Source organism: Nelumbo lutea, chromosome 2, assembly GCF_056320005.1.
Source record: "Nelumbo lutea isolate HS-2025 chromosome 2, American lotus-T2T, whole genome shotgun sequence".
Classification (NCBI taxonomy): Eukaryota; Viridiplantae; Streptophyta; class Magnoliopsida; order Proteales; family Nelumbonaceae; genus Nelumbo; species Nelumbo lutea.
The window spans coordinates 46,553,225-46,675,120 of record NC_142685.1 but is presented as its reverse complement, the minus strand read 5'-3'; the positions used below and the strand labels follow the sequence as shown (position 1 = coordinate 46,675,120).

The window sequence follows — 121,896 nt, the reverse complement described above, 5'->3', positions numbered from 1 at the left end:
TATGATACATTATGGGGGATTAAGTTCAATGAACTTATTATCATGAAGAAACTGTAGGTGGAATAATTTAACCTTGTGCCTCCGTCAACATTAAATTTAACCCACGCAGGTGTAGGTAGTTCAATTTGACGACCAATTTTCTAACACCATATAACATGATAATGATGATGATGATTCAGGTTTAGGTTTTCTTTACTTGTCTCAGTTACATATCTTATCTTTGGAGTCAGGATTTTATGTTAATTAACGTTGATTTTGGGGAGCAAAGTATAAGTGAAATATCAATAGAGATTGTGGGGATTGTTAAGGCATGGAGGCCCATGGTTCCCCTCTGCCACCCTGTCGCTACCCTTGGATCTTTGGGATGGGGCATACATACACAAATTAAACTATCAAAACTCACTTCGTTTTTTGTCTCTCACATCATATGTGATGAAGGGTGATTTGGCGCGACCTAGCGAGAAGGAGACACACGGACATGACCTGACTAAGGGATGACAGATCAACCTAGTAAGACTAATTCGCAACGTTTGAGCTCAGGTGTTCGGTCACCTCGGCATAGGGTCACCTCGGTATCGGGGCACCTCAAAATTCAATCCAGTTCGAAACTAAAGAACCAAAGTATCAGCTCGGGGCTATCAACCCAAACCGCCATGTAACGGCTCCCGAAGTTTCTCCAGTAGACCCCGAACCTCATGGGATCACGCCGCGTAATGGTAGGCCTAATCTTCTCCTGCCCGAATTAGGTGGAATTGATAAACTTTATTAATTGATACGTTACTCCCCAATTAAAGTGGAAACGGATCCCCTCAGGACAAAGATCCTGGAACTGATCCGCGAAACCCATGAGAGCTCAACTATATAAAGGCACCAACCCTAATGACACAAGGTACGCATGATTTTTCTACTCTCTAGCTCTCAAAGCTTTCAGCTCACACCACAGTATACTAACTTAAGCATCGGAGCAGCCTCGCCGGGTTAGCCACCTCGGGTTCTCTGATCCACTGTCTCACAGATTCCTCTAGCTCGCTGCTCGATTGGAAACCAGATCATCCTCTAGCAGGGAGTAGTCAGGTCGTGTTGCATCAATTTGTGCCGTCGGAATCGACCGAGAAGTCATCCCTCTTACAAGTTATCAACCTTCTTCTACATCAATGGCATCTTCCAGTCATGTCGGACAAAGCAGCGAGATGAACGTCTCCGAGGGACAACCCCAACTCCCTTTAGTGTGCGTCAGCCAGTTCACCATCCCGCTTACTACGGCTGGGGTTCCAACGCTGACCATGTCACTGAGCACCACACAGTTCACCATCCCCCAATTCAATGACCTGGTGCAATGTGTTTGGGCCATCTAGGTTAAAATGCAACATGTTCAACAATTCCAATAGTACCAACAGTACTTCTTCTACCAGCAGTACCAGCAACAGTTCCCTCCACTGCCGCAGAACTAACAATCAATTCCACCTTGGTACCCAAGAGCCCAGCAGAATCAGAACCAACCTTGTGTCAACCAGGATGTCATCCGATCTCCCCACTGAGGCGAAGAGACTTCCCAAGTCCCAGTTCCTCCCAGGAGTCAAGTCTCCCCCCGTGGGAGGAGAGACGGTCAGATTACTCCATCTGCCTCACAAGGGAACCTCGGAAACAGGTCCGGGGATACTCAACCTCATAGGGCCAATCTTCCTTGGCATTCACAGCAAGAGAACGATGGGTCGCTTGTAGGTAACCAGTTTGGGGTTCGGGGTGCAAACTCAAGACAAGGCCTCTCCGCCCATGATAGCCAGCCCCAAAATCCCACAAGGAACCAAGAGCTACCTCACGGCAGAACGATACTAGAGCACACTGAAATCAGTAGCACTAATGTTGAGCCAGTAAAGAGGCAATAGCGGAGGCGTCATAAGGCACGTCGTACATCAGCTCAGAACAGCCAGCCAACGAGACCAAACCAACAAGAAGGGCAAGCTAAAGGTAAGGAAGAAGCGAGCTCGGTTGCTACAAAGGCCGCTCCTTCCCTACTTTTCAGGTCGTCTCCCTTGTCTCTAGAACTCTTGGTAACCCAGATGCCCAAAGATTTTAAGATACCTCCCTTGGACAAGTATGACGGGTCCTTCAATCCTAATGATCATGTGGACTCTTTCCAGTCCCAGATGCACCTGGCTGGGGCTGATGAGTCATGTATGTGTGTGGCCTTATCCGCTACCTTTAAAAGGGTAGTTCGGACCTGGTATCGAAACCTCGCGTTGGGATCGATCAAGAGCTGATTGCGGTTCACAGATTTATTTACCTCGCACTTCATCACCAACAAGAAGTGCCCGAGGTCACAAGAAAGCCTTCTCAACGTGGTTCAGAGAGAAGGAGAGTCGATTAGAAGCTACATTAAGCTCTTTAATGACATCTGCCTGCAGATCCCAGACTTAGACCCGGCAGTAAGACTCACGACAACTAAGAAGGATTAACTCACAGGGAGTTTAAATGGCATGTGGTGGCCAATAAACCCAAAGACATCACCAAATTCCTCGCTAACTTATCAGTTCATCGGCACCGAAGAGGAAATTAACCAGAAGACTGACAACCCGATAGAAAAAAGAAAAAGAGGCAATGACAACACAAGTAATGGCAGACACAAAAGAAGAAAGAGCAAGTCCCCGAGTAGGGGAAGAAACAAATATAGAAGTCGATCTCCCACTTGTTGAAAGGATGAACTACACACTACTCAACGCTAAGTGAGGAGAAATCCTAATGGCCATCAAGGACACCTCCTTCATCAAATGGCCTCCCAAGTTGAGGGGAGATCTTGCAACAAGAAACCATAATGTCTACTGTCATTTTCATAGAGACCACGGGCACAGCACGAAGAACTACAGGAACCTCCACGATGAGATCGATGAACTCATTCACCGTGGATACTTAAAAAACTTTGTATAGCGAGAAGAGAGAGGACAAGCAGATCGGCAAGCAAACCGACAGGGGGACCAGAGAAGGAATGCCCCTGAGACCAGTAGGTAGAACGAGCAGCCACCATGACAGTTGCCTGAGGAGAGATTGATCCGCAGGGTAATCAATATGATTACTGGTGGGTCCATCATCGTAGGGTGTACATCGGCAGACGGACAAACCTTAGTCCGCGAACTACAAAATGAAGAAAGAACCAATCTACTTAACAGAGGATGATGCGCGCGGGATCCAGTATCCTCACGACGACGCTCTAGTGATAAAGCTAAGGCTCAACGACTTCGAAGTTAAGTGTATCTTGGTGGAATCAGGCAGCTCGACAGATATACTGTTCAAGGACACTTTCGACAAGCTGCAGCTATAGCAAAGTGACCTAAAGCCGACAGACACTTCCTTGGTAGGCTTCAGCAACGAGGAGGTTAGACCTCTTGGACGAGTGACAATACCTGTAGAGGTTAGCACGTGGCCAAATATTGCAAGGTTTGATCACGCGTTTTTGGTGGTCGCGACTCCCTCTCCCTATAACGCCATAGTAGGTCGACCCATTACACACATCCTACGTGCGGTAGTATCCACCTGCTCTGGTGATGAAGTTCCCAATGGACTACGGAGTAGGATTTGTGCGAGGTGACCAGCTAGAGTCTCGCAAATGCTACGTACCTTCCCTCAAGGGGAAGGCAAAGCTAGCGGCAGATGTTGAACTTGAGCGACCAGCAGAGTATGCTGACGAGCAAGCTACCCCAACAGAGGAAATGGTCCACATCCCGGTCTCAACCGATGACCTGGCCAAGACTCTCCAGATCGGTGCTTCAATCGACGAGCCACTTCGCTCCCAACTAGTAAGCTTCTTACTTAAAAACTTAGATATATTTGCTTGGTCTGCGACAGAGATGCATGGAATAGACTCCAAAATTCTAACTCAGAAATTAAATACTGACCCCTTAGTCAGGCCGATTAGACAGAAGAAGCGCAACCTCACCCCGGAACGCTAGAGGGTAGTCGATGAAGAGGTCGGGAAGCTCCTAGCGGCAGACTTCATCAGGGAAGTCCATTACCCGAGCTGGGTAGATAACCCAGTTTTGGTAAAAAAGGCCAACGACAAGTGGCGCATGTGCGTCGATTACACCGACTTTAATAGAGTCTGCCCGAAAGATTGCTTCCCACTGCCCAAGATCGACTGCCTAGTGGACACGACCTCAGGGCATGAGTTGCTAAGCTTCCTGGACGCTTATTCTGGTTATAACCACATTAGGATGGACCCCTCCAATGAAGAAAAAACTACCTTTATAACTGAGCTCAGGTTGTATTGCTACAAGGTCATGCCCTTCGGATTAAAAAAAGTTGAGGCAACCTTTCAATGCCTTGTAAATAAAATTTTTTAGCCGTTAATCGATAATAAAATCAAATGTTATGTTGATGACATGGTTGTGAAGACCCAGTTTTCAAACTTTTTGTTGGATGATTTACAAAGTGTTTTACATATTTTACAAAAATATAAAATGAAATGAAATTCCCACAAGTGTGTCTTCAGAGTCACCTCGGGTAAATTTCTAGGCTATATAGTCAATCGACGTGGCATCGAAGCCAACCCGGAAAAAATAAAGGCCATCTTAGATATGAAACCACCTCGCAAAATAAAAGAGGTTCAAAGGTTGACTAGCCAAATAACCGCCCTAAGCCGCTTTATGTCCAAGTCAGCAGATCACTGCCTACCCTTTTTTAAAGCCATAAAAAGGAGTAAGGACTTCGAATGGAATGCAGAGTGTCAGCTCGCTTTCGATGAGCTGAAGAGATACCTAGGTACCACCCCAATTATTACCCGACCTGAGGAAGGGGATATTTTAAAGTTGTACCTCTCCGCGAGTGATGAGGTGGTCAACTCGGTACTAATCAAAGAGGTAGATCGGGTCCAATGACCCATCTACTATATTAGCAAAGTTTTGCAGGATGCAGAAACCAAGTACCCAGAGATCGAGAAACTAGCATACGCACTAATCATAGCTGCTCGTAAGCTTCATCCATACTTCCAAGCACACACCATCGTTGTCCTCACCAACAAGCCTCTAAGACAGGTTCTGCTCAAGCCCGAGGTGTCTGGTAGATTGACCAAGTGGGCTATCGAACTAAGTGAGGATGACATTTGGCATGAACCTTAGACGGCAATCAAAGCCCAAGCCTTGGCTGATTTTGTGGCGGAATGCACATTCAGTACCGCAACTCCCGAGCTGACCGAGCTCGATGACATGATGGAAGCTTCAGCCAGTGCGGCCCCGGTCCTTATCAGAGCGGGTTTGACTTGAGACGAGGAGCCCTGGATTTTCCACGTTGATGGCTCGTCCAACTAGCAAGGAAGCGGTGCAGGAATGATACTGTACGACCCAAGCAAGGTGAAGCTAGAATACACACTCTGGTTCGGGTTCGCGACATCAAACAACGAAGCAATGTACGAAGCATTGGTCATCGAGCTAACCCTAGCAAGGGAAATGAAGGCAAAGCACCTCATCATATGCAACAACTCACAACTTGTGGTCAACCAAGTCACTGATGAGTATGAAGCTCGCGACCCCACTATGGCGGCTTACTTGGCCAAAGTTAGAGAGATCTTGTGCGGCTTCATTTCCTACTTCATCAGACAAATTTTGAGGTCCGAGAATGCTGAGGCCGATGCCTTGTCCCGATTAGCCAGCATAAGCAGTGACACTATGTTGACTGTGTATATAGAGAACTTACCTCGGCCTAGCATTCTCGAGGGGGAAGGAGAGGCCGCTCACGTAGCACAAGCGGAACCGAGCTGGATCAACCCACTCGTTAGTTACCTGCTTCACGAAACCCTCCCTGCAGAATGTAACGTGACCCGAAGGATAGAGTGCCAGTCAGCTAAGTACGTCCTTATATACAGACAGCTGTACAAAAGGTTCTTCACGCTCCCCTACTTGCGTTGCTTGCGACCCTTAGAGGCCAAGTACGTACTCCACGACACCCATGGAGGCTTGTGTGGCGGACACTTGGGGACAGGGCTCTCGCACACGAGGCATTGTGGCAAGGCTACTACTGGCCCACAATGAAGGCAGATGCGCTTGAGCTCATCCAGAAGTGTGACAAGTGTCAGAGGCACACCAACATCCACCACCGACCTACTGCCAATCTAAAATACCTCACTAGCCCATGGCCCTTCGCGTAGTGGGGAATCGGTATCCTTGGCCCATTCTCGCCAGCGATAGGACGGAGGAGGTTTCTGGTCGTAGCAGTAGACTATTTTATGAAGTGGGTGGAAGTTGAACCTTTGGCAACAGTAACAGTCCGCAACATACAAAACTTCTTTTGGAAGAACATAGTATGTCACTTCGAGCTACCTCGGGTACTCATCTCCGATAATGGAAAGCAGTTTGAGGAAACTAAATTTTAGAATTTGTGTGCCGAAATGGGAATTCAACAAAATTTCACCTCGGTAGCACATCCCCAGGCGAACAGGCAAGCGGAAGTCACTAACAAAGCCATACTTCCTAGACTGAAATCTCGCTTAGCTCGAGCCAAGGGGTTGTGGGTAGACAAACTACCCAGTGTCCTCTGGGCCTACCGGACTACCATCAAGACTGTCACAAGTGAGACTCCTTTCAACCTCACTTACGGCACAAAAGTGGTGATCCCAATAGAAATCGAGGTGCCTACACTACATTTGGAACCTTATGACAAGGAGACGAATGATGACGAGCTCTGTACCAACCTAGACCTGGTAGAAGAGGTAGGAGACCTGGTGTACATCCAAACTGTAGCCTACCAACAGAGAGTAGCTTGGTACTATAATGCCCGGGTAAAAAAGTGACACTTCCGCATCGGCGACCTAGTTCTTCAGAAGGATATGGTACTTGAACCCGGCGTTGGTAAGCTCGAACCGAATTGGAAAGGTTCGTACCGAGTAAGACAAGTATTCGGGAAAGATACGTACAAGCTCGAGACTTTGGAAAGGAAGCAAGTACCTCAAGCTTGGAACATTGGCAACCTAAGAAGGTACTTATGACCACCGAACTGGAGAGAGGACTGCGAATCACTCCAGAAGCCCAAGGGCCATGATGCCAAGATGACATAAGACCTTGGCACTACGATAAGTCCTAGTTGCCTCCTCGACATAGGCAGATAAGTCTCAGTCACCTCTTCGACATGGGCAGACAAGTCCTAGTCGCCTCTTCGGCATAGGCAGACAAGTCTTAGTTGCCTCTTTGGCATAGGCAAACCAGTTCTCATGCCTGAGGCATAGACAGTTCAGGTGCAAACCCTACTATGTCTAGCCCACCTTGGCATATAACAACAGGTTGATCCCATTTGAAGTCGGGCCTGATAGCTCGGCACTAAGGGATAACCGACGCCTAAGCGAGTAGCCTGTGTGCAGACATGTCGAGTATATACCCTACAGTGTCCGCCCACCTCAGCGTACAATGATGCGAAGTTACTCCTACTCGGTGTCCAGCTCGTTAGCTCGACAGTTCAGGGTAACCAACACTTAGAAAAAATTTTACTCCGATTATCCCTACTCGTAGTCCAGCTCGTTAGCTCAACAGTTCAGGGTAACCAAAACTTAGAAAAAAAAATTTGCTCCTATTTGGTTTAGTTTGCTAGTTCGAAAGTTATTTACACTTAGAAAAATTTTCACATAGAGATAGCCAAAATACTTGTATTTCATTAATGTAAAGTTTTGAGTACAAAAAAAAGAGAGAAACTTTCACTATGAACCAAGCTCGAAGGCTCGTGGTGTATATCATAAAGGTCCAAGAAAAGAGGCAAGAATCATGCATCCGAACTACCGAGTATGTCAGTCTCCATGCGATCCTCCTCCGCGTCCTCTCGACTTGATGGGCCCACCTCAGGGACTTCATCGTCGCTTTCCTCTTTGGAGGAGCTTGGTTCTTCGTTGGCCGCCTTCGCCATTTCGATAGTGAGGTCAGACATGAAAACAACTCCAAGGTCCAATTCGGGAAACTTCTATCACATCAGCCATTTGCATAGCTTGAAGCCAGACTGGTAAGAGCTCGATCTATACTAGACTTGGAGATTATGGAACTCCGGAGACTCCCTCAAGCTTTCGATGGCGCGCTATCTCTCCTCAGCTCGTGCCTCTTGAATGACAGTCTCGAAGATCTTGGTGCACTCTTTGATCATCGCATGGGGTTCTTGTTCTCGTATTGGAGCTTCTCCTTCTCCTCAGTCAGTGCCAAGATCAGCTCCTGTTGACTCCGAGATCCTTTCTTAGCCTAAAGAACCTCACCCCGAGCTAAGTCTAGCTCGCTATAAAGTTTCCAAGCGTTCTCCTCGGCTTCCCAAGCTCGCTTCAGGCGGACATCGGATTGGTAGACCAACGAGTGAATGACAGAGTTCACTTGGCAAAAAGAAAGTAGAGGTAAGTACCCTTAAAAAGCGAACAAGGAAATGAAGTATAAAGGTAAAATACTCACCACCATACAGTAGCTGGCAGCTCAGCCTCCGAGCTGGCTTGTGGGCATGTCAGCCCACTCCGTGACTTCGGTAGGAAATACAACATCCTTACTCTTGAGGAGCCCGAGCCGAGGGGTCATAATGCTTTCCTTCAAGAGCTGAGGCTCGGGCGCGGAAGTGCTCTCTGGTTTGCGAGGCGGAGCTCCTTTGTCCTGGTCTTCATCCAAGTCCACGATAGGAGATCGGGGATAGACCTCCTCCTTCTGAAGCTCGGCAAAAATCGGCTCCGACGTAGCGACCTCGGGCGGGACAGGGGCAGAAGGACCGGCCTCCCGGCGAGGCCTTCCTTTTTTTTTTCCTCTTTGGAAGCTCCTCAGAAAGTTCTCTGCATTGACCTCTGACATGGCTATTGCAAGAGAAAAAGAAAAGGTTAGTCGCGAACTAAAGAAAATTCAAAATAAAAAAGAATATGAGCACCGAGGTGGAGGCCTACCAGGAGGGCTCAGCCCAGCTTGCACAAGCTTCTCCTCGGCCAAGAAATCTCTCATCTCCAGGCCGAGGTCCCTCCAGGTGTTAACGACCGCCCTAGTCTCCTCATCTAGCCTCACCCTGGGGTCTTTAATGGCCACCCGCCAATGAGTCGGGAAGGGCCACCCCTCAGGGTTTCGGACAAAAAAGTATCTCCTCTTCCAGGCCGGTATTTTGTTCGGGCTATCGAACAGGATTTTGAACCCAGGGCGAGGAGAGATGTAGTAACTCTGTCAGATGTCCCCACCTAGCGAGAAGGGGACACGTGGACATGACCTGACCAAGGGATGACAGCTCAGCCTAGCAAGACTAGTTCGCAATGTTTGAGCTCGGGTGTTCGGTCACCTCAGCACAGGGTCACCTCAGAATTCAATCCAGTTTGGAACTAAAGAACCGAAGTATCAGCTCGGGGCTATCAACCCGAACTGCAACGTAATAACTCTGGAAGTTTCTCCAGTAGACCCCGAACCTCACGGGATCAGGCCGCGTAACGGCAGGCCTAATCTTCTCCCCGCCTGAATCGGGCGGAATTGATAAACATTATTAATTGATACGTTACTCCCCAATTAAAGCGGAAATGGATCCCCTTAGGACGAAGATTCTGGAACCGATCCGCAAAACCCGCGAGAGCTTAACTATATAAAGGCACCAACCTCAATGACACAAGGTACGTGTGATTTTTCTACTCTCTAGCTCTCTAGCTCTCTAGCTCTCAAAGCTTTCAGCTCGCACCAGATTATACTAACTTAAGCATCGGACCGACCTCGCCGGGTTAGCCACCCCAGGTTCTCTGATCCACTGTCTTGCAGATTCCTCTAACTCGCTGCTCGATTGGAAGCCAGATCATCCTCCAATAGGGAGTAGTCATGTTGTGTTGCATCAATATGCACCATTGTAATGTCTAAAAATGGATTGTCCAGATAGACCCTCCCGGACTTTGCATCCTTCTAACCATCTAGTCTACAATCTAAGGGTCCATTTGGTTTACAATCAGACTTGAAATCGCCTATTTCTATAGTCTATTTTGTTTAGACTTCAGACATCATTTAAAATGGAAATATTAGAATCATTTGGAATGGGATTTTATTCCCAAAGGAGGAGGAGAGAATGGTCATTCCCTCAAATGGGAGAATGCCATTCCTAGGAATGGGATTCTAATTTTGCCAAACCCCTATTACTATGAATCAAACTGACCATAAATCTTGTTTTAGTTGAGACTGGATCTACTACTCACATCAACTGTATAGCAGATCCACGGATTCGTTTTGGCTTTGGCTTGATAACCTGATGGGCCACTCTGACTCAAATGAACTAAGACCAGATCTGCTCCTTACACCAATCTCACAAGAACCATATGTCAAGAACATCCCTCATACTTATGTATTATTATTTATAAAAAATATTTTCATTTCTCAATACATGGGGATTTGCCTGTAAGGTCGGTGTGAGGTGCGCTGTATGAGAAGCAGATTTCACTTCAAAGTCAAACGAACGAAGAAGAGTTATATCAGAGTCACATGTAGTGGAGTGAGAGACGCACAGCACTTTCAGTTCCATTATTTGCACTTCCAAATAAATCTATGATGCCGGGAAAGACACGATACCCAACTTTACATCCTTATCCACATTAGCATCTATCCGTATCAAATCCACGTCAGTAGTAGGGTGGCCGGACTGCCCAAATAAATCTGAGCAAGAGATGAGATGTAATTGTGTTCGCAACTCAGCGTTAAGAACAGGCGCCACCTAACTACAAACGGATAAACGTCTCCAAGAAAGTAGAGGCAGAAAATTATAGATAGGGAACTAAGCCAATAAGGGAGAGGAGAGGCGAAGACAACGAACCAGGTGACGCAACGTGGCGATCATCGACGAGAGGGAGACTGATCATCCGGTGGTTCCAGTGGGGGAACTGGGAAGGGATTAAGCAATGAATGTTATTAGGGGCATAGGGCATATTCTTTCTTCCACATGACGCGAGGTAACGTCGTCGTTTAAGCCAGTAGGGGGGGCCACCTCTATCGCAGAACTTTTGCTATAAATAGACGTCTCTGGGATACTTGAGCTGTATACGTGTTTTTCACTTTTCACTTTTCAGTTCGCCGCACCAGCTGCCTTTCTTTCCGTCCGTCCCTTTCTGTTTTTTTAGTGCGAGTGAGAGATCATGTGTGGGATACTTGCAGTTCTGGGTAGCTCTGATGATTCGCAGGCGAAAAGGGTTCGAGTGCTCGAGCTCTCTCGCAGGCAATCTCTCTCATTCATTATTCTTTTTTTTTTTTTGCATGTTGACAATAGAAACGATCTCTCCCTCGCTTAATTTTGAGATTTATTATTTTCATCCGTTAAGGAACTTCTTCTTCTCCTTTAACTTATCTGGTTTTCATTTTCCTCTGTATAACTATAACGAACCTTGACTGGACGGTATTTGTTAGTGTTGGGCCAATCTTGCCAATAACCATCTTGGCCCGATCTGGCCATCTCTCTAGCCTCCAGAACACCCAAAAAATGTGCCTCGGGATGGCGATCCACGGCATATATACGGTACCCAACTCAAGCTTATTCGGGCGGTTCAGATGCCAGTTACCTGATCCTCTCCTCAATGCTAGCATCACTCTATAGTTAATTTATTTGATATAATGAAGAAAAAGAGATCACCCACCAACGAACGACCGAGAGAGAAAGAAAGCTCTTGAAGCTCTTGAAGAACTCTTGAAGAACTCAAGAGTTCTTGAAGAACTCAAAGTAGCATTATTTTCAGTAAATCTTTCTCAAATTCTCCCCTCTTTTTTTGGACATCAGACTAGGTCCCACTTGGCTACTAAAATTAACATTGACAGAATGACAGGTCTCTATCTCTCATGAGCAACTTCTTGTCTTTTTCTTTCCCTATTTGTTAATGATAACTTTTGTTTTATCTGATAATTAGGGCAATCGACCCGTCACCATTTATTTCAATCAAGGATGGAACTTGGGTCCCGTTTAATATTTAATTTGGGAGTATACAAGCATGTATTCAAGTATCATTATACCCACAAACAACCTACGTTCTTTATGACTGTTAGCTTAGCTCCTCTTAAGGATTCTCCAAGCTATTTCATGTATTAATTAGTTACTGCAACAAAATACCCGTACTGTACAAGTTGCTTTTTGTGGGGATAAATAAAGTATATAACACAAATTAGTGTTGCAGATTGAAGCACAGGGGACCTGATTGGAGTGGGATTTACCAGCACGGTGGCAACTTTTTGGCTCATCAGAGGTTAGCTATTATAGATCCAACTTCTGGGGACCAACCTCTTTTTAACGAAGACAAGAAGATCGTCGTTACAGTGAGTCAAACAACATTAATAACAGTACAAATAAGTATTTGCGTTTTTCGTAGTTAGGTTTGAGCCGAGCCGAATCGAATAGTACCAGGTTCGAGTTTGGCTCGAATTCGGTTTAAGTCAAAACCTTTAACTCGAGATCGGCTCGAGTTAAGAGTTCATAAGTTCATAAGTTTGAGTTCGGTTTGGCTTGGCTCATTTTATATATATTTTTATTTTATATATATATTCGAACCGAGCTTTAATAGCCTTGAGCTCGGCTGGAACCGAGCCGAGCCAAATTCGCCAAACTCAAACAGCTCGTAAAAAGCTCAAGCCACCCCTATCTTAATCGTGCTATCTTAAAGTTGGTTTAGTTTTAGATGGTTCTCAGTCAAAGAAATTATGGGCTAAGCTATTTTTGTGCGTGGGAGCAGGTAAATGGGGAGATCTACAACCATGAAGAACTGAGAAGCCGCTTGCACAATCACAAGTTCCGAACCGGAAGCGATTGTGATGTTATAGCCCATCTGGTGAGTTTTCTTGGGAAGATTTTTTTTTTCATATATAGCTCTTCCTGCTTTAAGGACTAAAAGCTGTAGAACTAAGGACCAGAGAACTTCTATAATGTATATAAATCCATCTCATCAAGGTTCCTGTCTTTTGTGACATTATGAAGACTAAAAATGGCATCATACTTGTATTTCACATGGGAAAGTAATTAATAATGCTTTCTTTATTATTTTTCTTTTATTACCGGGAATTAATTTTTAATGCTTAGAAGAAAGTGCCAAATCAAACATCTTTCATTTTCTTTTCAATTTTTTTTTTTTTGGTGGGGGGGGGGGGGGTGAGGTTGAGAATTAACTCAAGATATTCCTTTGGGTGGGATCCATTGGATAATGGATTTATTTTCTTCAGTAGTGGATAATAGATACCGGATACTTCTCCCCCTGCATGTTTATCATGTCTAAAGCTAATCTCAGTAAACTCTGTTAATCTTGTATGTTGTGTTCTTCTGAACTGTCTCACAATTTTATTTTGGTTGACTTTTTTCGATTTATTGTTGAATTTGTGGTTACAAGTTACATTCAACTGAAGCAACTCTTCTTTGTGGACATTCTTTTGTAGTATGAGGAGTATGGAGAGGATTTCGTGGACATGTTGGATGGAATGTTCTCGTTTGTGTTATTTGACACCAGAGACAACAGCTTCATTGTTGCCCGAGATGCCATTGGGATCACCTCCCTCTATATCGGCTGGGGACTTGATGGTATATCTCATTAACCCGTGAGCTAAGTAGGCAATATTTCTGATTAATTACAAATTCAGAGCTCTGAACAGAAGTTAATTTACACTCCCCTGCTTGTCTTCAGGATCAATTTGGGTATCATCTGAAATGAAAGCACTTAATGATGATTGTGAACATTTTGAATCCTTTCCCCCTGGTCACTTGTACTCAAGCAAAGCAGGTGGAATGCGGAGATGGTACAACCCTCCTTGGTTCTCTGAGGCTATTCCATCAACTCCATATGATCCGCTAATCCTCAGACGTGCTTTTGAGAATGTGAGATTACTGAACAGATCTCATTAAGTTACACAACACACGTACACATGCTTAAACTGAACAAAGAAAGAAAGGAAAAACATTAAAAGGAAAACAAATGTAAATCCATGTATAAACCTGAAGTTCCACTTGCAAAGTGAAGTTTTTCTTATGTATTTCTTTCTAATTTATGCAGGCTGTAATCAAGAGGCTAATGACTGATGTTCCCTTTGGAGTTCTGTTATCAGGGGGTCTAGATTCATCATTAGTTGCCTCCATCACGGCTAGATATTTTGCAGGCACAAAGGCTGCCAAGCAATGGGGAACACAGCTCCACTCCTTTTGTGTCGGCCTGGAGGTTAGTCCTAATAGTTTCTTCATGACGAATACAATAGTATTGCTCTAGAATGCTTTTGTATCTCAGTTTCTAGTCTTTACTCTGATGTTCAGGGCTCCCCTGATTTGAAAGCTGCAAAAGAGGTTGCCGATTATCTAGGTACCATTCATCATGAGTTTCACTTTACAGTTCAGGTATTCAAACTAAATTTATACTTCTTGAGGTGAAAAATGATTTATTCACATTGTTTTGAAACAAAAAAAAATGTTCATGCTTTTTTCTTCTGGGTGTCACAGGATGGCATTGATGCCATTGAAGATGTTATCTACCACATTGAAACATATGATGTCACTACAATCAGGGCAAGTACTCCTATGTTTCTTATGTCTCGCAAGATCAAATCATTGGGAGTGAAGATGGTGATCTCTGGAGAAGGCTCTGATGAAATATTTGGTGGGTACTTGTATTTTCACAAGGCTCCCAACAAGGAAGAGTTCCACTGGGAGACCTGTAGGAAGGTAAAAGATTTTGCTTCTAACTGAAATTTTTCTGTCATACCTAATGTCCTGTAAAGGAAACAGAGAGAGATGCCAACAGATGATCTCATTTTTTCCAAACTCACAGATAAAGGCTCTTCACCAGTATGATTGCTTGAGAGCTAACAAAGCAACCTCTGCCTGGGGTCTGGAAGCACGAGTGCCATTCTTAGATAAGGAATTCATCAACGTTGCAATGGATATTGATCCTGAGTGGAAGATGGTGTGTGGAAAAGGTTCAGGCATTTCTACTTTTAATGTTGTCTTTTTCTGAACCTTGCTCTGAATGTCTCTATTTTGAATAGATAAAACCTGATCAGGGACGGATCGAAAAGTGGGTTCTCAGGAAGGCTTTTGATGATGATGAACAACCTTATCTGCCAAAGGTCTAGCATAACTTTTAGCCTTCTTGGTTATTTCCTTAATTAGATTTTGACTACTAACATGATGTTTTCATTTTTCTACAGCATATTCTTTATAGGCAAAAAGAGCAATTTAGCGATGGTGTTGGGTATAGCTGGATTGATGGCCTCAAGGCCCATGCTGCACAACATGTACTCTCTCTCTCTCTCTCTCTCTCACTCTCTCTCTCTCTCTCTCTCTCTCTCTCTCTCTCTCTCTCTCACACACACACACACACACATACTTATACTCTATTACATCTCAACTATTTTCATTTTGTCACAGGTGATGGATAAGATGATGCTTAATGCATGTAATATCTTCCCTCATAATACACCTACCACTAAAGAAGCTTACTACTATAGAATGATCTTTGAAAGGTTCTTTCCACAGGTGAAGCAATTGAACTAACAAATGAACTTTTTTATTGGAAATAAGGCTTAGTTTGGAAGGAGTACAAAGGCAAATATGTACTATGTAAATACATACAAAATAATATAAAATACAAGGTTTTGCATTCTACAAATTTGTATTTGTACTCCTTCCAAACTGAGCCTAAAAAGAAGTTGATTGCAGTGGTAATGCTTATCCCTTTATTTGACCATGCAGAATTCAGCAAGATTGACCGTTCCAGGAGGTGCAAGTGTGGCTTGCAGCACTGCCAAGGCCGTTGAGTGGGACTCGGCTTGGTCTAATAATTTTGACCCTTCAGGAAGGGCTGCATTTGGAGTCCATGCCTCAGCTTATGAACAACAGTTGAACGCAACAACCATGCCTAAGGTCCCAAGTAAGCTCATCAACAAGAAGCCAAGAATAGTGGAAATAAGTTCTCCAGGCCTAACTATCCGAAGCTAATGCCTTTTCTGGAGGAACATGTTAGACCAGAATTTTAGCAGAAAAGTATCGTGTGAGATAGATTAGTTGCTTTGCTGTGCAATCCTATTAAAAAAGGGTCCAAAATGTTGTATAAGTGATATCCATGGTCAATGGAAGTTGGAATAGAGGTTTTCTGTCCTTTTTTTTTTTTCTTTTTGATAAGTTTGTTGGTTAATATACAAGTATCTATAGAATAGTTGGTTCAATGTGCCCAGTACTCTGGGCAAATACCAATGTATGCAGTCTGCGTATTGCTCCATATATATTTGCTTTTTGTTCATCTGTTAAAAAGTTTTCCTTATTATATATTCCATGTAAATTGTTGTGCCATCAAATTGGTGCTCTGAGATTTGTCTTGTGGCTAGTTTAACTTAATTCAAGCAGTGTACTCTGCTCACGATGGATGGATGGAAGTAGGGGTTCTACTTGGGTGGGTTCGGATTGGGATCTTGTTAAATTTTGAATGAACCGTTTGCCGGGCCCGATGCAATTCTTCTTGCATTACGGAGGATACACGTTAGCTTTGATGCGAAAAACACACACAAGGTCCCCACACTTGAAGTTACTTTCTCCTTTCTGGTTGTCAAAAACGATACCAACCAAATTATTTCAGCATTTCAGGAAATTCAGATAGTTTTGATGGATCTGGTGGTCAAATCGTTTCAGTTGGATTTCTACTAGAATAGGGCCCTTGGTAAATTTCAACTTGTTCTTGTCTCAGCAAGCTCTTGCGGCTGAGATTTGGTAAATTTGGTAATAGATAAGGGCATCTTCATTATTTGACTCAACGCAGTGAATCAGATGGCCAAATTTTGGTAAATTTCAACTTGTTCTTGGCTAAGCAAGCCATTCTTTTACAGAATTTCACCTTCACATTCACTCATGCATCGTCGCAAACCTAACCGTTTGCCCCTTCCAAATATACCTTCAAAATTTTCAAGGTGCATACCTTCATAGTTAATGGATCTAAAACCGTCTTGCATCTATTATTATTTTTATTTTTTGTTTTCTTAATAAAAAGTACTTTGATCATCATAGATCTCTGAGTGCAACGGGATTCTCTGCAAGCAAAAACTCTGAACCCACTTTGAAGCGTGGGAATCCTGCGGCACATTAAAAACATCTCCCCACAAATTTAATATTCATGTTCTATTTTCTGGAAATCATGGGTCCCGTGCCAAATGACTTTTCCCCACTATCATTTACCCTCCCAAATGGATAAATAACTTTTTCACCTGAAAATCGTCAAAACGTGATGGACAAAATTCTCCTATTTAACAATGTTTTTTTATTGATAAAACAATCATTATTTTATTTTAGCAAAGAAACAAAAGAATGGGTAAATGCATTTGCTTGAATAAATGATAAAATGAAAAATAATAGGGGCTAGACTGAACTTGGGTAAATGCTCTTACTCTCATTAAGTCAGAGAATCCAATTTGTGTAAAAAAAAAAAAAAAAAAAGTGACAAAAGTTAAGATATTTGGACATTAGGACATGGGTTGGGTTCAGTCTAGCCTCTACTACTCAAGGTTAGGGTTGGACCCAATCAAAAAGAAGGAAAAAAAAAAACTGGTTTTTAGTCCAGAGTATTCAAACCCAACCTGGGCTTGGGTTTATCAATTAGTCCACTTTAAAACTGTGTGTGAATGCATATATGCATATACATCATCAAGTCAGAGATATTAAGAGCTAGGCCCAGGTCTAACTTGAAAACAAAACAAAACAAATTTTTTAACCCAAGCTCAGCACTATGACCGAAAATGCAAGTCCGACCCATATAAAATTGCAAGTTGGATCTATCCAGGCTTAAGTTGGGCCCACCCATGTTGTAGACCTAATCATTTTGAGTTAGGTGTTTAGGCTTAGATGATGCTTGCCGAAATTGCCTCCTGGATGTTCATTATATATGGTCTAGACCACCAAATCTTACCAAAATTGGTGGTCTGAAAGACATTTTGAGGATTGCATTTTTGGGAATGATGCAAGTGATGAGTTCAGATGAAGATGGGAATCACTTACAAGTTCATATTGATCTACGGGACAATGAATGGCTTCAAATGCCTTATGAAAATCGCCATAAATGGGTCCAATATATATGAAGGGTAAATATTTCTTAGGCATACCTACAGGTGAGAGTTCTGATCATATTAGCTCATTCTTTGGTGCATACTTGGATGTTGGGACCAATATGAAACAGTTTGTTCATCTGTATGATATAGCTCAATAGAATCAGTATGATAGCCTTAATTCTACTGAAAATTTGGTAAGGTGTAACTGCCAGATGTTTGACTTCGTGGGCATTCTGTGTCATCATATCTTAGATGTTTGACTTCCTCAGACGGTGGACCATTGAGGCCAAAAGGAACCACATTATAGATAAATGGCGCACACTGAAGTACAAGGAACAGGTTTGAAGGGTGAGATAATGCGTTTTAATAATCTATGCTGGTGCCATGTTAAACTTTGCTGCAGAAGCAGCAAGATCTAAAGAAAGCTACACGATGGTTGATTGGTTGTTCAGGAACTTGACATACTCATGCAAAAAGTTATAAACACAAATATTAGCATAGAAAGCCCCAATGCATCTCAACACAGTTGATGGAAGAAATCAAAACCAAAGCTGAGAAGAAAATCAAGACACAACAGTGCTGATAGAATTTCAATCAATCATAATTGATCTTCTCCACTTGCAACCCAAAGGACAATTTACATCAGATAGAAAAAGAATGCGGTGTAATAGGTAGACACCACAAGGATGGCTGCAAAGTGCAAACAAGTGTTCCAGCACCCATATTGTCGAGAGTACATTAGGCTCAATTTGGAAGGAGTACATATATAAATATGTACGGTGCAAATACATATAAAATACAAGATTTTGCACTCTACATATTTGTATTTATACTCCTTCCAAACTGAGCCTTATTTCCAATATTTAGGCTGTTCTCTGATGTATGTATGTACTTAAAATATGTAGATATGGTTTATCTTGCCATTTTTTGAAACTTCTTGTAGCCTCCAGGGTGTGACTATAGTATTGAGATATAGGGTTTTAATCAAACACTTTTAATAGGAGGTTGATGAAAGAGGAACTGCTTTCTAGTTTGAACTATATATGTCTTGTTCCAAATGGTAGGTTGGGTAATGAAAGCCATTTCACTTTTACCACTCTTCAGAACCAAAGCTTTTTAAGGAATTTCCTACCCCCACAAGATACTGGTCCAAGTCCAAGCCCAAGAGGGCCTTACCCTTTAACTAAATAAAGCTTCCCAAAAACAATTGTCAGCAAAATAACACCGATACAATTCACCTAGCGAAAGTCTCCAATATAAAACCCGCTTAATCGATGAAAGCCCAAACCTCATTTGAACTTTGGGCTACCTTAATTTGATTTTGTAAATTTGCATCTCTCTTTTTTCAGTCATATAGAGAAGAAAAAGAAAGCATTATAGGCACTAGCAAAGAGTGATCATTACTAATTGAGGATTCGAAAAGTTCAAGAAGAAAAGCCCAAAAGCGACAGTCAGAGATGCTAGGAAGAATTAAACTTGAAACTTAAGATAGCCAATTCTGCTGTTAAAGACATAGCTAATTGACCCCCTCTATTTCATCATAACTCATAAGGATTAGTTTGGAAGTAGTAGTAGAGTGCAAAGCCTTGTATTTTGTATTATTTATGTGTATATATATATTTTTTATTTGTAATCTTTCCTAACTGGGCCCAAGTAAATAGGTTTTCGTTATTTTTCGAGAGAACTGCAGAAATACTGATATATCCACTTCAAAATCAGTTTAAGGAGCATGCACACTAAAAATCAGCTCTCTTCATCCAGAACCTGATTCTATCATCATCTTCTTTGTCAACTGATGTTCATTCAACTCAGGTTTAAGCATCCTTTTTCTCACAGGAAGGTTGAAATAAGGTTGCTATTGTTAGAGAATAAAGACTTCTTATTAATCAAAAATAGAGAATAAAGACTTATTTAGGGACCTCACCTAACAGCTTAAGCTTAAGCTTTTAGGTTGAATGGTTCTTTAAACTGGTATGAGACTGAGAACCTGTTTGGTCAAGTGATCTAGTATTCAATGAGTTTCCGTGTGCAGGCCAGCAGGGATGTGTTAGAGAATAAAAATATATTTAGGGTTCTCACAGCTGACAGCTTAAGCTTTTAGGACAGCCAATGAGGTTCATGTTAGCATCCTGAGGTGTTTGGTGGAAGAATAGCGTTCGCCTGATGAAACCTTTCCCACAAAATAGCTTCATCTCATCATCCTTTGACTTTGGTTGGAATTTTAGGATAACGTATCTAGCTAGAGTCTAGACACTACACTGTTGGTTCAACGACATTATCCTTCCGCTGCTTTTTCACAGTTAGAAAATTTGAGGTTTGTTCACCCCAAAAGAATATAACAATATAAGGCTATGTTTGGTTTGAAGGAAAAGGTAAAGGAAATGAAAGGTAGGTTCTGAAGTTTAAAGAAGTGGCAACCACTTTTAATCTATTCTTTTTTCTTAAGGAGGCATTATCCTGATTTCTTCTGGGTAAAGGTGAGAGAGTTCTGCTCTCTACATGGCACCAATGTTGATAACCGAGGATATCACATCACAGGTTTCTTTCTCTTAGAAAGAATCAAACACAGTTCATATCCAGTAGAAAGGTTGGACTTTGGACTATGCTCTATCGTCACATAATATACGCATATATTTAGACCCAGGTCCCAGCAAGCAGTTAGAGTTTGTAAACCCAAGCCAAGACTGGCCCAAGTCAATATACTCAACAGGGGAAAAAAATGGAATCCATGTTAATTCTGGCTTATTGCTTTACAGGAAATAAAATAAAATAAAATAAGAAGCAATTAGCGAGAATGTGGTTTTTAATTCTTGAGAGAGGAATCAATCATCTTATGACAAAGCTTTTAACGCCAACCAAAGTGAATGACAAAATTCTACATGCATAGTTCGACTAATTAGAAGAACAATGCAGTGTAGAATAGTTGATTCCATGTATCGGGTAGGCCTGGGAGGCACCAATGGCTACAGTCGGCGGATCGATCGGGGTTTGCCCTCTGTTCGGGGCTGAGGTCCCCGCTGTAGATGGAAGGGTGACCGTCTTTCCTGAGCTCCGACAAGGTCGTAATGTCGAGCAGATAGGCGGGGGTGCTCGTGTCTCTCAACACGGCCTGGACTACCCCCGTCTGATCTGGGTAGGCTCCTGGGTAGATTGCTCCACTAAGAGGCGCTGTCTCCCCGTAACAATTCTTCGACACCGAAGCGGCTGAATTCCATTCTGCAGGGCTGGCGGCAACAACAATGACAAATCACAGTCACCATTAGAGCAGGACATTGAGACTTGGATTATACACTGTTAAAAAAAGAACATTAAAATTGTTATTTCAATTTTCAAGCATGAAGCAAGGACTCTCCTTCGTTTCGATCACATGTGATTGGACAATGGACACAATGAGCTTGGAAGAATCTAACCTTTTTTGTCTTGACACTAGACATGATGCAGGTTAATCTGTACTGCAGGATTCACCGACAAGAATTCAGATACTATGGAACTTCCTATTTATCCAACCTTCGATATTAAGCCCTGATTGGTATTCTAATCCAATACTCCGAGTTAGACAAGACTCTGGTTAATACATTGCGTGTTTCGTGGTAATCTTAGAAAAGGGAACCCCTCTTCTGATTTGTGAACGTCGGCAGTGCACGTGAACATTGACTGAATGTTGAGAAATAGAACGGAAGAAAAGACAAACTACAGTGCAGAGGGAGAGGGAGAGAGAGAGAGAAAGAGAAAGGGAGGAAAGTAAATTCTGACGTGAATCCGTGACAAAAGCACGATACCTTTCCAATAATAGCAGCCTACGTAACGAGAGGAATATTAATATAAGCCGAGCCCAGCTCATGATCATTAAGGAAAGAACCTTTTGTATGATCCAAATCGAACAAGCAAACAAGGAGTTGAGAGTTGAAACACAAATTGGTCATTTGTCCTGCTTTTAATCTTCTGTCACTTATCTGTGACTGTGTCTCTGTGTGTGCGCGAGAGAGAAAGAGAAGTCTTACTTGTAGTGTGTAGGTGAGATAGCTTGGAAGAAAACCCTGGTTTTGGTTCTGTCGACATTTGAGTCAACCCACATAGCCCATGTTCTCATTCCTCTCTTGAATGCAACCAAACGATCCATGTCTTGATACAGTAATCCTCCTGATTCCATGTAATCCCATCTGCGTTAAAACCGCAGAATCAGCACTAAATTTGAATAATTTAATTTGGAAGGAATTGTATTGTTATAATTCGTACAATGCTAGCATACCCTTGAAGAGCTCCCTTGTGAGTCCACCAGTGTCCGGAATTAAAAGACAAAACGTCGGCACCGTTCCAGGCGTACCCATTACCGGAAATGTCCTCCAGTTTCAGAATTCTCCTCCCCTGCACCGCGTCTATGTCCACCAGATATGGAGCTCTGTAGAACGATACAGACACTCCGTATTCCTATCACCAAGAAATATGAACTGGATTAAAGATTTGTTTGGATTCTCCGCCAGCTCTCAGGTCATTTCTATCGCTAATGCCTAATGGAAACAAAATAGGAGAAAGCTTGAACATCTGGCGTCTAGAGCAGCAGCAGCAGAGAGTCCTTTAACTTACCAAAAACTTGAACGTGGACAGAGGATCTCCTTTCACCAATTGGGTCGGCGACCGTGGAACCGCCGTGGATATCATGCAAATCAGAGACTGCCATTGGTTCCGCCCCAGCGAATCCCCCACGAACATCACCGTCTTCCCTCTCATCCTCACCAGAAAATCAAGCCCATTGAACCTACAACCGCCACGTACTCATCATCAAAAGGTAGAAATTAAAGAGGTATCGTCTCAATATCTCATGCATGATCAAAATAAAATGGGATGGTGGAGATAAACATTTACGTACCTGGGGAGCTCACAGTCGAGAGGCTTCCAACGATACTTCTGGTAATCGGTGTCCGGTCGACCGTACATTTGACAGTTGAATTCACGGTCGATGATGGGACAGTTGGAGGACTGGTATATCGGGTATGTATTATCGCGAATCCAACTGCCAACGAACAGGTTACAGGCGGTTTCGTTGGATTGGATATATGGTCTGCCGTTTTGGTTGTTATTCTTGTGGTGCTTCTTCAAACCAACCAGTAGAGCCGACGTAGCTACGTGAGATTGAATCAGAATCAAGTATAGACTCAATAAACAGCATCCAACAACGTATCGAGGTGAAGGAGAAACAGAGGCAAGAGCCATTAGAGGAACGGAGCTGTGGACTGTGGACACACAACAGAGAGAGAGAGAGAGAGCTTTATTTATTTATTTCAATTCTTTGCATCAATCTATACCGTTGTTGTATCCCTGTTGCATGTGAACCGTGGAGGTAGGTACGGGGTATCCAGCTTCATGTGAGGTTTTATACACTTGCGGTGGTGGGCTGGTGGCGGTGAGAGCATATGGGCCTAGAAGGGATATTCTGGCCATTTTCCATGAGTTTTAAGAGTTTACAATTACTGAAATACCCTTATCAAGGTTGATATGTCTCTTCCTTGTTGGTGATGTGACAAATTTGCGGCAGGGAGTGGTGGTGGTGGAGGCTTTGGATCAAAACTTTTGGCATATGTAAGTGCAATGGGCAGCTGACTAGCTGAGGGAGCTATGTCCACACATGAATATACACACATGGGTCATGGGTGATGGAACGGAGTTCTTGCTTCTTAATGGGGACTTGTGGGATTAGGGTTTTTTTCCGGATTCCAGCTTGAGGTGTTAGTTATGCATTTTAATAATATATGAGCTGCCATTGATATATTATTGTCTTCGACAACGCAGAGGCAGAGCAAAGGAGAGACAGGCCACTTGGAATGGGCCTTGGGCCCATGGATTATCGTCTTTGATCCTCACTCTTGTTATTGTTGCATTTTTTAGTGCGGAGGCAAGTTGGGGTTGGGGGGGGGGGGGGGTGTCACCTTCACCTAGGCTAGACTCTAGCTTGAGCCTTGAGCCCACATTTCTAAGCCCATTTTACAAACATATAAAAAATAATAATGGACAAGAACGTCCAAACACCAAGGCCATAGATAAACACATCACATACAACAAGCAAGCACATGAAAATTAATTTGAGAGACATGCAACTTAGTGGGTCCTTTGAGAGAATGATTAATTTATAAAATAATTAGAAAAAAAAAAAACACTAGTGGGTGGGGTATGTAATATGTTCTTCCCAGTCTTACTTCAAAACTTTCTTTTGGTTAATTTATTCTAGAAGTTAGTCGGAAAGCAGTGTGTAACACCGCCTCTGAAAGTGGTTTATGGATATTTGTTCTCTCTATCTCTTGGGTTGAGCCTCTGAAATTGGAATAGGATCAGGTTCTTTTTTTTAAAATGGAGAAGAGGGGCAAGAGAATCCTTGAAGAGAAGAAAGAAGGAAAAGGGAAGTGTTCCTTGCTTTTCTTTCACCAAGAGATAATACAGAACCTGATCTTCTCTTTCTTTTTTATATCATCATCCTTTCATCTTTCCATTGCTTGGGATTTGGGATTATTATGTACGTCATCGCTATGCAATGAAATGTGCTTTCATTTGCAAACAATCTTTCTAAACTGAACTCAACCCCAATACAGACTTCTCTCAATTACTTGGGCAGTTGGGCTTGGCTACATAAATCGCATTCCATCTTTCCACTTTTGAGTCTTCTGAGCAAGTGGACCATAACCCATTACTATGTAGATGGGTTTAGAACCAGAATAACAAATGACCAAGTGGACCACTAAAAACAAAACAAAAAAAAAAAACAAGGCCAAGCAAGTAGGGGCCCATATTGTATTTGGGCCTGTTTAGTTTGCAGTCGTGGAATCCAAATCAGAATTCGGAACAGTCTATTTCTATAATCTGTTTGGTTCATATAGAAATTGAAATGAGAATTAAAATCAATTGAGATGGAAGAATGCAATTCCATCAGAATGAGAATGAGACTTCAATTCTATCCAACCAAACAGTTGGAATCGGGTCATTCCCATTCTAATTCCAAACCCTATTCCTGCAAACCAAACACGACCTAAATTAAAGTAGTCTAAGAAGTCAAATATGAATATACTGTCAACCCACCTATCTAATCACGATACAACCAAATGGATCCATGGGCTGTCTTGGAAGACGGTCGCGAAGCAGCCCGAGTGACGGCACCAGATAATAAAAGTGGGGTTGTCGGGCCAGGAAGATCGCATACTGGTCTCAACTTCACCCAAAATAATCTTTGATCTGGTCTGTTAGTTGCACCCGCCACAAGGCATTTGGTCCATCGAGAAGAGATGAACCCTAGAAGCCTAGACCAGTATACTTGAGATCAATCCCACTTGCATTCCTACTAATCCATAAATATTCAGCTTATACCTTCATTTTTAGCATTGTATATCTTTCCGAATTTTCTCTATTTTCATTTATTTGACAAATCTTATAACAAAATTTCTTTATTTTAATTGCACTTAAAATTGTCTTTCACCTTTTAATTGTCCAATGGCCCATTTGATACATTTTTATAAAACTTTGTTCCTTGAATTTTATAATTTAGGTGGAAGCTTGACCTCATATATTCTTTTAATATATATAATTTCAACTCTTTTACACTACATATTCATATCTTTTCTTAATCTATGAGTTTGTCACTACAAGAAAAACACCAGAACCGCCAGCTTAGGTAGAAACGACCACCGCCTTAACTGGCTGGTCCAAGGCGGTTCAAAATCCCTAAAGCCGCCGGCTTAGCCTTGCTAAGACATTGGTCCAGGACTGCCACTTTAGATCTTGTTAGCGGCCAAGGCAGCAGACATCGACCTAAGTCCTATGTAGCCACCATTTTCGCTTATGTTTCTAATTAAACTGGTAGGGAAGACCGCGCTGCCTTTGGTATTGTTATTGGCTAAGCTGGCGGTCCTTGACTGCCACTCTAGATCATATGTAATTACAATTTTTTTATTGTGTTCATAGTCAAGTTGTCGGACACAACCGCTAGCATAGACCACTTTTTCCAGGAAAAAAAAAGTATACACATTTTAATTTCAGCATTTTTGTGGTACCTGCATTTTTTATTGATTTTGCATTTTATGTTTAATACAGCAAACCATTTGACAAATTGATATTAGACAGCTTAAATAAAAAACAATTTAAAATGAAATCTATTAATTCAAAAATTAAATATTAAAATATCCAAAAGAAATTGTTCAAATACAATATCCAATTGAATAGTACAAAAACTTAAAAAAATCAAATTCTCTAATTATGCAGAAGATCTTCCAATGCAATTCCACTTAACATATTGGCTGAACTTGCAAATTAAAATATATAAATATTAGAATTATATTCAAGTATTTTAACTATAAAGATAGAAATGGTAAATAAAATTTACATGGGCTGAATTCCATGGAATTAAAATACCAATAGTAGTTCAAACTATTCTATACCATCCATATGGGCATATTAGCAATGCATCATTTATAATTGGAATTGGAACAATGATCACAAATTAAAAAGTAAATCTTAAAGAGTTTTCTTTTAATGCCCAAATCTGTTGGAGGATTAATAAAGGAAAATGAATATTCAATATAAAGTTAAAAATTTTAAAAGAATGGAATTCTGTTGAAAATAAAAGATAGGAAAAGTAGTTTACAGAGGATCTTTCTACATTATGGAGAAAGAAAAGATTACCTTTAGTCAACAATGAATATAACAAGTGAAAGAGAGAGAGAGAGAGAGAGAGAGAGGATTTCTTTTAATAAGTATTAGAGAGATGCTAAATTGAATAGAAAATACATAGCTTTAGACCCAAACTCAACAGGAAAAGCTTTATGTATTCTTTTCGTTGGGTCAGGGGTGGTGGCTAAATGTTGTCCAATTGTTGATATTTAATCCGCTAAATTGAAAATCTTTATGTATTCTTTTATTATATGGCTATTTAATCCGCTAAATGTTGTCCAATTGTTGATACAGAAAAACGTGAAATAAGGTTTTGGAGAGATAACCAAACATTAGTCACAACCATAAAAGAAAAGAATTAGCTTGAAACCTGAACTCTTGGGCAAAAGAAGATAAAGTTGATAACTTCAAGTACACAATATTTTGAAACCTTCACTATCTACAAAAATTCCTCAAATTGTACGGGAATATGGAACTTAAACAAAGCGTCTATAAATATTCACATCCCCCACAACAAAAGAATTTATACATTTAACCAAACAGGAAAAAAAAAAGGCTTTCATAATTGATAAAATGCTTTCATTGTTGAAGAACCGTAGGTTTTTTTTTTGAAATCGCCATAAGGCATCATATTTCATTCAATCAAGAAATTGATACAAAAAAAGCTAACAAGGCCAATCAAAAACCCAGAAACAATTTCTCAAGAGAACAAAATATAACGATGGATGAAGGAGAACCAAAAGATCTTCTGCAAACGAGAAACGGTAAAGTCAAATCACCAACAGAAGTAAACAAGCACATTTCCAATCCACCACAGATGTCGAACAAAACTGACAGAGGATGATTCCAAAAGACTGCCGTCGCCGGAAAACGGCGAATGGAACTCATCATGAACAGCGTCAACTAGAGAACCGCAAATAGGATTCACCATGAATAGCAACTGCCGGAAAAACACGAACTGACAGAGAAAGAAACCAAAAGACTGCCTTCGCCGGCAAACAAAGAACTTGAACGAGAACTGCGAACAGATACAAACCACGAACAGAGAAACAAAACCTTGAGAAACTCAAGAGAAATCCTCGAGAAAACCTCGAGAGGAAGGCTCTCTCAAAACAGAGAGAGAGGGAGGAGGGAGAGAAACCAGAGGGAGGAAGGGGAAGGAGAACCCAGATGGAAGCCGCCCCCAAAGACTCTTTGAGAGCACCTCTAACAAAAAACCCTAGTGTATAGGTGTCAAGATTGAAAACCCTAGTGTTTGATGGGCGGCTCCCTTCAAGGTTGAAGAACCTTAGTGATTGACTGATAACAAACACTTTATTGAAGCCCCTGTTTTTGCATCTTGCAGTCAAATTCACAAGAAGTCGAAAGAGGTTCAGCTCCCCCGACTTTGCATCTTGCAGTCAAATCCATCTAAACTTTGTAATGGTCACATTGGAGATCAACCATCTAGTCATCTGTTGATGTCGAAAGAGGTTCAGCTCCCACAAGCCAATAATTATCTTCTTCCTATGGCACTTGAAGCAGTCCGTCTTCTTGTCTTTCAGAATATTTCCAAGCCCAGCACACCCTAAGCTGATATCACTGTGGGATTGCCTGTGTTCAAGTTAATCTCCCCACCTACCGAAATGAAACAAGGTCAGCACTCTAGAAGTAACATGAGGATCATCCTAGGACAAGTAGTAAATAGCTCAGGCCTGACAAAGAGAAAATGATACCACAAAATTTGGCAGAGCTGTCCTGACCATTGCACAGAAACTGCTGCCAGTGCTTGGACTTGGAGTAATACTGGCATGACAACAAAGGTCAATGTTTTAATCACCATTAAGAAATGACCAGTAAATCTTACAAACCCAAAATATGGAGGCAGGATGATTTACCAAGGTCATGGAAATTCACATGCCAATTCTTCCTACCATAAGAATTGGTGTTTTCTTTCTACCATACATTGTCTAAGATAAATGGTGTTTTCTTTCTACATCATAAGTGCTACTTCATCTTCGAAATTTATAACTTCACTTGAACTTTGAAAGAAAAGATTGAATTTCTTATTTTTATTTTTTATTTCTTTCCTTTTTCTGACAGGAGAGAGTATTAAATGCATGCTTGGTGTTTCCTTGGTAGACATAATTGAATGACAAGCTCCCCCTAATTGGCATACTAGTTGTGATCCATGCCAACTTTGCAGAGATGTTTTATACTAGACAGGATAATTTAGATGGCACTAGAAGCATATGGTCCCAACATAAAATTTGGATATTTCATAATAGACTTAGATCAGTTCTGCTGGGATCTGATGATTTTCCAACTCTTGGATCATTCACACTGCACCATTAGATCACTCAATGAAATTGAATTTCCAGCAATGTAGAACTTGGATTTGTCTCTTCTGTCTACAGCTGTAGGAACAAAGACAACAACATTTTTTCTTTTTCAATATTATTATTGGTCTTTTCTTAACAATAGCATGAAACATCCTTGAAATTATTAAAATGATAAAAATTGGTTTTCCTTTCCCCCTTATTTTACACGCAAAGTCATTGTTAATGTTCATGAACATAATGAATATGCCAACCTTCAGTAGACATTTATGTCCAACCAAATTAATAAATTATCACTCAATTATCTAGACATATCTGATAAATTATAGTTTGTAAGGCTTGGATGGTAATGATGAAGGTACATGTGATCCATCTATCCGTGCATATACCCATAATTTTACTTATTTATCTTGAACTAGAATCATATTAGGCATGCAATTCCCTCAGTAACATTTCTTCTTGGTACCTTATTTTGGCTAACAAGGGTAGCTGCCTAGGTGTGCTGACACAGAAATAAACTGAATGGATGAAAATAAGCATGTATTATTGTTCCAAACTGTTTTCATGGTTGAGTTGTAAACTCATAAACATTGTAAGAACAACCCTCCCATAAAAGAAAATAAATAAATAACAATCTTGTGAGCCATGTGTGGATAATTTGTTGTCTTTACACAGCATCAGATAGGGGCCATGAGTCAGTAAGTACATTGTAGTGAAGAACAGTTAGAGGAAATGAGAAGGGAAACGTACTCAATTGTTTTTTGTTTATGATTCCACTTTGGTTAATGTGGTATGCCCGAATAACTTTGGAGTTTGGAGACAACAATGCAGCTTTCATAATCAGGATTTTCATCACTCTGGTCAAACTTGGCCTCAAGCTTGTTTTAGTTTCCTGTAAAACAGGCAGAAATACATATTATGAATAAAACGCACAATCCATTTAAAGGCTTCTTTAACCTTTCCAGATAAGAGAGAAAGGACCCCAGAATACCTCCTGATATTGTGATTTTATTGATGTTTATGTCAGCAATTTTTGGCACATTGTGGTGTCCTGGAAATCCAGGAATGTGTATTCCAGAAACTTTAGTCTTTCAGAATTTGTCATTGTGGAGAACCCGAAGGAAGTGGTCCATGTATGGAGCACTTGAGGAATAGCAGGTAAAAACAGCCTCTCTACCCCCAACTCCATAAGTTTCTGACAGAAAACAGAAGGAAGAACATTATGAGCATTGTATCAACACAAACTAATTTATCTTCTCAACTTGTTCCCAATTTGAGCATTCTTTTTTCTAAAGTTGCAGCACATTACATATATGAACAGGCATACAAATTCCAGTGCCATTCAATGTAAATATAGAATATAAAGGGTGAGCAAATCACAAATGAATTTAAGAAACAGCAACAACATTTGCTTCTGTGCCACAATGTTTCTGCAGAGATTATTGTAGAGAACACTGATGTGGGCCCCACTGCAGTGGTCCCCACTGTGTTCGTAGGACAGCAGTGTAGTTATTTGTTTCAGTTATAGTAGTGTCAGTTTGAGTCAGTTTGTTAATTCAGTTGTTATTTATTTCAGCTTTTATTTACTTTATTTATTATGTAAGTACCAAGGGCAGATGTGTCCTTTCCATTATGTACTAAACATAGCCTATAAATATTAAGAGAGTGGCGGCGGCAGATCAGAAAGTATCTGTCCCTCCTTTCAACAACTTGTGTTCTCTTATTTCTCTTCTATTCTCTCTCCTTTCTCCCTCTTTTTCTTCTGTTTTGCAAACTTAAAACCTATTAACATTCAAGACTGATTACAGTCTTGATCTTCTACTTGGTATCAGAGCCTATCTAGGGCTTCTCATGTGTGTCTAGTTCAGCCGACCACATGAGGACTAGCTAGGGCTGGAAGTTTTGAAGAAGTTTTTCGGTGGCTGAATCTTGGAGATTACCAGGAGAGGTTCGCAGCAGTTGAAGACTTGCCGCGGCTTGCAGAGAGTTGGTAATCAGGAAGAGGCAGCGAAGGTTAGGGTTCAGGTAACCCTAGAAGACAGTAAACCGAAGTACATAAGTAAGTTTTTTTTACTGAGTTTCAGAGACTGCAATCAGTCGAGATAGGTTGGACCTATCTAGAAAGAGGGGCCGAACTGTGTTCAAGTTTGTTCTAGGGTTTGGCTTGCCGAACTGTGTTTAAGTTTGACTCTAGGGTTTGACTGTTGGGCCGATCTCCCCTCTTCAAAGGTGATTAGTTTTTAGGGTTTCATATTGCCCTACGACAAGTCCCACTTGTGCGGACTGCTTGGAGAGTGCAGCTGAGCACTTACTACAGACCTACAGTTGAAACCCTAATTTTGCTCTCAGCAGTGGGCCCTACAGTAGTGATTTCAGAAAATAGCATCTCAGATTGATAGGATGCCTGGTACTGTGCATGCCGATTGATTTCAAATCAGATTTGAATTGATTTCAAATCAGATTTGAATTGATTTCTTGCATATACTGTGATAGGCGATTGATTTCAGATCAGATTTGGGTTGGTTTCAGATCGGATCAGATCAGATTTCAGATCAGATCAGATTTGTGTTGGTTTCGGATCAGATTTCAGACTTGCTCGTTTGGCTCTGTTTTCTGGTATAGTTGCTCTAACCGTTTGTAGCCACTGAATCTTGATCAAAGATGGAGTTTAAGGGTTAGGGAGAAAGTAGTTTTGGAAACCACAGTTATGGTAGTGTATCTGAAACCGGGTTTCAAATTACGACTATGAGATTTGATGGGTCAAATTATTTGGAGTGGGCGCAATCAGCCATGATGGCTATTGGAGGAAGGGGAAAACTAGGTTACCTCTTGGGAGATGTGAAAGAACCTTCCAAGGAGGACCCAACATACACCAAGTGGGTTCAAGAGAACTATTTGGTTATGGCATGGTTGTGTAATTCTATGCAGCCACATATCAGCCGAAATTATTTGTGGGCAAAGACGGCCAAAGAGATATGGGATGTTGTGAAAGAAACCTATTCCCAACCCCTTAATGTTGCCAGAGCCTATGAACCGAAGTGTGAGGTGAACAGCCTTAAACAAGGAGAGAAGCCAGTTTCTGTCTACTTCTCTACCTTGAAATCCTTGTGGCATGAGATTGACCATCTAGAGACCCTTGAGTGGGAGAGTCCCAAAGATGCACAGAATCACAGAAAGCAAGTCGAGACGAATAGGGTATTTGAGTTTCTGGCTGGTTTGAATTCAGAATATGACATTGTGCGACAACAGATATTGACAAGAGATAGTGTGACCCTCTCTCAAGCATACTCCTTGGTGCATAGTGAAGAGACCAGGAGGAAAGTCATGATGTAGCCTCAGCCCTCTTTTCCAGCCTTGACAGCTATTAAACCCAAGCCAGGGGGTGACTCAGAAAGGGACCAGAAGAAGGAAGATAAACAGGATCTGGTATGTGAACATTGCAAGAAACCCAAGCACACAAAAGATACTTGTTGGAAGCTACATCCTCACTTGGTCCCAGCAAAACTAAGAAGGGTAATGCTCATATGGCAGTGAACACTGATTCAACATCCTCATCAGGCACATCCCTAGAGACTTTAGCTACTGTTCGGGCTGCCCTCATACAGTTGGAAAAGGAAGTTGGGAGTTCAGCTCAGCCATCTCAGTCACCATCAGCTCCTGGACTCGAGCCTCAGCTTACCATGCTTTAGCTCCAGGTAATACTGATCACTGCTGGGTAATAGATTCAGGTGCATCTGACCATATGACTAACTTGCCATCTTTGTTCACTTCTTATCACTTGTCCTCTGGCCGAGATAGAGTATCCACTGCTGATGGCTCTCTTGTTCCCATTTCGGGCAAGGGGGACATCAAGCTATCGGATACTATCTCTTTATCTTCTGTCTTGCATGTTCCTAAGCTTGATACTAACCTGCTTTCAGTTAGTAGTATTACCAAACACATGAACTGTTCAGTAACCTTTTTCCCTGACCGATGTGTTTTTCAGGATTTGGAGACGAGGAAGGTGATTGGGACTGGCCGTGAGACGAACGGGGTCTATCTGCTTGGAGAGAGTTCTCATCGGGAGGAGTCAGTGGATAAGAAGACTTTTGATTCCCAGTCTGTGAGTTCGGTTATGCTTTGGCATAACCGATTAGGTCATTTGTCTTTTAAGTCTTTGAAGAGTTTGTTTCCTACTTTATTTGAGTCTGTTGAGTTATCAAAGTTGAGGTGTGAGAGTTGTGAGTTTGCCAAACATTGTAGAACCTCTTATTCTTTAAGTAATAAAAGAAGTAATTCCTCTTTTGATATTGTGCATACTGATGTTTGGGGGCCATATCATATCTCTTCTATGGGTGGGTACAGATATTTTCTACTGTTTGTTGATGACCATACCCGGTTTTCTTGGGTCTATCTTATGCGTTCTCGGGATGATGTTCCTGCTCTGACCCAAAACTTCCATCGGGTGGTTCTCACTCAGTTTGCGACCAAAATCAAAGTCCTTAGATCTGATAATGCAAAGGAATACTTTGCTCAGCCATTGACCTCCTACCTTCTTAGCCATGGAGTTATTCACCAGAGCACTTGCCCTTATACACCACAGCAGAATGGCGTTGCCGAAAGGAAGAATAGGCATATCTTGGAGGTGGCTAGAAGCATTATGTTTACCTCCAATGTACCTATTCGCTTCTGGGGTGATGCTATCCTCACGGCAATTTATCTCATTAATCGAGTTCCTTCTCGGGCCTCATCATTCCAAGTTTGAGCCTAAGGCCTCCAAATGCATTTTCCTTGGTTATGCACAAACTCAAAAGGGTTATTGCTACTATGATCCAGTTTTAGGGAAATGGTTTGTCTCCATGGATGTCACCTTCTTTGAGGAGACACCCTATTATCCTAGGGTTTCTTCTCAGGGGGAGAGCAGTGAGAGTGGGGCTGTTTTGAGTTTCTTTCCTCAGGGGGAGAGTAGTGAGAGTGGAAGTGGGGCTGTTCCTTTACCTATTCCACTGGATAATGAAGGTTGTAGTGGTGAGGGTGGTCAGAGGGAGCCGGAGTTGAGAGTCTATCACAGGCGATGCAGGCAAGTTGATCCTAGTCTTCGGCAGTTCCGGCTAGCTCCAGTTCCTTCTACGACTCCAGATCCAGAGCCTACTGAGATACTTCTCACTGTTGCCACTTCCCCTCCTGTGGATGACCTTGATCTCCCTATTGCCATTCGCAAAGGGAAACGACATTGCACCACTTCTACAGCTCACAGTATCTCACAGTTCTTATCCTATGATCGTCTATCACCATCTTACCGGTCCTATCTCACTTCCATTACCGATGTCTCTATTCCAATAACAATGCAAGAAGCCTTATCAGTTCCAGAATGGAATGATGCAATGCAAGTCGAAATGGATGCCCTGTTGAAGAATAATACTTGGGCACTGGTTGACCCACCAAAAGGAAAGAAACTGGTGGGATGCAGATGGGTGTTCACTGTGAAGCATAATGTTGATGACTCTATTGAAAGGTACAAAGCCCGGCTGGTTGCAAAGGGGTTCACTCAGACTTATGGTATAGACTACTTGGAGACCCTTGCCCCAGTAGCCAAGTTGACCACCATCCGAGTTTTGTTATCCCTTGCATCAAATCATTCTTGGCCCCTGTTTCAGATGAATGTTAAAAATGCCTTTCTGAATGGAGACTTACAAGAAGAGGTTTACATGCAGTTGCCTCCTGGATTCTATGATACAGAGACAAGTAAGAAGGTTTGCCGACTGAACAAGACATTGTATGGTTTGAAGCAGTCACCTAGAGCCTGGTTTGATAGGTTCAGATTAGCCCTTGGAAGGTTTGGTTATGTACAGGCCCAGTCAGATCATACACTATTCATAGGTGGAGTCCTCTCTGACACTACTAGCAGTATATGTTGATGATATTGTGGTGACAGGAAATGACAGTCATGAGATTGAGTCCCTCAAACAGCTCCTTCATCAAGAGTTTGAGGTGAAAGATCTTGGTACACTACGATACTTTTTGGGTATTGAGGTTGCTAGATCCAAGCAGGGGATTTTTATCTCTCATAGAAAATATGTTCTAAATCTGTTGGCGGAAACTGGAAAGTTGGGTGTTAAGCCGGCTGATACACCCATCGAACAAAATCACAAGATTAGTGCAGAGGGTGGGGAGCCTCTTGAAGACAAAGTTATGTTCCAACGGTTGGTTGGAAAACTTCTATATCTCTGCCTCACTCGGCCAGATATCAGCTATGCAGTTAGTGTTGTTAGCCAGTACATGCACTCCCCTAGAACTTCTCATCTTCTTGCGGCAGAGAGAATATTAGCATACTTGAAGAGATGCCCGGGTAGAGGTATATTGCTCAAGAACAATAATCACATGAGGGTGGAAGTCTATACAGATGCCGATTGGGCTGGAAGTGTTGATGACAGAAGGTCTACCTTTGGATATTGTGCCCTGGTGGGAGGTAACCTTGTCTCTTGGAGGAGTAAGAAGCAGAGTGTTGTTTCCCGCTCCAGTGCTGAAGCGGAATACAAGTCAATGGCTAATGGAGTGGCTGAAATCTTATGGCTGAGGTCACTTCTTGAAGAGTTGGGTATTGACTATGAAAAGCCCTTAATGCTGTATTGTGATAATCAGGCAGCTATTAATATAGCCCACAACCCAGTGCAGCATGACAGAACTAAACATATCGAAGTTGATCAACATTTTGTGCGAAAAAGGGTCACATCACAAGAAGTGTGTCTTCCGTACATCACATCTAATATGCAGCTCGCGGATATCCTCACCAAGGCTGTACCAAGGAAGAAGTTAGAAACAGACCTATCCAAGTTGGGCATGATAGATATCTACTCCCAACTTGAGGGGGAGTGTAGAGAACACTGATGTGGGCCCCACTGCAGTGGTCCCCACTGTGTTCGTAGGACAGCAATGTAGTTATTTTTTTCATTTATAGTAGTGTCAGTTTGAGTCAGTTTGTTAATTCAGTTGTTATTTATTTCAGCTTTTATTTACTTTATTTATTATGTAAGTACCAAGGGCAGATGTGTCATTTCCATTATGTACTAAACATAACCTATAAATATTAAGAGAGTGGCGGCGGCAGATCAGAAAGTATTTGTCCCTCCTTTCAACAACTTGTGTTCTCTTATTTCTCTTCTATTCTCTCTCCTTTCTCCCTCTTTTTCTTTTGTTTTGCAAACCTAAAACCTATTAGGATTCAAGACTGATTACAGTCTTGATCTTCTACTATTATTATCCTTTGTTTCAAGACATTTCAACAATCTGCACATTTTCAAAACAACCAAGACAGTCTTAACAACAATACTACAGACAAGGCTGTAATTAAGTTGGATTTGGATCATTATGTACAAATTCCATAATTTCCATATTATGTGAGACAAATCCATTCAACCTAAACATTTAAGATCCCAAAGCAAAAAAAAAAAAAAGATCTAAATTAGAATTGATTCATTTTTTACCTATACTCAGATCTTTATCCAATCTGGATCACCATTTGATCCATGTGCCTTTGATAGTTAAATGCCACAAAATACTCAACTTGTTCATAATAAATAAATTAAAGGAGGAATAGTGAACTGTGACATTAAAAAGTACTGAATGTAAGCTTATTTTCTTTCTGGTAAGTACAGTTAGGGGTGCAAGTTGGGTTAGGAATTTGTTAAATCTTCAATGGACCCAAATCCTAACCTGAGCCTGATGTATTTGAAATTCTTCGAGTTGGGTAACCCAACTTGCAGCCCTTGGTACACTTAGATATTTATGTAGTTAGTTGTTCATGAAAATAACCTTCTCGAGCTCATTCATCAAAAGGCGGCACATCCCCATTCGGCGAAATTGGACTCGAGTACCAATAAGGGGTACTTCTGCAACTTTTTCACCAAAGACCCTATACAGAGGGACAATCAAATTTCAGATTATCATAACCTAAGAGAAAGAGAGAAAAAGAAAAGAAATGCATGATGTGACAATGTTGCATACCTGACAGTAGCCACAGATATTATTTCATCTTCCCTCTCCAAAAGCACTGTGTAGAATCCTTGAAAGTTCAGTCGGTTCAGTTCAGAGCTACAACATGCATCAGCATTTTAGAAAGAGGCAACAATGCTCAAGTGTCAAAGAGAAAAGGAGAAATTAGTGGAAAAAGGATATAAACAGAACAAAGATAATAAGAAAGCATTTATTATAAAGGCAATGATGCTTTAGGTCTTGATGCAAAGAAAGGATTAATGACAAAAGAACTTTGAAAAATAAGTTTGAAATATAACATATTAAGGGACCATAATTAAGAAGTCCAAAACTTAATTAAAACAAGACAGACACCTTTCCACATGAGTACCATAACAAAAACAATAATAATAATTTGAAACTATAAGATTTAAATTAAAATGTATACATAAATGAGAGACACTTGGATCTAGTACAAGGAGCTGTGCCTGGACCTAGGGCCTAGTTGACTAGGTGCCCGCCTAAGCCATAAGAATTTCATAAAATAAAAAGCTAAGTTTTGCCTAGTTCCCTGGTTTTATATTACCATTCAACATGCATGTTAATTGAAAAAATTAGATATTCTCTTTATCAAAAGCTTTAAATTCCCTCTCAAAAAATGGAAAATAATCATGTCTAGGACATAGTATTTCAAATATATTGATTCAATACTTTGAAAGATAATACTGATATGTATATTTAAGACAGCAATTTTCAGTTCATTCCTTCTATAACAGACTGTCTCTTCAGCAGGAAAATGCTTTCCCTTGAGCTAGAATATGGTGCACCCACACCCCCTTCCCCTTGAAAATAGGTTTCCTAGTCTGGACTGTATCACTTGGAATATGCTTGACTACAGATCAGTTGATAAGAAGAGGGTTGCATTTGATTAATGATCTATGTTCTCTTTGTAATGAAGTCCTGGAATCTTCAAATCACCTTTTCATCCACTGCAAATTCTCTTACCAGCTGTGGTTTATGGCATTCTCTTGCTTTGGAAATTGGAATTTACTTCTACCTTCCTGAATCAGTAATACAGCTGTTGCAAGGACGGAGACTGGAGGGTATGAGCAATAGGGGTAAGATGTTATGGAATACTTATGGTCTATCTGGAGGGAAAAGAATCATCTTATTTGTGACAGCAAATACACTGAATTGGAATAAATAAAGAGAAAACTTAAAGGAGCATTTTATGTTCTTGGTTAGGTGTACAAAGGGCTTTTCAGGATGTCCATCTTAGCTCTTTTTTGGAAGATGGACCTTTTTTTAGATAATTCTTCTACCGTTTTTGTATATTCCCAATGTATAGGCTCTCATTGTATATGGACCAATGTAATTCCTTTTTTCTTATTAATACAATGCAATACTTTACCTTCTTCAAAAAAAGTATTTAATAGAAATTTTTCATAATATAATGCTATACTTCACTTTCTTTTTTCTTATTAATATAATGATGCCCAATGCACAGGGCTCCCTCCAATGCGAGGTCTGGAGAGGGACAGATGTACACAGCCTGACCCCTGTGGACACAAAGAGGCTGTTTCCAGATTTGAACCCTGATCATCCAGGTCGCAATGGAACAACCCAACCATTGCACCAAGGCCCACCCTCAGAAAATTAGCTACCAAAGAAGGCTACAATTTTATATAATAAAATTTAAGATGGAGAGTAAGTAAAAGAGGAAATAACAAAGGTGGAGCCGCTGTTTCATTTAGTGTAAGAGAGGGAATAGAGATAACAAAAAAAAAGACTCTTTATATTTCTCTTCTTTCTTTTTCCCTTTCCAAAACACTTCGATCTTTTAAATTTAAATGGTAAAGCTTTAAAACAAATTATCATATTATATGTAGTAATGTCACAAAATGTATTCAAACACATATTAGTAAGATGTAGCCATATGAATGATATTATAATAAGGAGCTCAGTGCCCACCTTGTCATTATGTTGCCTGGGGCCTTGTTGCTATAAGCAAGGCATTCGAACAAGGCACCCAGCTAAAGTTACCTAGTCACCTAGGCAACTATTGCCATCTATCTCATGTTTCAAGGACCAAGTCTCAGCATTCAATGGGTCCTATAGAAAAACTTCCATTGCATCAAAAAATTAACACAGTCCGGTGATTCTTAACCATTTGATTTGGGCATTATTTTAGAGATTTTCTTTACTTTAGGATAACTATTTTACAATATCCAAGTAAATACAATAAGATGATATTAATCTTCTGTCCATGCTGACTCTTACCTTGGCCAATCTACTAGGTGGGACCTATAAGACGGTGGGTTACAATCCTAAAAACATGGGATAAGTCTCAAGTTATAGAGGCCCCAGAATTTGGGTACAGTCTCTCCAAATCAAGATTTACTCTACATTTTTACATGCATACATACATAAATACATGCATCAGCAGCAGCATCTAAGGGGCTGTTTGATAACAGTTGAAGTGATGGAACTGAATGACTTATTGCTTTGTTTTTAGTGAATAATTTATTAAGGAGGTTGTGAGCCAAGTTGGGTTGATTAATGTACCTCTAAATATTTTATTATTTGATTATCTTATCCAGTAAAAGGCTATGTAATATTTCTTTTAATTCAGCAACTTCAGCCATTATCAAGCAGCCCCTAAGCCATGTCCCAATTATATGGGGCCAGGCCGGCCAGCTACATTGAATCCTGTTCTGCAATTCCATTCTGTTCAGTATCGTGAAATGGATAATATGTAATGTTAATATGAGCAACTCCATAATAACTTGCATATACAATATACTAATATGAAAATCTAAGTGTGTAATAAAGGAAGCATATAGACTCTAAGTGTATGCTACATGTTGCATATAAAGGGTGGGAGCATGTACTTTGCATGTGGAGAATCAACATTCTAGATGGAAACATTTACAAAGTGAAGGTGTTCCTTCACCCATGACCAACAACTTCTTCAAGTGACAGAATTTTTTGATAGAAAGAATGATAACAAACTCAAAAGTATAAAAAGTGATAGGGGGAATATAAGTGCCATGGATGGATGTATGTTAGACCAACCCCAAATAGTTGGGATTAAGGCTTATCTGAGGCACATGAACTGTCTCATAAAACATTTCCTTATGTAATTAACTGTTTAATACATTTTTTGTTAACAAATGGCAATGCTAAAGCATGGTATTAAATTTGAAGAGATATAGGATGGATATAACTAGAAAAAGTTGGCCCAACCCAACCTGAAAAAACAGGGTTAGGGTCTCATATTTAGCTACCTGAATTTGAGAATGACCTGACCTGACCTGACCCGGAAAAAACCAGGTTGGGTTGGGTCATGGATCAACCCGTTGACCCAATTGTTAGTTCTAATTGGGACCATTTATGTATTGTTAGAAGTTTCCACTCTTTAACTTACCTTTATTGTTTACTCCTTTAATTGTTAAATGTTCAAGTTTTTTACTTTATTTCTGGAAATTTAAGGTTAATTCCTTTAATTTTGGAAATTTTCATGTATTTTTCTTTATTTTTTAAAATTGCAATTATTTTTTGGGATGACCCGAATTGACCCGTGGGTCAACCCTAACCCAAACATTTAGGGTTAGGGTTTAGCATTTGCTGAGCCAACCTGAAATTCAACCTGACCTGAAACCAACCCAATGTGTCTTAAACCAACCCAACCCAATTGCCAGGTCTAAAGATGGGAGAAATACACATTAGAATTTAATGCCATGTTGACTTAGAGAGTGAAATTTGAATGCCAAATTTAATTTCTTTTGTTAAAGTACCATTAAATGCAAAATTTAAGATGACAATCAGTTAGAAAATCTTAAATTACTTTTAATACCCCTCACCCCTACTATTTATTATAGAAAGTTTAACACTCTAAATATAGTTGTTCTATGCCAATATTTCCCTCTGTTTCTGCTAGTTCTACTACCATTAAACCTGTCTTTGAGAAACAAGAGCATACATAATTGCCTCATACCACAGTTACTACCTTTTGTTTATCAGGCTATTTTGAAAGTTGTCACCCATAGTTAAAATAATTGAAGATAAGGAAGTGAAAATGTGAGTATCATATGTAAGTTGCATATTATTATATAGTTTATACTAAAAACAAAAGATAAATAATGTAAAGTTGCTCTGGATAAATGAGGGTCATGAAGATCACCGATATCAGAACTAAAAATATTTTAGTGTGTTAAAGAGGTAGCTTACCATTTACTGAATATAACATCTTCAACAAGATCACTCTTGGTTCGAGGTTCTTTAATAGGCTCAAAACATTCATGCATTACACTAAGTGCAACATTGAGCTTGCTATGATGCTCTGTCGTGTCCTCATTACCAGATGAATCAAGGCAACTATCATCTTTAATGGATTTCAAAAGAGTCCAAGAAAAGTTACTCATACCCACAGAAAGTGGTTTTCCAATAAGTTTTCTAAGGCCCATAAATATCTGCAGCAAAGAGACTGCAATATCAGAAATTACATGATGAGTGAGCTAATAGTTGGAAATGAAATTATTCATTATATTAGTCATCTCTCCAAGAGTTCATTACCTATAACTGTACAAGTCATAGTATCTCATAAATGATGCTAACAAGATTTTAACCAATATAATTATTTATGTCATACACTATCTGATGTTAACCATATTAAAGATAAAGGAAAATATATGGCATGTGATAAGGCTGATTGCGGACCACCAGGCCTGGGGGAGCAGCCACAAGGTTGATTCAAACTGGCATGTCTATACATTTAAGTATCAGGCTCAGTCAGCCACATGCTGTTTACTGTCCCACCACTTGAAAGTTTGGGGGTTTTCTCCCATGTCATGAATAAACTTTCTTTGATCTGGTTACTGATCAAAAAAGAAAAAGAAAATAAATAAAATCTAATCCACCATAAGTAATAGAAACAACCAACGCCCTTTTTACATATTCATTCTCCAAAGCAAGGATATTTTGTTAGCTATAGCAAAAAGAGATTCTGTAGAAGCAAGAATTAGCAGATGATCTCTTAGAAGTAACAATTTATTCATGACATACCCCTGATCTCTTAGCAGATGATCTCTTAGAAGTAACAATTTTTTTGAAGAATAATAAGAAAATTCATTAAACAGAAAAATTGGATACAATCCAAAGCCAATAGGTAGCAATACAAGCAAAAAATAACTCTGGTCTAGAATATATAGGCTGAACCAGAAACTGAAACAGATTACACAGGTTGAATTTCCATCATACTCCAGAAATTCTCCCCCAAACTTGATCTCCTGGCTTGATCAAAATCTGGGAGCATCCAAACCCAATCCGCTACTAGCTTTCCTACCAGAGCCACCAAAGTTTCAGTACTTTTAGCTTTGTCTTCAAAAAGCCTTCTATTTCTTTCATTCCATAGGACCAACACACACCAAAGGGGATGCAGCTCCAAACTATCCTTGCTTTCCTTCTTCCTCCAAATCTTGGCCAAGAGGAAAATTTTTCTTCTGTAGACCTTGGCTGAAACACTCTTTGCCCAAATAGAGAGGAGTAAAATTTCCAAATGATTTGTGCATTCTTACAAGGGAAGAATGAGTGGAAAACAATCTCTTCATCCGAACAGCATAAAACACATACATTTGCTAGAGAGAAACCCCTACTTTTTAGGTGGTCAACTGTTAAAATACTATCCAAAGCAACCAACCAAGCAAATGCTTCCGCTCAAGGTGGAACAAGGTTCCCCCAAACTCCTCCCATCCAATATGAGTTCTGAGACCGGCTGATCCTTCGCCATTACCAAGTAGAAGGATTTCACAGTGAACACCCCGTTCCTGCACTCTTTCCACCACAGTCCATTCCTCAAGGAGGGTGAAACCTCAACCTTCTGTAACTTTTCCAACAGATGATTGCATTCTTCTATCTCCTGATCCAGCAATGGTCTCCAAATTTGGGGCACAAAACAATCTGATCTCCCCTCATTTTGAAACACTTATCAACTGCAATGTGATGCTCAGTCTGCCTGTACAGCTTCGAGAACACATCACACAGCTTCCCCACATCACAACACTCATCCTCCCAAAATCTTATCCTTGACCTATCACCCAACTTGAACCTGACTGCAGCTTTGAACTCTTGATTTGAACCGCAATATCCCTTTCCAGACACACACCCTGTAAGATCTGGAAACCTCCCTTGACTCCCACCCAAACCTCACCAGCCCATATTAACTACAACCCTCCTCCATAGAGACTCCCTCTCCAAACCTCCACAGCCACTTACCTAAGGGAGCCTTGTTGAAGATTTTGACCCTCCTAATACCCAAACCACCATTTCTTTTTGGCCTACACACCCTCCTAATACCCTCTGAAGTTTCTCAAATATTTATTTTTTTCTCTGTAGAATTCCTAATTTATTTCTAAGAGTCATATACAGTTTTTAAAATTGCATACTAGTTGTTCTAGGAACTATCTTTTAGAGTCTAACCACACTCGAGCAGTCTGTGTTTGAGGTCAATCTAGTTCTATTATTGCAGAAGTCACTATTTGAGTTGAAATGCTATTTAACTAAATGAATAAAAAATACCGACTAAAAAGTGAAGAGAATAAAAGTTCTTGAAGTCTAAGGTTTCTGTATACCATGTATTTTGGCAATTATAATGCACTCACATGTTGCTTTAAGCTTTTCCACATTCTACATGTACACCATTGCATAATTGTTGCTCATTGTCACACTGTTTTGTTCCACAGTCCTTTTTGGCAATAGAGAAAAAGAAAATTTTTACTTTTTTATCAGTAGAAAAAGAAAAAAAATATTCAATAACAAAAAGGATCACAATGTAAAAGCTACAGGTGATGATATATCACCCAAAGAAAGTGAAAATAACAGAAAAGGCCAACAAAATCCGAAACAGGATCATACAATTAACTTCAATCCCCCTCCCAATATCAATATTCATTACATTCCATGAACTAGAACCGAAGATTGTTTACTATCCCCCTCAAAATCTGGAAGAATCATGATCCATTCTATAATCCTGTTACATATTCTAGAAGCAAGATGATCATGAGATTTGTGTGTCTTCAAAGATGCCTCTATTTCTTTGTTTCTAAAGCTCCCAACAAAGTACAACAGAAACATAGCTCCAGATAATCCTTGCTTCCCTATGTCCATTCAAGGCTGACCAGCATACAACAATTTCACTTGAAGATCTTGGGATCCACATGTCCATTTTGAGGATTGAAAAACAGAACCCCCAAATAATCCTTGCATAGCAGCAACCAAAACAAAGGTGAAACACATTTAGACAAAGATAGCATCTTCCTGCCAAATGATAACATCTACTCTTGATGTGATCTTGTGTAAGAATATTGTCTAGTGACACTAGCCAAGCAAAGGCCTCTACCCTAGGTGAGACAGGATTACCCCAAACACCTTTTACAAAATCCCTTTCTACTTGATTTCTTGCCAGGGCATTGTAAAAAGACTTCACTGTGAACACTCACTTACTACATTCTTTCCTCCATCTAGAATCAACTCTTTCCAAATTCAATTCTGCTCTCTGGATCTTAGAAAGAATATTAATACGTTCCTCCATTTCCTAGTCAAAAAGAGGCCTTCTGAACTTTGGGCACCACACCGCTCCATCATGAGAAACTTCATAGCATTGGGCAATTGAAATGTTTCTACAACTCAATCTATACATTCTTGGACAGAGATCACAAGGCTTCTCAATCCCCAGCCAACCATCCTCCCAAAACCTAATGTATATATATATAGTTTTAACAATAGAAGGAAAGATTTACCAAGCACATACACATTATCATTCTTATCATTTTTAAAATATACATATGTGACTTCAGTTATTTTAAAATTAAAAAAAAAAAAAATCAGTATGCTCATTGCTGCAAACAGAAATTAGTTTAAGTGGTCAGTGGTCCCAACCAGAGGTGGAGCCAAGGGAAAAAAAAAAAACTTTCAGGGGGCCAGAAAAGCTTGTAATAAACTAAAAATATGTAGGGTAATTTGATTGGTAAGCTGCATGGTTACATAGGATTGTTCCAGTTTTTTTTTTGCTTTTTTTTATTGCTACATTTCCTTCGTAAATGATTGATAATACTGACAAATCTTTTCAACACAATGACCCATGCAACTTTAATTGTTACATTGCTGGATAGTAAACCTAAGAACCTCAAGAAATTATGGATTTTCTTCCAAGATGTCATTATTCTAATTTTTGCTTCCCATCAGTTATTGTTTGGGTCAATTTGATTGTATATTTTATTAGATCCATTTTTTTCTTCATCATTACATGAATACAAATCTTTTGAATATATGGCATAATATGCTTATGAAGAAAACAGACACCAAATGCACAAAATTAAGCAAGGACTACAAAGATCAAAGGTAAGGAGCAAACAATAAATTAGATTAAGACTGAAGTTCCACTTTCTTAACAACCTTGGAAGAAAATAAATATAGACAAATTTCAAGTACCTTTTCACAATTTTTACTGCAAAACCAATTCCCTTTTGGACAACTTTCCACTTTTGTATGTCCTCTTCTCTTCAAACATCCAACATGATCTACATCAAACTAAATATATAAGTATACCTTGAACGTTGTAATTCCAATTATGCATGCATAGGCCGAAACATGTACATACAAACGTAAGTCTACACAAGCATACACACACAAAGACAGGCAAGGATGATCATGAAGACAAGCAGACAAACAGACCACACATATACATGAGGTAAGAGTTGAACTCACATTCACGTTCACATTGATCACAATAAAGAACAGATGCATCTGTAAATTGCTCAGTTTTTCCATTGAATTCACTCTTGCCACATATCCCACATCGGCAGGAAGGACAAAACCATTTTCCATCAGGAAGATCCTACCCAAAGCAAAAAGATTTTTCAATGAGATTCACTGATGTAATCAAATTTCTCATAAAAAGTTCAAATCATTAGAACCTATATATGACTATAGGAATAAGACAAAAGGCACCTTTAAACCGAGGCAGCTCAAATGGAATGATGATGGGCATTGATCACATAATAATAGTGTGCCCCCATAGTGGCAGACTGAGCATATGTAATCATTCTCATAGCTGTGTCGATTACTCTTGATTCTCCTATGTAGTTCTGGTTTTAACATCTTCGGCTTATTAATTTGCTCTTGGCATTGTAATAGAGACCTTCCATCTTCCAGAAAAATATTGGCAGCAGGTCGGTGATAAGAGCCACCTGCATGAACCCCAAAGCCACTGAGAGTAAACACCTTCTGGCAACAACTGCACTTGATTCCATTACATGTAATACGCCCTTCTGCCATTGGAAGACAATTCTTTCTCCCAATGTAATGCACTTTTGCCCTTGGCAAGACCATGTTGTTATCTATCAGCCAGGATAGAATGGTTCTAGGTGTGTGATGCATAGGACTTGATCTCATAACTCGCCTTGCTCTTTTGCTTGATCGCAGGCTTCGCAGCACAGAAGTTGGGTTGGTAGAGTCTAAGTTCTCTGCTTGCTTAGTTAGTTGTGATGAACCACAAGACTCTGTAGAATCTTTTTCAGACTGATAGTCTGGCAGCGGCATACTTTCCTCATATTTCTGACATATAATTTCTGATGCAAATTCTGCAACAACTAATTGGTGCTTGGAAACCTTCCTTGCAGTCACTCTCTTCTTTAACTGCTCAATTATGGTACTACTTTCAGGACACCCTCCTCCAGTAATACATCCTGCACAAGCTGTTCGAAGAGAATTATAAACTTTCCCTTTTGGAGAACAATAGCGCATCTCACGGTGCCCATTCTTATTGACATACCAGAATTTCCACCCAAGGGATGAGAGATGTCCCCTTGATTTTGATCTCAATTCTGAACTTTTAATTGCTCCAATTTTGTTATATTCTTTTGTTTGCTCCTTCAATCCAATCAGATACCAAACTATAACTGCTCGAGGGCAATGTTTCGGTTCAATATGTACCATATCCTTGCAAGGTTCTTCAGTTCCCACGTCCTCCTTGATTAACTGTTCAGTTCCCACTTCCTCCCTGTTTAACATCAAAGTTTCTGCACATAAAGGGGAGGCATTACCTTCGCATGGCAAAGAGACTGGTTTGGAACTAGAATCCAATAGCTCTGCAGGTTTACAAGCCAAAATTTGTTGGTCATTATGGGGGTTCTGAATCTGAACATCTTGTGTAGACTCCATCAAGGCTTGGCAGACCTGAATAAGAGAAAGATAGGGCTTCCCTTCAGGTGAGGTAAAGCGAAATCTGTACATTCTCTTATATTTTTTATATTCAACCTTCCATCCTAAATATAAGAGGTGCATCTTAGCTTCTCGGTTGGTACCAGTTTGTTTGCTCCTATTCTTTGGATTACGTGAATATTTAGCAATTGCATCAGGGAAGTAACCAGCTCCAGGAATCAGGTCAGGGACAACAGGTAGCCATATACTGTTGGCAGCCAGTTGCAAATGTGCAGGTTTGTTATTTGGCTCACTACAACTTGAATCCTTTCTGCTTTTATGATCATCTTGAACAGATCCTCCTCCTTGAGCCTCACTTTCTCTGCTGAAGGTATTTTCAGTTTCCTCTTTGCCACTTGTAATAAAACCCACAAGGGACATTGCATTTGCATTAGGAGTTGTAGGATTTCCAATGTGCTCGTTGCTAGTTGGATCATTTCTGCCCCAGTGACCACCTGCTTTGTTTTGAATGACTCCATGAGTGGCATCTTCAATGCCCAATGGAATTCTGACCCCTTCTTCATTAGCACTACCACTAGCACAAGCAAATAGGTCCAAATCCGAAGGTAACACCAATAAATCCTGTGGTTGCACGAATACATCTTCATCATGGCTGCATGAATTGGTGCCATTCAGTGGATTAATAACCAACCCCTTATCCTCTGTCTGAGAAATATCACCTCCCTCCGCATTCACCCTAGGTTCCTCTAACTGACAACCAAAACCAACATCACTTGCAGATAATCCCAAAGGGCTAATTTTCCTTTTTTTAGTCCGTGAATCAGTCAAATATCCTTCAGGCTTCAAAATAATTTCTCCAGCAGGTTCAGAAAGCAGTCCTCCAGAAACACCCCCGGTTAATGAAAATCCAGGCTCAATGGTTTTCCTCTTTTTACTCTGCACCTCAGCCAAATCCTCCACATAATCAGAGTTGATATAGTTCAGAAATTTTTCCACGTTTAGATCCATATAGGCACTTACAACCTCCCTCACCAAATTGTCCCAGTCCCACAGGTTCGTCATAGCAGTCCATTCTGAAATTTTCTCCAAAAATTCCTCCTTAGTCCTTACATCGTACCAAATCTGCTTCGGCGAAGCAAATTGGGGCCAATCCCGCTCGTATTTTTCAAGTACTTCAAGAAACACCCATAACCCACGAGGCTTCCACTCTTCCGTCACCTCATTCCAGTCCTGGGTAATTCTAAGCTTATCTATACCTAGTCTCATTTCGTCACCCAAGTCGGGGAAGAAGATCAGCCTGCTGAGAGAGCCATCGTCGTGATCAAATACCACGCCTTCCCACCAAGCACATTCGTGAAATGCGTCAACGCATAGTCCATAGTGGAAGCTCCATTCGTCAAAACGAAGACGAGGGGGGACCGACCTTATACAGCCACGATAGTTAGGGGGAGTCCGACTCCTGGGAATGGAACCTTCGATGGCCGGTGTGACGGTAACCGATTCAATGAGCTTCGCGGAGCCGTCGTCAAGATGAATGTACTCGTACTCAATATAACGGAAATTATGGCCGCAGTCAATGACTTCACCATTGTGCCACGACCCAGCGAACCCATCTTCCACACTCCTTACCTGCAATCCCTCTTCACTATAAGTAAACGAAAATAAAAGTGAAAGCGAAACACGGTGATAGACTAGCTTGTCACCATTCAGTAAATAAAGCAAAAGTTCCTCCCCACTCAATCACTCATGAAATCGGGACAGAAAAATCCCAACAAAGCACGGCGACCCTCAACTAGTTCACCAAAATGAAGCAAGAGAATAGAAGCAGGTAACCCGGATAAACAAGACAATGCATGAACAATGCAGCTATAGTCAAACGAAGAACAATTGCTTCAACTCCAGACAACACACACACACACACAAAAAATGAAAAAAAAAAAAAAACTGGAACGTAATAAAAGAAACTCAAAAAAGAGAGTACCCCACAACATCGGAAACGCAAAAGAAATCGCATAAAACACAGAGCCCAACATTTTAACGAAGGAAAAACGATGATACGGTATACCTCAACTTTGTCTCCAACAAGAAGCTTTCTTCTCCTTTCGATCCTCTTGCGATTTTTATTGTTTTTAGGATGGTCTTCAAGCTCAAGTATAGCCGCCATTAGCAAGCAAGATTTGCAGGCTAAACACACTAAGCATTAACCAAAGAAAATAATGGATTTAGAGAGAGAGAGAGAGAGAGAGAGAGACGGAGACAGCGTGAATGAAATCTCAGAGGCATGCATAAGAAACGGCGATGAGCACGGAAGAGAGAACAGAACAATTCCTGACTTCGTGGCCAAGAAAGAAACAAACCCCTCGTCAAACTAGTCTCCTATCCTATTCCTAAGTCCTAACTGAGAGTTGAGTTGCGTTTTCGGGATTGCAATTTCCCGCACATTGGGAACATCTCTCCTCGTACTTGCACGTGAATGTTCTCAATGTACGGCTGTATAGTGTTCGTGTGGCGGTGTGGGTAGCAGATCCGAATGGACCGGGGCGGAGCCTTTGGACCCTTTTCAACAAAATAATAATTAAGAAATGATGGTCTCTTCTCTCGATCTCTGGGAAATTTGCTTGGTTTCGCACAAAATATTCTCGACGGTATTATACTTTTATATTCACCTAATACGAAACTAAGGTCAAAGATCTAAACGTACATAGTTTAACAACGGACCAGTGTGGTGCACGTGAAAATCTGAAATATTTAATATCTTTATTTTTTATTTAATGCTGATTTATAAAAAATAATTATTATTAATTGAATATGAATAAATATTTTTTAATAAATTTAATTTTATTAATAATTTATAGTAATTCTAATAATTTTATTCTTTTTTATTTTAAATGAAATTTTTATTAATTTTAAATAAATAAAAATAATTATAAAAGCTATCATTTTTTATTGATTCCATTAATAATTAACAATTATATAGGAATGACAACAGGGTGGGTTCAGGGCATGGCATCCCATCCCTTTCCCTACCCCATAGTCAAGACACTCTACCCCATCCCCGCCCCGTACCCATTATCATGCAGGTTCAGGGCAAGGTAACTACTCCTCAATGTCGGGCGAGTTCAAGGGCAAGGCACCCCACTCCTCATCAAGGATGGAAAATCCTCAAATTTCCTTGCCCCTTCCCCAATATTGGGCGGGTTCAAGTAGAGGTGTAAATTGGGTCGTGCTGGGTCGACACGACACAACCCGCATGTGGCCCGCACAAAGTGCGAGTCATGTCGTGCTGGCCCACGGGGTGTCTCAAGCTATGCCTCCCTCCTCTAGAATAATTTAGGGGGTTGGTTCGACACAGCCCACGGCTCGAGCCTGCACGGACCCGTGTCGTGCCATGGATCGAGTAGGTCCATGGACTGGACCTTGGACTAGGCCATGCTGCACACTAAGCCAAGCTCAAGGCAAGGCACCCACTCCCCATCCAAGGTTTTTAAAATTGGACTAGACAGGTAACCGTTCTAGGGTCGAACGATTTGACTGTTCGGTTCGAACTGATGACCCGCTCTACCAGAAAAAATAAAAAAAAAAATAGAAAAACAAAAAAGGCCAAAAACGGTTGTCTGAGTTGATGGTTCAACCGCCCAAGGTAGTAGTTCGCTAACCAAATAAACGGTTTTTTGACAAAAAGCGGTTTTGAGGTGAAACGGTGTCCAATTCCCAATGTTTTCGATCTAACCATCTGTTTTGAGCCAATTTTGGAAACACTGTCCCCGTCAACCCAATATTCAATTTGATGATAGAAATGATCAAAATGATATATTGATTATCAACCACATGGTAAATTTCTAAAAGTACACTAAATCGTCTTTAATATTCAAAAATATAATTTTATGAAAATCTTGGAAATTTATTGTACTTGTGTAATTTTGAAAATTTATTCAATTTTATTTAAATTTTTATTAGATAATTTATTTTCTTTTTAAATGGTTTACTTATAAAACTATACTACTTTATCTTATAATTTCTAATATAAACTAACCAATAATTTCTTTTTTCCAATATTATACTAATTTATCTTAATAATTTGTGTAATTATTTGTTCAAATTATAGTTTTCCATAAATTTTCAATGATTTTCCAAAATCTATTAAATGTAATAAATTTTCCTATAATTTCCAAAATTTTCTAATAATTTTCATAATTTTTTAATGCTTTTTAAATAAACTTTCAAATACTTTATATCTTTTAATTTCAAAAATATTATTTTATGAAAAATTTTTAAAAAAACTATTACATTTGTGTAACTATGGGGATTTATTGAATTTTTTTTAAATTGTTATTAAATATATTTTTGTATCTTTTATGTTTTAATATAAATTAATTAATAATTTCATTTTATAACATTATAATATTTTGTTCCCCCATTTGTATTTGGTTATTGATTATAATAATAACAATAACTAAAAGTTTATACTTTCTAATAATTGTTAAATATAATTCTCAAATTTATAGAAATTAGTTAAAGAGTTTTCAATTTCTATAAAATGTTGCTAATGAGTTAATTAATAACAATATTTTTAAATTTTGGTAACTTACTAACCACACTAATAAGAATATTTAATTTTTGGTAATTTACTAACCGTATTTATTAATCTTTGGTAATAACACTATTTAATGCTCTTTGAATATGGGTGGGATTAAATATTAATTGTATTTTACTATTTAATTAATATGAATATTTTAAATGAGGGAGAGTGGATATAGATTGGGGGGATACATTTTAGGAATTGATTAGGGAGCGGGGCTAGGGGTGAGCATTCGGTTTATTCGGTTAAAAACCAAACTGAATAAACCAAAATTTTTAAAACCGAAATTAAAAAAATGAAAACCGAATTATAATAAAATCGAAATGACCGAACCAAAATTTTTGGTTTGATTTTTGGTTATTTTGGTTAAAACTGAATATAATTAATATATACATAATATTATATATTATAACCAATAATATATATTATGAAATTTAATTTCATTATGATACATTAATATATAAGTATATAACATATTATATATTATATATTATATATTGCATATTATATATTATCTATTGTATATTATATATTATATATTATATATTAAATTTTAGTTTATTCGGTTTTTTCAGTTAACCAAATTACCCAAAAATTGAATTAACCGAACTGAATTAACGAAAATCTGAAAAACCCAAAACCAAAATTTTGGTTCGGTAATTCGGTATTAACCGAATAATGCTCACCCCTAAATGGGGCAACATGATACTTTCCTATTTATTTAAATGAGATACCTTAGGTGAGAGATTATATGAAAATTCTTAGGTAGTTGAGTTACATGGCTTAATGGGAGTGGTGGGAAGGGGAGAGGAGAGAAAGTTGAAGAGAATGCAAGGTGGAGATAATGGAGCAAGGAGAGGCATGGTGATGGGGACATGTGCTTTGTTAAGCAAAAGTTAAATAATAGAAATACATAAGAGTATATATTTGTTTTATATTTTAACTTTTTAATAAACTGTCCGATCAAACTCAAACTGAGTTGGTTGGTTTTCTAGTATTTCAAACTGGCTCTGGTTTAATAAATATATATTAATATTTTATATTATAAATTTAATTTTTTAATATGGGAAAGTAGAAAAATTCTCATATTTGTTAGTCTAAAATGTTTTTATATCATAGATTTAATTTTTGTAATTTATTTTTTAATAATATCATTGTAATTTATGAAACTTAAAGTTAATTTTTAAGTTTAAATCTTTTGAACAAAAATTCTAAACAAAAAATAGATCCAAATTAATACAACCCGAGTTTGTGAGTTTTTGCTAATGGTCAATCGGTTTCAAATGACAAACTACAGACTTGACCGGATAGATTTGGTTGGCGAAACAACCTACAACTAAACTAGACCAGTTATTGGACACTCCTAATTTCAACTAAATTTATACTATAATCTCTAATAAACAATAGTAGTTTAATCTCCAATAACTTTTGAAAATTTATTACAAACATACACAATCGTTGAAAATAAGTTTATAATGAAAATATAATAGATATACAATAAAAATACAATAATTACAAAAAATATACTAAATTAGTCAATAAATAGTGTGATCTTAAATAATAGTTTAACCTCTAATAAGTATTAATCTATAAATTATAAAAATATATAATTACTAAAAATAAATTTATAACAAAAATACAATAAATACGATAAATTAAATTTCAATAGTTAAATAATAGTTATTTAATCTCCAATAATTATTGATAATTTTCTATTAAATAACAAAAATAAAAATATATTTATAAATAATTATTGAAAGCATATTTAAAAAAACAATAAATAATTACTGAAAATAAAATAATATTAATCATATATATATATATATATAAATATATAATGATTATACACTGTTATTGTAAAATTATTAGTAACAAATATAATTTTGTTGATAGTTACTTTCTATAATTATTAATTGATATATGCGAAATTAGTTATTTACAATATTATTTAGTTATTGGAATAATATTGTTATTTAAATTCTTAAAATATTAATTATTTTTTGAATTTAATAATCCATAAAATTATAATTGTACTATTATTACGTAATTCGTTATTGATTTTGTAAAATATTAAATTATTATTAATATGAATATTATGAATTCTATTATAATTATTTTTCTACTTTTAAGATTTTTTTAACTTTATTACATAATTTCGTTATTTTAACTATTTAAAATTTTGTGATGTTAAATATTTTGTTATTTAAATAATATGTAAAACATTTAAAAATTTTCATTATTTGAATTTTATTTATTTTTATTTTATTACATAATATTAAATATTTTGTTATATTATTTATGTATTTTTAATGTTTTTTATCTAAGATTTGTAGTTATTGAATTATTTAAATAATATTTTATTTTTATTGTTAAGTTTTTATTATTTGAATAACATTTGAATTGAATAATTAATAAAATTATAAATTATATTGTTACTACATATTTTCATGATGAATTTTGTAAAAATATTGAATTATTAATAATATGAATATTATTAAATCTATTAACTTTTTGTTTTTTGAATAAATATTTTAAATTTAGTATATAATTTCGTTATAACATTTAAATAGTTTTGAATTTTTTTAATTGAAACTTTCTTTAGATAGATATAGATAAAAAGTGTGAGAGATTATAAATAGGAATTAGATATAGTTTAGGAGAGAATCTCTCTACTAAATTAGAGATAATTTAAGAGATAAATGTGAGTTAGAAATAACTTAGGAGATAAATAGGAATTAGAGACAATTAGGAGGAAGTGGGGGAAACTTGTGCCACTTGGCTAAACATTAAAAAGCAAATCCTTCTTTCTTTGTGGTTGTTAGAAATAGTTAAACATGTGTGGTTTCCTTATTTGTTTAATGGGTAATTATGTGAAATTAAAAAAAATTAAAAAAAAAAACATAAAATTAGGAAGGGGTTTGAAGCAAGGAAAGGTATAATGACGTGGACAGACTAATTTTAATATATATATATATATATATATATATATATATATATATATATATATATATATATATTCTGTGTGTGTGTGTGTGTGTGTGTATTAGGGATGCAAATAAATTGGACCGGATTCGAATTAGGGTATATTCAAATCCGATCCAACAATGTTCATATTGGATCTGATCTACTCTGAAGGTCCGATCAGATCTGATAGGACTTGAGTTGAACTTGAATCCTATCATCAATAAGTTGGATCTTCAAATCTGATCCAATCCAACTTGTTTTCTTTAAAATTTAATAAATTATTAAAAGAAAAATAAAAAATACTAATTTAAATAGAGTAAAAACAAAAAATACAATTTTTTTATAAAAAATAAATAATATAATAAATTTATAAAAATATAAAAAAATATATTTATAAATAAATAAATAACATATATATGTATAATATATAATATATATCAAATTGGATAGGGGTGATCCCAATTTCACCAAATAGGATCGGATTCATTTGCACCCCTAAGATGAATTGTTGCGGCCATGACAATATCAAGAATCATAGCTTTAGTTAGGTATATTTATTATTATTAAAGCGTAAGCACCAGTGGTCTAGTGGTAGAATAGTACCCTGCCACGGTACAGACCCGGGCTCGATTTTCCTTTTATGGCCAATAATGAATCATCATCAAATTCACCACCGGAGTTGCTTACCTGAAACTTCTTGAAACTAGTGTTGCCAATTGGTCAGTGATAGTCCAAATTCCTATAAATAATAATAGATTTATAACCAAATTATTAATGGACCGTTTGCTTCTTATTCGTCAATCAATATCCTATCATATAAGACTAAGGTCTGTTCTTTTGCTATCTTTGATATCTAAATGTGTAATAATTATATTAAGAGGTATATTAGTATTGATGAATTCTTTTTTTTTTTTTTCCTTTGAACTCTTAATGCAAAGAATGTTGCTTTGAATTATTAATTCTGAAAATTATCAAATATTTATTTTGATCCCATATATAAGAGTTTTTATTTGTCATTTCGGGTATCATTGGAAAACAAAGACTTGTATGATTGCACTTTAAGAGATAAAAAATAAGAGGAAACAAACAACCAATTTTCTCTTAAAATTAAAAGATTCCTCTTAAGATATAAGAATTAGGAGGAAACTAACATGCCCAAATATACTTGTAAGCTATAACCAATGTTTTTAACATGCGGACAAACTGATTGGTTGGACCAATTGCCCTATTATTCGGTCAGAATTTAGGCCCATCTTATCTCATAACTTCTTGTCTATAAAATATACAATGACCGGGCTGGTTGAACCGCTGAATTATTTAATCCGGTCAACAAATTATATATTGGTTAAGTTTCATTTTTTGTTATTTGATATTTTTTATTTGTCATTTGTTTTTTGTTCAATATGATGAATATAAAATGTTTTTGGTCTTTGATGAATATATTTCTATATTTTATCTATTATTTATACATTTGTTATTTAACCATTGGGTTGGACTATAATGCTAGAAATACATGATATTTGAAAAACTTACAACCAATCAATTGGCATCATAAAAAAAAAAAAAAAAAGTTGGGTTTCCACCCAATTTCACAGGGGTTTTGATTGATCAAAGTATTTTATGGTATCGTATCTTTACCGCGTCATAGCTAGATTTTACCTTAGCCATTACATGATGGGTAAACCCATTTTGATCCATATGACTCAACTGTTTATCCACCTCCCACCAAAAAAGGAAAGCAAAGAAAAAAAATCCCCTTTCTATATTAGTTTTAAAGCACTAATTTTAGCTTATAATTTGACAATCGTTGATTGAGCCCTATTCAATCCAATTATAATAATCTGATTCAGATGTCAAAAATGAAACTAACCATAATATAATTATGCAATAAAATGGCCCTATATAATTAGGTTGGTTCAGTTTGGTTTTGTCAACTGTACCGAACCTATATTTAAAACTCAACATGGAGGTTTGAACCACTTTACATTTGGATTATTACCATTATTAAAAAATAAAAAAAAATAAAAACAATAAAAAAATCTCATTTAACAAGTTAAATGGTGAAGGGACAAATGGTTCAACCATTTGGATCAAACAAATCATTGATTCAATTGATACTGGGTTAGAAGTTGACCTAAATCAGGATTATGGGTGAATAATTATTCCGATAAGCTAGGTCATCAATAATGGGTTCAGCGGTTCTGTCATCGTATGCATGGTGAAAGCATTGTACATAAATTTTAATAAAAGAAAAAGACGAGGAAAAAATGAAAGAGCTCCTATGGGCTATGTTTGGGGATTACGACCGAATCCCTTGTACTCGTACAGGTCGTTTTTCTTATTTTTGAATAGCACAACATTACACTAATAACTCGCCTTCCAAAGTTGGTGGTTAAGGAAACGGAATCCACATCTCCACTAGAACAAACCAGCTAATGTTCTGGTAGAGCCAGTTCCCCATATATTTGCTAGAGCCTACCCTCTAGACTCTAGATCATGTCTACTAAAACTCCTCTATAATTTACATTTTTATATAGAAATTGTAACCGACCTTAGTGGAAAAATGTGAAAGGACATGGGCTATGGATTGATCATTCCAATATTACCCTTAATAGTACGCATATAAACCTTCTAGAAACAAAACACTCCCCCTACCTTAAAAAAAAAAAAACCAGGAATTGGTCATTTGACCGGTTATGTTTTCCTCCAAAACCATTTTTTCCTTTTAAATTGTTGATTTTAGTTAGTAAATTACTGAATTGGCCGATTAATCGTTTAAACGGTTTTAGTTATTTTCCAAAATTTTAATTTGTTTTATTTTTTTGTCAGGATAAGCTGACTGTTCGGGTTGAATGATTAGACCATTTGAACTAGTAACCGGACTCCTGACCAGTTTGATCACTGGTTCATTTTTAAAAACCATATATTTGCAAATGTGAAATTATATGTGTCTAAGGCCCTATTCGTTTTTAGTTATTTAGATATGTGAATTTATCTGGGCAAATATTTTTCAAGTTTCACTTACCTGAGTAAGCAGCTTATTCATCATTTAGGAGGGTATATCATCGTGATCAATTAATTAATTAACCAAGTTACCCCAACCAAATACTAATAAACGTGGCCTAGATGACATTGGAAAATTAATAAAAGAAATAGTTCAAGGCCTTTTCAACTTTTTGTTTCTCTCCATTATTTTTATGACAAACTAAAGACATTAATATACATTGGTAAGGTACGGGGTGCAAGTTACGCCAAATTAGGTAAAGTTGAAGTCAACCCTAACCGATTCCGCATTATCTGCATCGGTGGGTTCACACCCACGTCGGCGTGTTCAAAATTTACTAACTTAACGGTGCTTTACCCGTTGGTTGAAGGGGATTTTTCGGTCAGTTTCCCTCAGAAGTGGAAAATTCGATTAAGAACGTACGGAAATTTAATTCAATGCCACCCTGTAAAATTTATTTTGGCTCCCTCCGCCACGTCAGATAAGTTAAAGTTTCGATCCTATTATATTCATCGTCTAAATGGTAATTTTCTTCTTGAACGCAACAACGGTTTCTCCGTCGTCTTCTTGCTCACCTCAGGCGAAACATCTTCTTCCTCATTCGAACAGAATGCAGCAACGTCACCCCATTCCTCATTCGAACCGAACCATCAGTGGCGTCTTCGTCATCTTCTTGCTCACCCCAGGCGAAACATCTTCTTCATTCGAACCGAACACAACAACATCACCACATTCCTCATTCGAACGGTAATCTTCCATCGTCTACCCCTCATCCCAACGGTAATCTTCTTCCTCATTCGAACCGAAAGCAGCAGCGTCTCTGTTGTCTTCTTGCTCACCCCATTCGCCATTCGAACCGAACCAACAACGTCTTCTTCTTCCTCGAAGAACTGAACCAGCAGTGTCTTCTTCTTCCTCAAAGAACCGATCCAGCAACGTCTTCTTCTTCCTCGAAGCTACCAACAGTAACTTTCAATCTTCTTCCTCATTTGAATCGAACGCAGCAGTTCCAGTCTTCTTCCTCATTCGAACTGAACGCAGTAGTTTCACCCTCTTCTCTATTTCTCAAAGCCGAAAGGTACAATATCTTTCCATCCTCTTCTTTCCCATTTCGAAACTACAACATTCACCCTCTTCTCCATTTCTCATTGTCGTTAATCTCCATTTCTCAGAGTTGTTAATCACCAGAGGTTCATCTCTCATTGTCGGAGCTACAACATTGTCCCCATTTTTCATAGTCATTAATCACCGGAGCTTCGGAGCTTCATCTCTCATCAACGTTGCTACAACGTGTTTTCCGGTGCTTTGAGTGCGTGCGGTAAGCATCTAGTTGTGTTTGCACTCTACATAGTTCATTTATTTGGGTTTTGATGATTTCTTTGTTTTGTTGAGTGCTAATTTGGGGTGATCATGGGCCGAGATAGGCCAGGCCCAGACCGGGCTTTGCACTTATGATAAGGGCCATAGCTTAGGCCCGAGTCTGGATTGACCCGGGTTCTGGGCCTGGAACATAAGCCCTAGCCCTGGTCTATACAAGTTTGAGCCGGGCCTGATTCCGAGCTAATGTCGCCCATATATAAAACATTATATATCTATATATTAAATGACATAAAATGCATATAAACTTATTTTATACGTTAATATAATATAAATTATACATGTCATGTTATAATATTTATATATAAAATATATAATATAATGTAAAATAACATGTATACATATGTATACATTATACACAAGATGTATAAGTTTAAATATATGCAAGCCGGGCTTAGCCTAAGCCTGGCCTGAAAATTTGTGGGCCTGATGTGGGCCTGGGCCCGGGTCGGGTCTAAACACAAAACCCAAGCCAAAGCCCAAAATTTTCGGGACAGACTGAAATGATCACCCCTAGTGCTAATTGAGTTTTGTCATTCTTTATATATGAAATTTAAATGGTACTATATTTTTTTTTGTTACTTGTGCTAACAATAGGTTGTTAAATTCCCAACAGAAAAAATGTCAAGTGACAAAGCTGGGACTAGGTGCTCCTTAAAATAGTTTAGGGAGATGCTATAGAGTTTGTCTCTAAGTTTGGAGCACAAGAAAAGGCTCCAAGAGACTCCCTTTGGACACTTTTTGGACTTTCCATAGGTGATTGTAGAGACATCCCTATTGAGTTATTTAGTGAAATCGTGGGACTCGACTAGGCAGTGTTTTATAGTTGGTGGAAGGACTGTGCAATTCAGCGAGGCTGATGTTGCCCTGATAACGGGTCTTGGCCTGTCGGGTAGTATAGTTTCCCTATCGGAAGGCGTTGTTGGTAGTGTATTGTTACAAAGATCTTTTGGCTTTGATCAAAATCACTCTGCCTTTATAGAGCTAGATCTTGTGTGGAGTAGACTAAAGAAGATTGTATGGTTAGATGGTGAGGAGTACGCTGAGGAGGTGGTAAAGCTGATTATTCTGTTCTTGTTCGGTTGTGTGTTGTTAACCCAAGGCAGTTCGAGGGTGAGCTCATTTTAGGCTGGATACTTTGATGGTTTACAACGTATTGGTGTTTATGCTTGGGGTAAATGTGTACATCAATTCTTGGTTGGTGGTCTTGATCAGTTTGTTTCCAGTTGTGGTGCTGGATCGAGCAGAGGCTCATCCTCGTATAGCGGCTATCTATTTGGATGCAACACAGTGTTGATGGTTAGTGTGGATGACATTCAAATTTTTTATTTATTCTTTATGCTATTCTCATTAAATTGATGATCATTTATTGGCGGATTTCTTTTTTTGTAGGCATGGCTTTACGAGCACACAACATTATTCAGTCCTTCAGTTCCTGATGCTAGTCCTCATTTGTTTAAGTGGGGGAATATGGGGTATCAGTGGAAGTTGAAAAAGGCCTATTTGTTAAAGAAAGCTAGGGCGGAAACAGTTCTCACTTCTGCTCCTCTACTTGTGGTGTTTGTAGTTTTTATTTATTTAGTTCTGGTGGAAACCGGAGACCTCATATGGATTTATAAACTTATTACAGGTTATTGAGGGTTTAAACCTTACTAACTAGGAGATGGCCTTAATGGATGTTCAGTCAGAGGGTTGTGTAAGTTTTAATTTTTTTTTCTTTACAGTGGAGTCCTCTATGTGATCTAAGTACATGGTAGTTATTAACCTTTGGTGTTAAAATGCAGTTTGTGGACAGAGGGGGCCATGGTGTGGGTGGGGAACCTTTTTATGATGGGGAGGATGCTGGTCACGGGTGGCGTCGGCTTGGGAAAAAGGTATGATTAGCGTATCATACATGTTTTGAGTTATATACAAGTTGACTTACTGCTAATGTTGAGATTTGTTAAATTACTTCTAACTTGATTTTTCAGGAATTTTGCAAATCTTGCATGGAATCTATAGAATATCAAATTCTATGTACGGAGGCTAAAGAGTATAACTCGACAAGAAAGTAGAACGTGGAACTTTGTGATAAAGTTAATAGGCTTCGTAGAATGATGAGAAATAATGGATTGGACCTTGATGCAGCACCATTTAGTGATGGGCATGAAGGTTTGGAAAACTACTTGCTAGACGATGATGATTATGGTGCAGACTTTCCTACTGGAGTTGCATGTGGCACCACGGGGGTAGAGCAATCTCCCAAAAAGACTAGCGTTGTAGCCCCATCCGGAGAAATTCTTAATGGTTCACCCTCCATTACCAAAACTTGCAAACGTAAGTTTCCTCGAGCAGGGAGAGAACGAAAGCAAAGTAGCACGGTGGTGTCGCCCTTCTAAGCTCCTGGGCAGCAAGGGCAAGTAGCGGAAGAGTTTGCTATTGCTACAGAGTCCAAAAGAGAAGTGAAGGCAAAGGTGAAATGATAACTATTGGTGTTGTCTTGGGGTTATTTGTAGTCTTGTTTTGGTTTGATTTGACTTTCTTAGTAGTTTATTTGTTGAACATTTGTTGCAGTCGGTTGATGCATGTGCATTGTGGAATTCTTTTAAGATTAAGGACTTGGTCCCAAAGGAGGACCTTGAAGTTGTGAAATGGTTTTTAAAGAACCACAAGAAAGGGCAAGTGCGCATGACTGTTTAGTAGATTGTGTCTATCTAAATGATTTGCTTTAAACTAGAATTTGTTTGTATCATTATCTTTTTATTGTGTAACGAGGTTGATTAATGGTTATGGCAGTGATCAATTAGTATGGACTGATGGTGTTGTGTTTTTGACCCCGGATTGTTTATTGCCCCTCTTCGACTTGAAAGCATGGGTGTACGATGAGGTATTATTTTGGTTTAGGGGAGTGTTGCAAGTCGTACAAGGCTAATTGTCAATGTCGCTAATTTGACATGTGTGGTTGTGTAGGTCATTGAACATATGCTATGTGTCTTTGATGACATCGGTATGGTTTGTTGATTGCAATGTGACTGAAATCCATATGCTTGTGATTCATTTTGTGATATAATTCCAATGCGATTTGTTTGTAATGCAGTTGTATTTATCGGATGCCCACAGCGATGTTCTCTATCAATGGTTGAAGCCCTACGAAATATTGATGTGCAATAAGGTTTTAATACCTTTATCTGATAGCTCACACTAACAGGTACTAGTGGTGAATATGGTGGACTACAGAATCAAAGCCTATAGTTCCTTAAATAGCAACCTCCACAACACGTATGCAAGATCCATGGTATGTATCATGAGTTGATTTTTACATTACTAATTGGGTATAAGATAACGAGACCGATTGCTTATGTGTCTACTCAAATTTACATTATCTGACAGCAAATAACTTTGAGAGAAAAATTGTGACCATTTGTTCTTGGAATCATTGGTTGGCCGTTTCAATTCCCCCCAACAGATTGGGTAGGTGTTGTATGATCTATGCTTAGGTGTAGGGGTACTTGTTAGGTAGTTATTGAGTCAATAACTATATCTTTTTTGCAGTGGTAGCAAGTGTGAAGTGTTTGTTATGAAGTACATGGATTGTTTGCTATCACCTGGGGTTGACATTTTGACTTTGACCCATTGAGTACATGTGAATTTTGTTTGCTAGCACATGCCTATATGTCTCATGTTAATACTAACATGTAGTATGTTTGTTGTAGGGAAATATTGATGTTATTAGGTGGTAGATAGGGGCTCAACTCATTCGGAACCGTATCCCATAAATTGAAGATCTTACGAGGATGATTGAAAACCATTTTATTTTTCCTTTCTCTCACCTTACGACTTTGAGCATATATTAACAATTGAAAATTTTGAATTAGAGCTAACGATTGGTCAACTCTAACTACGTAAATTTATAAATGAAAGGCATAAAGTAATGCAAAAAGCAATTTTTATAGATATTGCCTTGAAACCTTGTGATCAAATATTTGCTCAAAATATAGCGTCACATAGCAATGTAAAGTAGCAATTAGGAGTGCCCGACCTCTGGGCGATTCGGCCAACTCCTAGAAACGGTCCTGGGGGGGGGGGGCATGGGGTAGTTGGGCGGCGGAACCACCTCCACGGTGTGTGGGGAGGTCCCCTATAAGTACCCAGATAAGGCGGAGACGCCCCAGGCCAACAGGGAAGGCCAACGATGGGAATGGGTTTGGTGGGTGAGTAGCAGTAGAGGGAGTGGGTTTGGTGGAAATCCCACCCCTCCACACCCGCTGGATTGGCCTCTAGGTGATTCGACCAATTCCTAGAAACGGTCCCGGAGGAGGAGCACGGGGGTAGTCGAGCGGCGGAACCACTTCCATGGGGTGGGGGGAGGTTGTTAGACAGTTTATGCCCTTAGCTCCAATTAGAATGATGTACATTATGACATTTAATGTAAATGAATAAAATACATATTTGATTCATGTTATCATAGTGTGTTTCTATGTAATACCCTTAAACTGGACACATATATGAGACTTGTGTTAATTTAGAATCTTCACAGTCGTTGGATCGACTCGTGTTAATTTTGAGATTTATTTTGCCAAAGCTGACACTGATGTGCCGCCAAGTTGGTTGGGGTGGTTTGTCTCAGCTTCCAGGGTGAGACCTGAGGTACATGTAGTATGAGTTTTCTTGAAACCCTGAACCATACCAGAATTCCAGTATTGCCCTGGACCATGGAGATAAATGGGCAAAACTGAAATGTTACACTCCCTATACTCGATTATGATACTTCACTCTGTATTGGATTGGGTTGTTTTTGATATGCCAATCAGTGAGATCCTTAGAGGGGGTCAAAACCTGGGTATGTTGGGACAATCCGACAATTCATCTGAGTGGGTGATCAGAGTGACAGGATCAACCCCTTTGCCAGACAAAGTGAATGATTGTGGATGCACTTTCTCTGATGAAAACAATAACTATCGGCAGTTGATTTCAACCATTGAAATTTGTTTTGCAAAATATATTATGGCAAGAGAGTGCATCACTGTACCTTGCAGCCGAGGGAGAGGTCCTCTCTCTTGTCAGGAAGTGTTTGAACATTATGGGCTGAGAAGTTAAGTGTAAGACCATTGGGGGTAATACTTGATGGGCTAATATTGGATCTGCCCACAGTCCTTGGGTTTTTATACCATGGCTTGACCCAATGATCATTTAGTGTAAATGTTGGGCCCATTAAGAACCCGTGGTGATGGACTCAGGGGTTCACTGTCTCCTACAGTGTATTCGGCCAGGCCTCATAACAGAGGATAGGCCGAACCCATGTGGCTGATGTGTATATCAATGTCTGGGTCCCATGCCATACAAGGATATCCAACTGGGTAGCAGTTTGGAGGGTAAGTGAGCTGATCGACTTAATGGGCCTAAAGCCCAATTTGAACTGGCTTAATGAGATTAATTAAAGGAGGGTGGTTTTGGGATTTAGATCAGTAGATAGGATAAGGGATTGTCTCTCCACTCAGAGAGTCCAGATCTAAATAAAGATTTGGATCAAGAAACTTCTAATTAGATTAGAAGGGTTGATCTTTATCTATAGATTAGATAAGGGATTATCCTTATCTCTTAAAGAGAGTCCAGATTCAAATACAAGATTTGGATTAGGAAACTCCTAATGGGATTAGGAGAACCTTTCTTTAAGGCTATAAATAGGAGAGCAGGGTGAACCCTTGGTACACAACAGAAATCATCTGAGTGACTATTGATTTCTAGAGAGAGACAACATAGTTTGACTGCACTGTCTCCTTCTCTCCTGCTCTTGCCGCCATAATAGTTCGATCTCCACCTGTAGGAGCGATCAAGAAGTGTTCTTAATATTACCTTTTGGCAGAAAAGGTAACCTGAAGTCGTGGTCACTAGCCCTCCATCAGTTTCTTAGTGAAGAATCAATTTCTTACTAAAGAGTCATTCTGTTGATTTTGCTTCATGCTACACCGTGTCATTTTCGGTGGAAGCAATCTTTGGATCTTTCCTTGGGCATGAACACTTTCATTGAAAGTTATTGTTACTTCGTATCAGGTATAACCCTCCACTCCCTTTTGGTTTCAGATTTGGTTTGGTTTAGGTTCAAAATTGATCATTGAAAATGCAGTTTTCTAAAATAGGGAATGCGATTCCCATGTGGGAGAGAGAATTTTTTTGAAATTTCGCCCAACCTTCCTGCAGGGTTCGGCCATCCATATGATGGATCTCTCATTCCATCAGAGGTCCCGTACAAGTACGCAGATGAGGCAGAGACACCTAGGGCCAACAGGGAAGGTAGACGGTGGGAAACGATGCTTTTGTAGAACCATCGTTTCCCACTGTTGGCTCGGGCCATCGGGCCAATGGGCGATCAGAAGGTGTCATGATGCTCGGTGGGTGAGTGGAAGTAGGGGGAGTGAGTTTGACGGCAATCCCACCCCTTTGCACCCACCAGATCGGCCTCTGGGTGATTTGGCCAATTCCTAGAAATGGTCCCGAAAGGGGGGGGTAGTCGGGCAGTGGAACCACCTCCACGGGGTGGGGGGAGGTCACATATAAGTACCCAAATGAGGCAGAGATACCCTGGGCCAACGGGGAAGGCCGACGGTGGGAAACAATGCTTTTGTAGAACTATCGTTTCCCACCATTGACTTAGGCCATCGGGCCAATGGGCGATCGAAAGGTGTCAGGATGCTCGGTGGGTGAGTGGCAGTAGGGGGAGTGGGTTTGGTGGCAATCCCACCCCTCCGCACCCGCCGGATCAGCCTCCGAGTGATTTGGCCAATTCCTAGAAATGGTCCTAGAGGGGGGCCGTAGGGGTAGTTGGGCGGCAGAACCACCAACAAATATCAAAAGTACACAATTTCTGTCATTAAAATCTTAAAAATTCTACATAGGGAGGATACATGTAGTAACATTAACACTTCCAGATAGGGAAAATACAACTACTAACATTAAAATTTCCAGATGGGTACTAAACATAAAGCAAGGGGAAGGTTGGGTGGGGGTGGGGTACGATAGGGACGATAGGGACGATACCCCTACTCAATAGGTGCCTTGCACGTGCTCCTATAATGTCTTGTGTTATCACATTGTCCGCAATGAACCTCCCTTTTCTCAATAGGCTGGGACTTAATTCATTTGGTCTGGGGTTGGCCAGGTGGTCGTTTTGTCTTCAGTGGGTGCAGTGTAGTAGATGATGAAGTATCAATGTTTGCACTCACGACCGATGACATGGCTGTTGAATGCAACTCCTTCGATAAACGAAGCTGTGTCATGTACAATTTTAGATTCTCCATGAGGTGTTGACAACATAAAGCATGTAGATCTGGTCAAAAAATCCACAGGACTGCATCCACCAAGCGATTGCCCCTATTCGAAACAATCACAACATCTTTATCATCATTTATTGTTTCTTTAAGATGTTCCACAAACCAAGTGCAATCCTCAAGGCACTCTGCGGGGACGATGGAAAATGCGACGAGGAACATTCCATTGTTGGCATTTATTGCAGTGGCAGCTAGAAGCTTCCTCTGATATTTTCCGTTTAAGTGTGCCCCATCTACAAATAGTAGTGGCCGGCACCCGTAGTGACATCCATGGATAGATGCATGGAATGCTAAGAAGAGTCGCTTGAAACGACCATCTTCATCGATACTATAAGTGACATATGAACTTGGATTGGACTCGATAATCTTCTCACAGAACCATGGAATACGTGAGTATGAGTCATCATCGCTGTCGTTGATTAGAACCTTTGTGACCTCTTTCCCCCTTCAAGCCTATTGATATGTTAACTGCAATGTGTAGTCACGTTTGATGTCCTTCACAATGTTTGTTGCCTTGTGTGATGGACTGACTCGTATCTTCTCAACAAGAATATTTCCTACAAACTTATTCGACCTAGAAAGACCTATAGAGGATGATGCAGTTGCAGTGTGTGAGTGTTGAGGTTAGTACGTATGCACTTGGACCATAGGCCCTCCTCCCAGTGCACTAGCTCGAATTTCCCACTAGTAGATGTCCATATTGCACTATGCATGAATGCATATCTTGTCATTCCGCTTATATGTATAGGAAAATCTATGGGCTATAGAGTATTTAGACAAGGCAGTCCAAAATGCAGCCGTGTCGTCGAACACTTGCCCAACTCTGGTCATAAGACCAAGCCACATTGTTGCTGCCATGCTACCGCTGTCAGACATACCATTTGAGCCAACACACGTATGCATGCTTTAGTTGTTGTTATCAGAGTCAGGTTCTCCATAATCATTCTAGCAGCCCACATCCCTCGTTGGTTCATTCAACAAAACTGTAATGTTCGAAGTTTTGGTGTTGAACCGAATAAGTGTTTGTATGCCATTTTGGTTACGAAGTTTGACGGTGCGTTTCTCCTCGCATTAGATCATGTAATATATCTTTGCGTCACGTGGGTTGATCCCAAAACTATTGCAAATGTCCAGCATGAATGAATAAAATTCTGTTGTCTCATTTGCAGTGATGCTAACTGATTCACCATTGAATCTACAAATGCATAAGATTGAATTATCTACCTGGAGTCCATACGTGTTTGTGAACGGAAGACACACCTGCAAAAAAATATATAGATCATCAGTCATAACTACTAGTGCAAATAGAAAATGGGGGGAGAAAACGTCTGTAAGAAGAACAAATAGAACACCATGTATTAGCCGAATGATAGGTGGACTGCTGACAACCTTGGTAGTGGGGGTTGGTGCTTATGAGATAACTACTTCTGATGGGGGTGGGGTTTAAATAGGAGGATTAGGGGGTATTTCGAGCACTGTAGCATGATGCATGTCAACCGGTAAGTGGGTGACCCATCAATAGACATCACCATAGGCCAGAGGTATAGGGAATACCTGTTTAGTGATTAACCCATGACTTGGCCACCCATGCAGGTCATGACTGATGGACACTCGAGCGTAAAGGCTATGGCGGTACGAGTTGCAACCTAACAACCAAGGGGCAATCCGTTGCAAAGTAGGAGCACTATAACGTGATGCATGCTAATCAGTCAGTGGGTGACCCATCGACATACATCACCATAGGATGGAGGTATAGGCAAGACCTATTTAGTGATTGACCCAAGCCGCCCATGCAGGTCGATGACCAATGGACACTCGAATGTAAAGGCTATAGAGGTACGAGTTACAGCCCAATGACCAAGGGACAATCCGTTGTAAAGCAGGAGCACTGTAGCGTGATGCATGTCAATCGGTCAGTGGGTGACCCGTCGACAGACATCACCATAGGCTGGAGGTATATGCCAAACCTATTTTGTGATTGACCCATAACTTGGTTGCCCATGCACGGGTCCAAGGCTGGCATAGAATCAATGGGATTGCGGTGCAGGTCAATGACCGATGGCCACTCGAGTGTAAAAGATGTGGTGGTACGAACTGCAGCCAAATGACCAAGGGGCAATCCAATGCAAAGTATGAGCATTGCGGTGTGATGCATGTCAATTGGTCAATGCGATGACCCATCAACAAACAGCCCAAGCTCTTAAAACATATATAAATGGAGTGGAAAATGTTAGTTTTGTTAACACACTTCACATTCTAACCAAATTATGCTAAGTTTTTTTGGTCCATGATGGAGAAGAATAACATTACCACTATCATTCTTCCACAGAGGGAGTTGCTCAACTTGATCCTTCATGAATTGAATGCACTGGATGCTGAGTGGATCATGAGTTCCGTAAATGGCCTCTACCAAGCAACTGTGGCCTTCAACGTGCATGGTCACGAGGTATCATTTACCGGCGAACTACGACCATCGCCGAGAGCTAGCATACAAACAACTGCTGCTAAAGGAATTCGTCATATCAGAGAAGACCACAACGTCCGTGTGGTGGATATCACATACCCAGAATACCTCAACGCTCTTAGGCTGAGTTGGATCTTATAGAGAGATGTGGACGCTTTAGTGTAGGAGAATTTGGCTTTGTGCTAGTAGAATTTGGAGCTTGGACGTGAAGTCACATAGATGAGAGCGCGGGTCGAAAGTATTGTATCGAGCGGGCCATCTCTGCCTCATCTGGGTACGTCCAGGGGACCTCTCCCCTCCCTGTGCATGTGGTTCTATCGCCCGACTACCCCCACACCCTCCCTCTGGGACCGTTTCTAGGAATTGGTCGAATCACCTGGAGGTCGATCCGGCAAGTGCGGAGGGGTGGGATTTCCACCAAACCCACTCCCCTACTGCCACTCACCCACTGAGCATCCTAACACCTTTCGATCACCCATCAGCCCGACGGTGGGAAATGATGCTTTTGCAAAAGCATTGTTTCCCACCATCGGCCTTTCCTGTTAGCCTGGGCCATCTCTGCCTCATCTGGGTATGTCTAGGGGGACCTCTCCCCTCCCTGTGTATGTGGTTTCGGCGCCCCCTCCCCTCTGGGACCATTTCTGGGAATTGGCCAAATCGCATGGAGGCCGATCCGGCGGGTGCGGAGGGGTGGGATTGCCACCAAGACTGCTCCACCCTACTGCCACTAACCCAATGAGCATCCTGAAACCTTTTGGTCACCCATCGGTCCGATGGCTCAAGCCGACGGTGGGAAATGGTGGTTTTGCACTGTCAGCCTTCCCCATTGGCCCAAGCCATCTCCGCCTCATTTGGATATGTCAGGGGACCTCTCCCATCCCTGTGCATGTGGTTTCATTGCCCGACTACCCCGACACCCCCTCAGGACTGTTTTTGGGAATTGCCAGAATCGCCCGGAGGCCGATTCGGCGGGTGTGGAGGGATGCGATGGCTACCAAACCCACTCCCCCCACTGCCACTAACCCAACGAGCATCCCAAAACCTTACGATCGCCCATCGTCCCGATGGCCCGAGTCGACGATGGGAAATGGTGGTTCTGCAAAAGCACCGTTTCCCACTGTCAGCTTTCCCCGTTGACCCGGGCCATCTCAACCTCATCTGGGTACGTCCCGGGACCTCTCTCATCCCTGTGCATGTGGTTCCACCACCTGACTACCCCTACGCCCCCCTCTAGGACCGCTTCTCGGAATTGGCCGAATCGCCTGGAGGTCGATCCCCCCTACTACCACTAACTCAACGAGCATCCCGAAACCTTCCAATCGCCCATCGGCCCGATGGCCCGAGCTGATAGTGGGAAACAACACCGTTTCCCATCGTTAGTCTTCCCTGTTGGCCTGGGCCATCTTCGCCTCATCTGGGTATGTCCAAGGGACCTCTCCCCTCCTTGTGCATGTGCTTTCGTTGCCCGACTACCCTAGCGCCTCCCCCCCTCTAGGACCTTTTCTTGGAATTGGCCAAATCGCTCGGAGGCCGATCCGGTGAGTGCAGAGGGGTGGGATTGCCACCAAACCCACTCCCCCTACTGCCACTAGCCCAACGAGCATCCCAAAACCTTCTTATCGCCCATCGGCCCAATGGCCCGAGCCGATAGTGGGAAATGATGGTTCTGCAAGAGCATCATTTCCCACCGTCAGCCTTCCCCGTTGGCCCAAGCCATCTGGGTATGTCAGGGGACCTCTCCCATCCCTGTGCATTTGGTTCCGCCGCCCGACTACCCCCGTGCCCCCCTCAGGACTACCTCTGGGAATTGCTAGAATCGCTCAGAGGCCGATTCTGCGGGTGCAGAGGGGTGTGATGGCCACCAAACCCACTCCCCCCTACTGCCACTAATGCAACGAGCATACCAAAACCTTACGGTCGCCCATCGACTCGGTGGCCCGAGCCGACGGTGGGAAACAATGGTTCTGCAAAAGCATCATTTCCCACCGTCGGCCTTCCCCGTTGGCCCGGTCAATCTCAACCTCATCTGGGTACATCCAGGGGACCTCTCTCATCCATGTGCATCTGGTTCCGCCGCCCGACAATCCCCACACCCCCCTTTGGGACCGCTTATCAGAATTGCCAAAATCGCCCGAATGCCGATTCAGTGAGTGCGGAGGGGTGCGATGGCCACCAAAACCCACTCCCCCTACTGCCACTAACGCAACGAGCATCCTGAAACCTTCCAATCGACCATCAGCCTAATGGCTTGGGCGGACGGTGAGAAATGATGGTTCTGCGAAAGCACCGTTTCCCACTATCAACCTTCCTCGTTGGCCCAGAGCGTGTCCACCTCATCTGGGTACCTATAGGAGACCTCCCCCTACCCCGTGGATGTGGTTCCACCACCCGACTACCCTCACGCCACCCCTTTGGGACCGTTTCTAGGATTGCCAGAATCGCCTGGAGGTCAATCTGTCGGGTGCGATGGCCACCAAACCCACTCCCTCTATTGCCACTCACTCACTGAGCATCCCGACACCTTTCAATCTCCCATTGGCCCGATGGCATGGGCCGGTGGTGGAAAATGATGGTTCCCACCGCCGGCCTTCCCCGTTGGCCTAAGGCATCTCCGCCTCATCTGGGTACGTCTAGGGGACCTCTCCCCACACTGTGGAGGTGGTTCTGCCGCCCGTCGACGCCCGCGTCCCCCTCAAGGACAGCTTCTAGGAATTGGCAGAATTGCTCGAAGGCCAATCCAGTGGACTTCCCGGTGAGCCTGAGCTTCTTTGCCCCTTGTCAGAAGGTATTTTGGATGAATTAAGATATACTTCTTAGTCAAGAAAAAAATATCTTCTAAGCAATTTATGTTTATATACTGATATTTAAAAAGTCAAAATAATTACAATAAGATACAAAAATAGTTCATCAACATGGAAACAAAAGGGGGAGTCTTTCAACGCAATATTAAAAACACTAAAACCTACGTATTCACCATCAATGATGAACTATTTCCAAAACACCAATGTAAGGAGAATAATAACAAAACGAACAAAAACAAGTTGTTTAACTGTAGCCATCCCTTCAGTAGCTAACTCATGGACTGGTTTCATAGACTCAATCTATTTTATGCAAACATCGACTGCTTTCTCCACTTTTTCAAGGCATTCCAAAACATCACCATGATGATTTCCTAATGTAATCTCATCGGACCAACCTCGAGGAATTGCCCATTCAAAAAATTTATGACCACCAATAGAATCGCTTTCAGTTGTTAGGCTATCAAACACCTGCTCCTACAAGTGCAACACATGTCATTAGCAATATACATGCCTTATATCGATGCCAACAAATAATATCATCCCACTAAAAATATTACCTCAGATTTTAAGATAGCTATAAAATAACTTCTATGAGTTATTTCGAGTTGTTGAAATTCGGAGGATGCATTTTTGTTTGCAATAGCAATACTTAGTATCATATTGCAAACTATTCAGACATTCATTCCCGACACTCCATTGGCTATTCATACCTACAAATGTTCAATAACCTAGGGTAACAACATTCATATCTTAATCAACATTAAACATTTAATTTAGATTAGTTAACATTCAAATATTCATTTACAGAGTTCCTTACGACAACCAATCAGGGAAAAAATGTAACAAAGTAAATGCACGGCTGGCCAAACTAGAATGAACCGGATGCACAGGTGTTGTGCCAGAAACATAGGCGGTCTTTGTGCGAATGACGAAGAAGAAGACGTTGCAGTAAAATGCTTGACCTTCGAAATTTAGCTTCGATGAGTAAGATGCTGTAGAGCTCTTGGTTCGAATGAGGAAGAAGAAGATGTTGTGGTAGCTTTGAAATTTAGCTTCGATGAGTAAGATGCTACGTTCGGTTTGAATGAGGAAGAAGACTAAAACTGCTACTTACGATTCAGACGTGGAAGAAGATTGAAACTGCTACGATCGATTTGAATGAGGAAGAAGACTAAAATTGTTGCGTTCGGTTTGAATGAGGAAGAAAACTGAAAGTTACCATTGGTAGCTCCGAGGAAGAAGAAGATGCTCAATTGGTTCTTTGAGGAAGAAGAAGACATTGCTGGTTTGGTTCTTCAAGGAAGAAGAAGACGTTGTTGGTTTGGTCAGCTCCCCCTCAGAAGTCGATGATCGAAGATATTTCGCCTGGGATGACAAGAAGATGACGAAAACGTTGCTGCGTTTGGTTAGGAAGAAGAAGACACTACTGGTTCAGTCAGATCCCCCTCAGAAGTCGATGGTCGAAGATGTTTCGCCTGGGGTGAGCAAGAAGATGACAAAAATGCTGCTGCATTCGGTTCAAATGAGGAAGAAGATGTTTCGCTTGGGGTGAGCAAGAAGACGACGGAGATGCCGTTGTTGTGTTCGATTTGAATGAAGAAGAAGATTACCATTGGGATGAGGGGTATAATTGAAGGGATGAGAGATCCATCATATGGATGGATGAGCCCTATAGGAAGGTTGGGCGAAATTTCAAAAAATTTCTCTCTCTCCCATGTGGGAATCGCATTCACTATTTTAGAAAATTGCATTTTCAATGATCAATCTTGAAACCAAACTAGACCAAATCTGAAACCAAAAGGGAATGAAGGGATATACTTGATACAAAGTAATAATAACCTCCAATGAAAGTGTTCACGCCTAGGGAAAAATCCAAAGACTGTTTCCATCGATGATGACACGGTGCAGGATGAAGTAGAATCAACAGGACAGCTCTCCAACAAGAATGTGATGGAGGGCTAGTGAGCATGACTTCATATTACTTTTTCTACCAAAAGATAATATCAAGAACCATTCTTGATCGCTTCCACAGGTGGAGATCGAACTTGTATGGCGGCAAGAGCAGGAGAGAAGGAGACAGTGCAATCAAACTATGTTGTCTCTCTCTGGAATTCAACAATCTGTTAGATGATCTGGAGGTTTACCCTGCTCTCCTATTTATAGCCTTAAAGAGAGGTTCTCCTAATCTCATTAGGAGTTTCTTAATCCAAATCTTTTATTTGGATTTGGACTCTCTTTAAGAGATAAGGATAATCTCTTATCTTATCTACAGATAAAGATCCGCCTTCCTAATCTAATTATGAGTTTCCTGATCCAAATCTTTATTGGGATATGGACTCTTTGAGTGGATAGGGACAATCCCTTATCCTATCTACTGTAAATCTCATAACCGCCCCCTTTTAATTAATCTTATTAAGCCAGTTCGAGTTGGGCTTTAGGCCCATTAAGTTTATGTGCTCACTTACCCTCCAAATTGCTGCCCAGTTGGATATCCTTATATGGCGTGGAACCCAAACATTGATTTACACATCAGCCAAATGGGTTCAGCCCAACCTCTGTTACAAGGCCTGACCGAATTCACTGTAGGAAATAGTGAACCCCTGAGTCCATCACCATGGGCTCTTAATGGGCCCAACATTTACATTAAATGGTCATTGGGTCAAGCTACCTTGTAAAAACCCAAGGACTGTGGGGCAAATCCAATATTAGCCCATTAGGTATTACCCTCAATGGTCTTACACTTAACCTCTTAGCCCATAATGATCAAACATTGCCCGACAAGAGAGGACCTCTCCCTCGGTTGCAAGGTACAGTGCTGCACTCTCTACTCACATGGATCCCGGGAATTAAAACATTTTGCAAACATTTTGAAACCATTATATATGTATATCTCTCTGTATAACTATATTTTGCAAAACAAATTTCAACGGTTGAAATCAACTACCGACAGTTTATGTTTCCATCAGAGAGAGTGCATCCCCAACCATTCATTTTATCCGACAAAGGGGATGATCCTGTCACTATGATCACCCACTCAGATGAATTCTCGGATTGTCCCAACATACCCAAGTTTTGATCCCCTTCAAGGATCTCATTGATTGGCATATCAAAGACAACCAAATTCGACACCTAGTGTAGTATCATAATCGAGTCTAGGGGTCAAGTGTAACATTCTAGTTTTGTCCATCTATCTCCAAGGTCCAGGGCAATACTGGACTTCTGGTCCGGTTCAGGGTTTCAAGAAAACCCACACTGCATGTACCTCAGGTCTCACCCTGGCAGCTGAGACAAGCCACCCCAACCAATTTGGCGGCACATCAGTGTCAACTTTGGCAAAATAAATCTCCCCAGATCTATCCAACGGCTGTGAATATTCTAAATTAACACGAGTCTCATATGTGTCAAGTTTAAGGTTATTACACAGAAATACACCATAATAACATGAATCAAATATGTACTTTATTCATTTACATTAAATGTCATAATATACATCATTCTGATTGGAGCTAAGAGCATACACTGTTTAACAATAATGGGATCAAAACTTTAACTTATCTACCGTGGCGGGGGAGCCGAAATAAATTTTACATTTATTAGGTGGGGCGGAATTGAATCGGATTTTCGTACATCCTTAATTGAATTTTCGACTTCTGAGGGGGAGTTGACCGAAGATTCCCCTTGGTTGAACCGGATAAAAAAAACAAACTTAAAACGCAACTTACATGTCTCCCTCCCATACTCTCCTCCACTAAGCCTAGTCTAGAAGCATCCATTGGCAACCGATGATCTCACTAAACGTGGAAGCCACCGGCGGCGGTGCAAAATCAACTTAGTGCATTCTCCTCTTCTCTTCTGCTGCTGCTATTTGTATCGACATATTTTTGTTGTTCTAATCAATAGATCCTCATATTTTTGTTGTTCTTATCAATAGATCCACACCATCATTGATTAAACTGGACCTGGATACTTGCAATTTACACGGGCTTTCTGTACCGGATTTTCCAAGGTCACACTAAACCATGAGTGGGAAAGTGAAAATTTCCTTGGGCCGATCATTTAATCAATCAAGACTCCAATGGAACCCAAGCTCAGTAGCTTGGGTCATGTAATTAATTTGCTCCAATTATAGAACTTAGCTAGAAGAGCCATACTTACTCCGAAGTGGGTGGTTGAAGGTTGAAGAGTCCATTGTCCATAAAACTTGAACCATAATCTACAAACTACAAGTGAAAGTTCATTACAAAAAGCCCTTTTATTAAACATGTAGCACCAATAAGTCAGCCTGCCAGGATCAACACAAAAAACAACCATGGCATACACAAACTTGGGTCCCTGAGGATCAACTGCACTCCTCCGCCTTGTTCCTCGTAGGTGATAGATGACAGATATGTGCTAGTGGAGTTGCGAGCCGAACGATTGGCACGGATCTCTCATTGGGTCCCTCTCAACACACTCAGTTGACCCATTTTTAGAATGGCGTACACAAACCTCTTGAAGAACGGGTCTAGTTTAGTGCAAAGATAGTAACGATGGGTCGAGCCCTTGAGTCGGTGTACAAATCCTGGTCGGAGGTGAACACCCCTGCTGGTTCATGAGATCCACGTAGTACTTGTTGTCGAACACATTCGGAATTTGGATGTCCAAATCAGTCGTGGATGTGGGACAAGTAAGCTTGAGTTGATTGGCGGAGAACTTGTCCATGGTGGAGTCTTGGCTGGGATACAAGCGATCGGTGAACGATGTGCAGTGGCCAATACCAATGGTGTGGCCGTCGGAGAGCGCGACAACGTCGGTGGCGTTGAGGTTCGTGCCTTCTTGTTGTCGAATGAAGTTAGAATGACGCTGGTATTGCTACGGGTAGCTAGAAGGTTGGCCACCGCTTCGTCCCTTGTAGCATAGCTGAGTCCATTGCGCTTCTACTCTTCGATCTGTCGAGAAGAGAGTTCAGGTGAAAATCGGGAGGGAGTTCGAAATGAGTATGAAAACCGGGTTTTTTACCTTTTTGTGTGCGGTTGAACCGGATACCATCAGTTGATGGGAAGAAGGGTCTCGGGAGTTCCCTTCGTTCAGGTGAAAATCGGGAGGGAGTTCGAAATGAGTATGAAAATCGGGGTTTTTACCTTTTTGTATCCGGTTTTGACGGGAAGAAGGGGCTCGGGAGTTCCCTTCGTTTAGGTGAAAATCGGGAGGGAGTTCAAAATGAGTATGAAAATCGGGATTTTTACCTTTTTTGTGTCCGGTTGAACCGGATACCATCAGTTGGCGGCCAAAATAACGTTAACGTAACCGAGTCCGCGCTCTGTCAACGTGGCAGATTCTGGTTGTTGGGTTCACGCGTCCGGTGAACCCACAGGTGCAGAGACCGCATGCCCACCCTAATCCACCCCAAGGTTCTAAATCTCCGATCATAATCTTAATCTAGTATCTCTTCAAGGCTTTAACCCAACCTAGTCAACCGTAACTCAATCTAAAATCCTGCCCAAAATGACATTATTCCCGTTCTCTTAAAACCTATTATAATCTAAGCTCAACTTTCACAATTATATTTGATCACGTTTTTAACTTTGTATCTTATTGTTTTTATCAATGTTCAAGACCAACTAGTTGAACCATGATTCGAACCCTTAACTGATTTGGACATACCCCAAAATCTCTTCATTAGAAAAACCATAAAAATCGCTCACCTGGTTGGTTCAACAGGGAACCGATGAACTGGTCCTGCTTTTGCATAATTGGCCGGTTTTATTTCACCCCACCTTTTATCACAAAAGGACAAAAAATTCAAAAATCAACCAAACATAATCTAAGGTTGCGTTTGGAACAGTGCAAGTAGGGTGTAAATGTCAGTTTTGTGTAAATATGCACTTTGGTTCAATTTTGTTGGCATTTGGCAAGAATGCACTTGTATATTGACAAATGACAAGGATAAGAAATATAATTTTCAAAGCATGTTTACACCTAAAATAAGAGGTAATTTTACATGAAAAAAAATAATTAAATTTGAATTCAAAATGGTTCATGTTAGAAAAGGTATATTTCTATACGGGATTCGTGTTTGCATCCATTTGCTTTTGTGTTTGTATATACCAGAACGCACTCTGCATATTTGCATCATTTTCAAACACAACCTAAGGTCCTAATTCCTGAAACCAAAACCCTTGACCAATCGCCCCCATTCTTTCTTTGTTCGAACTCCAAGCCTCCACCGAACGCCACCTTCAAGCTCCACTGCTCTAGTCACATTCGCCACCGACACCATTAGCGGTAGCCGACGATGCCGACCAGGTACTCTCTCTCTCTCTCTCGCTCGCTCGCTCTCTCTCTCAACGCCAACCAGGTACTCCTCCTCCCCCACGGCTTGTATCTGCAATCTATAACTTATTTTATTTAGAATTTTTAATATTTATTTTGAAGTGCTAAATTCGAAATTGATTACATGTTTGCTCAAATTTGAAAATTATCTTCATTTCAGTCCACCCAATTCGACTACAAAACAGTCCACCTAATAGTTTAGCCTTGCAGGTTAGCCTAAGCCCCTGAAAGCCTGAAACATTTCTGAATTATGTATAAATAAATAAAATAATCAAATATTAGGATTTAGGATAATTAATGTTTCATTTATAATTTTATAATATTTAATTTATTGGAATTGATTTAGAATCTTTAAACTTGATAATTGATACTGATATAGTTGGAAATTGAAACCAAGTTTCTTTTTTGAAAGTATAAGGTAAAATATTTCATTAGGTTGTGTTTAATGGCAATGTGAATTTATTTGCATTGATGCAAAACCATGGTAATATAAATGATTTCATGCAAATTATGATTTATTTTTATTTTAAATTTTACTTTATTTTGTTTGATTGCAATACAATGAGGTAAAATAACACCTGAAGCAGAATTAAATAAAACCGAAAACAAAGTTAAGCCAAAATTTGCATTCCCATGCATTTATATTAATGCAAATAAAATTGCACTGCAGCCAAACACAGTCTTGAGATCTAAGAGCCAAAATACAAATAAGTCTCGGTACAATGAGGAGCTGTACAAAGAGAACCATCTTACCAATATAACCACCCTTAAAAACCATATATTCCTTATAAAAAAAAGGAATATAAATTGCAAGGTATCAACTAGCGAGTTGGTAAGATCTCCTGCCGGTCATAGTGGAAACTTGGCCCATCCGTTGTGCAGCCCTTCAAAATAAATAAAAAATATGTTCTACTATAAATCCCTTCACATCAACCGAGAAGCACATCTTAACCCCGAACAAACTCAGCATATTCCTCCAAACCCAGTAAGAAAAATCTTCTCAAAGATCCAATTCCTCGTCTTTCCCTATTCTAGCTATCTTTGAGTCATACAATACTTGAAACAACCTGACCAAAGAAGCTAGCCACCTCTCAATCAATTGAATTTGTTATCAATTCGGGGTTCTAGATCCATTGTCCATTCTGCCTCTCCGAACAATCAACCACTGTTGCATCCTTATTTACAGAGATAAGGATGCATTTTAAATTTTGAAACCAAGTTTAGAATACTTGTATCATGTATGCATTATAATTTTTGAATTGAGATTCTTGAATGACTCTGTGATGGGTTTTTTTTTTTTTTTTCAATTGAAATTCTTAAACTTTGAAAGTTTGAAATGTGATTTCTATTTTGAATTGATTTTCTTCATGTTCAATATTTTTCTGAATTTTATTATATCATCATGGTTTGACCCATTTAACCTCTACCCTTTTACTAGGTCAATGCCCTGTCCCATTCTATGAACATTGGTTTTTATTGGTTCCTTTTTGCAATATCAAAGTGAAAAAAAAAAGGAATGCTTTTTGCAACGTTTAGCTGAACATTTTAGTTGTTCAGCCCAATGTGGAACCAATGATAAGGTTCTACTCTAGTATTAAATACATGGGTTTGTATCTTTTACAGTGGGGTCATGAATTTAATATTGGCGTGGAATCTCATCATTGGTTCTACAGTCAGCTGAATAGCTAAACCTTTGCTCAAAATACATGGGCCCATATATTTAATACTGGCACGAAAATTTATTATTGATTTTACAGCCTATTGAACAGTTAAAGCATTTAGCTAATCCGAATTCATTTTCAGTAAGGTTTGGCTGAACGCTTTAGCTATTCAATCGGCTGTGGAACCTATGATAGGGTTCCGCGTTAGTATTAAATACATGGGCCTATATCTTTTACGGTGGAATCAATCCGAATTCATTTTATTGGGAATTGAGATTTTCTCCTAGCATAATGTCACAGGGATAAATAGTCAAATGAGTCATAAGCATGTAAAGGTTAAACACGAGAATCCTTTAACACTAAACTGTACGCTTATGCTTACTATCGATTAATACAATATAAATTGTCTTTTGTCTAATTTGTCTGTTTCTTGATGCCTTTTATGTATTATTGCTTGTATTTATAAACTTTCTCGACCCAATCGTCGACAATAAGGCACCTTACAAGCATATCCGCTGTGCATTCAAAATATGTCCCATAAATAATAACATATAAGTACAGGATTGGCAAGTCTGTCAGCGGCATCTTTCAAGCTTGAAAGATTGAAAACCTGTCTTTTCCCGTTAGGCATTGGAAACACCGGAAGCCCAAAAGACGTGGGCCTTAGAGAGCTTGTGAAAGACCGAGAGTAACAAAATCCTGGAAGCTCAATCCAAGCTTCTCGTTTTCTCGGGCGGTTGGGCTTTCGATAGGTTCATAGGGGTCGCAGACTCAGAGTTGACACCTCCTATTTTTCACTCGAAGCCAAGTTCTGAACGAGAATCCCGAGCGAAGGAGAGCATACCCACCAGGTATTCCGCCATTCTCTTCCATATTCTCTCATTCTTTTTCCATCATTCTTCTTCTTCTTCCTTCTCTGTATAGAGGCGTCACCAACCCCTTTTTGCAGAGATTCAAAAAGAGTTCCATTCAGGTATGTCCAATATGTCCATAGGCTTATGTTGTTCGGATTTCACTTGAACATTGTTGTTTAATTTCCTCACTTAATGTGGTTTCAAAATACTGGTTAGGGTTTGTTTGTTTATTTTTTATTTTTTGGAGTTTGGATTGTTACATCTCAAACTTCACTATCCATTCGTTTTTTATACAAAGACGAACAATGTAGGGAATTAACAAGTTGTTTTTTCCATCATGGTACACATTACTTTACTTCCTTAAGTAATAGCAAGTAAGTTGTTTTTTCCATCATCGATACACGATACTAGCCCACCTGCTTCTACTCATTATCTGTTCTTGATCAACATTGTCTTTGTCTCTGCATTAAATTCAAAACAGATATGCGCACTCTAAGATCATTGTTGTTACAAAATCCAGATAAGCTGCTCGATACACGTAGGGTGCATGCAAAACGTAGTTGTAGAGTTGCTGCTCATTGTCTTGACTCAAATTACAAGCCCAAATGATAAACATGTTATCTTGTCATCATCATTCTCATCCTTGAACCTATCAGGATGAACCAAGGATAGTTAATTGTTGAACCAACAAGCTAGATCTTGAGCTTTTCCAGATTATGCTACTCAGCCCAAGATTTAACCATCATTTACACGAAGTTAAAAGGCATTCTCATCTAGTTGTTAGTCCTAAGCCTCAAGTTATTGCGGTCACCATGATCAGAATTATGGAGTGGTCCCAACTATTGGACAACATCAATTTTGTTGAGTCTTCCTTTTACAGTGAACAGGTTAACTGCATTTCTTCTTGGGAAAGAAAGAAAAGGATGCATGGACCGGATTTAGTGGAGTCAGTATTGAGGATGGCTTAGCTGAACTAGGCACTTGCTTAGAAAATTTGTATAGTGATAAACTTCCTCCTTTGTAATCTCTTTGGGGTTCTCCCCTGTTTTGTATATCTTCTCATGTACTCCTTTTAATGAAATTTGGTTAAACTTTCCTCAAAAAGTATTGAGGACTTTTAATAGTGGAGGAGCGTAGGAGTGGAGCTCACCAAGCTTGAATGTATTACTGAAGGTTGCAAATAGTAATGGGTTTTCATCCATCCCGTTACATCTGCTGGGTTTTATCACTAACCCCAATGAAACCACATCTGCTTCAAACTTTATTATGTGAACATTGGTGTGAACTTTATGATAACAGGACATCTGTCCCTTCACATGTTTGTTCATCCGTTAGTTCCAAAAGGTTTCCAGTTACCATCTTGCCTTGCCATTTGAACATAACTCAGTAACCTAAGTGAAGCAAAAAACCCTAAAATTCTTCAAAAGAAGGTAAAAACCCTAAAAATACCAGAAACCTTCTTATCCTTCTCATCACCGGCACCGACTTGACCAGCTCCTCTCACAGCAGTTTTTCAGTGAGAACACAAGCTTGTGAGCTCTGAATCAGTTTTTTTCTTTTTCCCCCTCTTTCCTCTCAAAAATTGATCTATGACGATTGTGTTCTGCTCCACATTTCCTTACTATCTCCATGTTTATACATATATGCAAAAATTGGCTTATGGCTTAGTTAGGAGTTGGAGACTAGAGAGTAAGAGATCGTGTCTATCTTCTGTATTTGTCTTCTCAGGCCCTTTCTAGGGCAGGAAAATAGTGTTATTACATATTTAGATCACTGAGCTTACTTCCTACAAGTCAAGATCATGGTCTCAACTTTTCTTCCATCATAATTTGGATATTCAGGTTAACTGGGCGAGCATTTCATACTTCGTTACATCTTCTGTGCTTATAAAAGGTATTCCTTTGGTTATTGGTTGTTTTCCATGATCCTGTTAGTATGGAAATAACACAGACGGGAAGAACTTACAACTGCAGAATTATTTTAACACCATTCTAGTCAGTGCCACTCCACCAGACTTCTCAAAATTCCTCCTTTCATCAAACCCTCCTGAGAGGTACCAGCAACTAGTTTTGGCTTTCTTCTTCCCTCTTCTCAAAACAGTACACAGGGGCTTGCCCTTTCACATCCTCAAGTACTGCTCCCAAACTCTGGCAATTGGAAATCTTTTTGAAACTAATTGATGGGCATAATGTCCATCCATTAGTTCCAAAACATGAGAAGAACAAATATGCATTGAGGACAGATGTCCTATTATTTAGTTGATACATTGTGATGATTCCTAGGGTAACATGTGGATGTGTGACCTTGTAAATGTTCATGTATAAAGTCTTTGCCTTTTTGTACAGAAAAATAAAAAATTATCACATTTGTGATGTAGGTGTTTTGTAGGCTAGAAGTGACAGTTAGATGGTTAAGTTATTTGTAATGTCTGGAACAAGGTTTTTAAAACCGACCCGGAGAACAAACTGGTCAGGGGTCTGGTTCCCGGGTCAAATGGTTGGCCTGTTCTGACAAAAAAAATTAAAAAAATTGAAAAACGGTCAAAACTGTTCGAACAGTTAACCGTCAGGGTCAGTGGTTTGCTGACCAAAATCAACGTTTTTTGGGAAAAATCCAGTTTTGGGGAAAAACGGAACCGGTCACACCTGGTTTTCTGGTCTGACCGTCCGGTCCGGTCCGGTTTTGAAAACCATGGTCTGGAATATGATGAATTGAATGTTCTGGCAAGGGTATAACTTCTGTTATGTATTGATTTGTTTTCTTGTAAGATGACAACACAGGTGTATTGTCACTATCAGAAAAAGGGAACAAACATGATTTTCTAGAGATAAAGGTTTTCATTTTTTTTTAAATTTATATATATATATATATTTCCAAAGTGGTATGAAGTACTGATTTTCATTAGTTTGGGTATAAAAGGGTTCTATTACACTATGACCCATCTACATCAAGGCTCTGTACTGTCAGATTACAGAAAACAAAAGCATACATTTAATAAGAAGCAGAAAAGCAATAAAGAAGAGTAAGTGGCATTCCTGAATTGTTGTTGCACTGAGAGCAAATATTTGAGGGTGCCCAACTACCCTTTTCCAGGATGAAAGAGTTTCTTTTCAAGCAAATGGGCCAGACTATTGTGAATGAGAGCATAGATCCCATGACTTTATCCCTTCTGTCAAGACCCTTGAGATACCAGCTCTTAAATAATGACACCAATGTAATTATCAAAAAAAAAAATAATAATGACACCAATGTAATTATCAAAAAAAAATAATAATAATGACACCAATGTAATTATCAAAAAAAAAAAATAATAATGACACCAATGTATCAGTGAAATACTATTTAAGTTAGACTGTGACATTGCAAATGGAAAGACTTCCACATTATTGAAAATAAAATGACACAAGAATCCAAAAGAATAACTGAATAGACCCTTGAGATACCAGCTCGTAAATAATGACTCTGATGGATCAGGGAAATATGATTTAAGTTAGATTGTGACATTGCAAATGGAAAGACTTCCACATCATTGAAAATAAAATGACACAAGAATCTAAAAGAATAACTGAATAGAGACTTTTATATTTGTTGTGATGATTATGGCCTTTAATTAGCTTGGTCATCTATAATTGAAAAGACAAGGTGCTCACATTAGTCTCAAAAGAAAGTAAATTGGAACCAGGTGCAATGCAGTTCTTTATTTTTCTTTTTTTCATTTAGTATTTTTTTCCTCAAAGAAAGCTTTCAGAATATAGGAATGGCTTCATTTCATGTGACCAAAATTTCATTTAATTAAAATTTCAAGATTACTTCATTTTGGAAGATGGGCTTACACTTCCAGCTATGAAAAATCACTATGAAATTTCACATTGTCAAGAATTGTCCTGTGTGGGTTTATATTTACATTATGGTTATTAACCTGTAGTTCATATACATCTATATCAAGATTGGTAAAACATCATCAGCTACTTAGCTCAGAGCTAGGTGGGATGTATATTCTATTGAATTTTCAATTTTGTAAGATTTTAAGACAAGCTTAGTTGTCTTTAGATTAGTCGTATCACCAGAACTGTCCCATTATTTCTTCTTATTAATTGTAATTTGTTTTAATTTCTTATGTGGTGTCTATTGATTAGATATTTGATTTGATGCCAATAAAAGTGTAGAGACTAGAGAAGCTCTAGGGTTTCAAAAGTTCATTATCCAAGGTTATCCCCAATAATTGTAAGTTGCTTTTTATCGAAGTTGATTGTGTTAGTGCCATTAGTCTTTGTTTCAATAGAGAAGTTATTTTGGATTGTTAGCATGGTTTTTCATGAATATATTGCTAACAAAATTTTTAAAAGATTAGCATTGTACTGCAGTGTTGTTTATTTGATACAAGGTATTGAGAAATTGAATTGATTCTTGGGAGAAGGTAATATATGCTGTGTTTCATTATTCTGAAAGTGTAAGGCTAGGATGGAGGAAGCCACCCATTTACAGTGAGGAACTGTACAAAAATAAAATCTTCTAGGTACTTACGAAAACCAATTACATCTTGAGCATGTTCGTACTTCCTACTTACTAGGAACAAATAAGAGAGGGGCTTGGATATTCTGAAACTGAAATTCTTTGTGCACTGAGAGCCAAAAGAAAGCCTTTGCCACCGCTTTCCTAATGATTTATTATCTAGAAACTTAGTATTCTCAAATATTCTAAGGTTCCTTTAGACCCAAATAGTCCAAAGGATGGCTGTTGGGATTAAACGCCAAGCTACTTTGCCCTTTTTATTCAGCCCATCAACGTTCCAGCCAAGTAGGGTCTCTGTAGAAGTCTTAGGAAAACCCAATTTATAGGTCTCTCTTTGGCATTTGGGATTGTGGATCTTTGAAGAATGGGGTGAACTTGTCAGGGCTATCAAAAGGGAGGATAATTCTAGTTGCCTGATGTGGCCTGTGATGTGAGGTTGGAGGTGGTTTTTGTGTTTGTTGGTGAAAGGAGGCAACATGGGAATGCAGGTATCATTAATAAGGATGGTAGTGTTTTTGAATTGAATCACCTTGGATGTAAGAGGAGGAAAGAGCGGGTGGGGAGGGCCTAGTAGCATGTAAGACCCCCTAATAGATAAAGATGTAAAGTCAGTCAAACATTACTGTAAGGGTTTAGACTTTAGAGTTAACCTCTTGAGAAACAGAGGTGGAGGTTGAAGGAGGAAATTGGAGGCATGGTGTCATTAAGGGTGCCTGCCTAGAAGGAAGCAGATCTGATGGTGGTTTTGAAGAAGTGTCACTTGGTAGAGATGGAGTGGCACTGAATTCTGAATCATCAACAATACTTCCTCAAGGGGTCTATCCTGGCAAAGGATTTAATGTTGAAGTTGATGCCTCGTCTTGGTTTCTTAAGGGGTTTGATGAGGGAGGCGGAGTTTTGGTTTGATTAAAAGTTGGATTGATTTCTTCTGATCCTTTTTCTACCGATGGAAGATATGGGGGTTTCTGAGATGAGGGGTGAGTCATTGTTATCAATGGTAGAGAGGAGTTTGGAGTTGTGCTTGTTGGGATAGCCAGTGACAGGAAGAGAAGATGGTTGGGTTCAAGATGATATGGTATCTTAGACAACAATGGAAGGGGTTAAGGGTGGTCTAAGAGGATGGATGTGGTGGAAAAGATTGGATGTAGGGAGTTTTGGTAAGATGTCTGAGATGGAATTTATGTGAAAAATAAGCTGATGAATGTAGAGTTTTGAAGTTTTAATTTGGAAGGGTGGGTGTGGATTTGGATCATACCAGGTCTGAAAATCAAGGCTCTATTATAAATGTTTAAGACCCCTAAAAATGTCTGGCTAGTCAATATTATGAAGGCCTTCTTTTTGATTGAGAACCAGTTTATGAGGAGTTGGTCCATGTATACCTTCTAAAAGTGTCTTTAAGAGGAAAGGTGTTTAAAGAAATTCTCAAATTTCTTAGGCTTGATGGTTGCCTGTTCTCAATTATTGAGATTCTACATTGAATGCTGTTGTGGCAGAAATGTTGATAGTGGCTGATTTTGGGAAAAGCTTTGAAACAGGGACTAAGAGGATTCTAACCGAAGGAGTGGGCTTGACTGCTAATTCAGTTGTAGACAATAGTTTATGTTCAGAAAACATGATAGATTCAAGGAAGTGTTCTAAATCTGAACCCATGATCCAGATTGAAGTGGTGCATCAGGCAAAGGAAAAAAATCAGATATTAAGAGGGTGGCTCATTACGATGTCGAGTGAGCAAAAGTTTGGGGTTATTCTTTTTGGGTGGCGAGGAATTTGCTAGAAAAATATTTGTGGAGCTTGAAGTAAGGGAGTGGACTAACAGTTCTGAAAATTTAAATGAGTCCAGAGTTTTGTTTGAACATGATCCCATGGATGACTTGGTTAATGTCTTAGAATTGGTTTTTGGGAAGCTGTTTATTTTTACAAGTCATAGTTCTTTTTTTTAAGGACAGTGGGGAGGTTGGTTTTTTAGATGGTTGAGTGGCAGTTATGGATCTGTCAGTTGTTTTTGTTTCATGATTCCTTAGCATGTGTCTTGGCTTGTTTTTGTTTCTTTGTGTTCTCTCAAGCTTTAATAGCCAGGGGTCTGGATTTCCTAAGAGTTTGTGCTAGGGTAGGATGTGCTGTGGTTGGGTGAAGGCATAGATCAAGTATTCTTGTTATTTGGCATATGAATTTATATGTGTTACTGTGTTGGTTTGCTTGGGCTGCAAAGCCTGTATACTGCTTGTATACCTTTTCTTTTAATGATTTAGTTTTCATACTACTATCAAATAAATAGATACACACACACACAAAACTTTCCCAATTGGAAAGGCTAGTTGGTCAAATACAAAAATATTTATTGAGGTAGTCATTTTAGTAAGGATGCTCCCAAATACAAATCCAACCTTCCTACGCCCACCTAACCAGCCCACCAGCTAGAGAGTTAGCTGATATTTGGACCATTTGAATGAGATGAATAGAAACTAGAGCTATAGATCATTTTCAAGGTGCCAAAGCAACCCTAGGCAATAGGTGAACGCTTAGTCGCTTAGGCGCCCCCCTAGGCATTGCCTAGTGTATCAAATGTAACCTTGCTTTTCCTAGTGTTTGAACTGTGCAACCAACTGGGTAGGGTCTGTTTCCTAGTGTTCGAACACCCATCTACATCCGATTGTCTCCTTGTCTGGAGGAAGATCAATTATCTCCCAAGTGTGGTTTTTAACTAAGTCTTCCATCTCTTCTTGCATAGCTATTTTCCACTCAGGTTTGAAGAGAGCCTTAGTAACATTCTTGGGTATAGACATAGAATCCAGGGAAGAAAGGAAAGGTTGGTAGGAGGATGATAAGGCTTTATAGGAAAGATGGTGTGAGATGCAATGGGCAGTACACTTTCTCTTCCCTTCGCAAAGTGCAATGGGAAGATCAAGGTCAATGGAATCGACTACAACAATAGTGTTAGGTATAGGAACATTATCATCAGAAAAAATAAAAGGCTCAGGTTCAAGGGGAACATTATCATCTGCCGAATTTGGAGCCTCAGAAGGATTGATGGAGAGTGGTGCGGATTCTACTGGTTGAGCATGTGTGGAGTCAACCCTCTTCTGGCAACGATGATAGTGTTGTGTGGTTTCCGATAGTGGATTTGGTAATGGAACTGGCGAAGGTGTTGATGGTAAAACTGGTGGCACAAAAGAAACAGGAAGAGGATTAGATTGAGTTCTCCTCCCCAAGACTCTCCCCTTGAGGAGAACCTCTAGAGAAAAAAAAATGTAGACTCAAAAAAGTTAACATCCATTCACCTCATGACCACTCCCAATCATCCTCTTTGACTCTAGATCCTACAAAACACAATTACCAGGAAGGAAGGTCACTGAACAATTCAAATTTTTTGTCAAAGAACTAATAGAAAGAAGGTTAGTATGAAGTCTAGGGACATGTAAGACCAAAGATAAAGTAATATCATTGGTCACTCTAACTGTCCCTTTCCCAGCAAAGGGAACATGTGAATCATCTATTGTAGAGGCTCTATTTCTACCAGAGCACAATTGGTAAGAACTGAAATGGGTAGGTATATTAGTCATGTGCTCAGGTGCTCTTTAGTCTATAATCCAGGGAGGTCCCTCCTTACCTGAGGTGGATGCATAATTTGTAGTTGCATATGAACTACCTGTATGAGCAAAAGAGGTGGTGTGGTTGGCTCTTGCACTTTGCTGTCCGTTTGAAGAACTAGAACTGGCTATGTCCTTCTTACTCATAAGCTGTTCAAACTTCTCCAATTCGGTTTTGACTGCTACTACTGCAATGGTCTCCCAATCAGCTTGGGTAAGGGGTCCCGAAGAGTCTCTTGTAATTGCCACATTTGCATTTCCCTTCTTGTTCTTGACTCGAGTTGGTATGGGGTGTAGATAGAGCTTCCAACAAGTGTCTCTGGTATGCTTAGTCTTCTTACAATAATCACACACCAAGTCCTTCTTGTCCTCCCTCCTAGTCTCACTGCACCCCTTGTCTCAATTTGGCTTAGGTCTGGTTATACTAACCATAGCAGACTGATCAATCCTAGGCTGTCTCAACATGACATTCATCCTGCTCTCCTCTCTAGAAACAAAGGCATAGGCTTGAGAAAGTGTCATACTCTCTTTAGAAAAGATGTGTCGCTTAGTAATGTAGAATTTAGGGTTTAGCCTGACCAAGAACTCAAAGACCATATTCTTCTCTAACAACTTCTGATAGGTTGCTGCATCATTTACACTTTCCCAAACCACAGTTTCTAAGTGATCTATCTCTTGCCAAAGGGTTTTCATCATGGAGAAATACATGGCAGGAGGTTTATCTCCTTGTTTTATACAAATCACCTGATTCCTTAATTGATAGGCTCTGGCTACATTCTACTTCTGAGAATAGGTTTCAGTCACTCCATCCCAAATCTCCTTTACAGTATTAGCCCATAGAAAATTTTTGCCAATGTGGGGTAACATAGAATTACATAGCCAGGACATCACCATGTAATTCTCCTGTACCCACCGAGAAGAATCTATATCAGGTTTCTTTTCTTCCCCAGTGATGTACCCTAGTTTTCCACGGGCACCAATGGCTATCTTGGCTGATTGTGCCCATTCTAAATAATTTGTTCCATCTAATTTAACTGTGGTAATAATTCCAGACTCAAACATATCACTCGTACCTCCAACACTTGGACCCATGGTACTGGTGGACTTCTTTTCAGCACTCCAACCCTCCAGCTCGGCTTCAAATGGTTCAAAACCAGAAAAACACTAGGTAGAAAGCTTCTGAGATCAGATCGATCTCACTTACAAGGGCGGCTGACCTTTCTGGAAGGAGAAAACCCTATCCGGAGAGAAAAACCCTTTTTCCCACTGTCTTCCACCGGAGAGAAGAGTGAATCGATAAAAGTGTCTAGAAACCTAACCAACCACTCTAAAAAACTTAGAGAAGTCCAACAAGGTCCAAGTGCCCAAGATCAGACCAAGAATGAAGAGTCCAACTTACCTAGGATTCTTCCCCGCACTCCAGTTTTTTCTAGATCACCTTCTTGATGACTGAAATCCACCAAAAAATCCAAGAACTGGGCAGTCTGAAGTAGATCGATCAGTCCTTTATCTCATGCAATCGGCTGATCGAGGGTTGCATGGGAGAACTCCAAGAAACCTAGCCTTGCTCTGATACCAAGTAGAAATCTGCTGAATTAAGAAAATCTGTAAAAGAAAAGATATTTTCTTGGAGGAGAAGAAGAAGAAGAAGAAGAAGAAGAAGAAGAAGAAGAAGAAGAAGAAGAAGAAGAAGAGATTTGAGAAAGAAAAGAGCTTAATTCTGGCCACCCCCTTCACTAGTATTTATATTAAAAATATAAAGTGGAGTACAATGACTAATATGCCCTTATAGGGCAGCAAGCATCTAAAAACACATAAAAGACTTAAGAAACGATCAGCAAAGGACCTAACATAAATGCTGTGGTTCCTACTTCATATCTAACAATTAACATTTAAAAAATTACTGCTAAATCTACACAAAACTAATTAAATCCTCAACATAAAGAATGCTCTTTGGGATGAATTAGACTCTGTCAGAAGGTGGGAAGGTCCACGAGTGTTAGGAGGAGATTTTAATGAAATTCTTAACCCTGTAGACAAAAAGGGGTGTAATAGACTGAATAGAGGTATCAGAAATTTTAGGGGTTTCATCCAAAGGTGGGAGCTGATAAACTTGCCACTAGCAGGAGTAAAGTATGCATGGACCAACAATCAGGAAAACCCATCTTTAGTCAGACTGGACAAATTTTTGATTTCACCTGAATGGAAGGAATTATTTCCATTCTCAAATTAGGAAGCACCGACAAGGGTAGTTTTTTATCACATCCCCTTGATCCTGAGTACGGGAGGCTTGAAAAAGAACTCTCATCCCTTCAGGTTGGAGCACTGCTGGTTGGACTCAGAGGAGTTAGTGACAAACATCAAAAGGTGGTGGTTGGAATGTTCTTTTAAAGGCTCAGCCAGTCACATTTTCTTCAAAAAACTGAAATGGTTGAAAGAAAAAATTAAAGCATGGCAGGACCCAATGCACCTTTAAGTTGGCACGTGAGGGGGAGAGTGGCGTCGATAGATGGTAACAACCATCTATCATCATCTTAGTTGATCTCCACAGACTGAAACCAGCAGTCTCCGAATCTCCCTGTACCTGGGAACTCACGACAATGGGTTGCGCCGGAGAAGACGAACACGGTATTGCCGGAAAAAAGAAACCCTAGGTGTATCGGACAAAGGGATTTAGAGAGGCTGGAGTTGTTTTCTCATTCTGAGGAGGAAGATTTCAGTGCCACTGATTTCGACGACACACTAAGTTTAGGGAGTATCAACCTAAGCAGCTGAAGGAATGTGTTTGATGAAGACAGTCTGGGAACAAAGGTACTTTTTCAAGAGAACAAGGAAGAAGACGAGGCACCAAAGTTCGAGGAAGACGTCGTGAAGGTTAAAGATCAGTTGCCTAAGGCTGCGGTTCAGGTGCCTCTTGTACCTGCAAAGGAAGTAGTCCATTAGTGCAGGAAGAGCAGGATATGATGCTGGTAGGAAACTCTTCTCACGCTCCAACCTGCAATGTAACACTAGAAGAAGGACAGAAATGGAAGAGTCTTTCACCTATTAAAGCAGACAGGGTTTTGATTCAGTGTAAACTCTCTCACGCATGCTCATTCATAGGGAACAGCTTTAGGCCCTCTCCTTGCGAGAATCCCTCTCCCCTGGAAGTCGTCCCCTCAGTCCCAAACATTACAGGTACTGTTGTCCATTCGGTTTTGGTTACTAATGTGCCTTCTGTGCTTGAAACAAATACACCAGCATCCCGAGCAGAAGTTCCAGTGGGGGGGATGAGAAGAGAGACTGGCAGCTTTGAGTGCGAACTGAGAGAAGGTGAGATGGCAGTGGAAGAGGGACAGGAGGAGGAACTAGAGAGAACTTGGGAGAGAATCTGTGCGTTGTTGGAGGAGTATAAAGAGAGGGAGGAGAAATTAGATCAAAGGGAGAGAGTAACAACTTTTCAAGAAAAGGACTTTTACAGGAGCTCTAATCTGTGGGGGGGGGGGATAAATGAAGCTAGTGCCTTAATGAGGAAGACTAAGGGTAACAATAGGAGAAAAAAGAAAAAAAGATCTGAAGTGGAGAGATCGATTTCAGATATTGAGGGTGATATTGAATTTAGTGGGAGAGGGGAAAGAAGAAAGACTTTGCTGTAAGGTAGAGTCTTTGAGAAGGGATTTTTTCGTAAAAGTGCTTGATGAAGATCATTAGCTGGAATGTGAGAGGCTTGGGAAGTGAAAGAAAGAGAAGGCAATTAAAGATTTGTTGAGGAGAAGAAACCGAACATAGTCTTGATGCAGGAAACCAAGTTGGCAGAATTGGATAGAAGATGGATCAGAAGTGTATGGAGATCAAGAGGAGTTTGTTGGACTTCAGCACCGTCCTATGGAGCCTCTGGAGGTCTAGTAACCTTAGGGAGGGAGGATGCTGTAGAATCAGTGGAGGAGCTAATAGGAAGATTTTCTGTGTCCTTATAGGTTAGGAATGTGGGGGATGGCTTCACCTGGGTTTTAACCAATGTCTATGGGCCAAACTCATATAGAGAGAGGAATGAGATGTGGGAAGAGTTGTATGCCATATGAGGTTTGTGGGAGGGTCCTTGGTGTCTTGGGGGGGACTTCAATGTAATTAGCTTTTGTACCAAATCTAATAACCCCAAAGGACAATTACAACCAGCATTAGGAAGTTCAATGATTTCATTAATAACTGTGGTCTAAAGGAGTTACCCCTCTTACAAGCCAATTTTACATGGCCGAATTTCCAAGAAAACCCCCTTTGCTCGAAATTAGATAGATTCCTCTTTACTGAAGAGTGGGAGAACCAGTGAATGAACTTGATGGCTAGAGCCTTACCCAGAGTCACCTTTGATCACTGCCTATCCAACTAAGTCCTGAAACCTTAACTTCTGGTCCTCAGCTTTTTAGATTTCAGAATGTGGTTAACTCATCCGAATTTTGTGCACTTGATTGGGGAATGGTGGAGAGAAGAATTAAGAGGAGTGAATTGGAAGGGGGTAAGATTCCACAAAAAATTGAAAAGGTTGAGATCCAAAATTAAGGAGTGGAATAGGGAACACTTTGGAAGGATAGAGGAGCAAAAAATTGACTTGATGTCCAGGATTGAGGAACTTGATTCCAAGGAAGCTCAAAGAATGATGAGTGAGAAAGAACATGTTTTGAGAGGAAATCTAAAGAAGGACCTGGAAGAGGTCCTTTTGAGAGAGGAAATCTCGTGGAGGCAAAAGTCGCGACATAAATGGATTAAGGAAGGGGATGGAAATACTAAATTTTTCCATGCATTGGCTAATGGAAGAAGAAGAAAAAGTTGTGGCTAAGTTGGAGGTGAATGGGGAGGAACTCACAAATCAAGATGAGATAGCCAGATGTTTTGTGGATCATTTCAAATCAATCTATAGGAAACCGTTGATTAATAGGCCAACCTTGGAAGACTTGGAGTGGACTAGATTGTCTGAAGAACAAGCAAACTGGTTAGAAAGGGGCTTTAGTGAAGAAGAGATCAGACAAGCGGTGTTTTCAATGGATAGATCCAAAGCACCTGGTCCAGATGGCTTTACAATGGCTTTCTATCAGGATTGTTAGGATGCGGTCAAAGAAGACCTTGTTGGGGTGTTTCAGGAATTTGTAAATAAAAAACGGTGAGCCTTGGAGTCAATGCTACCTTCATAGCCCTAATCCCAAAGAAGGCAGATGCAAAGAACCCTAAGGACTATAGGCCAATCAGTCTAGTGACAAGCATCTATAAAATCCTGGCTAAAGTGTTGTCATTGAGAATCCGAGTAGTACTACCCTCCCATCATTAGTCAAGAGCAAGGCGCTTTCGTGCAGGGAAGGCAAACAACGGATCAGATCCTAATAGCAAATGAGTGCATGGAGGACATGAGAAAGTCAGGAATCCAAGGTTTTGTTTGTAAACTAGATTTGGAGAAGGCTTATGATCTTGTGGATTGGAGTTTTTTACTAGAGGTCCTTGGGTGTTGTGGGTTTGGAGCTAGATGGTGCAATTGGGTAAAGGGCTGTATTAGTTCCTGCCATTACTCCGTTTTGGTTAATGGGGTGGTGAAAGACTTTTTCCCAGCTTGTAGAGGCCTTAGACAAGGTGACCCTCTCTCCCCTTTTCTTTTTACCCTAGTTGCAAATGTCTTTAGTAGATTAATCTCTAAAGCAGACAGGGAAGAGGAAACTAGAGGTTGGAGGATTGGAAGGAACAATGTTCGGGTAACCCACCTGCAGTTTGCCGATGATATCATAATTTTTTGTGAAGGGAGTGACAAGCGGGAAATGAGAAATCTCAAAGCATTGTTACAACACTTTGAGAATGTCTCCAATTTGAAGATAAACCTGTATAAGAGTTGTGTGGTAGGGGTTAATCTGAATGAGAGGACTTTGTAGTCTGTGGCGGATTGTTTAGGTTGTCCCATTTCTTCTTGGCCCTTGCAGTATTTAGGTCTCCCTCTAGGGGCTAACCCAAAGGAGAGTAGATTTTGGACCCCAATTCTGGAAAAGTTTGAGAGAAGATTAGCTTCTTGGAAAAAGAACTACATTTCCATAGGGAGTCGAGTGACTTTATTGAGAGCTACCCTAGAAAATTTACCGATTTATTTTCTCTATATCTTTAGGATTCCTATTAGGGAAGCTAAGAAGTTGGAGAGGATAATGTGATCTTTTCTGTGGGAGCCTGGGGAGGAAAAGAAAGATCATCTAATCAATTGGGAAATAGTTTGTAGGAGTAAAGAGGAGGGTGGGTTGGGAGTAGGAAGGTTAGCTCAAAGGAATAAAGCTCTCTTAGGGAAGTGGTTGTGGAGGTGGCCTAGAGAAAGGGAGAGATTGTGGCATGAAGTGATAGCTAGTATACATGGCAGATGGGAAAATGGTTGGGATGCGGGTGTATCACGTCAAGCTACGTTGGCATCTCCTTGGAAAGCAATTCAGAGTGTCCTCCCTCAGTTTCTCAACTTGGTCAGGTATGATGTCAACTCTGGTGACTCTGTTTTGTTTTGGGAAGATACTTGGGTGGGTACCGTTGCCCTTACGGACAAATTTCCAGATCTCTATTCTCTTTCCCTTTACAAGGAAAAAGCTGTTTCTCATTTTCTTCCTTCTATTACTTCACCCTCTTCCTTAAGCTGGGACTTTGGTTTTAGGAGAGGTTTGAGGGATGTTGAACTTAGTAGTGCTTTAGAATTCTTGTCTCTTCTTGGCAGTGTCTTTCTGGATCCTCTTCGCTCGGATGTAAGACTTTGGTCCCCTCATCCAAAAGTTTTTTGGGCTGCTATGTAATTTTATTTCTGCTTATCCGGTTCTTAAGTGATGTAATACTTTGTTAGAAGAGGTAACAGCTCGTGCCTCTTCATGGGTTTCCTGTATTGCCTTATATTCTGATTTAATAAATTATTTTCATTCATAAAAAAAAAAGTGACTTCGAAGAGTGAGGGAGAAAAAAGGGAAGAGTGTTTGAAATTAATAGCTAACATTGATGCGGAGGAGGAGAATGGATCTTTAGATGAGGAGAAAAGGAGAAGGCTTATTGCTAAGAAGACGCTAGATGCTATGTTGCACCATGCTGAAGTCAAATGGAGGCAAAGAGCTCGGGCAATGTGGCTGAAAGCAGGTGATAGTAGTACTGCTTTTTTCCGCAAGGTGGCCAATGCAAGAAAGAGAGTTAATTCTATTCAAAAGTTGGAGGTGGAAGGAAAGGTAGTACAAGATGTGAAAGACATAGCAGATGCTTTTGTTTGTTTCTATAAAGAGTTGTTCAAGGAACCTTGCAAGAGAAGACCACAACTGGATGGTCTAATCTTTAACTGTTTGACTGAGGAGCAGGTTTCGGAACTGGAAAAACCCTTCTCAAAAGAGGAGGTAAAGAAGGTTATAGAAGTTTTGGAAGGGGAGAAGGTGCCGGTCCCGGATGGTTTCACATTGCTGTTTTTTAAGAAGTTCTGGGAGCTCCTTAAAGCTGATTTACTAAGGGTTTTGGAGGAATTCTACGATTCTGCTGCCCTCGAGAGAAGCTGAAATGCAACTTTTATGTCACTGATCCCCAAGAAGAAAGGAGCAAATGAGCTGAAAGATTTAGGCCAATTAGCTTGGTTGGAAGTGTCTACAGGATCCTATCTAAAATTCTGGCCACCAGATTAAGAAAGGTGATGAATTCTTTAATCTCTATGTGCCAAGGGGCATTTGTCCACAACAAGCACATTCGGGATGTAGTTCTCATAGCTAATGAACTACTAGACTCAAGAATAAGAGGTGGATAAAGTGGTCTAATCTGCAAAATTGACTTAGAGAAGGCTTATGACCATGTTAACTGGTCTTTCTTGGATTATTTGTTGAAAAGAATGCACTTTGGCTCCAAGTGGAGGAATTGGATGAAGGTCTGCTACTTAACCCCTAGATTCTTGGTGCTTGTAAATGGGACAGCTAAAGGAAATTTTAGCAGTTCTAGAGGTTCGAGGCAAGGGGACCCGTAGTGTCCTCTTCTCTTTCTAATAGAAATGGAAGGTTTAAGCAAGTTAGTAGATAGAGTTGTGGAGAGGGAGCTGCTGGAAGGCTTTCAGGTGAAGCCCAATGGGACTGCCATTCCAATTCTACAATATGCTGATGACACTCTCTTATTTTGCAAGGCTTCAGAGGAGCAAGTTCCGAATTTGAAGTACATTCTTTACTGGTTTGAGATTATTTCAGGTCTGAAAGTAAACCTAGCAAAAAGTGAGATAATAGCTGTGGGTGATGTTTCTAACATCCAGGGTATGGCAGACTTGTTAGGCTGCAAGGTTGGTCAGCTTTCATCAAAGTATTTAGGGTTGCCTCTGGAAGCCAAATGCAATTCAAAAACAACTTTGAATCCAATAATAGAAAGAATGGAACAGAAATTGGCCACTTGGAAAGCAAGGTGCGCTTCAAAGGTGGAAAGGTAACACTTATCAAGAGTGCCCTAGCAAGCTTGCTGACGTACTTCATGACCCTATTTCCTATCCCTTCGGAAGTGGCAGAGGTTTTAGAAAAAAAGATGAGAGACTTTTTGTGGGTGGGATTGAAGTATTCACATAAATATCATCTTGTTAACTGGGGTCAGATTTGTGAACCCCTATCTCAAGGGGGGTTGGGGTTAAGGAGATTAAAATCCTTCAATCTAGCTCTGCTAGGAATTTGGCTATGGAGGTTTGCTGCTGAACCTGACAACCTATGGAGAAAAGTAATAGCAGAAAAATATGGGCTGGATGAAAGTGGTTGGGGTAGTGGTCCACCCATGTTAACCTATGGGTGTAGTCTGTGGAAAGGTATATGCAAAGCTTCAAACCTTTCCAGAAGGGAAGTTAGATTTAAAGTTGGGAATGGGAGAAGGATTAAGTTTTGGTTGGGTGCCTGGACAGGGGAGAATTCCCTTAAGGATATGTTTCCTACCCTGTTCAATTTGGCTGAAGATAAAGAAGCAGTGGTAGCAGATACATTTGTTTAAGGGATAATGCTTTTTGCTGGGCTCCAACCTTTAGAAGGGACTTCAATGATTGGGAGATTCAGCAGGTGGGGAATCTCTTGGTTTTGCTTCAGTCCCAGGTTTTGAATTTGCAGACCGGGGATGCACTAGTGTGGAAAGGGAACAAAAGCAGGGAGTTTTCAGTTAGATCCTTCTACAACGCCATAAGGGGAGGTTTTGAAACCACATTTCCAAGCTGGGCCATTTGGGGGACAGTAGCTCCCTCCAAAGTAAAGTTTTTTGCATGGGGGCAGCCATGGAGAAATGTCTCACAAAAGAGATGCTGGTAAGAAAAGGTTTTAACTGCAGTGACCTAAGGTGTAGCTTCTGTGGTGGGGAAACAGAATCTGCAAACCATTTGTTTTTACACTGCATTTTTGCCTCAGAGATGTTGAGCCATTTCTTAAGAAGTCTGAAGGTAAGCTGGTGTACGCCAGCCTCAGTTAAAGCCTGCTTTGAGGCTTTGGCAGATCCGAGGGATGACTAAGAAAGGAAAGATTTGTTGATCTTCTATTCCCTTAGCTATAATGCGGGCGGTTTGGATGGAAGGAACAGCAGGGTCTTTGATCTTAAAACCTCTACTGTAGCTGAAGTCGTCAATTTGGCTGTAGGTTTTGATAGAAGTTGGTTGTCTATACTTACTGAATTTAAAGGGGACACATCTGATTGTAATTTTTTGAGGATGAACTTTTTTTGAGGTCCTTCTGTTTTGGTGTGTACAGCTTCTCATTGTATGAAGGACCTTTACATCAATACAATGATACTTTACCTTTGCTCAAAAGAAAGTAATGGTTGGGATGCTGGTGTTTCTTGATGGGCCACTTTGAACTCTGTGGAAGGCTATTAATGGCATTCTTCCCCAATATTTAAGCCTTATCAGGTATGATGTGTGTACAGGAGATGGAATTTTTTTTGGGAGGGATGTTTGGATTGGTAATTCCACTCTTAAGCACCTTTTTCCATCTTTGTATTTTTTGTCCCTTTTTAAAAATGAACCCATTTACATGATTATGTCCTCCTAGTCGTTAGGTATCAATTGGAACTCAGGCTTTAGAAGAGATCTTAAAGACTCAAAGCCTTGACCAGGCTGCTTTCCTTCTCAAAACTCTAGACCCAGTTTCTTTGGATCACTTCAAAATCGTATCTGGTTTCCTAACCCTCTGGGCTTGTTTTCGTATGCCTCCTTTTTTTGTTTGTTCTCTGACCCTAACCCCCAGCTTTTCTTTTGTAAGGAAATTTGGTCCAAACCCAATCCCCCAAAAGTGGGAGCCCTTTGTTGTGAGGTTTCTCTTGGAAAATTAAACACCTTGGATAACTTGCAAAAGAGAAGACCTAATAATGGGTATTTCTCCTAAGTAGTGTTTCCTTTGCAAAGCTAATGGAGAAAGTTGTTACCACCTACGAATTCCCTGCCCCTTTGTTGTAGGACTTTGGGAAAAGATTTTTGGTCTTTCTGGATAAAGGTGGACAATGCCTTTGCAGATTGGTGCACTCTTTGACCCGGCTACCTTCAGGTGGTTTGGACAGTTTGGGAGGAAAAAAGGGATCATACTTCTGTTTGGTATTGCTTGTTGAACAGGGCTGTCTTTTGGCCTAAAACTTTGGATCTTTTCTCACATTTCTCCTTTGATGACATTTGGAGAAACTGGCAATTGATTGCAAATTCTTCCTTGGTCAAGGGCAAGCCTATAGCACTGTGGAAACCCCCTAAAGAAGGTTTTATTAAACTAAACTTTGATGGTAGCAGCCTTCGTAACCCTGGGCCTTTTGGTATTTAAGGAGTTTTTAGAAATGTAAAGGGTCAAATTGTTGCTTTATATTCTTATTTTTTTGAGAAAAGTTTAACCAGATTTCATTAATATAAAAAAGTACATTAGAGGATGTACAAAGCAGGGGAGAACCCCAAAGATTACAAAGGAGGAATCTTATCACTATACAGATTTTCTAAGCAAGCTCCCAAAGTTCAGCTTTGGGAAATGTGGTTAGTGCAGAGGTTCAAGCTGTTCTATAGGAAGTACAGATTGCTAGAGAGCTGAACTTTGGGAGCTTGCTAATTGAAGGCCATTCTAAACTGGTAGTTGGGTGGTTGAAGGAGCCAGAGACTGTAGCTTGGTTCTTTAGGGGAGTAGTGAGAAAATTCAAATGGAAAACCTACAACTTAATAGTGAGAGTTCATTGGGAGAGATCAGCTAATGGACTGACAGATCTTCTGGCTAACTTCCAACTTAGTTCAGTTTGCCTGGCATTCTGTTTACCTCAACGAGAGTTCTTTCAATTCCTTCTTCCTAGAAAAAAATGATATTTTAAAGGTGTTGCAAAAATAACAACTATTCATTGTCACACCAATGTGAAGCAATGAAGCAAATTCTTAGTTCCTCGGTGTCTTCCCCATTCTCCTAATCCATGTTTTTGATGCATTTTCTTTCTTTTTATTTTTAACATTGTAATGCTGTTAAGAAGATGATTGGAGGTGTAATGATGTGCTATGAAATATTGCAGGTACAACTGAGGAACTAAAGGAGTGTTTGATAAATCATGGCCAAACATCACCCAGATCTGATAATGTGCAGGAAGCAACCAGGGATTGCCATTGGACGGCTTTGTGAGAAGTGTGATGGGAAATGCGTAATATGTGACTCGTATGTTCGACCTTGTACCCTTGTGCGGGTCTGTGATGAATGCAATTATGGGTCATTCCAGGGACGATGTGTGATCTGTGGAGGCGTGGGGATATCTGATGCCTACTACTGCAAGGAGTGTACTCAGCAGGAGAAGGATAGGGATGGATGTCCAAAGATCGTCAATTTGGGGAGTGCTAAAACAGATCTCTTCTATGAACGTAAAAAATATGGCTTTAAGAAAAGATGACGAGAGATGTGAAATAATTCTTTTTACTTAAAAAGCAACTCCCTCGTTTTCTCTTTTATTCTGCTGCTTACTCTATGGCGTCCTTACGAACTGACACCATTCATGTTTGATGAAAGGCGTACTGTCGGTCAAGTTTGTGAAAGTGAGTACGATAGGTGGTATTGTTGATCCTGTAATCCTGTTTAGTACTTAGTACTTACTATTAGCTCAAGTTGAAATCAGCAAAATGAAAAATTTGATGACGGTCTTATTTTTAAGCAATATCTATTTGATTTATTGATGCATTTGGACAGAATGGCTGCTTTTCGAGGCTCCATGGTGCCCCATGCGCTTAATGCTTGTGTCGTTGATAGGTTGCGATGTAAATACTGGTATTACTTTTTCTATACTATAATTGATCTACATGCTGTTCTAGTGAAAACTTTGATTATCATTCATGGTCTCCGCTATGTTAAGCTATCTTCTAGTGAATCAGTATTTGGGCGAGTTTTGATGTAAATTTGGTTTTACTTTTGAGTTATTGTCTTTTGGGTTAAGCTATGCCTATGACTACGAGTATGTTAAGCTGGCTATTTTCTAGTGAATCAGTCTTTTCCTTACCTTAACGAAGTTTCTGTTGATTATTATGGAACGGTGGAGGTATATATTTGTTCGGGGGGATGATTGATGGTTGCCGGACTACTCACTAGTCTGACTCTGACCGTTGGTAGCTAGGTGAGTTTGCTCCGATGCGGTGAATGAGGGGGGGTGGCTTTTAGAGCCGAGAGTTTTGGTAGTGGAGAATGCTCACTCTCAAACTAGAAAGATGGCCGCTACACATGGAGAAGAACTATTTATTATTACCCAATAGGCAATACCCATAGTGGATTGTCTCACTCACATGCCAAGGAATGGAATGGATTGACTGCTGGAATGAGCCGAGTATTCAACGTTATTGCTTTGCTAAGGTTAATTTTGGTTTGAAGGAAAAGGTAGGGAAACCCACACAAGATTTGTAAGGGTTTCCCTACCTTTCCTTACTTTTTCCTTCAAACCAAACACAGCCTAAGTGTTTGTTGATCAAAGTTGGTCTCGATGTTATCAAACAACGTTATTGCTTTGCAAAGTGTTCTTTCCTTTTCCTTGTGGTAGTGGTGGTGGTGGTGGTATCAAACTGTGACTAAATGTTAGGTAGGGCCTCCACTGTGTAACTGTTTGTCCATGAGTTGACACAGATGGCATTTTTACATGAGCTTCCATTACTTCACATGTCTTATTAAGTGGTTGTATCAACTTTCTATGGGCTACAATTTGAACAGGCCCAATGTGAAGATCCAAATATCCAATCGAATTTAAGCTTTTGCACGGATTGGACCTGAGGTTTTTTTTTTTTTGTTTTGATCTGGGCCTAGGCTAGAAAACTTGGGTTGGTCCTAGGCTTGGCTTGCGTTTTTTATATTTTTTTTCTTTCCCCCCCTTTTTTTTTAGATTTTAAGACATTTCTATAAAAAAAATCTCTAAAGTACTTTCTCCATGATTTCTCTCTTCATTTTTTGCTTTCCATACGGATAACCAATTCAAATAATGACTTGATCAAATGATAAAATCTATCATTCCTTTGGCTTTGATTGATCAAGAAAATGTATAAATAAGAAGGCTATAATAACGAGTGAACCACATAACAAAGCAATGCTTTTTCTGTAACAAGGTTCCCCTTCGTCACGTCAATTTCTCAATGGAATAATCAGCTTTGACAATTAATAGAGACTATAGGCCCGAAAACAATTGGCGCTAAAGAAGTGAAAAAAAAAAAAACCACCCACACGCTGAGCCATCAGCCATGCTTGCTTGTTTAGATGCATAAAAGAGGCCCGTCACCCAATGTTGGGCTCTGCTGTCTGGGGGGTATTAGGAGGAATGAGCTGGATACATTCCTCCTAAACCTTTGACAATATTTTTGGACAAAGTGGCTGCTCAAATGCAAATTGACCAAATTAGAATTGGGGAATTACGCACTGCGATGATCAATGAAGGCCGATCAAACACCTGGCCAAGTTATCCAAACAATGATAGTGGGAAAGATTTAGAAACACATGGTGTCAGCATTGGTTTAGGAGTGGAAGGCCCACTAGGTCATTCGATGAGTGGAAGGTTTTTGAGGGTAGAGAGAAAGTTGTTTTGGAGATTGCCTTTTTTCCCCTTTCCCTGTGGTGGATACTGGATAGCAATAAATGTGTTTTTTTAGATATTATAAACTTAATAGGCATTCTTTTTTATTTAAGAATCAAGGACGGGGGGAGAGGTTGATGCCTAATTTTCACTTTAATGAATAATGGTTTCTCTGTAGTGCTGTGTAAAGATTCTAATTTACTACAGGAAAGGACATAAGCTAGATGCAGATTGATGGAAAATCCCCCAGGTACAGAAAAAAAAAAAAAAAAAAAAAAAAACTTATCTGAGAAAGTGATGTACTGCAACTTAGAAAGTGTAGGGAGACTGGGAGAGGAGAATAAACGACAGGCATCTCGGAGTTGACCACAAATGGAGGTTCTATTTTCTGGGCTGCAGTGGAATCCAGGATTTCACAAGTTGTCAGCCCTACCTGCTTATCTACTGTCTATTTTATATATATATAAATAAATTCATTCATCTTGCTGTGTCGTCCATTTTCATCGTTCAACGCGAAAAGAGGAAGAGACGAGAGATCCTCCGGAGAGAGAGAGAGAGAGAGATGGCGGTAGGAATTCGGCTGTGGTGGTACGTCTTCTTTGGCTTGGGTTTCGCGATAATATTGTGCTCCGCCCGCAACACCGTCCTTCTTGTTCAGCCAGCTGGTACGTACGCTCCTTTTCCTTTCACCTAACCTAAGATCATCTCTCACTCTCTCTCTCTCATATTAACAGTAGTCCATGAGCAACCCCTTTCCCTCTCCTTCAGATTTCGGATGTATAGTTCATGAGCACGTAGTTTTATTTTACTTTTCAATAGACCTGCTGGCTTCTGAGAATTAATGCATCATTCATGCATAAACAAATAATTGCTAATGAAAAACAACCAACTGGTTCTGTTCTGCAGGAGATGATGGGGTGGGGATGGTGATGACAGAAGGAAGGAGGTACCTGAAAGCCAACATCGACGATTACGGAGAGCCTTCGGCGAGCCACGAGCACGACCCTAGGAATAAAATAGGTAGCGGCAGCGGCGGCGGTGGTCGGAAGAACTGAGACATTACTCAATACTCACACTCCTCCCTTTGCCACCCACCTACCCATCCACCCATACAAATATTATTTTATGTTTCCACGGTTCTACTAACCGGCTGCCGGCCTGCCGCCAGTGCCAGTGCTTCTCGGCGATCATCAGCTTATTCCTATTATTTATTATGGTGTTGGTTTTTATTATATTTATATGCTCCTTAATCCAGCCAAACATTGTTTGAAACAAGTTTTTTTTTTTTAATGAGAGAGAGATGAGCTATATTCTAAACGAGACATGTTAACTGCTTTCGTCCATTAACGTGCCTATTGGGTCAGGGTATACTCAGTCAACAAGTAAATTCTAATTTCTAAAGCAGATCACCGGAGCCACCTTTGTAAATTGTAATATGCCAATATTTATAATTATATAATTATGGGGTAAATCTCTGAAACCTACCCCTAGGTGTAAGTAGATCCCTTTTATTAGAATCCTTTAAACAAAAAGGCAGGGAAATGTTCAAAATATTCATGCAATTATTATTAAGGTTGGTTTTTATAGAACAAATAATACAAATTTTATAAATAACAACAAAAAGAGAGAATTTAAAATTGTAATTTTACTTAGGTTCAGTTTGAAAAGAGTACAAATGCAATATGTACATTGCAAATTCTTGTATTTTGTATTATTTTGTATGTATTTATGATGTGCATATTTATATTTGTACTCCTTCTAAACTGAGCCTTAAATATGTAAAGTGTAAAAGCTTGTATTTTGAATTATTTTGCATATATTTGTACTCTTTCTAAACTGAGCCTGGAATGAGTACAAATGCAAACATGTAGAGTGCAAAACCTTATATTTTGTATGTATTTATAGTTGTACTATACATATTTGCATTTGTACTCTTTCCAAATTGAGCCTAAGCCATTGATATGAAAGGGACAGATTTGAAAAAACAAATCAATTTCAGAAAAAAAATATTAGAAGGGTTTGGGCTAGTAATTCAAATGAATAGAAATTTGAAAAATAAACATTTTGGTAAAAAATAACTGCATGGATATTTTATACATTTTTGTCTCTTTTTAGATGATTCTAACAAAAGAGGTTCTACTTGTGACTAAATCATATAAAGTTAAGGGGAGGTAATTGCAATTATCAAACTAGGTTTTAACAATAATTAAAAATTTGAGGAGAGTTTCCACAATTTACCCATAATTATATATACAGTTATGTATAATTAGTTTGAACAAAAATCGATTCCAACCCAATTATAATTGAGAAACATAATACAGACAGACCCTATATGATTGCGTTGTGTTGGATGTATCAGGCTGGTCCAATCCATTGACATCTTTTTTTTTAATGAATACATGGATCTTTTTTCCCTTTTTGACTTAGAGAGTAGAAGCTAAAAAATGTACCAACTGGCTTGTTGGCAAGGGTCTCCAACTGGTTCTGGTCGTAGTGGAGACTTGAGATCGTCAGATCTACTACCCACGAGATATTATAGCTGGGAACAGGGGATATCTCTCTTGTCATGGGGAGATATGTGGGAACAACTTGTTGGTGGCAGATACCAAGTGGGATCCAATTCCCACCCGCACTAGGGTTAGGGGATTATGGGTTACCTTCGTTGTGTAGAAAATATAGGAAGAAAGCTGCAAAGTTCTGTTGACCACCCAGGACGAACACAAATGATGATACAAAATGGCAAAGGATTGGAGGAAATCTCCAATTTCCATCTTATTATTCTGTCTGCCAACAACGTTATCGAAGAATTAATGACAACTTTTGACTGCATTACATTTATTTTTACCAGAATAGACCAAATACGAGATCAGAGTCCATGTAGGTCATAGTCCATCACAGGCGACTGCGCTTACTCAATTCAGCTGGTTTGAAGCTCGCAATCCCAGTGATTTCCCTCCCCGTGACCAAACTGTTAATGTCATAAGTGCCCTCATATGTGTAAATGGGCTCCAAATCACAGAATGCCTGAAAAAAAGAACATGACATAATACCGTAAGTCAAAAACACAAGATCTGACTAATTATCAAGTCTAAAATTCTAGTCGAGACTGTCACAACTATTTCTACGAGCAGGAATTCTAGGACATCAACTTGATAATAATAAATAAATATGTACTGAATCTTTTTTATAGATCTTATCCTTTGGAAGAATCAGTTGCTTAAACTGTAAAATATAATTGCAGTGATAGAACAAAAGGGCTTTATATTTTCATGCCAAAAGGCCAGAACTAGTTACAATTTTTCAATATTCTAGTCAAAAGTTTAAAAGTTTCCCTTGGATTACATCCTCATTCCTAATATCCCTTGGTCTATAAATTTTTTGTACTTGCTTTGATGCTACAGTGACAGCTTTCTTTATTTCTTTCCCCTGTTCTTTGCCGAAGGTTTTCCCAAAAAGATTGGCTTCTCTTTGAACTTCTAAAAATGGGTGGTGATTCCATTTTCTACATATATGTGTGTGACTGGTGAGAACATGCTTCAGACTTACAATGAGTCTAGAAAGGATATTTTCCTCTCCTTTCTTCATTGATGCATGTAGCATTTTTTTAAACCTTTTTTGCAGGTATAACACGATAAAAGGGGGCATTGATCGACAGCTATCAGGGGTCTTGGGAGGGGTGGACTGATTATGCACCTAACATTTGGCATTCTTTCACACAATGTGGCTGAGACAGCCTTGAATCCATGCTCTTAGGCTTTTCAGCCAAAGATTTTATCATTACGCCAACATAACAACAATTAGAAAAAATGGCAAGCATAAGCAGAAAATATTGCACTACTAGTAATATGAGCACAAATCCAGTGAAGAAATCAGTGAATAAGTCTGGAAGGAGCATGGAGTTGTAAAAACCTTTCCAACTAGAAAATCGGACAAGATTCCATTGCCACCGAGCAACTCTCTTCCAAGAGAAACAGTCTCCCTTGCTCTCAACGTAATCCATGCCTAAATATTCAAAAACAAGTCATTGCTTGGTATTGCAATCAGTAATACCTCCAAATGCATTGCCTTGGGGTAACAACTTTACCTTTCCTAAACTGGCATGGCCAGGTGTCATCTTTCCCTTCTCATACAACTTGCACAGGCGCCAGCCAATCAGTAACATTGCTTGAACATTACCCAACATGCGAACAAGTTTCTCTTGGTTAAGTTGGAATGCTGCCAATGGAACTCCAAATTGTTTCCTTTCTTTCAAATACCTAATTTTCAGTCTCTTACATGTTAGCAAGCCATCCTGAAAAAACAAAGCATCAATATATAGCAAGGAACTACTAGAAAATCATAACATGTAGTACCTGTGGCATGCATCATAGACCCCCATTGAAATGCCAATTGGTTGCCAGGCAACCATAACCCTTGAAACAGCAAGAACCTGTTTTCACTTTCTGGTGGTTAGGAGCAACTAAATTCAGGGGAAATTTAGGAATAAAAAACAGAACAATATATAAAAATGTTAGACATGCAGCGAAAGTAATATTCAAAGTGATAGGCAAATCACTTAATCACCTGGATCTCAACCAACAGCTGGATAAAAAAACTGCTTTAACTCTATCATTATTGGAATAAGATTCAGGTACTGAAACTCTTTAGTTGGCTTGATTTTATCATCATTAGAAAGTTTATTTCATTTCCTATCTAGCAAGCCCTAGATTTGCTAATTCACAGTTTCAGTCATATACACATATTAAGTTATGGCCAATTTACAGCCAACCAACAAGGTATGGCATGAATTACTATATTGGGGATATTTGAGTTGCTTTAACATCCTATTAGTTTCGGGACTTTTTGTGTGTCTTTAGGAATGGAAATGGGGTGAGTTCGGGTGGGGACTATACTCCCCATCCCCGACACTGACTTTGAAACGAATCCTTGTCCCGACCCCGATCCCCAATGGAGATGGGTTCCTCGTTGGGGACCTGAATCCCCAAAATTTTTAAAATATAAGTTTTTGGGAAATAGATTTACTTAAAATAAAGGAGAATTTTTAAAATAGAAATATTTTAAATATATAGATATATAGATATATATAATCAGGGCCGGGGTCAGGGCGGGGTGGGGTGGGGAATTCACTCCCCGTCCCTGCCAAGGCAATTTCAGGTCAGGGAAGCTAGGTACACGGTGGGAATGGGGATTTAATGAAGACTGCTAGGGCCAAAGGGAAAAAGTCCTATTAGAAGTTGTTTTCCCTTGTATAAAGTTAAACCATATAACTATAGCAAAACTATGACCATGATCACCACTTTTTTTTGAGATCCTTATTGCCTGTAGGTTTTATTGCATTGAAATTTCAGAAAATCTTAGGGGATCCTCTCTCAAATTCTCCATGAATCAAATTTATAGAACTTAAAAGGAAAAAGAAATTAGATGATTTTTAGTATGTGTTTCTTTTTGATAAAAACTGAAACTCCACCATACTCACTCTTAACACCCCCAAGGCATCATATTCATACTCCACATCTAGACCCCCTGTAATTACTGTCAAAGTCCCCCTCATCTCTTTCAACCAAATATTACCCACTTCCAAAGACAAAAATAGCACTTACTTAGAGCATGCCAGCAGAATCCACTGGCCTTCCTTATCTCTACAATCATTCCCTCACCCTTCTCCAATCTGACACCCATCTCCTCTACTTATCAACTAAACTTTCTTCAGACTGCTTCTTGTACCTTCTAGATTAGGATCAAGAACTTTTATTTCTTCCTTTCTCATCTAGTTCCAAGAACATTTTTCTGACAAACTTTTCCCCTCCTAGAAAAAACAAACCTAATTTTTGCAAACCTCAACTTCAACCTTTTCAACCATCCTGCTTTAAAACTTTCTTTTCTTGTCAGAAAAGGTAAAGATTTTATAAACGCAACAGCAAGGATATCGAGGTTATGCCATATCTCATAGATGATCAATCAATATTAAGTCTAAGAAAAGAAAATAAAATAAGAGAACGATGGACATACCTTGCTTGTATCCTGGAAAGAATTGACACCAGGCAATCTGTCCTCATCAGGGACAAAAACATTCCTTAACAGTATATCTCCATTTTGGACAATCCTTAGACCAATCTTGTTTTCTATTTTAGTAACTCTTAGCCCAGGGGCATCCTTTTTGACAATAAACCTGAAAGCAGTAAAAGCTATTGGAGAAGAATGTACGTGCATAGCATACAAATACCAATGAAGAAGTGGCTAAAAGGCTGCATCAGAATGCATATTGAACATAATGGCCACAAATTCGGACTAGCTTAATTGAAATATAAAAAGGGCCAAATGCCCAATGTTGGTCCAGTAATCCAGCTAGGTCTTGGGAGGGGTAGACTGGATATGAACCAAACCAGTGGCATTTTCTTGTATGAAGTGTCTTCTCTTAGACTCCAACTCAGATTCTCAAACTTGTTAGCCTGAGGTTTTACCACTTACCAAGCAATGACCCCTATTAGCTCAAATTAAAACTGTAAATAAATGAACCTATTCATTAATGTGATGGTACAAGATCTCACTTTCCTGAATCCTATTCTTTTAAGCATTAATATGTGCACAAACATTTAATTATGAGACCATGAAAATTACATAGCACAGAAGTACTCTGCAATTGGAACACAACCCATTAGTTAGCCTGCAGCTCCCTGTTTCACCATTTTTGTGAATCCTATCATCTTCCACAGACATCATATCCATTGGTATGGTGCATGTGCAGGGTGTTGTAGACTTAATTTTCCCAATTGCAAAATGAGATTGAGAGTGTGAAAGCACCATCATGAAGTCAAGAGTGAGAACATTCCATGCAAATATAGAAACCCCATTCTAATAGGGGTTAGGGCACTGAGCTGTGGAAACCCCATTCTCACTGTCAGGACTTTCTAAGCATTGATAAACCATAGATCTTAGAAACCTCACTCTTGAAGTGTCAACGGGGCCTCTCCTAAGCATTGGCTAAACATCACTGACAGATTCTGTGGATCATTTAGTGGAATATTTAACTGTCCAGAATGCTGCCTTGTATGTTGCATGATACCAAGTGTTCAGGTATCTGGCATGCAAACCTCCAAAATCATGGCAGTGACATGGGAATAAATAATATTTAAATGAATAACCACTTAAAAGTACAATAAAATGAGACTATCAAAAAAGTCCTTTTTTTTTTTAAATGTGGCTTTCTTTTGATATCTCTTTTATGAGTGCTTGTGCCAATTCTTGACTTCAACTCGGAGCATCATCAAAATGCTACAGATGTCATGCCAAGGGACAGGTGGATTACTGGTAGCATCTGTTTGTTCTAGTGATCTATATGCTAAAATTCCTCACTATTAATTTGAAGAACTATTTATTTACCCATTTATCTGATTTGTGTTTGTGTTCCGAGCAAAAATAACCAACACATCTGCAAAAGTACTGTTTCCAATCCATCGCTTTTGGCCATCAAGTACCCATCCCCGAGACACCTGTTCCTCTCAATTGTGGGGAGAACATGGAAGATATTAACAGTTTTGAATATTGAATTGAACAGAAACAGGATTATAAAGTCATAAATCACACTTGAAGAAGAGAAAAAAAGAAAAGAAAAGGTGGAGATAAATACCTTTGTTGCTGTTGTTTTCAAAGAACTTGCATCACTTCCAATGCCAGGCTCTGTCAAACCCTAAGGTGTGGATAAACTGATTAAGTACTTAAAACAAATAAACAAATAACTTCCTGTTGTCAACATCTATATATTGCATTAAATAAGATCAGCTTACCCAACAGGCTACAGTATGTAACTGTGCCAATGAAGGAAGATATCTCTGCTTTTGTTCCTCTGACCCACAAAGTCCTATTGTTGATGTTGGGACATATTATATAAAATCACGTTTTGCTTACCAGCTTATAAACTTTCTGAATTTCTGATATTTGTACATCAAGGAAAACAACAACAAAAACAACCACCAATGGCAAGACTTTACCAATTGTAAGCATCCCCAAACAAGAATGCACTAAAATAAAAGTAGAACAGCTTGCATCAACCCGGGCAACTTCTGCTGCAGCAATAGCACTTCCAGTAATGGAGAGGCCTGGGCACCCATAGCCCTAATTACCAACAACAATTAAGAAATATATCCACAAATTTTGAACTAAAAAACCAGGAATGCAGTGGACTTGAAATACCTTAATTGTGCTACCAGCAATACCTAGAGAACCCAGCTTTGGTATGACATGAAATGGAAACTCTGCCTTCTCCCAGTACTGAAGACCAAATATGGGAGATAAAATAAAGTTTTATTGAAATTCTCAAGCACAGGATAACAGGAAAGTCTTTATAGCTTAATATCTAAAAGTAAGTCCTAAGAATTGTGGTTAGAATTTATTGACGACAGCAACGACAATAAGAAAAGAAAAACAACAAAAATGAAATAGTACAATAGAAGAATTCAAACATTTAAAAATAGGGGGGGGGGGGGGGGAATGAAGCAATACCTTAGTCATTATTGGAGCTATATCATTTTCCATAACCTCCCTAACTTTTCTACGGAGGGCCTGCTCCTCGGGATTCAACAAATCATCAAACTGGTAATAGTCCGAAGCTGCAAATATGAAATATTAATTTGCTCTCTGATAACAGAAGAACCAACTTGAGATAACAGGGCTGTCAAAGGAACTAAACCTTATAAAATAGGATCTAACTTTCAAAGTAAATATATATTGTATTTTTTTTCTCTAAGAATAATAAATTTCTAGAAAAATGGAATTTAACCCTGGTTAACCAGTTCGGTGATTTCTCTTCAATTTTTTCTCCTACAACAACACTACATTAGCATTTATAACTGATGAGCATTAATCTTACCACAGGGGGGAAAGATCGATGCTGGAGTTGCCTGCGGGAATGCAACAGAGACATCCAACGCTGGTAATCCAAAATATGAACTCTTGTAATTCTTCACAGTTTCACCTATCCAAAAAAGGAACAATTCTATTTAATTAAGCTGCAGGAAAAACCAGAATGTTTAATGCCATAGGTAGCCACAAGCAGCGCTAAAAGACTAGAAGCTAATAACTATAAGAAGCAAATCAGAACAGAATCACGTATATGACAAAAAAAAAAAGGAATTCAAAAAACAAGAAAACTTTGCATTAAAATACTGATAATGAAAAACGGTAATGATACACATCCTATTTCAAGGGTTTAATTAGGCATATCTCTTTACCCATACAAAAAGACAAATTTGTCGCAAACTTGATGAGATTTAACTACTCTTAATGACAAAAGGTCGTAACTTCAATTTCAAAGCATCTCTGTATTCACTATTTGTATATTAGGTAATGTTAGGAGGAATCCTTTGCCATAAAAGAATTATAACTTGACTCAACACAAGGGACTGGTGTAATTGAATTAGCATTTTAAGAAAGTTTTTTTTTCTTCTTTTTCCTTTTATTTTCTGGATCTTCTCTTAATTGATGCCGGCTAGCAGATAGAACATGGAGTATTGAAGCTTTTCAGTTAATAACAACGGAGCGTTCAGCCTCCAATCTGATTGGAAAAATCCCATTTTCATCAAGGATGCCTTCCTAAACACAGGAAAGTACCAAGGTTCCCATAGTAAATGAATTAACTTCTTGGAACCTCAGGTATCACGTCTTTCATACACCTTCAATTAACGGTGTGAATCATAAAAATCAAACATGTTATCCATTAATCAATAAAAGCTCCTTGACTCACTAACTTGAAATGGATATGGTTACGAAATACAAAGCTCGCTGACTTGCTCTGTTAAATCAATCAGTTTATGAATGGAACCAAAAATCAAAATTCATCGAAACAGAGGTTCCAAGAAAAGGCCTTTGCTTTGAAAGCAAAAGCTGACAAGCTCTCTGTGTTTCTGTTGATAATAGAAGAAGAACAGAAAAAGAAAAAGAAAAAAAGCTGAATAGTTCGAGTGGTGAGATGCGCACCTTGGTTCTGAGATGAAGAAAATATAGTCATGGTGATAGAAGCCGGAGCTTACGCAAGTTTCGGAAGAGGAGGACGGAAGAATCGAAGAGAAGAGATGGACAAATTAGATAGATTCAGTGCTTGGTGTTTTCGTCGTTGTTATCGAGAAGTACAAGCACATACACTTTCTCGATTAAGCGGAACAATCTTTACAGCCTTAGGAATATCTCCATAATTATGTGCTTCTTTCTCGATTAAGTGGAGAGATATTCTCAATGCAAGGTCTATTCAAATGATGTGAGCATGGACTAACACTGACTGAATTGGAAAGCACAACAACGTCCCAGCAGATGAGGATCATATGATTCATACCATCCCAACTTCCCTTCCCAAGAGACCCAAGAGAGAGTAAACGATACGCATCACCGTAAGATCACGATTTACGACTACCCACCGTGTATGAGATGTGGGGACACGGATCATCTTGGAAGTATATTGGGATTGGGATCCCAACTACGCCAAACTATAGGCGTCTGATAAATGACACGTGGATTGAAATAAGTATCTAACAATCTGACATACAGCTGAGTAAAATATCTGACATTTTGGACTTTGCAAATTGCAACTGCGGAACTCGGACTTGGTTTAGATAAAAGGGGTTTTTATAGTCCACTTCACAAATCTCACCCATTCTGACCCATCGTACAAGTCAGATGAATTCTGCCCGTAGATTGATGCGAAATTTGCAAGCTGGATGTGGTTTACAGAGGGGGGCTATATGATGAGAATATCGAAGAAAGAATATTGGGAGCAACGGTTTCTATAAATAAGGGATCATAATATAAGCATAGAAGCTAACCCCTCGTATCAGTCCCCGAACCGATGAGGCCCGATGCCCAATCGTGTACGTGACGAAATTAATGACAATTGACAAAAGGGATTCCGGGGAATTCGGATTTGCTGCTCACAACGGTCCACTATAGAACCAACGCGTCTTCCAACACCACCCTCACAAGTCACAGCAGTTGCAGTCGCACAGCGGGATCATCTCCTCTATTTATATGTTGTTACTTGTTAGTCATGAGGAGATGTGCCCAATGCACGGTTGCAATGTGATGTGAGGTTGGAGTGAACAGCAAATCCGAATTCGGATTCGGGAATTAAAAATTAGGAGAATGACTGATGAGTCCGTATTAGAATTTTGTAGTCTCATCGTACAGAGGAGATGAATCCTAACCGTGAATTGATATTAATTTCACGGATAGGATACGGTTTATGGAAGGGGACTATTAATAGATTACATTCAGAATTCTGCATTGGATTGCAGAGTACTTAACCCTTGAAATCTTTGACTCCTGACAAGCGTCCTTCAAAATACATTATAGATGGAGAGAGATTAGGTTCGTTGCAACTCCAAAACGATAAGGGATATCTTCCCACCAAAAAAAAATCCAAATAGTCTTTGTTAACATGTTCCGTGTCTGCCCATCTTATTATAAGACTGTGATCATTATAAGAAGATGTATTGACACAGATCCCACACATCTCATACATGTGTGTTTTAACGTGAGATTTGAAAACACAAATTACGTTCTAAGGTCTTTCGCTGGTTGTAGCGGAGACTTGGGATTGAATTCGGCCTGCTTAGTTGTATACACATTCAAAGTTGATAGTCAAACTGATTGTTTTAGATGGTTAAAAAGTTGTAAGGACAACTTTGGTCGTATATTACCAACTAATGGTGTCTTAATTGGTAGAATTTCTAATTCATCAAACTAGAAATTTGGGATCAAATCTCTCCGCCAGGTTGGGGGATTAAGGGAGGGGATGGATTGATGATTTAAGGGGTAATATTGGATAAGGGCAATTTTGAGGCCCTAATATCAATAAAAGTAATATATTTAATAAAAATTTAAAAATAAATTAATTCTTTAAAAATAATATCAAAAAGGGGCAAAGTTATTCTTCATCTTTTTCTTCTTGCCAGTGTCCGATTATTTGTTATGTCTTTAACAGTTGATCCTCCTCCTCTCCTCCCCTTCTCATATTTGTTGTGCCTTTAATAGTTAAAATGCTTCAGACTTCAGAGTATTATGAATATGATTTCCCGGGGATTCTGCTACAGTACATGGCCTAATTTATGCTTCTAAGTACTGTTCATCTTCTTCTTCTTGCCGGTGTCTAGCGTTTTAACTGTTGCCACTTTCTCAACCCTCTGAAGTCCAAACTCCACCACTTGTCAGTGTCCGACTATTAGCGACGCTTTCTCTATCGTTCGATTGATGCCACCGCTAGACAGGACGCCATTAACCAGATGTTGAAACGTTGCATTCCCTTGTTTTCTGTGGGCCTATGGCTAGAAACATTGCTTCTCATGTCAATGAAATCTTACACCTGACGCCATTTTTTTATTGTTTCATCAAACGAACAGCATGGGAATGGGTGGTCTCTACAACTGTTGTCGGTGGCGTGCATCTCTATAGTAGCGAAAATGGAGGAAATGAGCGTTCCTCTCTTCTTAGATTTACAGATGGTGGACAGAGGCGGAGGCGGAAGCGATGACGGAGGTGTGCCGGAGGTGGCAACAGGCGGCTCTGATGAATAGTCTATAAGAAGGAAGAAGATGAACAATAACTCTACCCCTTTTTGATATTATTTTAAAAAAGTTATTTTATTTTTGAAATTTTATTAAATATATTACTTTTATTGATATTAAGGCCCAAAAGTTGCCCTTATTTGATATAATCCCATGATTTAAAAACCCACGCAGAGGCTTGATCATTTTTGCTTCCATGTTGTGGGTCATTAGTTCGACCAACCAGGTCGAATGTTTCAGATCTTGCCATGTTAGCACATATATGCATTAAGTATATATATATATATGTGTGTGTGTGTGCGCGCGCGTGTATTAATATATATTTTAGTAATTAATAATATATAAATATGTTTTAGATATATTATATGTATTATTTTATATTTAAATTATGTTTTTTAATTCAGTTTTTAATTTTATTTATTAATAATATTAAAAAATTGCAATTTAAGGCTAAAAAGGGTTTTTTTTTTCGCGAAAATAGAGGGGCAAGGTCCCTTGGGATGCATAGATATCAAAAAGTTATCCAAAAAAAAAATCACTCCACTCGAACATTGGAATGCAAAGTTATGGCCTCTAAAAAGTTTGCATGCATTGAGTGTGCAACCAGTGACCTATGTCACCGGGTTGAACCGACCAGGTCAAACAGTTCTTGACCAAGTCAACAATTTTTTACTGTCTAATGAATCTTAATTGAACCAGACCTAGAATCCTGGTCGGGTGATGTTTCAAACGGTTCGATCAGTTGAGTCAATGGCAAGTTGAAAACATTGGTTTTAAAAACCAACTCAGAGGCTGAACTGTTTTGCCTTTGGGTTGTGTGTCACCAATTCGACCATCCAGATTGAATGGATCAGACTACTCCACATGTTTTTAAGGTCCATATATAGACAATCAATAATTATAACCATGTGACGAGGTTTTGACTAAATCAGACTCAAAATCCTAGTCAAATAACCATTTGAATGGTTCAACCAACTGGATCAATGGCGGGTTAAAAACATTAGGATGGATTATCCCTCATTAAATAGCCCCATGAGCCATGAAGCCAGGAAATACTAAACGTCAGACTTGGACCTCCCTTTGAAGTTTATCTTAAATGCTAAGATATTCCATTTTTTTAAAACATGGACTAAGACCTCCCGTGTAATAAAGCCTTCCTCTCCATTAGCAATACACTAATACCCAGTTGCATGTGATTTCATGTGTGGCTAAATATTTTCAAAAACCCAATATTACCCCTTTATATTTGCTTTAGTTATTCTATGTAACCGGACAAGACCTCTTCTTGTAGAGATTCACTGTTTAATGGAAATGACTTGCAGGTGTCCAGTTGACCATTATAAGTTTGAACGACTCTTTGAGATTGTTAAGGATGAGAAAACTCGAGACCGATGGGGAAGGAGAAGCACCATTAATTATTATTATATTAGAGTCTAATGAAACCCTAAAAAGGAGTGTTTTAACCATGGATGACTTGTTAACCGAGCGATGTTTTCTAAAGGATTTATTTGAAGTGGATTTTTAATACCAACTGTGTTGGTTTATTGCTCACCACCAGCTAATTTTTTTTCTTTTTGTAAGCAAAGGTAGGTATTTGGCATCGGTGCTGGGAATACATTACCGTTTTCTCATAAAATGTTGCTGCCTATATTTATATTTGAGTTGTAAGTACTTATTATTTGTTTAGAAGTGGTGCTGCCATCCATTTAGATTGTTTTTTGGGAAAACAACATTGGTTTTGTTTGGTACCAATATTATAGAACCGTTTTTAGTATTGGTCATATTACAACATTAGTGCCACATCATTGTACGCTAGCAGCAACAGCCTATTTTCTAAGAGAACATTGAGTTTCACATTTCTTCAGACCACACTTTCCCAATTTCTAAAGCGTGGTCTGAAGCAACGGTTTTTCTAGAAAAACAATACCAAATAAGAGGTTGTTTTATGAAGCACAGCCTTTTCTGATGTGGTGCCATTTTCTCAGAAAACAGCATCAATGCCAAACATTGCCTAGATTAAAAAAGGCGAACTGTGGAGGTTAATTTTCCAAAAGGTTGTGCTTGGCACCATTTTCTGATCTATTTTTGTTTTAAATTTTAGTTTAATTTGTTTGGTTGCAGTATAAATGAAGTAAATTATGACATGAAGCAAAATAAAGTAAAATCCTAAACAAAATTAGATGAGAATTTGCATTCTTTTCAATTGCACTCCCATGCATTTATATATAATTTTATACTAGTGCAAATAAAATTGCACTGCAACCAAACGCACCCAAAAAATAGTACAATTACAAAAGATTTCTAGTTGTCCTATTTGGCAGTTGCAAAATTAATAAGATAAAGATGTAGGTTATCGATCCCTATACCTCTTTTGTGCTAAGCGAGCGATTACCATCTAGGTCACTTATTTTTATAACACCTGTCCATTTTCATAGCATATACAAAATGTTCTAAACAATCTCCATGTATTTAGTTTGTGAAGAGTACAAATACAAATATATATTGTTTAAATACAAGATTAAAAAAATAAAAAATAATACACAAAATACAAGGTTTTGTATTTTACAAATTTGCATTTATACTCTTCCAAGCTCAATTTGGAAAGAGTATAAATACAAATATATGCAAAGTTAATACAAGGCTTAAGAATACAAAGGAATACCAAATACAAGGTTTTACACTGTAGAGTATAAAACATTTAAACCCTGTATTTTTATTATTTTGTATGTATTTGTACTATATATATTTGTATTTATACTCTTTCCAAAGTGACTTTATGGCTCAGTTTGGAAAGAGTACAAATACAAATATGTAGAGTGCAAAACCTTGTATTTTGTATTATTTTTTATCTATTTGTACTGTGCATATTCGTATTTGTACTCCTTCCAAATGGAGCCTAAGGCTCAATTTAGAAGGAGTACAAATACAAATATCTAAAGTGCAAAACCTTGTATTTTATATTATTTTGTATGTATTTGTACTTGAGGCTCAATTTGGAAGGAGTACAAATACAAATATGTAGAGTGCAAAACCTTGTATTTTATATTATTTTATATGCATTTGCACTTTACATATTTGTACTCAACTTGGAAGGAATACAAATGCAAATATGTAGAGTGCAAAACCTTATATTTTGTATTATTTTATACGTATTTGCATTCTACATATTTGCATTTGTACTCTTTCCAAAACTCAGTTTGAAATGAGTATAAATACAAATATGTAGAGTGCAAAACCTTGTATTTTATATTATTTTGTATGCATTTATACTGTACATATTTGTGTTTGTACTGCCCAAGTGTCTAAATCAAATTCATATTTGGGTAAACATAATATGATCCTCCATAATGATTTGATGACATGTCATTAGATGAGCCAATCATATCCATCACTATACAATGTTTATTAGGGCTGTTTATGGGTTGGGTTGGGTTGGTTTAAGAGATTTTTTTTTTCAATTGATATGACCTAGTCGAATTACTTAAAGGGCAGAAACTGACCTGCCATTAAGCAAAACTGATCCAAACATGAATGGTCAATTTGGTTGGTTTGGCATTGTTTGTGAACAACCCTATATTCGGTGTAAAATTTCCTACTCAAAAAAGGAAAACAATCCTAAAGACAAAAGTAATTCCCATTTAACTAATGTTTTATTGTTATTTAATGTAAAAAAAGTAACTAAGTAGAAAGATTACACTAGGATAAGGATTAACTAGTTAGGGAAAGACTAGGAAATTAGAAACTAACTAACTTGGTTCGGCTTGAACCGAATTATCAGTTTATTCCTCTTTGCAACCCGAAACCAATTGGTGGTGAAGAAAAACCGACCAAACCGGGTTGGGTCGGGCCGGTTTAGTCAGCTTGGCATTGTTTGTGAATATCCCTAATGTTCATCCCCATTACATAAGAACATTTCTCTCCTTGTGTTGGTCAAATCAAGTTCACTCTTGTGCTCTTCAGAAACAAAGGGAATGATACTTTTGATGGCAAGTAATTAATGTGGTAAATTTTCGATTAGTACCCTATATTTTGTGCCTAGTGTCACTTTGGTCTCCGAATTTTAAAATATGACAATTCAATACATGAACTTCCTAAATGCGACAATCTAGTACCTACCATTAATCAATAGTTAACTTATCGTTAAATGACATTTAAAATTGACACAAATACAAATGTCTTTCAAGTGTCATTTAATTTTCTTTATCAATCACCTAAACATTGACAAAAAAATTAATAGTCCCAAATCATTGCTTCTTCCATTCAAGAAAGTTGGGGTTACGTTTGAGTGGGCATTCTGATGACCCCAATTTTCTTAAATAGAAGAGGCAAAGATTTTAGACTATTAATTTTTTTTTGTCAATGTTTGGATAGTTGATAAAGAAAATTAGATAACACTCAAAGGGCATTTGTGTCTTTTTAAAATGTCACTTAATGGCTGATTAATTAGTAAGTACCGGATTGTCACATCCTGAAAATTCAGATATTGAATTGTCACATTTTAAATTTTGAGGATCAAATTGACACTAGACCCAAAGTACAAGCTACTAATCGGGGATTTTTCCTAATTAATAAAGCCAGCCATATTACAGCTGCAACTTGAGTGGATTGGATTGAGTTTAGGACCAACCTAAGCCCGACCCTAACCCAGAATCCTGGGCCCAGGCCAAGATAAAACTAAGGTTAAAGCCCATATGTGCTAATTCAAGTCCATTCCAAGAAATGCCCAACACAACTCAGACCGGGCTTAAGAGCATTGGCTGGGATAAAAAGCCTTTCTGCTAGTTAAGGGTGCAAACGGATCAGATCATGATTCGACCCGAATTTAAATCGAGAATTGGATCCTACTTGTTGGATTCAGATAAACTATATCGGGTTAAAAATAGGATCCTGTTAGATGATGGTTTTGGTGGGTTAGATGAACAAAATGCCCAATTAACCAGTAAAATGAGACCTGTAGAATATTCCGATTTTTACTTGGATCCAAGTCTTAAAACACTGCCCAAATCATTCAATACACATATTTGAGACTAACCAAGACGTGGCACAAACTGGAATGGATTTGGCACTGGATCATTATTTTGAGAAAACAGAAAAGGGCATTGGATCATTCCACTCGTGCTGTCCTGTATCAATTATATCACATTGTATTTATTAGGCTGTATCAGACTTTCATTCCCCTTTTTATTTATAGAATGGGACATGGTGTATAGTGATTGACTCGGTACGGCATGGGCCTCATTCAACCAGACCCGATCAAAATTCTCCCTCCAAGTTGAACCCAAAACAAATCTGGCTAAATAAAATAGGGTCTATTTTTACAATTATTTGAATGCCACCGGTTAGTTTGGGTTGTCCTGAATTCAACTCCAATCAAAATTGAACATAGTTGGGTCAAGGCACGTTTACCTGTTTACCCGACCCATACCCATTTGCATCTCTAGTCTGAATTTTTCTTTTCGTCTCTATGTTTGTTTGCATTTCATGTTCCTTTTCATTAATTTATTTACTTTCTTAAGAGTTGGGTGGATTCATTTCCTTCTCTCTCATTAGAATATTTTTCTCAAAAAAAAAATTTAAAATTTTCATTACAACACCTATAATAGGACCTAGGACCTGATGGACTAGAAACAAAGCGAATACGCATAAGGTGTAGGTTCCATATGGGAAGGGGCGGAGTCATAGTCATGGAGAGCCATGCACCCTCCCCTTCCTATGGCTCAGAAATTCTCATTTTTTCATGTATATTTTTCTCCTCCTTCACTCTCCACTCTAATGGTTTCCCTCTTCCCACTCTCCTAATTCACTTTTGGTTTTGGCCCTCATAAAAAATTTTTGGCCATAAGGGCCAATGGATATGAAAAACTGGAAAATTAACTCACGCTACATTGTCTAATGGCTAGTAGCCATGACCGACACCTGCTTGCACTGTCTCTACGTCACTGTCCCTAATAACACTAACCCACTAGCTACATGTCAATCGTATGAAACCTTCTCTCATGGGACCCAAAGCTATAGTAACACTAACATCTCTAAGAAAAATAAATAAATCCATCTATCAATACTTTATTTCTAATGGTGCACGATCTGGATGCTCTTAGCTGTAGGGTAGCTCGGATGCCTGTTGCCAAGTAGGTCACTTGAACTGCAAAGAAAAGGAGGCATCATAGAACCTGGGGTGGCAAACCCGACGATGTCACTTCGATGCTTAAGTCAGTAATAGTATATGCGAGCTGAGAATTTGAGAACAATGAGAGCTAGAATGCACTAAATCACGCGTACCTAGGTCCTAAGGGGGTTGATGCCCTTATATAGTTGAGTTGCTGTGGGTCTCATGAAACGACTCTAGGATCTTCGGTTCGTGTAGATGAAATCCATTTCTGCTTTAGAAGGAGAGTAATTGATCAGTCAATAAAGCCTATCGTTATCATCTGATCCGGGCGAGGGGGGGGGGGAGGATAAGGCCTGCCGTTATGCAGCGTGATCCCGAAAGATTCACAGTCCGCTGGGAAGCTTCTAGAGTTGATTACGTGTCGCTCCGGTACTTGGGTGCTGAAGTGGCTTTGGTGTCGAGGTGCCCGAGCACTCGGGCTCCCAAACTACTGACTAGGTTCCCCAAGCTAAGTTGTCATCCTGCTTGCAGGTCATGTCTACGTGTCCTCCACTTACTAGGTCGGGCCAAATCACCCTTCATCAATTGCCCCCCACTCCTCGTGCCAGGGGTCCTGACTCGGCGCAGGGAGTTCATGACAAGCCCAGGTGGATTTGGCATGATGTCTAGGTGGTATGGAGGGCAGACCTCTAGTTGGACCTGTATGACCGCTTGG

General features: G+C 39.5%; 5 protein-coding genes, 3 long non-coding RNA genes and 1 pseudogene across 18 annotated transcripts; 5 read left to right on the top strand and 4 right to left on the bottom strand.

Annotated features, from left to right (window-relative positions):
* The first annotated feature begins 10,880 nt into the window (after nucleotides 1-10,880).
* LOC148870379 (asparagine synthetase [glutamine-hydrolyzing] 1) lies at nucleotides 10,881-16,244 on the top strand. The gene is made up of 13 exons (XM_088971991.1): nucleotides 10,881-11,151; nucleotides 12,098-12,236; nucleotides 12,650-12,745; nucleotides 13,344-13,485; nucleotides 13,589-13,779; nucleotides 13,955-14,116; nucleotides 14,209-14,289; nucleotides 14,392-14,613; nucleotides 14,720-14,854; nucleotides 14,937-15,017; nucleotides 15,099-15,185; nucleotides 15,319-15,426; nucleotides 15,643-16,244. The coding sequence occupies exons 1-13, from the start codon at nucleotides 11,072-11,074 to the stop codon at nucleotides 15,886-15,888; spliced, it is 1,770 nt and encodes a 589-aa protein (XP_088828117.1). The 5' UTR covers nucleotides 10,881-11,071; the 3' UTR covers nucleotides 15,889-16,244.
* Nucleotides 16,245-20,693: 4,449 nt separating this feature from the next.
* On the bottom strand, nucleotides 20,694-23,322 carry LOC148870378 (protein PMR5-like). The gene is made up of 5 exons (XM_088968054.1): nucleotides 22,849-23,322; nucleotides 22,566-22,737; nucleotides 22,231-22,409; nucleotides 21,983-22,141; nucleotides 20,694-21,205 (listed from the first exon to the last, which is right to left on the bottom strand). The coding sequence occupies exons 1-5, from the start codon at nucleotides 23,190-23,192 to the stop codon at nucleotides 20,878-20,880; spliced, it is 1,182 nt and encodes a 393-aa protein (XP_088824180.1). The 5' UTR covers nucleotides 23,193-23,322; the 3' UTR covers nucleotides 20,694-20,877.
* Nucleotides 23,323-27,035: 3,713 nt separating this feature from the next.
* On the bottom strand, nucleotides 27,036-49,473 carry LOC148870377 (uncharacterized). Of its 3 annotated transcripts, none has more exons than XM_088968460.1 (11): nucleotides 49,182-49,473; nucleotides 45,905-48,745; nucleotides 45,662-45,791; nucleotides 45,386-45,474; nucleotides 41,129-41,370; nucleotides 36,932-37,018; nucleotides 36,641-36,839; nucleotides 29,940-30,143; nucleotides 29,699-29,840; nucleotides 28,346-28,415; nucleotides 27,036-28,247 (listed from the first exon to the last, which is right to left on the bottom strand). In XM_088968460.1, the coding sequence occupies exons 1-7, from the start codon at nucleotides 49,278-49,280 to the stop codon at nucleotides 36,719-36,721; spliced, it is 3,609 nt and encodes a 1,202-aa protein (XP_088824586.1). In that variant the 5' UTR covers nucleotides 49,281-49,473; the 3' UTR covers nucleotides 27,036-28,247; nucleotides 28,346-28,415; nucleotides 29,699-29,840; nucleotides 29,940-30,143; nucleotides 36,641-36,718. The 3 variants fall into 3 exon arrangements, with proteins under 3 accessions (XP_088824586.1, XP_088824584.1, XP_088824587.1); XM_088968458.1 differs by having other exon boundaries at nucleotides 36,740-36,839; XM_088968461.1 differs by lacking the exons at nucleotides 27,036-28,247; nucleotides 28,346-28,415; nucleotides 29,699-29,840; ... (1 more) ...; nucleotides 36,641-36,839; nucleotides 36,932-37,018 and having other exon boundaries at nucleotides 41,177-41,384.
* Nucleotides 49,474-58,124: 8,651 nt separating this feature from the next.
* On the top strand, nucleotides 58,125-62,047 carry LOC148870376 (uncharacterized). 3 transcript variants are annotated; one of them, XR_016107024.1, is made up of 10 exons: nucleotides 58,125-58,741; nucleotides 58,836-58,981; nucleotides 60,068-60,339; nucleotides 60,433-60,570; nucleotides 60,671-60,736; nucleotides 60,825-60,914; nucleotides 61,011-61,493; nucleotides 61,594-61,697; nucleotides 61,816-61,906; nucleotides 61,990-62,047. It is a non-coding gene; the product is annotated as an uncharacterized LOC148870376 (long non-coding RNA). The 3 variants fall into 3 exon arrangements; XR_016107022.1 differs by having other exon boundaries at nucleotides 59,657-60,339; XR_016107023.1 differs by having other exon boundaries at nucleotides 59,657-60,339; nucleotides 61,594-61,701.
* Nucleotides 62,048-62,116: 69 nt separating this feature from the next.
* On the top strand, nucleotides 62,117-62,959 carry LOC148870375 (uncharacterized). Of its 2 annotated transcripts, XR_016107021.1 has the most exons (3): nucleotides 62,117-62,314; nucleotides 62,410-62,490; nucleotides 62,733-62,959. It is a non-coding gene; the product is annotated as an uncharacterized LOC148870375 (long non-coding RNA). The 2 variants fall into 2 exon arrangements; XR_016107020.1 differs by lacking the exon at nucleotides 62,733-62,959 and having other exon boundaries at nucleotides 62,410-62,677.
* A 12,927-nt stretch (nucleotides 62,960-75,886) lies between these two features.
* Nucleotides 75,887-76,637, bottom strand: LOC148870374 (peroxidase 12 pseudogene; annotated as a pseudogene).
* Nucleotides 76,638-77,596: 959 nt separating this feature from the next.
* Nucleotides 77,597-100,637, top strand: LOC148870373 (PHD finger-like domain-containing protein 5A). Of its 6 annotated transcripts, none has more exons than XR_016106955.1 (3): nucleotides 77,597-77,894; nucleotides 80,210-80,433; nucleotides 100,008-100,637. XR_016106955.1 is itself a non-coding variant. In XM_088968570.1 (3 exons), the coding sequence occupies exon 3, from the start codon at nucleotides 100,044-100,046 to the stop codon at nucleotides 100,374-100,376; it is 333 nt and encodes a 110-aa protein (XP_088824696.1). In that variant the 5' UTR covers nucleotides 80,303-80,433; nucleotides 80,532-80,555; nucleotides 100,008-100,043; the 3' UTR covers nucleotides 100,377-100,637. The 6 variants fall into 6 exon arrangements, 5 of the variants coding, with proteins under 5 accessions (XP_088824698.1, XP_088824694.1, XP_088824696.1 ...); XM_088968570.1 differs by lacking the exon at nucleotides 77,597-77,894 and adding an exon at nucleotides 80,532-80,555 and having other exon boundaries at nucleotides 80,303-80,433; XM_088968571.1 differs by lacking the exon at nucleotides 77,597-77,894 and adding an exon at nucleotides 80,507-80,555 and having other exon boundaries at nucleotides 80,313-80,433.
* A 2,023-nt stretch (nucleotides 100,638-102,660) lies between these two features.
* Nucleotides 102,661-103,841, top strand: LOC148870372 (uncharacterized). Its single transcript, XR_016106609.1, has 2 exons — nucleotides 102,661-103,189; nucleotides 103,431-103,841. It is a non-coding gene; the product is annotated as an uncharacterized LOC148870372 (long non-coding RNA).
* Nucleotides 103,842-105,251: 1,410 nt separating this feature from the next.
* Nucleotides 105,252-113,165, bottom strand: LOC148870371 (acyl-coenzyme A oxidase 4, peroxisomal-like). Its single transcript, XM_088968567.1, has 13 exons — nucleotides 112,497-113,165; nucleotides 111,391-111,495; nucleotides 111,024-111,130; nucleotides 110,715-110,792; nucleotides 110,513-110,636; nucleotides 110,309-110,382; nucleotides 110,152-110,211; nucleotides 109,905-110,014; nucleotides 108,534-108,693; nucleotides 106,877-106,953; nucleotides 106,609-106,780; nucleotides 106,434-106,526; nucleotides 105,252-105,548 (listed from the first exon to the last, which is right to left on the bottom strand). Exons 1-13 carry the CDS (start codon nucleotides 112,525-112,527, stop codon nucleotides 105,417-105,419), a joined length of 1,323 nt encoding a protein of 440 aa, XP_088824693.1. The 5' UTR covers nucleotides 112,528-113,165; the 3' UTR covers nucleotides 105,252-105,416.
* Nucleotides 113,166-121,896: the final 8,731 nt, after the last annotated feature.

Bases quoted from the DNA above. Each gene is read 5' to 3' on its own strand.
- LOC148870379 (XM_088971991.1), top strand. From the start codon at position 11,072: ATGTGTGGGATACTTGCAGTTCTGGGTAGCTCTGATGATTCGCAGGCG. The intron at 15,018-15,098 runs GTCTAGCATAAC...ATTTTTCTACAG, and splicing joins AACAACCTTATCTGCCAAAG to CATATTCTTTATAGGCAAAA. The intron at 15,186-15,318 runs GTACTCTCTCTC...ATTTTGTCACAG, and splicing joins AGGCCCATGCTGCACAACAT to GTGATGGATAAGATGATGCT.
- LOC148870378 (XM_088968054.1), bottom strand. From the start codon at position 23,192: ATGGCTCTTGCCTCTGTTTCTCCTTCACCTCGATACGTTGTTGGATGC. The intron at 22,738-22,848 runs GTACGTAAATGT...TGGCGGTTGTAG, and splicing joins CTCGACTGTGAGCTCCCCAG to GTTCAATGGGCTTGATTTTC. The intron at 22,142-22,230 runs GTATGCTAGCAT...GTTTTAACGCAG, and splicing joins CACAAGGGAGCTCTTCAAGG to ATGGGATTACATGGAATCAG.
- LOC148870377 (XM_088968458.1), bottom strand. From the start codon at position 49,280: ATGGCGGCTATACTTGAGCTTGAAGACCATCCTAAAAACAATAAAAAT. The intron at 45,475-45,661 runs GTGAGTTCAACT...AGTTTGATGTAG, and splicing joins TGATCAATGTGAACGTGAAT to ATCATGTTGGATGTTTGAAG. The intron at 36,840-36,931 runs GTATGCAACATT...CCCTCTGTATAG, and splicing joins ATATCTGTGGCTACTGTCAG to GGTCTTTGGTGAAAAAGTTG.
- LOC148870373 (XM_088968572.1), top strand. From the start codon at position 100,044: ATGGCCAAACATCACCCAGATCTGATAATGTGCAGGAAGCAACCAGGG.
- LOC148870371 (XM_088968567.1), bottom strand. From the start codon at position 112,527: ATGACTATATTTTCTTCATCTCAGAACCAAG. The intron at 111,131-111,390 runs GTAAGATTAATG...TCATATTTGCAG, and splicing joins ATCGATCTTTCCCCCCTGTG to CTTCGGACTATTACCAGTTT. The intron at 106,527-106,608 runs GTAAAGTTGTTA...TTGAATATTTAG, and splicing joins GCCATGCCAGTTTAGGAAAG to GCATGGATTACGTTGAGAGC.